Below are 144,179 nucleotides of genomic sequence, written 5' to 3' on the forward strand. Positions count from 1 at the left end.
ATCATCCTCTAAATTGTGTTTGTGTTCAGTTTTTTTTAGCTACTGAAGAGTGTTATCGTACTTTGCTCACACTTGAAATTTTTTGTTGCAGGATATGGGTTTCAGTCTCTTTGACTAAGTGGGAAGGAGCTGATGTTTACAGCAAGTCTTTGCATTTTAAATATAGCTCAAGTTTTGTTTGCTATTTGGAAATGTTCTAGATTTATTTTGAGATTTTAAGTTTCTTTTTAGCTAATCAGTGACTGAGGCATTGGCAGACAATTAGTTATATTGAATTATGTGTTAAAATGCATAATTGCATCTTGTTTTAACCTCAAGTCCTTTTTTCATGAATCCTTCTTAATGGATAAAATCAGATTTATTTACAAGATGATGGGTGCTTGATCATTTCAAGTGTTTTGTTTTACTAGTTATGAACAATCAATAGTCCTGCATATCGTATCGTTTCTACCTGTGTAAAACTAGACTTTTACAATGCTGCAAATTTGTGAAAATGAAATTTATATTTGTTTGGAGAGAAAGGAGTGTGAACAATGTATGTGTATAGTAAACGAATTTTATTTGTGGAGAATGGAGTACGAACAACGTATGTGCCTAATAAACGAATTTTGTTCGTAGACTCTGTGAAATAATCAGGAATCATTTGTCAAATCTGAATAAATACAAGGACCAACGTGACAGGCCTGATCTGACAGCTCCAGAAAGCTTGCAATTGTATCTCGACACGAGGTTTGAGCAACTAAAGATTGCCACTGAACTTGAACTTTGGCAGGTAGGACAATGTCCAAGCAATTTTCTGTTGCAAAGAGGTTTTGTAGCTACCAATCTCTTTAAGAATTATATGCCTCCTTTCTGACTCACGATTTCATGTGGTTAATGTTAAACATGCACATTTGCTGGTCCCTTTAAGCCTTGATGTAAATTTAGAGGTTTTAAAAAAATCATGTTGGCTTCTGTACAACATTATTTTTACATAAAAACAAAACTTGTGCAATTTTGACTCATGTTTGGTGGTTTTATAAATTCATGAATGTCATTGCCATGTTTTCCAGATCAGTAATTAATGATTTCTGGGTATCATCAACATTAGACCACTGCCTCTGTTGGGGCTGGTTCCAAGGGTTAGGCAACAGAGGTTCAGATGTATGCAAGAATGCAACTTTAGCCCTGCCATAATGGAGAAATTTGTGTTTATTAGGTCATTGAGCGAACTAGAATTACAATTTTATACTTCACAATGAACAAGAAGTGCATACAGTTTTATGCTGTGTTTGGGAATTCGATTAGTGGAGAAATACGTGGAAAATCAAAACTATGGAAATATGTGGAAATGCAAAATTTAAGAAATGTACTACTCCCTAGTTTATACTTGCGTGATTATTTAATGAGGAAAACTATTGAATAGTAAAGCTTTTAACTAGCTTTCCATCGTTGGTTAGTTAAATGAAGAAAACTGTTGAAATTAATAGGAGAATTTTAGATTTTCCTAGGTTTTTCGATTTGGAAAGGAAACTATGGAAAACTACTACGGCAACAACAACAACAACTAAGCCTTAGTCCCAAAATGATGGGGCCGGCTATCTATGGAAAACTAAATGACTCAATTTTAACTAAAAAGATTTCCACATACTTCCACACATTTACTTTCCATAGTTTTCTCTCCTAATAAACAAACTTGGTAAAATTGAGGAATTCTTTAATTTCTACTCTTTAACTTAGTTTTCCTCATTAATGTTAAGTTACCAAACAAACTGTGAAGGTTCATTTTAATATGGTTGATAATAATCCAAAGAAAAAGTCTTAAAATGAACCTTCAGAGTTTGTTTGGTAACTATTTAATTTATGTATACTTTCAAATTTCCACCATTAATATTGAGTGTTAATCGGGGATATGGAGTGGGAATAATAATAATTATTATTATTATGATAATTAATTAAATAATAATAATTATTATTATTATTATGATAATAATAATAATAATAATAATAATAATAATAATAATAATAATAATAATCTGATTTGATATGATCTAAACTTATTTTTTCTGATATGATCCGATCTGAACTTATTTTTTATAATCTAATCTGATCTGAACTTATTTTTTCTGATCTGATCTGATATGAACTTATTTTTTCTGATCTGATTAAATCTGAAATAAGCTAGTAATAAATCCCTGAAATAAGGTGAACTAAACAGGGCCTTAGTAAAAAATGACAACTCCCTCTGTCCCTTAATATTCGCACCGGTTTGACCGGTGCGGAGTTTAAGACATTTGAATTGACTTATTAATTTAATGGGTGTTAGTTGATAGTGGGGTATTTTTTTAATATAGTTAGTGAAAAATGTGTAAGATGTGGGGAGTGGTGAGTGGGGGTGTGAATTTTTAAATGATTTTTTGTAGGAATATGGGTGTAGGTGGGGTTAGTAAGTAAGTGTGAGAAATAATATAATATTGGTATAAATTTCCATTTATAGAAGCGGTGCAAGTATTAAGGGACGCCCCGAAAAGGAAAGCGGTGCGAGTATTAAGGGACGGAGGGAGTATACTTTTGGAGTAAATAATAAATAGTAAATACTTCGTAGTAAATAGGAAATAACAAATAACAAATAACAAATAACAAATAATATTTCCCATGTTTCAAAAAAACTGGAACACTTTGACTAACACATTTGACAAGATACAACTTTGACCATAATTATCTCTAATTATCTTGTTCTAAAAGAAATCTAGAATTTAATATTATGAAAGTATATATAATGAGATCAATTCAACGAAATTTTATTTGATAACATTTTCTTTTAATAGATTAGTAAAATATATTGTCAAAGTTGGTGTATGAATAGTGGCAAAACTAAAATTTTTGTAATTTTTTTTTTGAAATGGAGGAAGTATATAATAAATACTCCGTAATAAACAATAAATAATAATAATAATAATAATAATAATAATAATAATAATAATAATAATAATAACAAGTAACAAATAATATATAATAATAATTAACAAGTGACAAATAACAATAACAAATACTTCGTACTCTGTAAAAATAATAAATAACAAATACTCCATACTCCCGTAACAAATAACTAATAATGAAGTAATTCTATTATTAATAAATAAAAATAAATAACTATATTAATAAAAAAAATTAATTAATAATAACAATAATAAAAAAATTATTAAATAATAATACTCCTACCAATAATACTAATAATAATAGTAACGATATTAATATAAATTGAATTAATTCTATTTAATTTTACTGAACTGGACTGGATTTCCATAAAATTCAAACATAAAAGAACCGAGTTCATTCGAATTTGCATTACTTAAGTTTGTTTTTCCATTTAGTTGTCTGCGTCAACATCTAGTTTCTTGATATTTTGATTGTGTGGTACTATTTGCTATCATTTTTTTGCGATTTATCGTTCGTATACATTGTCGTTAATATATTGGAGTTTGATTATTCATGTTTATATTTGCAGGTAAATTGCGACATATCATTTGTATACATTGTATTTGGATATTAACTTTAAGATTGACAAAAAATTATTTTGCAGATAAATATGCAAATTTTTGTTATTTGTATAGCTAAATTGTTAGTCGTGATTTCACTTTTTTTTTTGTTATTTATTGATATTTTCATGTAATTTATTTCGTAAACAGTTTCATGTAATTGACTATTTCATTATACACACCGTAAATAATTTCATGTGCTCCGTAATATGTTTATTGTAAACTACAAAATATTACTTAATAAATGAGTTAGATCCGTTATATTATCATATATTACTGGACTTATTAATCTATTTTATTTGAAAAGAACTTATTTGTTTGAAATAAAATTATTTATTTGTGAACATAGCGCAAAGACATTTCTTCACTCCAATGACACCTAGTGTTACCTGACAGGAATTTGGAAACACATCTGGGTTCATTGAGAATGGTACATTTTCAAAGGTTTCTGCAACCAAATGTATGTATCCATTTGCGACCAATACCGTCAACAAAATGAAATGATTTACACCAACATAATAAAAGACGTTTGTGAAAACGTATATGTGTCACGTAAACTCCCTCCGTATTACAGGATCGAATATCAAACCTCATGGATTAAAAGTTTCGCTACCTACCATCTCAACTAGCTACAATGTTTGTCATAATTTCACATATAAATGTAAAATACAATCTTTTAAAATTGGGCACATTTTTAGAAAACTAGTTGTTGGAACGTGCGCTAGCGCGCACGTTCCCCCAAGATATAAAATGCTATCTCCCATAACACACTATACAAATCACAAGCCAAATTACTCTATAGAAATAGTTGAAGACATGAATATAGTACTCCGAAGATGATAATAAACATGACTAATTATTTGATGTAGTTTACATATATAGAATTCATGGCTAAGCATAAAAAATTTACATGGCTAAGTTTAGAAAAATTAAAAAAGACCGGCCTAATAGGAGAAAGGAGAAATAACAGTCATGATAGTTCCTCGGCTAACTTTGTGGCAACATACGACTCTGCAAAAAAAGATTCATGGTTACTTAGTTGATCAATGATGAAGCAAGAAATATGTCTATCCTGCAGTTATTGATTGATTGTACACATACTACTGTCATACTCAATCACCTGATATATAAGGCTTTGTAGAGCTGTTGCTGTTGCAATTGCAATTTCAGCTAATATTGCAGACGAATCAACAACTGCGCAAGTCAAGTCAAAATCTGAAAATAGCACGAGATGCCAATCTTCAGGATTAAGCTCTTTCCACAAGGGAGCCACGATCTTTTGTGGAATTATGTTTCAAGCTTCATGGCCTGTTTATTTAATTAAGTTTCTAAATGCAGCACATCACATCATCTCATATAAACAAAGAGGAACTGAGGAAGCTAATAGACTCGAACAAACTTCTTAAGTTCACAACCGCTCAACTTTACAGCATAGTAGACGCAAAGCGAGAGGCAGGGGGTTGAACTAAAACAAACTTTCTTTTCCTAGGAAGTTGTAAAAACTCACAGAAAAGTAGGTACTTAAAAAAAATTCACACTATTCAAGAACTATAAACAAAATCTAAAACCGCTAGGATGAAATGCAGTCTCTTCAAAGTTCAGCCATCCTTTCTAATGTGACAGACACAATGTTGAGTATCCTCAATGACAACATTTATATTTCCAATACATACTGCTAAATAATGAAATAGAAGCAATGCTAAGAATTTCTAATCAGCTTTCCTCTTTGCTAATGACTCTTGTCAGCGAAAAGCTGATAACCCCAAACATGATATTACATATTAGAGTTGAACATAAATGTCGCTAGGTGTGACTTATGCCTGTAGCGGCTAAACGACTGCAAAACTAAACACACATAACCCTGGTGAAATAACTGAATCATCTTTATTAGGCATGTTCATTACACATTACTGCTGAAAATATTTCTAAAGTTTTCTTAGGTGTTAAAGGAGTTGCACAATAAGTACAGAATGAAAAGAATCACAACCTTTTTATGAAACTCAAAATTGAGAGGCACAGACTGTTAGAAGTCCTAGACTCCACGATCGGTGAAAATAGAGAAATGTACATCAATACCTGATCAGAAGCATCTTTGAAAAATCTCAAAGAACTCCTTAGCACCGAATATTCGCCGCATCATTTAATTTTGCTACATCATTTGATCTCTGTCTCTCTTTAAAATTCCTTATAATCTTGAGTCCACTTCTGAACTGGTAGTTCAGTGATTCTGAGAGTTACATCGTCCCTTCACTTGCATCACTTGCATCACTTGCACTGTCTACATCCACTACCTCAATAGTTCCACTAACTGTGAAGTGATTCCAGTATCTTTCCTAGTAGTTCTCTAGTGATTTCAGTCATCCTTGTGTACATGTATCTGACAATGGCAGCATCCTCTCCTCCCTGTGGAATAGTAATATCAAATAACGGAAATTAGAAAAGCAACTGAATTCACAGTTATAAGATCAGTTCAAAAGAAGACAATAGTGGATTGCTTTCTACATAAATTATGTACTTTATAGCTTGGTGATTATTATTAATAGATCAGTATTCAACTGCTACATAACTCTTTTCCGCTCTTCGATGAAAACTGCCAACCACTCACCCAACTCCAAATTCGCAATTCTTTTGCCAAGTATGTGGATTAACTAAGTAATTACAGCATAGAACATTTAAAGTATATACTTCGTATTATTTAAGTATATACTTTAGTGGAAGTTTTGTATGGAAAATAGTAAAATAAACATGCGAATGACCTCCTAATATTGTAACTCATGGGCCTTTATGAACCTTCTAAAAACCTATGCACCAAAGCGCGGCACCGTCCTGTTTCAGCAAATGGCACAGATTTTCGATGACAACCCTTTCACATGTATAAAATCCAAAATGAAATTTACAAACAGTGAAGGCTGAATGACTTACGACAAAGCCCATATGTACAAGGTAGACAACATGTTGGGTTTAAGTTTAACCCACAAAAATTGAGCTTTTGAAGTAAAAGGTTAAAAATACTTTTGAGGGGGGGATGGGGATACAAGACTTGTTCAATAATTGACCGTAAAGCACATCAAAGGAAGAAGAACAATAAAAGAAAGAAACTAATAAACAAAATCCACAATCAAGAAGTTCTCAAAAGAATTGGGAGACATACTATGATGGCACAAGTGGACCATACGCAATACTTGGGCCCAAAATCTTACAAGCACCAGAATAACCCCACCATTTCCTCCTCCTTTCAAAAATGGGAAAATGGTTGAGGTGTTATTACCCTGGAAGAAAATTGAGATACAAAGGACAAGCCCTGCTGACCAAAACCAAAGATCCCATCAAGAGCACGTTCTGAATTGATCAAATCTCCAGATTGATAATTGTTGCATCTGCACCAGAACCATAGATTTAAAATCAAAACATACAAGCACAAAGAAAAATGTAAAAGACAGAAAACCAAGGAGAGTAGACATTAACATTCAGCAAAAGCATAGATAGGAAAATTTTCTCCTTCAAAGTAAGTTCAGATATAAACTGAATTTGCTAAAGGGTAGACTATTTATTTTGCAATGTACCAGTTTCGTATACATATTTATCCTTTACAAAAAGTTAGCAAGATAGATTACCATTGTAAACAAATTAGAACAGAAAAATACCCCTCACCTGAAAACGATAGAGGCAGGTGAATTAGCGTTCATAGAGCTCCCTAGATCATATAAAAGTACATCATAGTAGACACATAAAACCCTGAGGTCCCACTTCCATCACCATATTGAAACGAGTAACCGCACTGTTTACTTTCAGCTGAGCAGTGAGACGATGCTGGTGGAACCATAGTACTACATACTGGGTCTGAACAAGAAACTGCGTTGGCAGTTGAGGAGCCATTGATATCATAGAAATTGAGCTCGACCTAATATCAGTCAGCAGAAACTAATAACCATCATTCAAATAATCACACAATAAAGCGCGATATTGAGTAGAAACATAAATGAAACCCACTCGCCCGTGGACAGTCAATAAATGGAACCCATAATCTGCACATTGTATTCCCTTGGGGTAGTTCCTAGTCTCACTCTTGTAAAATACAGCCTACCTTAAACCAACACCACACGAAATTCAAAAACAAACAAAAAAAGACTTTCATCAATACAATGAAAAAAGGCGCAGATTAATGCTTAGGTTCTATTTATAAACTTCTCGATTTCTTGAAGTATAACATCAAGACAATAAAACACAAAAAATACCTTTATTATAAAATGGCAACAAAAAAGGGAAATACAAAACTAAGTCAAAATTAATTCGATAAGAGAAGAGAACATACATTTAGCTACTTCAATGATCCCTTCTCTACAGGACATTTATAAGAGCTTTAACTTTTCAATGTCCTTGTCATGTAAGAAATAAAAAGATCTTGGTATTAATATGGTACCAAAGTAAGATGGCAATCAACTTGGGTACAAGTTGTATGATAGATTATGAATGTTATATACGAATGAACACAACTTAGGCACATCTATTATAAAAGATGAGTCGGACAACAAAAGGCCCTCAATCTCTTCAGTGAAATCAGCATTAAGAACATATCATACACTATGTATAAATCATAAACCCAGAAAATTAGGAAATAAACCCAATAAAATAGTATTTGCTCCACGTTCAAATGTTTTAAGGCTTGAAAATGAAAAGAAGCAAAAAGATAAGGAACAAACCCAATAAAATAGTATTTGCTTCACGTTCAAGTGTTAGCTCGAGCAGCTCCAAGTACTATAGAGGCAACCCTCTCTGCAAAATTGAGGGTACTTATTCTCTCTCCGACAACATTCACATGCGTTATTAGGTACCCTTGTAATACAGACCTTCTGTCCCACATGCCTGCCAAAATTCGTGAATTGAATTAGTCATTCTACTAAAGAGGTAGTTGCGGAATAACATCTCATTAACAAATAAAAGGAATCATCCTGAAGAAAGAGCTTCAATCATCTTAACAGCGGACTGGATGAAATAGTAAGGCTAACAAAAACAGAATCTTTTTTTTTGAGGGAAACAAAAACAGAATCTTGGTCCAGGCAACCCAGATATATCTCCTTGATTATGGAATATGGCATAGGAGAACTCACAGGTTGGTTCTCCACTACTATCATAAATATACAAAAGCATTTTTGGTCAATACCTGACACTGTCTCGATAATTGTTCGGGTAAAAAAGTGGAGGTTTCGCACCAACTTCACGATTCAGATAACAAATGTTGTTCAAAGGCTTCCTCCATATAGCAATATAACCCTCCCTTTTACCAGTTCCCAGCAAATATGGGACGTAAGATTCTCCATTTCTGTAGATTTATAAGTAAAAAGAGAAAAAAGCATAAATAAATATGTTCCTATCTTGAAGAGTATCAGATTCCATGAAATCTAAATTAACAACTCAAATATTGACCAGCGGAAACTTTGAATTTAAGTAAGGGATTTCAAGCAAACTCAAAAGTCTTAAGAAGGGGGAGGAAGGGAAAACGGTGATAAAAAAGGTAAGCACTGGTAATTCCCTACTTATGAAGCAGGAAATGCATGTGTAAGTAAATAATAATGATACATTTCCACTGCTTTTGCAAGTTATCTTCAAGTTTATAGACTGGCAATACTGCCCATACAAAATATCCTCCAGCTCTGAACATTCTATTAGCTTCAAGAAGCAAGATTCCATCTGGCAAATAGTTTTAATAAGTAGATCAGAACTTCGGTTGAATAAAAAAAAAGTCTAATGAAAAGGGTTTACAATTTAATTTTGATTTTGCGGATTATATATGTGTAGTTCAGTGATATCAATTCAATCTTTATTAGTTTTTAGTTTAGGTCTGAATCTTATTTTTTTGTTGCTAGTATGTATTATCATGAAGAACATACAAGATATTACTAAGGAACATACAAGCAAGACGCTTGTACGAAGATAATACGTATAAAATAACACATACTTAGTACTCCGTAACATGGAGGCTGACGTTCTTTAGTATTGCTCCGTTTAAAAAAGAGAACATGAAGTGAATATATAAGAACATAATATATCCCAAAAGAGAACATCAGGTCAATTATTAAACAAATAATAAAAAAGAAAGAACATGGAGTGAATATATAAGAACATAATTTATTCCAAAGAAGAACATCTGGTCAATTATTAGACATATATATTAAAAAAACATGGAGTGAATATATAAGAACATAATGTATTCCAAAGAAGAACATCTGGTTAATTATTAACTGATCGGTTTGGTCTCTGGTTAATTATTTGAAATCTCTATTAATGTATTGTTTTGATGCAAAGCCAACTCCATTTTTCTTGAAAACTTTGATTTAGGGTACTACCACGCCATTATAAAGAGAACCAAGTATGCTATACTTAATCTATATTGTAATACTCCACTATACGCTACCATAAATTGCTATACTAATCTATATAGCAGCAAGAAAATATTTACATTTACAAATTAAAACATCCATACTCCAATACATTCTAATCACCGTATAATCTCAAAGTACTACTACATATTTGATCCAAAGTCTTTGTTCTTTTAATAAAATAAGGCTAGACTACATACGGTGATTTTAAAGACACAAAATTCCATGTCTAAAAGATAATCTGCACCTTCATACGTTGCCCTACTCATGGCTACCATACTGCTGGCTTACTCCCTCTCACTGATACCTCTTCTTGTTACTCTTTCTCTCACTTGAAACCACTGACTCCCAAATATTCAATTTCCCAGCAATAAAGCTAAATAACACTAAAGAAGCAACAATGATTCAATTTCCCAGCAACGAATAATTGATAAAACACACACAATCCCAGACCATAAAAGATAATAAGATATGATCAAATCTGAAACAAAACCGAAAATGTCAGGCACAAAAACCGAACCAACCCTGAGATAAGCTATATAATTCTCAAAAACCAACATCAATTCAATTTACCGGCAATTTTACTAACACGTACATTAGACCACAAACATAATTTAAAAAAAGTTAGTACATAAGATTTTTTATTATGTGTTCTTCTTCGGTGTTCGCCGTGTTCGTTCTCTAATTTCTAGTGCCATGCGAATTTAAATTTCTTCAGATTTAACCCCTTTTATCGAATCGGTTGTGTATAAGAAAGCTATACAAATTACACTGTGATGAAATTGGGGATAAATTCATTTTCTGGTAGTTTGGAGATATTTTAGGGATGAAGATTGAGATTGTTTGGGAAGACGGAGAAACCTCTGATTGCTGAATTAGCGAAATCAAAGGAGTTTTAATTTCTAGAGATTTTTTTCCCCTAAATTTCGGGTACAGAGGGTTATACTAAGGATGTGCTTCCCGTATTATTTTTAATGTTTAATATGCGTTTTATATACAATTCTTTGCGTTTTGAAAGTGGTGCACGTACCTCTACGTGGACTATTGTCAGCCATCCACAAATTGGGCACACACACACAATTAAAAGAAAAGAAAAAAGATGTCAAATTGACAATAGTCTTGATAGATAAACAGAAAGGCGCACAAAGAACGTGTAATATCAGTATATGGTCACTTAAAAACAAAAATAACATTCATAGAAGTTATGAGAATTATCTTCCCAGTTACAACTGTCAACAAAAAGATTGACTATAGTTTCACTTCCCATATCTTCTGACCTCCGCATGTAGGTACTAACATGTTGTCTCTAGAAATGTTATGATATATTTGCATTTGCAACAGAATCAAATGAAATCATTGTATCCTCAACCAAATAATGAATGGAAAAGATCACATGCACAAAGTTATCAAGAATAGAAATAAATTGATATTTAATATAATGAGATACTATTCCATTACCTCAAAAACTTGGCTGACACTGAAATTTGCAATCTTTACAGTGCCATTACGCGAAACCAAAAGATTTTGAGTCTTTATGTCCATATGCACTATATTCTGTTTCTCAAAAGAAAAGAAAATTGTTATGATTCAATATATGCCAATAGCCACGTGAAAAAATGAAGTTACAACTCAGATGGTTCAAGTGCCAAATTTAGAAGAAAAAAAAAGAAAAAAAACTCCTAGAAAAAACTCATTGTTTCTTCTCCTTTCAGCAATAATATGCATTAATGAACAAGTCAAAAGTAAATAGTTATAACCAAAAGAAACCTAAACAGAACAACACCACCTCCCAAAGAAAAAGCCCTAAGTTTGGAATAACAGATTTAATAATGGGTATGAAGAATCCCCTGTTCATTCCTCTTATCTCCTTATTCTGAACCTTTGTGGAAAAAGTTATGAATGTAAATATAACTACATTAAGCTTGATCATCTATTACAACCTATCAATCTATCATAGACTTAGATTAACTGCAAATGAAAAACACCAGGAGAACTACATAAGATTCGAACTTCTAAAGAGATTAACTGCAGTAAACTTCACATCTTAATGCTAAATTACAAATAAATCAGCAAACTCTCTGCACTTCTTTCTTAATGTAAAGTAGGAGACAATTTTTTGCGCTGAGAAAAAAGGTAGGGCAGTGAGGCAGTATTCAGTTCTTGTTTTGAATCACAGATCAAATTTTTTTTAAGGGTATCACAGATCAATTGGAAACCACCTATCTTTCATCTTATAAATAAGCTACATACATCCAATCCTCCTTTACCCTAGAATGATCAGGAGCCTCTTTTAGAGGCATTGGGACAACATTTAAGATGATTTTGATGTAGGAAATGCAGTAAACAAAGTGTCAGAATCCCCATATACTCTTCTGGATTCCCAACACCATACGAATAGAAAAAAAAATAGCACCAAGCAGACTTTTTTTGAAAAGCGCATTACAAATAAGACCAATATGGACCTTGGGGGCAACAAAATTTAAAATGGAACTAAAGTGATCTTACATGTGAATGAAGATACATTAACCCAGAAACAATATCTCGTAAATATTGTCTCATGATAGCTTCCCCTAAGCCACCAGGTGGTCCAACACCCTCACAATCCCATTTGCCCTCCACATACTCAACTGAACAAAGAAAATTACAATTTCATTGACTAAAAGGCCAAAAAAAAATAAATTCCAGATCCATTTAGCCTCCAACAAACAAAAATTCAGAAGTGTGATACGAAAGGAAATGGTGGAAAAAATACCCATATAGAAGTGATCTGTGTCTGGATCATTAATCACCTCGATAAGATTGACTATGTTGGGATAGCTTATAATTTTCATAATTACCACCTGCAAGCAATAATAGAGTACTCAGAGATTCAAATAAATTAAGGGAGATAATAATGTAGGCAATAAACCCTAGTCAATTTAGAAAAAGGTTGTTTCTGATAACTATAAAATCATCATAGAATGCAGTTCAGATAAAATTTGGCAATTTACAATTGCTTCCCAAAATAAGCCTTGACAAACTCTAGCCTTGACAAACTCTGGTTCTTAAAACAAAAATCTACTCCGTAACGCAATTTCCACCCCCACCGTTATGGCAAACAGGATTTTCTACGGTCCAACTTAATGAAAAGGTTTGGCAGAAAAGTCCTGTATCAGAACTCTCAACATATAATGGTTAATCTGGCATAAAAGTGAATCTTATAAAATCAAGCACCTTTATAAAATCAAGCACCAGTATTTATCTTATGGTAAGTATGGAACAATTGTCTTCATGTATTACCTTATCTTTAGAAGTAACAGACTTCATGAAATCTCAATACCAATCATATAAACTCAACTCCAATTACAATCATATAAATGCAACTCCAATTACAATCATACAAACTCATATATATCCGCCTTCACAAAAACCCGTGACCAAAATCCTCAACAATTATGGTGATGATGGGAGACATTGAAGAAGAGTAATTTTATTCTCTAAATTAAAATGGGAAATCGAGTATGATCCCAAATTCTGCCAGATGAATTCAAATTACAATTCCTAATCTAAAGTATGTGCCAATAAACTTAGTCGTGTTTCAAATAATATCAATATTCCAATTTAATTAAACCAGCCATAATTCAAAAAAATCAACAATTAAAAGCAAATCAACCATTAAAAGCAAGAAATAAAACCCTAATTCAAAAAATCCAGACAAAGGTGAATCATACCAGGGAGAAAGAGACGAACTGATAGTGAGGAGATTCAGAAGGAGTGAACCTGGGTGCCGGTTATTGAAGAGGCGAATTACGAAGCAACAGATTCGTCATATGAGAACGAATAGCTAGGGTTGAAAATGGAAGGAGACAGTGAGTTTAACTAATCTAAAATAGCAAAATCAAGAACAAAACTACCGAAAACAATCGATTTTCACCTTCAAATGTATCAATGGTTCCATAGTTGGACTCCTTCTCAAAATCCTCGAATGTGGGCCTTCGATCACCATAAACTAACATCCTCTTGAAGAAGAACGGAGATTGACGATCTGGAAATCTAGGATGATGGAAGGAGAGAGGTGAAGGGGGAGGAGGAGATTGCAAAGATGAGAGCTAGGGTTTGTTGAAAATGGAAGGGGAAAAAGATCCCATAGTCGAGGAAAGAGAAAGGGGAAACAAAGACGATCAAATAAGGCAGATAGATGATGGAACACGTGGCATCATCCAACATCATGGAAAATTTAGTAATTAAGGTTGAAAGGTGGGGTAAAATCGGCACAACACTATTGCAGCAATAGTAAATTGAAGTTTGTGTTTTTTAAAGTGTTAGGATGTAAACCCGACTAAAAGTAAAACCCGGAGCAACTCCCGGGCCACACATTAGTTCTTTCATAAAATCCGAGTTGGTTTCAGAAGCAAAAGACGAGTCTTCATCATCAGTAACTTGTGCTTATCTCCATTTAGGATTCCTCAATGAGTACAAAGGAAATTAAAATCGTACTTTAATTATTGAAAGATATTTGAATTTGGCGATAGAAGTTATCGATTTTTTGTAAAAATAATTACATTCATATTCTTGTATGGAAAATGTGAACTACTAATGTATAATGTTTTTCAGTAAAAATAAAATTGGAAATGTTTGCATGTTGACCATCATACTCTGTCACGGGATTTAAGCCCGTCATATATAAATAGCCCTTCGTTATCAAGTGCGGGAAGAGTGTAAGGTTGGATTTTGAGGTTATTAACCCCAAGAAGCCATGCGGCCATGTTTTCGGAAGCAGGAACATCGGAATTTCCACCCTTACCCATAGTTAATATTTTTGTTTAGAACTTAATTAAACAATTGAGAATGCTTCAAACTTTTTTTTTTTGGTGATGGATGAGAAGTGACGATGCTTTGTTTATATAGGGAATTATAGCAATGAATTTTTGGTGTAAACTAAAATACCTATAAAGTTAATTTATCTTAAAAACGTGTTATTGATTAGGATAATAATTATGTAATACCCCGAATTTTTAAAGCTTGATTAATTATGCTAAATTATTTTTATTTAGCTTAAAACCGTTTTAAATCCTAATTTCAAACTTTATTTTAATTAACGAAGTTTTATTGCGATTAAGTTTTAATATCATTACACGATTTATTTATTTTCAGATTTTTTTTATAATTTAATATTTACGAGCCTAAACTACCTTTTTAAATCTTGTTTATTTCGAATTTTTAATAATTTCGAAGCGTTTTTATTTTATTCGAAAATTAAATGTATTTTATTGTTATCGATATTTTACAAAAATTATTTGAAAATCTGATTTTAATTAAACATTCCTATTTATATCAATTCCTAAATATAGCAAAGAAATTTTCAGAAATTTTGCCTAATTAAGTAAAATTACCAAAATGCCCCCTAAGAGCACAAATGACATTTTTCTTGTTCTTCCTCCCTCTCCACGTATGTCTTCAACTCCACTTTCCCCTTATTTCAGTCAAAATTCATGCCTTGGTCCTCAAGGAGTGAATTCTTCTTCTTCACTCTATTTAGCAATATAAACAAACCATAACTTGTTCCAATTTATTTTCTCCAACCAAGAACCAGTAAACCAAAAATTGAAAATCACCACTCAAAGTCCCAAACAACCACCATTTTCGCTCCCTTTCTCTCCTTCGTTGCACCCTTCGCTGCACCACCTACAGACCACCGCCACCACCTCACCCAGAACCATCACCGCACGCACTCCACCGTCTTCCCTGCTCCCTCTCCTCTTCACACTCCCCTGCGCCCGGGTTTCGCACCCCTTCCCTGCCTTTTCTCTCCTTCACGCCCAACCGTCAGCACCACCGTGCTGCCGCGCACCACCCTCCTTCTCCTCCGCGAGTTTCGCGCAACCCTAACCACCCATAACCACCACCGCAACACCTCCCTTATTTCTCCTCTGCCTCCCTCCTCACTCGACTCCCGTGTTCTCTCTCTCTGGTTCGCAAAGCCACCATCATCGCCGCCCTTATTATCCTATTCCTTCCGCCTCGCCGCCGCGCCACCTAGACCTAGACACCGCCCAGCCGCCACCCAGCCGCCGTCTGTCTCCTTTTTTTTCTTCCCTCCCTTCGTGCTCCTCTGTTTTGAGCACCCACCTCCCCTGCTTCGCGCTTCCTCTTTTCTTCTTTCCAGAAAACACGTTCCAATTTGGAACTCAGCCCCCCTTTATTTTCTCAAGCCAAGGCCCAATTCCTTTGGCCCAATTTTTGCAAAGTGAGTTTCACTATTTAATTTAGGCCCTAAATAAATCGTTACTTATCTTAGAATTGTTATAATTTAAATCAATGATTTAGAAACTACTTTGACTTAAAATTTGAAAACAATATTTCATGTGCTTATTTATGAAAATATTATTTGTTTTAAGTATTTATTGATTTATGAAAATATTTCAGGTATTAATTTAATAGAATTTAATAATACTTTAGGTAAATAGTTTTACGAACTTTTAAACGAAAAGTATTTAGAAAATATTAATTTTACAATATTTCTCGTCTTAATATTAATTCAACCATTTAACTTTTGAAAGAATTCGGACTCGGAGCTCAGGACGAACGAACCAAGGAAAAAGGCCTAGCAATCATGGAATTAAGGTAACGGTTATTGCTAGTACCCGCATTCCCTTCGAAATGTATTTATGAATGATGTTATGAATGATTGATGTTTTATAATGATGTTTTATGATTTGCGGGATTACAAGTATGATTTGATTGAATTGTTTTACGATAATGCAGCTTTATGCAAAGTATCGATTTAATGAATTATTATTCCTAAAAGAAATGATTTTATGAAATAACGAGATTTAATGGTTTATTGAACCACCCTGAATGATTGAGTTTTTCCTGATTAATGTTCTATTAAAAGAAATGTAAACATGATAAATGAAAGTGTAAGAACTGGTCAAGTTCCCCTGATATGGAGCCCAGGCTCCCCCTGATAAGAAGCATTGACTTCCCCTGATATGGAACCAAGGTTCCCCCTGATAAGAAGCACTGGCTTCCCCTGATATGGAACCAAGGTTCCCCCTGATAAGAAGCACTGGCTTCCCCTGATATGGAACCAAGGTTCCCCCTGAAATGAAGCACTGGCTTCCCCTGTTATGGAGCATTGACTCCCCCTGTTATGAAGCACTGGCTTCCCCTGTTCGTAGGAGACGTCCTACCATGTTTTCCTGTAAAGTCCTGACGACCAGAATAATACTGTTAAAAGGAAAAAGGCTAATGAATGGTGTTCCTGAAATGATGTTTCTGAAATGATATTACTGAAATGATGTTTCTGAAATGATATTACTGAAATGATGTTTCGAAATGATGCTTTTGAAATGATGATTTATTTAAATGTTTTACTATATTCTATTCTCCCTGTGTTATTAAATAAAATGAATTGAAATGATGTTACGATGCTAGGGTAACTCGTTACTGAGTCTTCGGCTCACCGTTTTGTTTTCCGTTTTAGGTACTGCTGGGGACCACGGAAACGAGTAGTGGCGAGGATTTCACTGTTACCAAGTTCACCTAAGTTAATTTTAAGTTGTAACAAGTTTAAGTAAAGATTCTTGATTAAGTTTCGTACTTTTATTAAGGAATTAAAAAGGATTATTATGCTAATTGTGGAGTTTAATAGTAATTAATATGATGGTTGCCTTGTAATTCCTAAAAGGGAATTACGGCGGGTAATGTCCCGACCGAATTAGGTTAATTCCGCTGCTAATTATGCTTTAATAAGTGATTTAGAGGTCGGGGCGTTACAAATTATCCTATACTTTTACCGATAATATTATTCCTTATTATCTTTTATCAGTATTTGACTACTATTATATTCAATTTTATCTCATTATTTATCATTTAAAAATAAAATTAATATTTAATTATGTGACTGGACAATCCTACGTGGACGCTCTAAAATCTCTCCAAAAAACTCCCCTTATATACTCCGTATATATATTAGATTTAAGCCCCATGTAATGCACAGATTCTATTAAATTTTTAAATTAAATAAAATTTTTATGCATATCAACTGCTATATTTTATATATTAGATTATATTAATTTCTGATTTTGGATTGATTTTCATTTGAAATTTATTTTTTAATAAGTTTGATTTTAATTGGATGAATTTTTATATGCGTAATATTAGTAATTAATTAATAAAAAGATCTACGTGACACTTAATTATTTATATACGTGGCAGTCAATTTTTTTAATTCAAAAATATTTTCGTAATCTTATTTTTAGATTTCCTACGTGGCGCTCTAATATTGGATTAGTGTTTGATTTTGGATTAAATTTTATTTTAGATTAGTGTTTGATTTTGGATGAAATTTATTTAGATTTATTTTTTAATTATTTGAGTGTTTGATTTTGGATGGAGTTGCACCACCTAGGATTACTAATGATTTCGGCCAATGAAATATAAGATTTCTAATTTATTTTTGAATTAAAAAAATCGATTGCCACGTAGATAATTAATTAGGTGCCACGTAGATATTCTAATTAATTAATTACTAATATATACAACTCCATCCAAAATCAAACACTCTAAAAATTAAAAAATAAATCTAAAATAAAATTCATCTAAAATCAAACACTGATCTAAAATAAAATAAATAAAATTCAATTTAAAATCAAACATTAATCAAATATTAGAGCGCCATGTAGGAAATCTAATGGTTTCGACCAATGAAAAATAAGATTTCAAAATTAATTTTGAATAAAAAAAAAAGTCAAGTGCCACATAGATAAATAATTAAGTGTCAAGTAGATATTTTTATTAATTAATTATTAATATTACACATGTACAATTTCATCCAAAAAACAAACACTCTAATAATTAAAAAATAAATCTAAAATAAAATTCAATGCAAAATAAAAAAACTAATCTAATCTAATATATAAACTTTGTATATACATAGAAGTTCTATTTAAACATAATAATTTAATAGAATCCGTGCATCGAACGGGCTAAAATCTAGTTATTTATCTATGCGGCAACAACGAGTTTAATTCTAAAATAAATTAAAAATCTTATTTCTAATTCGCTGAAATCTGGTGATTTCCTACGTGACGCTCTAATAATTCAGCAAATATGCATTTTTTATTTATTTATATATTAGATATATTAGAATTGTGTTCCCCGTCAAAAAAAATTAACTTTCATATGCATTATCAACAACCTCCGCCATCCAAATAATATACGAAGAAAAATCCCCACATGTCTTAATAATTAAACAATTCTGTTATTTATTTCAATTAAAATTTGAGCCGAAGAGTTGAAAAGATAGAAAAAAAAACAAAGTAAAAGATTTTTGAACTCACACGACACACACAACTACACTTCTCCAGTATATGAACAAAAAAAATTAACTTATAATTCATCCATATCATATTAGAAGCACATTTTCAGACCATCCACCTTAATATTTAAAATTAAGTTTTAACGTTTTTTTCCCGTTTTGAGAAATACCTTCTTTTTTTTGTGAGTGTCTATGAACAAGCCGCAAGGAAAATACAAAATTATAAATAGAGAAGGTGGATTCAAACCTTGACATATCGTAATTGTGGTAGTTTTTTTCATACTATCCCTTGACTAATGTTGGTAAGTTTCTATTTATCGTAACAAATTACTCACCTCTAATCTTAGTATTTAGTGACTTTTTTACCGCTCTCTTATCTTTCTCCTCGACCTCTCCTCGCCGGTGGCGTAACTGCTCCCACTACATTATGTTGTTGGGTCTTAGGTACGGTCAAGACGCACTACGAGAGGAAACACGACCAACATACAAGTTAAATGAGATTTGATCCTAAAATAATATGATCGACAAAACAATTAGGTGGGGCAGTCCACAAAGCTTATATGTTAGTCACCATTCTACTAATCTTCCGATTTATGTGACGTGGGAAAATTTATTTCACACATGGGAAATTCCCAACAATCTATTTCTCCCCCACATGTATGTTTCAACATATCTTTATGTTGGGGTTTGATACAGTGTAGAGTGAGTTCAAGGAAAACAACCAAGGAGGTACAAGGAAGGTCAGCTAGTCACCGTACCACTAATCTTTATTTAACTAAATGTAGGACAATTTTATTTCACAACATTTATCAACCACAATGAACCATCTAAGCATCACATTTCTCAATATTCTCCTCCATTTATTTCTCCTCTATTTAATCTCCTCTCCTTTTCTTTCTTTTCTCTTTCCTCTTCTCCTTGCACATTTTTCTCGCTCCATTTTCCTCTCCTTTTCTTTCTTTTCTCTTTCCTCTTCTCCTTGCACATTTTTCTCGCTCCCACCGTAGCATCATGTTTTTTTTTCCGCTACCATATGTTGTGTTATCGAATCTCATCGCCTCTTAGGTGGGTGTCTAAAGCAGATTTGTCGCCAAGCCAATGCCTTATGTTATATTATAAGTACATACACTTGAAAAATGAAATTTATTAACATGAATATTGTATTAATATTAATGAACAAAATGAAACAAGACGGAAAAATTACCTATTGTATTAATATTAATATCAACATAAATTATGGTACTCCAATTAATATTCATATAACAAGAAATATTGTATTAATATTCTGACTCGGACATGATCAGAGCAAGTTGGTTTATGATCTGGACATATTGGTTATGATATGGACATATTGGTTTTGATCTGGAAATATTTTTTCTGATCTGACTGTATATGATCTGGATATATCGGTTATGATCTGAAAAAATTGGTTATGATCTGGACAAATCAGTTCTAATCTAGACAAATCGATTATGATCTGGACATGATCTGGACAGATCAGTTCTGACCTAGAAATGATATGGAAAGATCGGTTCTCATTTAGATATAATCTGGACATATCAAATCTGATTAAGTTCATGATAGATCTGTTTTGTACTCTCTCCGTCCCAGATTAGTTGTTACACTTTCCTTTGCACAAAGTTTTAGGTGATAAATGGTTGTTTGGTTATCAATTGTTATTTTATTGAAAAACTAGATGTGATAGGAGTTAGTGACACATTTTGTTAATTGAATGAGAGAGGGTGTGGGGACAAAAAAAAATACTGGGAAGAGAGAGACAATATAATAATTATGGGGTCATTCCTAATTTAGAAATGTAACAACTAATCTGAGACGGACGGAAAAGGAAAGTGTAACAACTAATCTGGAACGGAGTGAGTATTAGACATGATTTGTCCAAATCGATTCTGATATGGACAGATCAGTATGATCTGGACAGACTAGTTGATCCGGAGATGATATGGCCGGATAGATTCACTCTAATATGGACAAGATCTAGATAGATCTGTTATGATATGGACATATCTGTTCTAATCTGCACAAGATCTGGACATAACCGTTCTGTTATGGACATGGTCTAGACAGATCTGTTTTGATCGGGAAATATCAGTTCTGATATAGATATACCGGTAATGATCTAGACATGATCTTAATAGCTCAGTTTTGGCCTCAACATGATCTGGACGGATCGGTTCTAATCTGGACATAATCTGGACATCCGGTTCTGATTTGGACTTGATTTGGACAAATCTTTTCTGATATGGGCAGATTTATTTTGATCTAGAAAGATCGATTTTTGGTCTGGTCATGATCTGAAAAGATTCGTATTGATCTGGACAAATCGGTTTGATCTAGAAAGACCGGTGTTGATCTGGACATGATCCGGAAAGATCGATTTTGATCCGGAAAGATTGGTTTGATCTAGACAAATCCATTTTGATCTGGACATGATATGAAAACACCGGTTTTGATCTAGACAGATTGGTGTTGATTTTGACAAATTGGTTTGATTTAGACTGATCGGTTTTGATCTAGACATTATCAGGAAATATCGGTTTTGATCTGGACATGATCTAGACATATCAGGTTTGTATTAGACATATCGGTTTTGATGCAAACATGATCTAGACATAGTGTGGACATATTGGTTTTGATATGGACATGATCTAGATAAATCGATTCTGATTTGGACAATTTGGTTATGTTAATTTGAAAACTACTAGTTTGTTAATGTTTTATCTATACTATATATTAAAAAGCGTTTGTAAGAAAGTTTACCATGCCATGTGGTGCTCTCCTCCAATTTGACACATGTCATTCCATGTCTTCTATATATATTCCAAAATCTCAAAATCAATTAGAAACACGTGTATAGCTTATACAAGATTCGAACCCATGATCACTTGGTTCAAATGCAAATGCCTTATCCACTTGGCTATGTCATGCTAGATGTTATTTTTTGCAAATGAAATATAGTTAGTGATGATAAAATCAATAACTTAATAAGAATAGGAGTTAATTATATTTTTTATTTACAAAAAGGTATAGTTAAAATTATCCAAGTAATGACTCGGGGCATCGCCCGAGCCAAAAAACTAGTTTATTTATTATTATGCATTCAAGAATAGATCTCAATTAAACCACCAACCACAACAACAATAAAAACAATAATATGAATAATTTTTTTTTGACGGGGAAGAACAATTTCATTAATAATCAGCCATACGGCATCTACAATAACAAAATAGATCTGCATACGACAGATTCAAAAAAAAATACATAACAGTTAATTACAGTCAAAACAATTACTATTCTGCATCCTAAAGCACATCTCGTACTCCACCGCTTCTAGCTTAACGCGAGCAGTGATTTTCGATGTTTTCGCATCTTTCCAAGTAAAGCCCTTCGCAATATGCGCCCGAATTGTTCTAATTGACGAGTTGATGATAAACCCTAAACCTGTATGAATCCAAATCTCCTTCCCAATTATTGAAACCTTAAAAAAGTTCTCATCCATGGATGGGAATCAAGAACCTAGAAAACTCTAGGAAAAACCCAAATAAATTGGAAATAACCCAAGAATAAATTGGGAACAAATCAACGGAAAAAAAAAAACAAGACAAAAACAATGATAAAACAAGAATAAGGGTCGGAAATAGTCTAATTTCCGAAGAAATTAGGGTATTTCCGGCCTAAACGGCAAAGAAAACTAAAACCCTAAAAGAGGAGAGAGAAGAGAGAAAAAGGAGAGAGAGGAGCGGCAATTATATGAATAATCTAAAATAACAATAATAACAACAATAATAACAATAATAATTATTATAATTATAATTACTATATATAGTAATAATTATTATAAAAGGTCTTGCATGCACAAGATGTAAATAATTTTTTTATACACTTAGATAACTTTTACCCAAATTTTTATAACTTTTACCTTTTGAGTTGACTACTCCGGTGTACAATACCACTACAAATAAGAATTTGTGTAATTATTATCTAATTTGATCTAAACTTACGTTTTCTGATCTGAAATAAGATACCAAAGAGAGCCTAAGAACACACCAAATGTTATCCATAAATAACTGAATTTCAACAAACAATGATATTTACGAAACAGATTGTTAACAATAATATAATTATTTAATAATATTTTTCTTCGCACAAAACATTAAAATTACGACCGAGTGGATGACTATTTCAATCTCGTCCTCATGGTGTGGAATGGATATTCTCGATAGTTACAAACTTTTAAAAGCAAAAAAAATAAGCACTCAACATTCTAGATTAGAAGAAATACAAGTAGTAAACACATAATTAAACAACCACCTCTCCAAAAAACACCAAAAACGAAAAGCACCTTTGTTAATGCTTTATTAATGTGGCATTCGCTCGGACTTGATAAATATATTTTAGGTCCAATAAATTTAAATAAGTTTTTAAAGTTTTTACTTTCTATAAATGTCAATCATATTTAATAAGTTTTGATTTCAGTTGTGTCAATTAGGTCTAATAATTTTTTCTATAAGCGCTTAATTAAGGCAAACCTACAATCTAATATATTATATACTATATATAATATAAAGGGGAGTTTTTTTGGTGAACATTTAGAGTGTCCGCGTAGGATTGTCCAGTCACATAATCAAATATAATTTTATTTTTAAATGATAAATTATGAGATAATTATTGTATTTAGATTTTAGGATAAACGAAATATAGAATTTAATCAATAAACAATTCAATATAAGCTAATATGTACATTAATCGATTAAAAATTACCGGCACAAAATTTGTCAAAAGCTTGGGATAAGATTTGATAGAAATTCATGGAGTTCTTTTGTATCTTAAATATTAGTATATGATCGAGTTACTACTCTATTAATTATGTACGTAATACTTCGTTTTTAAATGAAAATTGACCCCTGTATCGCACGGGCTTAAATCTAGTAAATATTATATTCCATAGAAGAATGTAAAAGTTACCTCAGATGCTTAAAATTATCCGATATAAAAATTTGTTTATTTTTAATGGTAAATTGTTCTCTTTAATAAACATTGACAAATATAGGTAAATATTTAACACAATAAAATATACCATAAAAAAATAATTCATACTCTTAAAAGTTAATCAAAATATGGTACTCCGTAAGTTATAAAAAAGTAAGAAAAATAATTTCCGATATCCAATAAATGAATTGCACTGAGTTATCGTCCACTCAAATAAATAAAACAATCTCAAAAAGAAAAAAGTAAAAATCTCTCCGGATTTTTTTCCAAAAATATATCCCATTTCTTCCTCCCACAAAAAGTAAAAGTAAAAATAAAATAATCCAAAAGTTAATCCACGTCGATAATCTCGTGAGTCGTGACAAATCCTCGATTCCACGTTAAATAGAAGAAGAAGTTTGACACCCAAATTTTTATACGCCACTCTCTCCATAACTGAAAATCGCACAACACATATAAATTTTTCAAACGCATTTCATTTTTTCCACCAACAATCAAAACAATTAATTTTTTTTTGTTTGACACTATTCTTCCCCATTTTTTTCCTCTGCAAATTTCTCACACCATTAAAAAGAAAAACAGAGGAGAGAGAAAAACGTAGATGGTGAGAGAGGTAGAGGAAGAAAGAGGGGGTAATAATACGGGAATGCGATTGGGTAAATACGAGCTTGGTAGAATTCTAGGCGAAGGGAATTTTGGCAAGGTTAAATTTGCTAAGAATATTGAAACTGGGAATTCTTTTGCTGTTAAAATTTTGGAGAAGAAGAAGATTCTTAATCTCAAGATCACAGATCAGGTTGATTAAATTGAATTCATTTGATTAACGATTAATTTGATTCATACCCATGTTTTGGTTTGATGTTAATTTTAAGGGGTATTTGCTTTTTTGTTGATTAAGTTTGATTTTTTTGTGTTATTTTTGGGAATTAATTAATCTCAATTTTGTTGCTTTTGTTTTTAACAGATAAAGAGAGAAATTGGTACTTTGAAGCTTTTGAGACACCCCAATATTGTCAGATTACATGAGGTAATTTAAACGCCTTTTTACCCCAAAAAATTATTTTACTTTTCTGTATTGCTGGATGGTCTAATATAGACTAGTTACGTATCATAAATTATAAATTTGGCATATCAATTTTTTATTAACTTAGGGTAAAAAACTATTCCGTAAAAGTCTAAAAGGTAGACTTTGTTGGTCATTTATCCATTTCGTGTTCTTGTCACATAATTAAAGGATCCACTTTGCTAAACACTTTGGATATACTCCAAATTTAACTTTACATTTCGCGAAAGAAAGGTAAAAAAAGCTATTATATTTAAAAATATTGAATAATAACAATTGACGGGTGTTTTTTCATAAATTCTCAAAATACAATACCACAATATTGAATAATTTTAGAAATATTGAATAATAAAAAGCGATTGTATCTATATTCATAATACAATACTTCATACTTCTTTATTTGTGGTTATTGGTTTTCATGCATTCATAACCATTCATCTATTAATATTTCATTTAGACTCGGATTATACTTATGCATTCACAACCATTCATCTAATAATACTCCATTTGCATTCAGATCATACAAGAGTGATTAATACGAGAAGGCATGAATGTTAGTGTCATTAAAGTTTGAGACTCTATGCGGAAATCAAAAATATCCTGTATTTTTGTAGTTCTCCGAGGAAAAATTAATTATTTAATTGGTTGGAAAGTATTTGCAGAATATTTTATGAGGTAACTTATTTTAATAAATAATAATGTAATTAATATTTGCAGAATGTGCAAAATTTTGCTTGGCTGTGACATAAACCAAAATTTTTGTTTGACGTAATAATCATGAAATGTTGAAATAATCAATAACCCCCACCATGTGCATTTGCTTGCTTGTTGGAAACTCTTCAAAACCCCCCACCTAAATTAATTTTTTAGTTGAAATAAAATGTTGGACTAATAAATTTTTCTTAGGTTAATTTTTAATTAAAATGTTTGACTAATAACTTTTTCTTAGGTTTTATAAATTATGACTAATACAAACTGTTACACCGTAATTAATAATTATAGCTTAATGATGAATAAAATTATAAATGTCATTTTCTTTTTAAGTGGTCTTCTCCTTTGAATTAACTTATAAAATGGAGTTACTCCACATTTTCTGCTCCATTACTTGTACGTAATAATTTTTGATAAAAATAATAATAATCGTGATTTAGAAAAAAATAACTTTCCAAAAATGTTGGAATTTGGTTTGCATAAAACCTTAAATATACAAAATTAGATTGACTTTTAGGAATAATGGTGTCTTTTTTTTTTCCTTTGGCCAGATTTGTCATGATATGAACTTTTTCTTTGGAGAATAGTAAATGATCAGCTTAAACCACAATCTAAGTAGTTCGTATAACAATTAGGTGAAACTCTTTGCGTCAATCATTGTACGTTTATCAATATATCTCAAAAATTATCTTATCTTATTTTATCGGTTCACGTGTATTAGAAATGTGAAAAAGACAACTAAAATCTTTCTAGATCCAAAATTAATTATGTCTTCTAATCGCAATTGAGTAGTTGGAAAGAGTTAGTAGTGTGGGGAGACGCAATATCCATGTTTTCCACATTTTACTCTCACAAGAGTAAAACTTTCTAAATCTGCCGTCCAATTATTAAATTAAAATTCATATCCGGCTATCAAGCCGCGTGGTTGATTTTCATATGCTCTGTTTGGGGCCTTAATTTCTTACTCTTATCATCTAATGGGATAAAATATAAATATAAATATAAATATACTTCGTATTAAACAAAGAAAGCTTTGTGCAACATAAATCTATTTAATTAAGTGTTGGATAAAATTGAAGATATTATGTGTATAATTAAGAACCCAGCTCATATTTAATAGGCTTGTAATCACTTTTGAGGATCTTTGCTGTTGAAATGGTGTTTCCGGTAGGGTTGACTAATTGTCATTAACAACTTTCATTTTTATTCTTTTAAAGCATCTTTTCTAGGTAATCAGCCAACTCATATTCAATAATCATCTAATCACTTTTTTCCCAATGCAATAAAATGTTTTGTAGTATTTCTTGTTATAGTATTAAGATGTTTCTTGCTCATCGTCGTCGATACCCACCAGAAATCAGGAGGAACATCACTACCTTTTATGACTCTCGAGTCTCTCTAGACTAACATTTTCTCATATCATAATGCCTATCCCTTTATCTGTCGTACCATGTTCAATAGCAATAAACCAATACAAGTTAGTGGAGGTCACAGGATCGAGTCCCATCAACTGCAAAAATGTTTGGGAGTGACTCAAGCGAAGACCTGTATAGCTAAACTGGTTAACCTGTGCAAGGTGATGGTTCAGTAGGGTCCCTTAATAGCATGTCAGCTGAGTAGGAGTTGTGTTGCGTGGTTTGTGGTTCAAGTATTTGACAAATGTTTGCTTATAAAATTAGACCCTATCAAGTTGTCTTATAGTGGGCCCCACCTTAAACGCCAGGACCCGTAATGTTAAACAAAGACAGAAAATAATTTGAGGTTGCTACTCCTGGATCTCTACTGGAGGGGTTTTATTGGTGAATCTGTCGTCTTATGCACTATAAGACGCTAGTTGGTGTGGTAGATGTGAACTATTCTGGGTAAGCCACACAAATTATTGACTACTCCGCATCATTTAAAGTAAGAAATTTTGTGTGGATCATTCAATTCTTTTTATCCATTTCAATATTACAACATTGAGATTTGATACATAGTCACTGTATTCTTAGAGTACTACCTCCGTTTCACAATACATGCAATATTTTTTTTTTTGTCAAAGTTGGTTGATAAATAGTGTCCAAATGAGAAACGATGCAAGTATTGTGAATTGGAGGTAATATTGTTTATCAATTCAGAACAATATTTGATCATAAGACCTGAAACTTTAACCAACTAAGCTAGTTGACATCCATGTTGGAAGACAGTTGCCATATTGCCTGTATATCATAAAATACTTTGTCAAATAATCAACATTTTTCATGAACTAGATGTTGCATGTGCTATGCCGGTCCATGGTGGAGTGGGGTCCTATAATAATAATGCCAATTAGCAATCATCCAATTGTGGTGCCCATAGTATCATTTTATATATGGCCTTTTCTGGGACTTTGCCGTCTCTTGGGTGAATGGTGGGAGGGATTTGCTGAAAGTAGATGTGCAATTTCATGATAACCTTATCATAACATTGTTTTTATAACTCTCTAGGAAGTTTTCGTTGTCTAGGAATTTAAATCTGTGGCACAAAGGTCCCATCAATACAAGAAGATTTATGTGACTAACTTTGTGTTTAATGAAAATTTCTCTTTCTTGTTAAAACAAAAAGTCGCTACAAACACAGTGTTGAAGACATTTTTCTTCGTCTGTCGCAAATCTATGCTTTGTTAGATATATAATGTGGTAGTTGTCAATTTCTTGTAAATAATCCGAGATAAAAAAACAATTAAGTCCAATTTAATTTCATCGACTCGATGGACAGGTCGATATGAATTATGAAATATGGCAAAAATAATTCTTTGAAAAAAAAAAAGAGGAGTCTTAGCCACACCCAAAACAAGAAATACGGGGTCAGTAGAAGTCCACATATAAGGGTAGCTATCTATGGTCCCCTTATAAAGTTATAAGACATTGCTATCTCAAATACAGTTTGAACTTATATGGTGTAAACTGAAATGTTCTACCTGGGGAAGCTTTATATGGCTTGGCTACCATCCAAATCAATAATTAAAGAGCATCCTAATCAGAATGACAGGAAAAGTAAAAAATGGTGTGAGTTATGGGATGGACCCCCATCCATACTACAACTTACAAACTGCATCAGATTTTAGGAATCTAAATCTAATTTTATACTGTAAAAAATTTGTATGGAATTCTTGTTTATCCACTCTTTATTTTCTTACTTTGGTTTCTTTGGATGGGGTTCACAAATCACAATGGTCGTTGACCGTAATATGTGTATGGTGTTCCAAATGTATATGCACCATATTTGAAGTTTTACCCTTGTCACTTCATGCAGAACGAACATATAGATTCTCATTTTCAGTCTGAACTTGATCACATTCATTTTAAAAAACGGGTTCATATATATTAAGACCATCACTCGCATTGTGCTCTTGGATGTATGATATAATTTACATTTGTGCACGGGTTTGGTTTGTTCAAATCACGGTCTTTAGAAGAAACAATCAGTTTTGAGCCATATCAAAAGTAGACCGAGCTAATCAAGCTTTGGTGATTGATTGCAGGTCTTGGCAAGCAAAACAAAGATATTCATGGTCCTAGAGTATGTACATGGAGGAGAATTGTTTGATAAAATTGTAAGTAATTTCTACACATAACGTATCATTCTAGCTCAAGCTGACACCCCAATGTATATTTTCAACTTTAAATTGTTTTCTATTACTGAAGCAGCTAATAATTTTACAGGCATCCCGAGGGAAACTCCCAGAGAAGGAAGGTCGAAGGCTTTTTCAACAACTTATTGACGGTGTCAGTTATTGTCATGACAGGGGTGTCTTTCACCGAGACCTTAAGGTTAGATACTGGCTAAACAATCACAAATTTACTCTTCTCTTGTGAGTTGTGATTAGAAGTTTAACTGTCAACTATGAAGGTTTTTGTTGGAGCATATGAATGAGTATGACATTGCTATTATATAGGTCTTCTGACATTTTCTTCTCAAATTTGCAGCTAGAGAATATCCTTGTAGACGGAAAAGGAAACATAAAAGTATCGGACTTTGGCCTTAGTGCATTACCCCAGCATTTCGGGGTAAGTAGTAAAAAATACTCGAGTAACTAGACACTTCAACCTGTATTCAACTTCTGAATCTGTGGTAGTTTTTTCATTTTGTTTTTCTAGAGTGATGGCTTGCTACATACAACCTGTGGGAGCCCAAACTACGTTGCTCCTGAAATTCTTGCTAATAGGGGATATAATGGTGCTACGGCAGATGTTTGGTCTTGTGGTGTCATTCTCTATGTCATTCTTACAGGTTATCTTCCTTTTGATGACAGGAACCTCGCTGTCCTTTACCAAAAGGTATTTCTGTTTTTCTTTTTATAAATTAGTACTCCCTATCACCTGACTGTAAATGTAGTTGGTTTTAGTTTATAATGTTGTATGTCATCGATATTACAGATTGCAAGAGGAGATGTTCAGATACCTAAATGGCTCTCTGCTGGTGCACAAAAGATGATAAAGAGGATTCTTGACCCGAACCCTGTTACACGAATAACAGTAGCTGAGATCAAAGCAGATCAATGGTTCAAGCAAGGCTACGTTCCTTTAAATCCTGATGATGACGAAGATAACATATATATAGACGAGGAAGCCTTCTCAATTAACGATGAGGTAATGGTCGAGATTGATTCTTTCTTTTCTATTTCATTTCTATTGCATTCCCATGTAATGTTTCGTGTATACTGTGGAGATACTAAAAGTTTACTGTTGGCTATATACTTTTATATGAATCAGTCTGATGGAGAGAAACGCCTTGGAGCCCCTACACTCATCAACGCCTTTCAGCTAATTGGAATGTCTTCATTCCTCGACCTTTCAGGATTCTTCGAGAAAGAGGTGAGAACACAAGAAATTTCTAACTTCATTCAAACGTAAAGACTGTAATTGTTACGAAAAAACCCTGAAAAAAGTGTTTGAGTGAACAGTTGCTTGTTGAATGTTTGTAGGATGTGTCTGAGAGGAAGATCAGATTCACGTCCAATCTTTCGCACATAGAGTTGCTCGAGAGAATTGAGGATATTGTAACGGGACTAGGATATTCAGTTCAAAAGAAAAATGGGAGGGTAAGTTTTAACAAACTGTTAATTTGACCCCTCAATTTTTTTTGTCAACAGAAAACCACAATTTTGATTTACACTGTAGAGGTTTGAGTGTTCAAAATTATTTGTGTTTCTCAGCTGAAGGTGGTGCAAGGGCAAAGAGATCAGAGAGATCCACGAAGCCTTTCAGTTGCAGCAGAAGTAAGTATAAACAGAGTTTATTTTAGGTCTAGCATATTAACAAATACACAAATTTGCCTGCTGACTTTTTTCCCATAACGTTGCAGGTTTTCGAGATTAGTCCATCACTATATGTAGTTGAATTGAGAAAAACTTATGGAGATTCTTTAATTTATCGCCAGGTTAATGTCCATCTCCTTAAATGTATCACAAAGTTTTGAACTTGCTTCCAGAATTATAGAACTAAATAATTTACACTCTCTGTTTGTGCAGTTGTGTAACAAATTATCGAACGACCTTGGTGCATCAAGAAGCCAGGAGTTGTTAGGTGCAGCCATCCTGAGTGCGGAAACTGTATCAGAGGTTTACTAGATTACAGTTTCAATATTGATGTAATTTCAGTTTCATTCCCAGAAAAGAGCCATAGTCACTCAAAAAAAAAAAAAAAAAATTTGTGATTTTAGTAATATGTAATTAGTATTATTTTTTGTTTGTATTTTGTTAATTCCTTGTAAAAAGCATGAAGGAAAAAGAAATGCAATGCAATGAAATGAAATCGAGCTTCAAATATTTTATGAAGCTCTACAGAATTCTCGTCAATGTCCCTCCTCTCAATTACAAATGCTAAACAAAAAAAACAGGAACTTGGTGAAAGTAATCTTGAAATGGTGCAAAAAATAAGCTTAACTGAGCAAAACATGAACAACACACTCTAATTACCTGAATAAATTAATCATACCGACACTACTACAAAACGGGGGTTATCTCGACACCTGAGCCTCGACACCTGCCGCATGGCGTTGGGCCAGGCGTCGAGAAACTTGATGACGCCTAATTGTCGACGCCTTTCAGCGTCCCTAATGTTGGCTATAACTTTAGGCGTCATCAATGCATGTGCTATGCACGTGTTTTTAAATTTGGAAGCTGAATCTACGCGCGCTTCTTATTTTTGGTTGAAAATTGGAAATTTATTTAGGCGGTTTTTTTTTAAGGAAATAAATTAATAAATTAATTATTTTACTAAAACAAACCACTACGTGTACGTAAACCGTTCTAGCTAATTCAATTCTCTCAAATTCAACCCTAACTAGCTTTTGAGCCCGTTCAAAGAACGGACGGTTGTGTGGTGGTTACTATGTATTTAGTTTATCTTTTTAAGTTTAAATTTTATTGAGCTTGTGATTTTAGAGAGAATATATGATTAAATAGAGGTGAATTTTAAAAGTCGAAAGAATACATAAATTAAATAGTGTAGTAATATTGAGTGTTAATCGGTAAGATGAAGTGGGAAATGTTGAATGAATAGATTGGTGAATTGATGTTGTATGAGGAAGATGGAGCGACAGGGGTGATTGGAGTTGTATAATATATCAAACAACGAAGAAAAATAAAATAAAAACCAAATTGATGGAGGAAAGAATGGATGACACGTGTCATCTAATAAAATGTGGTTTTCCTTTTTATAGACTAGGTATAGATTATTCTAAAACACCATACTCAGCCATACTCATTGCGCGCTGGACGTTTTTCTTTCTCTGGCTGACCTCTCAGCAAATTCAAGAACCTCAATTCGATTTCCTTTCTGCCATTGAAATTCAGGTTTGTGTTATTCCTTTTTCTATTTAATGGCGAAGAATTGCTGAATAATTTTCCTTCGAATTGCTTTAATTTTTTGATTCTCCATCTTCTTCTCACATATATATCATCTTCTTTTCCGGCTTGCCTCTCTGGGAACCTCAATTCGATCTCCTCTCTGCCATTGAATATTCAGGTTTGTGTTATTGTTTTTTCTATTTAATGGCGTTTAATTGCTGAACAATTTTCCTTCTTGCTCTAATTTTTTGATTCTCCATCTTTTTCTCATATATATCAATGAGTCAGGGGTGGAAAATCGCGAATTGGTTGTTGGAATCTCGAATTGTGTGCTGAAATTTCCGAGGTACTTTGCTGTGTTCTCTTTTTTCCATCGATGGAATCCATTCAGTTTGATGTTATTTGACATGTAGAATCATGTGAATTATGTAAAACGCGAGATTGAACGTGGAATTGCTTGATTATTGAATCTGTTAATCTGTCCGGGTTTGGACCGATGAACACCCTGGTTGTTACTACAACTAACGGATTCTTAGGGAATCAGTTAGGCTGACGTGTAGCTGAGTCAGCAGTAGTTAGTTAGGGTAGAGCTGTGCCTTGCATCACACACTGCTGCACTACATTGCACTGCTATGTATTACATACAACAACCATTGCTTAGTACAATCTAGCATCATCACATAGTAATCTAACAATTACTCGTCTCCTTTTTTTTTCGAAACTCTGATTTTTTTCCAAAGTGCCAATTTCCCCACCCCCAAAACTCTGAATTTTCGGTGTTATCCCGCTCTGATGATATGCCGCACCATTGCTACGCTTGCAATCGAACCTTCGATCACAAAAAGGGGTTCGAAGATCATAATGACTCAAATCGTCATAGACACTGTAAGTTTGTTTGTCAAATTTGCAAGTGCAAATTCAGTACTTCTCAAGACCTTGAAGAACATCGGCGAAAAGTTCATCCCAAAGATAGAAATAATAACTATTGAAGGTAGTTATCGTTAACTGGGTTTCTTTGTTTTTGTTCCATTTGTTTCTGGGTTTTGTTTATGTTCATAATTTATTCGGATTTTCTTAGGGTTTGATAGAAATTTGAGGACGCACGCGGAAGTTTTGATGGACTTGAATAATATAAACTTTATCATTGATTACATTAACAAGAATTGTACAACAATATTTGCGAGAGCCCATGTCTCTCACTTATATCTTTGGTAGAACTCTTGTTTCTACCTCTCACTCATATTTTTTGTGGGAGTCTCTTGATTAGCCCACCCTCTCAACTTATGCATACAACTTATTTATAGTTGGTGTATCATACTTTCTAGATTTTTCTACACTTATCTAATCTTACATAATTCCACATCACATGTCCTAGATGCTTCTAGATACACATCACTTGATTTTTCATTACTCATCTAGATTTTTCTAGAGTAACCTCTAATACTCCCCCTTAATCTAGAAAAATCTTGTACTTTAAAAATATTTCTTCGAAAATCTCGTTGATGCACTTGTCACCAACCACCAATCGACAATAAACGTTTGAGTTCCAATAATGTTGGCACCCGTGTTACCAACCTCCATCTTCTCGATACCTTTTATTAATCTTGATGATCTTCTCGTTGGTATTCATGTTACCAACTATCCCACTGATGCACATGTCACCAGTTATCTCATGAAATTTTTCCTCAAATTTTATTTTGTTATTGGCGCTCATGTCAACAACCACCCCCAACAATTTTCTTCTTCTAATCTTGCAGATTTTCAACTCTTTGTGTTCGTACCCTTGTTACCAACTTGCTCCAATGTCATTTGTTTCTCCCGATTTTTCTTTTGTTGTGGTGCTCATGTCACCACCTAGCACTGCAAATGCTCATGTCACCACCACCTAGCACTGCAAATGCTCATGTCATTAGCAAACTCCAAGGGTATGTTTAAACTGATGGGATTAACTGATTTTTTTCCCAAAGAATCATCTGATTGGGTTTATTTCGAAAGAAATTGGCTTATTGAATAACCTTATGGCAACGGATCTTGGGGCAAATCAGTTTTTTGGGCCCATACCTCATGAAATAGGGAACTTGAGTACCATCAAGAAGATGTATGGAAGAATTTGGTGTAATTGATTGTAGTTTTTTGTGGATTTTCTTTACTCAGTTTCCTAATGAAGCTCTTTTTAAATTTGCAGGAACCTACAGTCCAATGTGTTGACCGGAATGCTACCTCATGAGCTTGGCAATTTGAAATCTCTTCAGGAGCTTCAGCTGGACAGAAATAAGCTCCAAGGAAATGTAATTGGTCTTGCCAATGCGAATTCTGAATCCAATATGCATGGAATGTAAGTATCGTTTACAATCTACACTCTACCTAGAAGTTTCTTGTGAAAACATTGTCTTATCAAACAATGTGTATGTATCTAATCATTGGATGAAAGTATCTAATCACTGGATGAAAGTAGTTCTTTTTGAAGTGAAATTTCTTTTATTGGCATATGTGACAATAGTAACTGTATGTGACTATGGAAGCTTTTGACTTTAGTGTCTGACTGTCAATTATCAAATATCAATGCGATGACAACTCGTTCCCGCATTTCTGAAGTCATTTTGAAAAGAGTAAAGCCTACAGATCTTTTGCTATGGCTTCTTCAATCTAGTCATGTTATCGTGTATGATTTACACCAATAGTTGTTATAAACAGTTAAAAATATATAAGGACCGTATCTTGTAGAGTTGTAGGCTTAGTCTCATGACAAATTTGGAGACTCTTCAGAGAAAATATGGCAGCTGACAATGGTGAACTTGAAGTTCTTGAGCAAATTTCCTTTCATCTTGGTTTGTTGATTATAGCCTCTAAAGTATGCTCAGAGAGGTGAAGTCCAAGAAGTATTAGTACAAGTTACTTGAAATAGCACTCTTGATAATACAAGTACCCTGAAGATAGAATAGTTGACTTCTATAGAATCTGTCTCTTAGTTCTAAGTTCGTATGTTGTATATTTTAAGGCTTGATTATCCAATGCCTACAACTATTCTTTTTAATTTCCACTTTATGTACAGTATTCAAGTTGTGTTGACATCTTGGTTTGCATCAAATGAGAATGTAATAGGTCTTTGTCGCTTGCCTCTGCTAAAGGTTGTTGATTTGTCATTCAATGGGAGTGATGAAGAACGCTTGGCAGTATATTTTGGTAAATCTTCTACTCTAGCAACTACTATCTCCAGCTCTCTGAACAACATCCAAAATATATTTGCTGAATTTTCTGTTCTCTGGTAACTAAACAGCTGATTTTGAGTTGGTTGAGAGACATTCATAGATACAACAGACAAGAGCTTGAAGTGGCTTGTGAAGACTTTAGCAACATAATTAATTGGATCTTCCTCTGATTGTATGATTTACAAAGGCACGATGAAAGGTGGATCTGAGATTGCAGTGATATCCTTTTTCTATCACGAGCTTTATTTCCAGAGAGAGGTACTGCTTCATTATTCTGTTTTGTCCTGATTTATTGTAAGTTTAAAGATATTTGGATTCTTACTTATTTAAACTATACCCTGATCAGGTGGCAGATTTAGCAAGACTAAATCATGAGAATGCTGCTAAGCTCTTAGGGTATTGCCGAGAGAGTCCTCCATTCACAAGGATGCTTGTTTTTTAATATGCATTTATATGAGCACCTGCATTGTAAGTGAACTTGTCATTTTTCCAGTTATTTTGTGCTTGTCCTCCAAATCAGCAGAAGTATTGATGATGCTATTTTGAAATGAAGCCATGTTTGCTGATGGAGAAGTCTGCCAGCTGTCTTGGACACGGCGAATGAAAATCATAATTGGTATTGCTCGTGGATTGAGATATCTTCATACGGAACTCAACCCTCCCTTCACTATATCCGAGCTGAATTCTAGTGCTGTATATCTTACAGAAGATTTTTCACCCAAGGTAAGATATTTAGTGTCTACTTTCGTTTCTTTATTTCCTATGCACTCTATTTAGTTTTTGGGGATGTTATAACATTATTAATTAGGTAATTTTTTAAATGCTTAATATATTTATAATTGATCCACGAACTACTAAGTCAAACTTTTCTTCTAACAACTGGTCGATTATGAAAGCTGGAAGACTATGATTGCAAGATCAGAGAAAAATTCATCAGCCGTAGATAGTAATGGTGCTATATGTGTTCTGCCACGCTCATTTGAGGCACGTCATCTAGACTTGAAAGGAAACTATTATGCATTCGGAGTTGTACTAGTTGAGATAGTCACCCTTCTCCAAAGACACAGGAAACTTGGTATGACATTAATCATTGAATAAGCTATCTCAAGGAAAACAAAAAAAAAACCAATCTAATTAAATTAGCTTACACTAATATTTATTCTCTTGTTTCAGGGTAAGGAGTACCTTGAGAAAGAACTGAAGCATTTTGAATATGAGGACCTTAATCCTGATCCTGTGTATGTGTGTGTGTGTGTCAGCAGAGCTCAGATCATCCTCTTTGGCATGGGCATAGCTGTCTCTCTCGATATGATATATACAGTTGACCCTAGTTAGTATATCACTATTTACATAGTGGAATACTGTAAAGAATTTGATGTTAACTTTGTCTTGATCTGTCTGTGTCAGCTGAGCTCATATCATTCTCTTTCGCTCTCTCGAGATGATAATAGTTGACACAAATAACATACTGTAAAAGTGTAAAGCAATTATAGTCTTTGATGATAGTAGTTAACACAAGCAAATTATAGTTTTGTCCACGTCTTAGGGAATACGTAGTAGTATACTTTACAAAAAGAGCTTCATGGATGCTCTGATTGTACACTGAGAATCTTGCTAGTAGATTGATATGAGTATTACTAAACTGTGTATTACCTCTGTTTCCTTTTTACACGCTATACATCATTGCTTTCTATATCGTCGCTCTTCTGTCCTACTAACGACTTTCTTTTATTTATGGGTAAAAAATGTAGACTTTTAATAACCATGACAATCTAGTACTCCCTCCGTATTTTTTTAAGAGATACACTTGTCTTTTCCGGCCGTATTTATTTAAGAGATACGCTTGCCATTTTTAATAACTTATCAACTCCACCATCTAATTAAATAATACATCTAATATACCATATCACCCACCATTCTATTAAACAAATATTTTCATAAACCCACCCCACACTCCACCCACCAAAATGACATGGTCCCCACATATTTAATTATTAAAATATCTATCCAACCCCACTTGCTTTATTATTTTATTTCATTCAATTATTCTTCTTAATACCCGTGCCCGACCAAGTGTATCTCTTAAAAAAATACGGAGGGAGTAACATACTTTTTAAAATTTTATCTTAATTATACAAGTTACGTTAATGGACCAAAAATGTCTTTTATCCCTTGCTTTCTTTTTAGAACACTTCTTATTATATAAAGAGTAGCCTATATTATGGGTTTCTGTTTCTTATAGTATGTAATACGAAACATTTATAATCAATCAGATAGCCTCTCATATTAGTTGATTGTAGACTACGTAGGAAATTGAAAGGAGGAGTCTACAAGTGCTTGTGTGTGATTGTGAGGCTAAGCTCGATAAGGTAAGTTACTATATTCACCGCTTTGTCAAACCATGTGAAAATATAGTTTTGATATGACAATGTGTAGTCTACGTGTATTGTATGGTGTTAAGGAAGGAATTTTTCCGATTGTTTCGATGAAATCCTTATGGTAGTTATTAATATCCCTGATAGTTGGGATTACTTGGTGGCATCCGTATTACTCCATGTTCTTTTATAATTTCATTGTCTTCTTTGTGAAGTTAAATGTCTTTTTTAATACTCCATCCATCCCAAGCGCACATATTTTATGTCACATCCGTTTCGATTCTATTGTCATATCTATTTTAATATTTAATAGCAGGGAGGTTGAAGACCCACGTGGCCCCCTCCTAAAATTTAGAATTTTATTACTCCCTCCATTCCTAAATAAGTGTCACTTTTCTATTTGTGGCTTTCCCTTATAAGTGTCACATTTCTATTTTTGAACATATACTTTTTCCACTTTTCCATACACTTTTCCCACTATTCTATAAATCATTATTACTTTTACTTACACATTCTACACTTTTCCACTTTTCAATCCCACATACTGTGAGGGGGTCGAAAAAGCGCGAGGCTAATGCGTGACCTCGTCCCTCGTGGGTGTGACGATTCTTTTTTATTCAATCAAGTGTAATTGGATTTCCTGTGAGTTTACACCCAATTGACTAGTAATATAGGAGTCGCCATTCAGTTTTTAACGACAATGAGAAAAACTGACAAAACCCGGTTATCGTGACATAAAGGGAGTGCAATTATGTTTGACCACGACGGCCGTAGGTTCCCTTGTGATCCCTGGTGTAGGGATCTCTCAACATACACCCGCAAGGTAGAGATTGAGGGTTTGGGGGACTGTAACTACCGAGAGGAGTACTTCGCTCGTCGATAACTCCAGAGGCAGGATATCCTTACTAGCTCAGCATAAATAATTGAAGGGACATGCGTTAACTATTAAACTAATCTGAGTTGATTTTAGCAATATGCAACATATAATACTAATTCGATCGTGATTATCTGATTTAAATAGCATTAAGGGACCTAGCATGATAATCCGATTTCCCAAAAATATTATATTTGTTAGGCGTGATAGAACAATCAGATTTAGTTAGTTTAACAGTTCATAAGAAGGGCGAGGAAAGCAGTTAAATCATCGAAAATGGACACATTACGACGCACCCTTGAGAGGTGCGTCACGGTTCTCAGAAAACTAACCACTTTGACTTTGCTATTTCTCCTTTTTATTTAACGAATCTCAATTATGGGACAGGATACGTTCTGTTCGATTTATGGATCGATTGCGACAGAACGCGTGAACAATTTCGCAGCGAGAGGCTTAGGCTAAGGGTTGGAGTCAATACTCTGTATATAATTATGTGTTGTTGTGTTGTTGTGTGTTCTTTTCACGTCGAACTTAGGGGTCTATTTATAGGAAAAAGTGGCGTAGAAAGATAGTTTTGCAGAGTTCTAATCCACAAAGAATTAGGAAAAAATACGTCCCAGGTATTTTCAGCGCCCAGGGCTGGGCGTCAAAGGTTTCGGCGCCCAGCTCTGGGCGTTGAAAATAGGATCCAGGCAATTTCAGCGCCCAGGGCTGGGCGTTGAAATTGCTGTTTGGTCCGTTTCTTTGTCAGATTCGGATTCCTGAAATCCGTAGAGTTTGAGATTTAATCGAGTCTTTTAGCGCGTATCAATTTTATGACGGAATGCGTCTGGGCCCGTTACAAACTCTAGGCTCGTTAGGATTTTAATTAATACGTAACTCTTATTTCCGAATCATATTAGGAATAGGATTCTCGCAGTTTTCTATCTCATTTAGGATTTATGTTGGAGTGCAACACCTAATTCTGACAGGTTTCTATCTTTTTATTCTTACTACTTTTAGCAACTACCCTTTACGGCAGTTACTATTTTTAGCAGGTTTCCATAAATAGCAGGTTTCGGGTGAAATGAAAAGGGGAATTGAGATTCGTTATTTTATAGGAGATGCGTTGTCAAGTGGAGATTTACGTTTTCATCATCGAACCTTCCCTTTCGGGAATGGGGACAAAAGTAGGTGTCTACAGTTAGCCCCCACTTTGACTGAGTCTTGGAATAAGACGATGGTCAAAGTATTAGACGGAGTGCGTCGCACAAGCCATGGTGACCTGTTTTGGCGAGGGTCTCACGAGCCCCCGAGTGATAACATTTGACTTAAGGGTCATCACTTGAAGTGTCGACAAATCCCTCACGTGTCATTGGGATTTGTCAACGAATAGTATAGAAACTTCCTCACTTTGTCATTGGAAGGATCTAAAGGTGCGCAGAAACTCCCTCACTTTGTCATTGGGAGTAGCTACAGAGTTTTTCGAAATCAAAGCTGTAAAGTGTAATTGGGCCAGGCCAAGCCCAATCACGAGGTAAAATGTTTTTTAAAAATTCTCATTTTCAAGGCTAGTTAAACGAGAAAACCCCCTTGTTTTTATAGGACGTAAAACGAAGGAAAATCCAGCACCCTAGTTTTTATAGGACGTAAAACGAAGGAAAATCCAGCACCCTTGTTTTTATAGGACGTAAAACGAAGGAAAATCCAGCAAAAGTTATCGCTGCAGCGACTAAGGACCTGCGTGGTTTAATGGCGCAGACCCCGCCGGCTAAAGATGGCGAGCCTGTCCGCTAAGGGTGGACACCCCGTCCGATAGAAGTGGACGAATCTGTTTTTGAAATTTGAAAATAAGGACCTACGCGGTTTGTGGCGTAGACCCCGCCGGCTAAAGATGGCGAGCCTGTCCGCTAAGGGTGGACACCCCGTCCGATAGAAGTGGACAAATCTGTTTTTGAAATTTGAAAATAAGGACCTACGCGGTTTGTGGCGTAGACCCCGCCGGCTAAAGATGGCGAGCCTGTCCGCTAAGGGTGGACACCCCGTCCGATAGAAGTGGACGAATTTGTTTTAAAATTTGTTTGTGCTTTTTGAAAATAAGGACCTACGTGGTTTGTGACGTAGACCCCGCCGGCTGAAGAGGGCGAGCCTATTTTAAATTTGAAGACTTTATTTTTCGAAAACTGAGGACCTGCGCGGCTAGTGACGCAGACCCCGCCCGCTGAAGGTGGGCGAGCCCTATCTGCTAAGGGTGGACGCCCCGCTTGCTGGAGGTGAGCGAACCTGAATTCGTCTTTTCGATTTGGGATTCGTGTGTCGCGATCTTGCCCGATTGAGGTGGGCAAGTCCCTATTTCATTTCTTTTCTTGTGATTTCTTTTGAGAATTTCTTTTCATTTATTCTTGCAGGAGCGAATTCTTTCGAGGGATGCTCGGATTTAGTTGCAACCTGAATGTGGGTTGACAACATGCTTAGACGGACCATTGTCTTGTGGTCATCATCCTTTATGGATTTGAGTTAGTCCTTACGGCTCAATTTTGCCACTACCTGGGTCCTTGATTAGGGGACTATGTATAGGTATCAACGGCGACCTTTATCTTGAGGTCGTAAACCGGTTTATTTTTTATTTTTTGAGACATCCAAACACGGGACTTCGTATAGCGTAGTCTGGGAATATTGTTTTTAACTTTGTATACTCTATATTTTCTTTCGAGCCCCCAAGAATTCGTGCTTGACGGTCATTTCTTGTTGAAGAGGTTCCTTGGGGATACGCATTTCGTAATGTCCTTGTTCGTGTTTGGGATTGCGCTCGTAAGTGCGAGCGATCTTTGTAGTGGCGTGCTACTTTTAACAAAGCCGTGAGGTGCGACTTTCGGCAATTTTAAAGTCGAATGAATATGGCAGGGCCCTATAGAAGTCAGAGCTGTTTTTTTTTTGGGTCTGTGATCATTTTCGGCGCCCAAGCCTGGGCGTTAAAGATTTCGGCGCCCAGCGCTGGGCGTTGAAAATAATTTCTGGCGAGGTTTCTTGATGACATAGTTGGCCTCTTGTTCATTCGCTTATTTCACTTGGAAGTTCTATGTATTCTCTATTCTTTTGTTTTTTTTCTTTGTTTTTAGAACGTGATGATTTTCTTGAGAAGCCGTAGCCGATTGGTGGACTACGGTGCTTGTTGCTTTGGGGAGATTATTTTAAGGAACTATTGCTCTTAAGGCGTACAATTATTGCGATAGTTGGGCGAGTCTATATGGCCCGAGGAACATACCTTGAGGTGTAAGACTTTGATCGCTCTTATATTTTTTGAACGTGTTCGTGAATGATGATATGTATGTGCGAACGAGCGTTCATAGAATGGCCGTTGTGTGCGGTCCATTAATCAGATTGCTTGAATTGTTTCATATTTTTTTTTGAGCAACGACTGATTTTGAATAGTTTGCTTAGAAGCTTGATAGGGTTCAGGCCCATTCATGAAGTGGGCTCAAACATCGTGCCCTTTCGATTATTCAAACATTTGCTTCGAGATTTTTTTTATTTTGCTATGGTTGTTTCGTAGCTTGGAGCTCCCAAGTATGCATGTTGGGATGCTTCCTTTTAGCGTACGATTTTTGTAGGTTCTTTCGAGAAAGATGCCTTGGGGTTCCGCTCGTGTAGGTGCGAGCTATCCCTTCCGTGGTAGGTAATATTTTGCTACCTTTAATCCTTAATGTAGAAATCGTGTGGCTTGCATTTTGAATTTGGGCGATAAGTAGTCTTTGCCTCTTTTACACGTGCTCTTGGTCGTGCCTACATTAGTGCAACATGCCTTACTCCTCTTTTAGACTTGTACCGTGGGACGGTTGAACTTATGGTGCGACGTAGGCTTGTGTGGCCTAACGGCGTGTCTTAGAACATTCTTCCAGGTGTTGGGATATCATTTGCATTGGAGTATTTCATCATGCCTTGTTCAGGTGCTCGAATAAGTGTAGCACCTTCTGCGTGGGTTTGCACGACTTATTACTTCGTTCGATGCGAGGATTCATAGGGGTTTCTTTCTTATTTTTATATCAGGGCAAGATTTAGCAAGCGGAGATATTCAGCGCCCAGGCTGGGGCGTTAAAGATATCGGCGCCCAGCTCTGGGCGTTGAAAATGATTTCTGGGCAGAACTTTGACAGTTTTTTTTTTGTTTTTTTTTTCTTTCGCTTTTGCTTTGGAACGATGTAGACTGTGTAACGGGCGCTTTATAGGGCGAGCGTTATGTGCAGTGGTTTGATCGGAGTTTTGGTGACTCGCGATTTTCAGTTACCCTTGTTAGTGGGGTGATTTTATATATTCTAAGTAGTGCTTTAGAATTTGGGAGGGGCTGTAGCCATTCTAAGGTTCGTTTTGCACGATTAAAGCTTAGGATTGAGCCCCTATGACATATGTATAGCATTAGCGTCGAGAATTTGCGATAAAATCGTCATTTCGAGCATTTTTAGAGTGTTTTTCTCAAGCCCCCAATTGTAGCTACGGGATTGGCTTGGTGCTATAATGCTTTGCATACGTTTTTATGCATTCATGGTGACACGGATCATGAATAGTTTGAACCAGACTCGTTTAGTGCGGGGTATGTTCGAGTAGTGATTTGCTACTTCTCTTGTAAATGTCGTATTGTGCGACATTGCCATGGTCAAGGTAGTCACATGTTGAAGTGTGCCTTGTCCAAAAGCTAGGTGCCTTTCTTTACCCATAATCATATTTGGAAATCTTTTGACTCACTTGCAAAATTGAGATAAACGCATACTTAGCTTAAACCAACGACACTTTATTATGTTCGAAAAAGTCTTTGAAAATTATTTAAAAATTATTTAAAATCCGAATCCTACCGTGTACAATCCGAGGTGTCCTAAGTAAGTTGACTTATAGAAGGGTTATATGAGTAAATCAAAATACTGTTACGTTTTTTGGAATGCTGTCTAAGGATTTGCTGGAAGCCAGGGTGCAGGCGTCAAGATATACTTGTGCCCGTTTGGCATATGCTTTCAGGCTTTTAGGGCCATCTTTTCCAGAATTGCGGGAATATAAACCGTTTTCAAATCGACTTAGATTTACTTGGTGTATGTCCGTACAACAGGTCAAGGCATACTTAGTTCTTTCCCTAGCTCTTTCATTTCAATTTTTAGCCCCCAGTTGCTATTATGTCTTCCCATTAATGATGCTTTCAGATTTCGATTTTTAGACGCCCGTGTCATATGTCTGAGTAGAGTGAGCCTTGGTTAAGTGCCAAGCCCTATTGAAAATTTCTGATTTTTTTCAAAGGGAATTAGCAAGCATTTGAATTACCATGAACGGGTGCCCTGAGTTCGAAGGAACAATGGGGCGATGCCGTAGAACAATCTTTTCCATTGCAAGCTTACTGCCTTTACTACTTGTTGGCGATCATGACTGTGTCTAGTGGTGAAAGAAGGTCTTTAAGCGAACGACTATGTCTAGTGGTGAAAGAAAGTCTTTAAGTGAGTTAGTTCGCTTTAGGGAGGGTCAAGCCGAGTACTTTAGAGGTTATGGACGCTTGCGCTAGCCCCCATTCAATTGAGGCAAAGCGATTTTTTGAGTCTTGGCTAAGTGCCTAGGAGTGTGAGTGCTCCTTCTGGCAAGGGTATGTGCCCTTATTATTTTTCGATGTATGCTCGTTTTGGCATCTTGGTGACTTGGATTCTTCCTTTGATTTAAATTTTTCTTTCGACTTGGATTGCAAGTAATTAAATTTCAATAAGGGACTTTGTTTCTTATTCTTGTTATTCTATAGGCTCTAACATTTTTGCAAATTGGTTGGACCGAATCATGGATTGCCTACGTATCCGCCTTAAATAGATTTAATTTGGAATCAGGTCTTGCGTAGTTCTTAGCCAGAAAATGGTTTCTTAGAATGCCGATATCGATAAGTATGTTCTGAGATGGAAACATATTATTTGAAACGGTAGAATAAGTGAAGTTTATTTTAATCTGTTGCCTTGCCGTAAGCCAAAAATTTGTTTTATATTTTTTGAGTACATGTATTTCTTGGTGGTACGTATATCTGAATACATGTTTTACCCCTCCAAGTATTCGTTATTTTTCCGTGTATGTGCGGATAAAATGACGAGCACTTCTGGACAAAATTTAGCGAGCAGAGAGATTCAGCGCCCAGGCTGGGGCGCTAAAGATTTCGGCGCCCAGCTCTGGGCGCTGATAATGACTTCTAGGCGGATCTTTTTTGGTGCGCTAAATGCTTCTTTTCTTTTAGACTAACTTTAGAGGCGCTTTGCAAAGTTTCTTTTTTATTATTTATTATCTTTTTGTACTTTTCATTAGTCTTCTTTTCCTTACTCGTGACTCAAGACGGTTTGAAAGATGGGTTGAATGAGATAGGGTAATTTGTATAGGTATTGGTCAAGCATGAGGATTATATCTGCTAGGGCTCACAATTTGCAGCCTCAAGCTAGTGTCACGAGTTTACATCAACCAAGGCTAATGGGGACGGCTCAAGGGTATATCAACAGGATGTATCCAAACAAGTTATATGGTCATTATGCTAATGGTGGTGTAAGAGCAGGTTTGGACTTTGGAAATGATGGGCATGACGCACGTGTCAATGGCTGTGCGTGGTTTGCGGTTGACAACAAGTTCAAGAACAAGAGTCGAGGTAATGGTTTCTTGGGTTATGGCAATGAGAACATGGATGGGTTAGATGAGCTTAACAGGGGCCCCAGAGCGAAGGTGTCTAAGAACATGAGGATTGGAAAGGGTAGACATCGTAGAACTTTATGATTTGGATTGGTTGACTCAATTCTCTTCCTTCGTTTACTTGGGTAAATTTCGCACTTTTGGGAGGTACGGGCTAAGTATTTCATGGCTCTTTTCGCTCTCCCTTTTCTCTTTCTCTTTTTTTCTTTTTGCTTGGGATTTCTCCCCAACATAAATCCTTCAATCAATTTTTTTGTTTGGGCTAAAAGGTAGATGGTTGTGGTTTTTGAGTCACGAGGCGAGACTGAGTGAGCCTCGTTTGGTAGGCCTATAGTGGACCTTTAATTTTAGTAGGCCTAGGGTGGACCTTTAAATTGTCTTACTTTGCAAGCGTATTTAGTCGTTTCTTAAAATGTGCAAATAGCGTAGATCCAAAAATGTTGTTTTTACCTTATTGAAATTTAACGAAAGAATTACATCGAAAATAATTTTTGCTTCTTTTTAGATTCCAGTTTCTGGGATTTAATTGAAGTTGTGATTTAGACTCGAACTTTCATTAATCTTTCTGATCATAACCCGTGTATGAATACAAGGAGGTGGCCTAGACTCAAAATAATGACGTGGCGTAAGCCTATAACACTTGACCAAGCGACTTTCAAACTTAGGCTAATTGGACCATAACTTTCGTTGGTTGACACTTTAGATTTTAACCCTTGGGTGTTCATTTGTCATGCGCCATTTGCTTAATGTTGGCAAGGTAGTTAATTGGGGAGATCGAATTTTTATTTTTGCAAGACTAGAATCATTAGTGCGGCTTCTCTCTTAGTGTGTATTGCTTTACCCCAATGGCAGCCTTATGGTATGCCGATTTGGGTATTTTCATGGTTGGTCATGTTGTATTCATGGAAAATCTTTTAGTCCGTACTTAGTAGTATTTCAAGGAGCGAGTGACTCGAGAGGACTATGATAGTCGTGACCCAATGTGATTATAAGCCTTGAGGCCATTAATTTTTCTTTGCCAATGGTGTTGACACCTTAGGTTCACTTTGGGGGTTGTGCGACTATGTGGGAATGATTTTCAGAATGTGACTGTTTCCATTTTGCAAATACTATAATATATTCTTTTGTTGGTGAGAGAGCGTATTGAGGCCGTGGATTCTTAGCAAGGGATGACAATTACATATGGGTGCTCATTGATTTAAATGTTAGGAAGGGAGACTCAATATAGTTTAACCTTTTAACTTGCAGAACGACACCAAGCATTAGGACCGATTCTATGGATAAGACAACTAAGACTTAGGATTTGGATTGTATTTTGGCATAGCCTAGTCTAGACTCGGATTTACTTATTTTTCATTTGAACATTTTTTTTTTCTTTGGAAACTTTATTCGAACATCATTTTTTGAATACTTTGCCCATGTGACATTCAAGGTCATTTAATTAGCATGCTCGGTTTTGGTGCCGAACATCGTCGTCGTAGGAGGTCTAACAACGACACAAAGAGTTATTTTTTTTTATAAGTCGCTTTTAGAATCGAGTGCTTTTCATACGCCCTCGTAGCAATTTTTCACGAAAAGTTTTTTTTTGCTACGTATTTTCTTCATGCGCGGGCACCGAGGCTGCTGTGCCTGACCATAAGGCCAGGCAGCAACTTCGGCGCTCAGCAGTGGGCGTGAGAAATTTTGGCGCCCAGCCAGGGGCGTTGAAAATGCGTCCCTGACTGGTTCTCGTTTCCTGTTTGCGTATACTTTTGTTTTTGCGACTTTAATTTTGCGTGCTTGCCTTATAACGTCCTTTATGCGTTGTGCAGCGTTTGTGGGATTCGTTACAGGCCATCCCGAGCGTCGCTTATTTTTGTGGCGATCGTTCGGGTTTGCGGAACACGTATTTCGGTATAACTCTTTGGCAAATTATTTCATGAATGTTTGGGCAATTTTTAAGGTCGTTGGTTTTCTAGCATTATTTGTCTAGCATTATTCGTACGCACAATCATAACATAGTCACATAGTTCGCTACACATAACTACATTACAAACATGGATTTGAAAATTAAATATGTCACGTAGTTTATGATAGGCTTCTATGGGTAGTATTTGCGCCTGGCTTGGTACCGCTTCTATCGTAGATCCAACACATGCCCCGGTCGAGGTAGTGTCTTCAACAGACGAATTTCGCCCAAGAGGCCAACCCGCAAGTGCAAGCCAAGGGGGCATGCAGGTGAGAGGGACCTAATGAGCGAGCGATTGGGTTCGGGATAGGTGTACTACCTGCACAAGTACCGAGTGGGCGACATGCGCGGCGTATGCACCCCCTATTGGCAGAAAGAGGTATCCTTAGTCCCAACTCCCGAGGGAGCCGAGATTCGTTATGCGGTTCTGCCCGTTCACATTAATATGCTGATTTTCAGGTCGTCCCAACTTGATGGGGAAATAAACGCGGGGTAGGATCGTTTCAACCTTCGGCTATTTTGATTACCTACAAGCACGAGTATTTCCTTCACTATCCCCAGTGGAGTCGCCACTGTGAGGGGGTCGAAAAAGCGCGAGGCTAATGCGTGACCTCGTCCCTCATGGGTGTGACGATTCTTTTTTATTCAATCAAGTGTAATTGGATTTCCTGTGAGTTTACACCCAATTGACTAGTAATATAGGAGTCGCCATTCAGTTTTTAACGACAATGAGAAAAACTGACAAAACCCGGTTATCGTGACATAAAGGGAGTGCAATTATGTTTGACCACGATGGCCGTAGGTTCCCTTGTGATCCCTGGTGTGGGGATCTCTCAACATACACCCGCAAGGTAGAGATTGAGGGTTCGGGGGACTGTAACTACCGAGAGGAGTACTTCGCTCGTCGATAACTCCAGAGGCATAATATCCTTACTAGCTCAGCATAAATAATTTAAGGGACATGCGTTAACTATTAAACTAATATGAGTTGATTTTAGCAATATGCAACATATAATACTAATTCGATCGTGATTATCTGATTTAAATAGCATTAAGGGACCTAGCATGATAATCCGATTTCCCAAAAATATTATATTTGTTAGGCGTGATAGAACAATCAGATTTAGTTAGTTTAACAGTTCATAAGAAGGGCGAGGAAAGCAGTTAAATCATCGAAAAGGGACACATTACGACGCACCCTTGAGAGGTGCGTCACGGTTCTCAGAAAACTAACCACTTTGACTTTGCTATTTCTCCTTTTTATTTAACGAATCTCAATTATGGGACAGGATACGTTCTGTTCGATTTATGGATCGATTGCGACAGAACGCCTGAACAATTTCGCAGCGAGAGGCTTAGGCTAAGGGTTGGAGTCAATACTCAGAATATAATTATGTGTTGTTGTGTTGTTGTGTGTTCTTTTCACGTCGAACTTAGGGGTCTATTTATAGGAAAAAGTGGCGTAGAAAGATAGTTTTGCAGAGTTCTAATCCACAAAGAATTAGGAAAAAACACGTCCCAGGTATTTTCAGCGCCCAGGGCTGGGCGTCAAAGATTTCGGCGCCCAGCTCTGGGCGTTGAAAATAGGATCCAGGCAATTTCAGCGCCCAGGGCTGGGCGTTGAAATTGCTGTTTGGGCCGTTTCTTTGTCAGATTCGGATTCCTGAAATCCGTAGAGTTTGAGATTTAATCGAGTCTTTTAGCGCGTATCAATTTTATGACGGAATGCGTCTGGGCCCGTTACGAACTCTAGGCTCGTTAGGATTTTAATTAATACGTAACTCTTATTTCCGAATCATATTAGGAATAGGATTCTCGCAGTTTTCTATCTCATTTAGGATTTATGTTGGAGTGCAACACCTAATTCTGACAGGTTTCTATCTTTTTATTCTTACTACTTTTAGCAACTACCCTTTACGGCAGTTACTATTTTTAGCAGGTTTCCATAAATAACAGGTTTCGGGTGAAATGAAAAGGGGAATTGAGATTCGTTATTTTATAGGAGATGCGTTGTCAAGTGGAGATTTACGTTTTCATCATCGAACCTTCCCTTTCGGGAATGGGGACAAAAGTAGGTGTCTACACATACACTTTTATTTGTACTTTATTAATAGGAAAATTTGTAATTATTAATCCAACCTTTGCCCGGTTTTCTTTAATTAAGCCTACCTATGCGATATTTCTAAATAATCCAACATTTATGACCCAACTACTATTATTAAGCCTGGATGACCGGTTACCTGCTACAAAGTCAAGGAAAATTTGTAATTATTAATCCAACCTTTGCCCGATTTTCTTTAATTAAGCCTACCTATGCGATATTTCTAAATAATCCAATCTTTGTGACCCAAGTACTATTATTAAGCCTAGATGACCGGTTAGTCAAGGTTAAAAACGTTGACAACCTAAAGTTGGTTTCCCTCCTAAAATATTGGACACATCATCATCACTTGCCACCTAAACAAGGATTTCATTTTTTTTTTCAAAAAACCCTTAACCCTTCTCTTCTCTGTACCGTGTTTCAATTCCTCTCTCCTCCATAACTGCTGCTTCAACCACAATTGTACTGGTTCATGACATCATCAGCGATTTTCTTGTGGAAATAGGTGACTTCATCCACGCGCATTCAAATTTCGTCTCCAAAATCGTACAATTGAAGGTGAACTTACGAACCTTAGCGTTTTTGTTCCTTTTTTGGTAAATTTTGAATTTTGGGCTTCCTTGATGGTCAGTTCGTAAAAACCCGAGCTGTTGCAATAATATAGTTTTTTTTTTTATGTTGTGGGATGTTGGTTATTGTAGTCTTGTTGAAAATTTAGAAAGAAAAAAAAACCTTGAATTTGAAGAAGATCCGGATCCAACAGGCAATTGCTTTACCCCAGCCATAGCAATTGCTGATTATTTTTGATGAACTTCGAATGGAGAGGTATGACCGTATGAGGGATCCACAATGGTGGAGAAATAATGGAGATGAGTGCTTAGATGAAGCAGAAAATCGCAGAGGAGAGAAGAATGAAAATCAAAATAGCAATTAAAGAAAATAAGGGGAAAAAAATAATAAAAATAATAATTGTTATATGCCACGTAAGGGTGAATACCGCCTATAGCAGGTTAATAACTTGTTAGGCTTAATAATAGTAGTTGGGTCATAAAGGTTGGATTATTTAGAAATATCGCATAGGTAGGATTAATTAAAGAAAATCGGGCAAAGGTTGGATTAATAATTACAAATTTTCCTTATTAATAAATAATTATCTACTTTTTCCTTTCCCAAAACAAAAACATTCTCAATCATTACATCTTACACACTTCACAATTTTATTAAGCACTGTGCCGAGTTCCAAAAGTGACACTTATTTAGGAATGGAGGGAGTACATTTTTTTAATAAAAAAAAATAAACAACAAAATATACTGAATTATAAACGACAGAAGATCCCACTCTGTTCTCCTACCTTCATCTAAGGGTTTCTAAACCTCAAGTGGCTTGTGTCCATATGGACACAAGTGATCCAAATACAACCATCTTGAGTACCAACACATAATATGTCAGTACCAAAATGCAAAATTGCTTAGAAGTACCACCAATATAAGTCATATTGTATTATCGGTACTCACATAATTTGTATTAGTACTAACATATTCTGTATTGGTACTCCATATTCTGTATTGGTACTCACTTGTGTCCATGTGGACACAAGTCACTTGTGACAAAGACTTCCTCCCTTCATCTCCTCTCCTTCAACCGTCACATCTGCAAAATTGAAAAACAATAAATCCAAATTGGATCGATTCATCAATTTAATTAAAGCACCAATTATCTCCAACCTTAAATCCAATCTCAAATCTATACCTAGTATTTAAAAAGGAAGACCAATGATTGTTAGACGACACATGTCACCTGTATCTTTCATCCACACGTGTCACCTCTATCTTTCATCCATCTATACCTAGTATTTAAAAAGGAAGACCAATGATTGTTAGACGACACATGTCACCTGTATCTTTCATCCACACGTGTCACCTCTATCTTTCATCCATTTATTTTTTAAATTTTTTCTTTTGTTGTTTGTTATACGAAGTATTTATTTTACATATTCTGATATTCAACACCTCTTCCACTTAATCTTCCTCCTTTAACATCAATTTACTAATTCATATACTCATTCAACGTCTTGCACTCCATCTCCCGCTTTAACACTCAATATTAATTCACCATCTAATTTATATATTTTCAACTTTTAAATTTCACCTCTATATAAATCATATATTCTCACTAAAATTTACTTAATATTCCTCCTTTAACATCAATTTACTAATTCATATACTCATTCAACGTCTTGCACTCCATCTCCCGCTTTAACACTCAATATTAATTCACCATCTAATTTATATATTTTCAACTTCGGTTTTTCTAATGTGTGCCCATGGGCACACATTAAGAAAACAAATTCCCTAATAATTATTTGATTTTGAGGGATCTTAATTAGTTTTAAAAAGGTAGGTTGAATATTTTGTATGTGCAATAATAAAAGCTTCCTTAATTTTAACTCTTACCAATTTTATATCTTTTTCCTAATCTAATGTTCATTTATTTTGGCCAACTTTTCAATATCAATTAATCCACGGAGTAAAAAAAAATCAATTTGATATACTATCGTCAAGCTTTAACTATGAAGTGCTTTGCTCCAGCTAGCTTCAATTGTACCAATAAATTTGTAATTTTTTTTTTGACATGGCAATAAAAGAATTCGTTACTTTATTGGAGTGGAGAAAAAAAGGTGAATTGTATATAACTAGTTAGTCATGGAGTATGCAGTAGCGTGAATTTCAATTAGCAAAGTGAGCTATAGCTAATTAGGGGAATTGAGGTTGAATTTACGAACATGAAGTACCGTACTAAGTACTATTTTTCAAATGAATTTTTTTTTAGATTGATGTTGAGAAGTTGGCAAAAATAAATCAACATGGAAAATAGGAAAAAAAAATATAAAATGGGTAAGAGTTAAAATTGAGAAAGATTTCATTACTTCACATATCAAATATTTAACCTACCTTTTTAAACTAGTAAATATTCCTCTAAGTCAAATATTTAGTAGGGAATTTGTTTTCTTAATGTGTGCCCATGGGCACACGTTAGAAAAACCCTTTCAACTTTTAACTTTCAACTCTACATAAATCATATATTCCCACTAAAATCACAAACCCTCAACATAATCAACACTTTAAAATACGGCTTAACAATGACTATATGAACGGGCTCAAAAGCTAGTTATGATGAAGGTGAAAGCTAATTATCATTGATGCTTGATTAAAAATGAAAGCTAATTGTTAAGGCGTTTTCCTCAAAATTAAAAATAAAAGTACTAATGTGATATTTGAATGGACAGTTGGACAAAGCATGCACTACGGACTACCTCCCCTGATCCCCTCACTTGTCATTCTATTGCTCCGTCTCCTCTTCGTCGACATCAACTACAATTTCTCACTCTCTTGATCCCTCCGCCGTATCCTCTATCCTCGCCGGAAAATCAGGCCGCCGGTATCCACCCGCCGCCCGCCTGGTAACTTCATCGTCTTATTTTTTTTAATTTGCTTTCGATTCCCTCGGCTGATCTGAGAAAAAATGATTAATAACCGATGTTTGCTGCCACGGCTGCTGCCTCCATTCTTCCGCCACGATGGCTTTGGTGGTGGCGGTGGTGATAACCGTAGAATTAGATTAGTTATTGATTATTTGATATGATTTGTTCAGCATTTCTGCTTTTTTGATGTTTTGACTAGTATTAACATGAACGAATTAGTTCGGATTGGTAAATCAGATTTTAAAGTCGTTTTCAGATATGATTGAGTATCTATTAGAATTTTTTTACTCTAGTTTCTAAATCCTTATTGAGAATTGAGAAATTGATTTAGTTGTTTAGTACTTTATATAGTACAGTATGTAGTTGTGTTTTAAAATGAGTTTACATCATTTCATCTCCGTTGGTTCGTGAGTTATCTTTCAGATAGGGTTGGACCGTGGGTAAGTAAAGTAGTGTGAGGCCAGAAAAACATGGTTAAATGTGGGTAGAAATGTGAAAGTGAATAGAAAGATGAAGTTGTAAGAGAAAGTGTAGGTGTTGTGAGGAAAAAGGGGTTGATCTGATGAAAGCATGCAAGGTTGTAACTTGTAAGATATAAGTAATGGCCGACATCACCCCGGGGGTGGGAATCTTATACCAAATAGGTAACGCGATGATATTTTTTGGACATCATGAGATGGCTATCATGAAAGTGAACATGTTACGGAGGGAGTATAGCTTAGAGTAATTAACTAATAATTGGTGTTTGAGTACATCGGGTGTATATGTACTTGCATGGTTAATGTACTAGTTCTGACTTGTGGTGAGCTCTTGATAGCTTAGTAATGAGTTACAGAGTATCGTTTCAAAGAATTTTTTTAGACCTTCATTTAGTTATCACTTCGAAATTATTTTTACCCTGCATCTTTCACATTGAGTTTGGTATCGTAAAACATTATTCAATTCCAAGACTTGACAAAGTTGTTGTCCAAGTCTTGTAAAAATGGAAGGAAATTAAGATTTTGGATATGGAGATCTCTTTTTGGTTATCACCCTAGTAGGTTTGACAAGTTTAGACTGATGCTATAGTATATATTTTTGCTCATGGACTAATCATGAAGTAAGAGGATTGTATTGAGAAGTTGAAAATTCCGTTTAAGCTAGGCTTTAATCTAAGCAACCCTTAGGACACCTCCTCGAATTGGCTCATTCAATAGATAACCTTGAAATATGTTATGTGTGAAATAAATGAGATTTTAATCTTGGTTTACATATTGCCAGAATTTTGAATGTCCTTTTTATAATAAATCATCACAATTCCATGTTTTTGAGACTTGAATGAGTTGAGTCACTTGTACATATACCTACCTTATTTCACAAGTGGCTATGATTTTATGTAGTTATGGCTTAAAAGCTATTGCTTGCTTGAGATCGATGTGATACTGAATGAAATATAAACCTTTCGAAATGACATGCTATTAATCATCTCAAGGAGTCATAAACATGCTTTTTAAATGTGATTTGGTTATATTGCTTTCTAAATGTGATTTTGTTATATTGCTTTCTAAATGTGATTTTGTTATATTGCTTTCTAATTGTGATTTGGTTATATTGGGAGCGTCCATGGTTGTTGTTAAATCCAGAAGGGAAATTGTTTTTGAGCTATGTATATGATTTGAGGTAATAAAATAATTGATAATGATACTGGACTATATTAATTATCTTAAGTGGAAGAATAAAGGGTTTAGGCCTTGGTTTGTATCCCTAAGAGTAATGGACACATTATTTCTGCTTTCTGGCTTTATTGACTGATTTGTGCCACACATGGAAAGATATTGAAAATATTATCTCTTTGGTTTGACCAGACAAGCTTCTTGATCAAGATCTAAGATAAAGTTGAGGGGTTGTGTACACTAGAGGTATTGGTGGTACACTAACCGGGGTTATGTGGTTTACATGCGATAGGGATAAGTCGGCTCCCGAGTTCGCTTTTGTAATGAAATTCGTATGGATTTGTGTTGTGAATGAAATAAGAAACTGAATGAGATGGAGATGTGAATGTTCATCAGGCGTTTATGCGTTTGTGTGTAAAATTTATTTTATTAAAATATGAAAAATTTCTATTTTGGTTCATCCCACAATAATAGTCCACTTTCCTTCCATAGTAAGTTAAATTCTAAACTTTCCCATAGGTCCCTTGTTATACATATTTTGTTCCCATGAGCCCATGACTTCATTAACTCCAAATAGTTCCAACATGATTATTCGAGTCTTCAAGGATATAAACATCCTTTTATTAAGATGATTGTGGATAATATCTAGCTATAAAGGCTATGTGTTGCTTGGGAAGAGGTTTGCTTCTTGAATCTTGATGCTGGTTAGACCCACCCTAAAGTTTCTAACTTTGACCCCAAAAGACAAAAAAGTATATAAAAATGAAATGAAGAGACTCAGAGAGTAACATTACAAAGTATTATTTGTTGGATTTGTATTTGAAAGGACTTCCATAGTATATCGTATGTTTTGGTTCTTTACCAAAATTTTGTGCAGTCCTAGTTGTAGAGGAAACCTAGCTACATTTTCATTCTTACTTCTCAGTTAATCTTATTAATCAGAACACGCAAGCTAGAGCTCATGACCATATCAAGTACGGCCCACTGAATAGTCCTACCAGTCTACCACCACTAGCTCTCTTTTGCAATATCCTCTTGCAATTTTTAAAATATTTCAGGAAACCTTAATTTTGTCTTCTACTGAATTTTTCCTAGTTTATCGCTGAGATGGGGGATCAAATGAATCAACCGGAGCCGAGAATTGAGGAGGAAATGGAGAAAGTGGTGGATCAAATTAAAGAATTGCAGGAAGCAGCGTCATCTTTGATTTCTATGTCATCGAGGGAAGAGAAAAACCTTCAACATCGTGCTCTTTCACTTGATGCATCCATTGCCAAACTTCGTTCCTCCATCAGTTCTCTCACATCTGATGGCCGCATGGATCCCAAGCTAGCTGAAAAGGTTCTTCTTTGATTGCTTTAGAGTTGAGCTGATTTGTGGTGTTTTTTGTTTTTTGCTGTAATTGGGACTTCATCTCGAGGATGACTTCATATATTTTTGTGCAGCTCGAGGATGAGTTGAATAAAGCAAAATGCATTCTTGTTGATGGAGATGCTTCTTCTTTTCTTGCTGGCAAAGTTGACAGTGCGTGTCATTTGTTTTCTCACTTGGAACATTATTCTTTGCTATTTTTGGTGAATATTTAGTTTGGTTTCTATATAGGTCGGTTCTTAAAGATGTTTCTTGGTCCTATTAATGTGCGAGCTATTAGGAAGGATGTGCAGTTTAAAGTGAAAGAGGAATATAATAGTTACAAGGTTCGCTCTTTTGCTGATTATTTTTGTATTCTTCATTGCCTATATGCCTTTATAACAAAGAGGAATTTGTTGATTTTGTATTGGTTAGAACTTGACACTGAACGAGTACATTGCATTTATTTTAGCAGTTAAAAAAATTGAGCACCAAAAGGGCATTGTTAAGACGTATGAAGCTTTGTAAGATGCAAAGAATAATAACACTTGAATCTTTCAAAAGGACAATTTAGAGAAAGAGGAAAGGGAGTGGGAGGAAGTTCCTAGGTGATTGTGTGCCTTTCACAAGTCACTCTCGAGTTCCAAATTTTGTGCTTGCTTTATCTATGCTAGTAGCTTCCCTTTTTCTAAGTCTTAGTTATACTTGCATAAACTCCTCAAATGTGATTTTGGCCAATTTCTTCAATGTTTGGACCAGAAATCGAAATAGGTTTTGCATTTGGATTTAAAAAATTCTTGTTATAAGGGTTTGATTATATAAATGAGGGAGGGGGGGTGTGGAATTCAAAAGAAAGAAAATGGTTCTGTAAATTGGATTAACAGATTTTGCTAGACTAATATGGTTATTTGCTTCCTTTGAACTTGTTTGGCACTTGTGCTTGCCCTGAGTTATGATTTATGTGTGTACTTACCACTTGGGTCTTGAAGCAAGGGGAATATTTCTAAGCATGACGACAAGATTCTTATGTACTAGTCCCTTCATGTCATTTTAGTTGTCAAATTCCTGTTTTGGGTGTTAAAATTAGTTGTGAAGTTTCTCAGAATATTGATATAAACCATTCATTAAGGCTAAGTACTAATTGCCTAATATATAAAGGTTGGAGATATCACAATAAATGATGTTCCCTTAATTTTTTTTCAATTCTTAAATGTGATAAATAAGTTGGGACGGAGGGAGTTCCTTTTTCTAGTGCCATCTGTCTTCAAGATGCTAATATTTCTGTAGAATAGGGGTGGATCCAAGCATTTGTGTATGGATTAACCAATTATATAGTTTTCACTGTTTTTAGTCCTTTTTTGGTTGTGTGTGTGTTGTGTGTGGGGGGTGGGGAGGGATAATTTGTCCCATTGCAGTTATGTTTTTTCTATGTACTAAATTGTTTCCACTTTTCTGCATGTTTCTTAAATTGTTGCAACTTGGTGGTAAGGGAATTGGTCCATTTCTATAGCAGGTGGTTGAGATACAAATAAATGATAATGATAAATTTTCTGAATGATACATATTAAAACTTTTTGTTCAGCATTCAATGTGGATAGGTAAGGACCATAAAGCAAGGAATAGTGACGGTGAGCTGAAAGAAGTTTTCATAATCAAGTAATCAACCACACCTGTTATGCCATTATTATTACCAACGTTATGGAAGGGGTCCCTATCTTTGTCAGGGTAGGGGAGCTGACATGTATGTAACCTTGTTTGTACATTTGATAGAGTGTTGTTTTTCTCCTTTAATCAAACTTCTAACTGGAAAGAGTTGATTGACCTAACATAGTAACAAACAAAGAGTCTCAGAGGCTACTACTGAGAGATTTGATTTAGTTCACTTTATCCGTCATATTGTTGTGAAGTACGGAGTATATTTTTCTAGGCGCTTAAGTAGTAGAATATGAGTTTTGCATGTGTGAATACCATACTTTTAATGGATGGCCAAATCTATGTGCTTAGTGCCTCCATCTATTTCCTTTTGTATGCTTTTTATCTTCTATCTGTAGTCACTCACATTTTCTTTGGGTTTCTGGGTAAAGTTTTAATTATATCCACTCTGTGTGAGCAGGATAGAACTGCCTGCTTGTTTCTTCTCTTGCCATCAATTCTACTGATTCTTAGATCGTGGATGTGGGATGGCTGCATGCCTGCTTTTCCGGTTCAATTGTATCAGGTACAGGGTTACAGGCTTCATATGGGCACAAAACATTAATTTTTTCCCTGTTAGCTTTAGTTATTCACAGCTGTTTGTGTACTTTGTCAGGCTTGGCTTTTATTCCTCTACACAGGTTTGGCTTTAAGAGAGAACGTCTTAAGAGTGAATGGGAGTGACATTCGTCCTTGGTAATTGCTTTTGCTTCTTTATGCATGTAGTCCTCCTGCTTTCTCATATATATATATATATATATATATATGTTTTCTTGTGGTGCCCTTCTAATTTCAATATTTTAGCTTGTATGTTAGTTGACTTATATGGAACACTTTATTACTGGTTTGTGTTATAATTCAGGAATTTAAGTTTTTAAAGATTTTAGCTGGTTACCTTGACATTGCTGTTTTCTTTTCCTTTTAGGTTTCTAATGAGCATGTCGTGTATAATTAGATGTTGCTATGTGGAAGCATTTGTTCATAAATTTGTGGTCACGTACAAGTGAACACTATCTGGTGGATTACTCTGCTCTCGATAGAGTTATACACATTTTTACAAGTGTATATATGTGCTTATGGTGTGAATGTACTCATGGGGAATGGAGTTGTTTTGTGCTCGATAGCTTACCAGAAAACATACTATGTTTATGCTCACAAGCTGTTGTTCAATATATGGACCAAACATTAAATAAGACCCAACAGGCGACATTGACAACTCATCGATTTCTAAAGTAGGACTCAAATAAACATATCTGTCTCCATACTTACCTACCCCTTCCCTAGTAGTGCCCCACAGTGACTGCCACGTGCCACTACCTGACTGCTGATCGTCGCTGGTGAGTGTTGATCATCATTCTGCTAATGGATCAAATTGTCAAAGACATTATTTCAATTGGGCAGCAAACTCCTTTCCAGTTGTGCTATTTTTACTGAAACTCACCCGAAAAATAGTTATCCGAAAATTTGACGTTTTCACTCTTAAGAACCTTTAAACCAGAAATATTTACCCTTTTTAGCTCGTTAGACTTGTTCCTCCATAATTCTGATGCGTGAGAAGCGGACTCTTACTGAGGCTGGAAGGGGGTTGCCCCCTGCACGATTTTGAAAATATCGGTTATTAAATTCCCCCCTACAAAACCTAATGCATTAACTGAGAATCTGACATTGAATCTTTTCACCACATGCTCCTCTGTCAGTTCTTGATCTTTCAACTTCCCACTCTTGTCTACTTTTTCCTTAGAATGTTTTGGCTCTTTTACTGTCCCTCAGGTTCATGGGCATCAGCATTTAATAAAATAAACTATTTCAATGTAAATGAAATCTTCAGTCTACCTTATCTCAAAAAAAAATAGAAATTAAATATTACTCCCTCCGTCCCGGAATACTCGACCCGGTTTGACCGGCACAGAGTTTAAGGGACTTGAATTGACTTATTTAATTTAATAGGTAGTAGTTGATGGTGGGGTATTATTTTAATGTAGTTAGTGGGAGGTGGGTTAAGAGGTGGGGTTGGGGGAGAGTAGGGGTTGAATTTTTAATTATTTTTTGTATGGAGTAGGGGGTAGGTGGGTTAATAGGGGTGGAGTGAGAAATTATATAATATTGTTAGAATATTTCCATTTTTAGAAACAAGTCAAGTATTAAGGGACGGCCCGATAAGGAAAACAGGTCAAGTATTCCGGGACGGAGGGAGTAACAATTACAATTTATAGTTTTTTACCCTAATACGAGTATTTAATTTTTAATACTTGTGTATTCATTCTTACAATTTCCACAATTCATAATTTAAATTACAATCTTTGTCACGTGATACATCTAATATTCTGAACTATAAGCCAAAAAAGTTGTTTAATCGCTAGATCTAGACGACATACTTTCTTTGGTCTATTGAAGGTCCACAAGCAAGTATAAGTGGGAAAAAGGGATTTGAACCTGTGAACTTAATAGTTGTTTCTGAACGCATTTACTTATTACTACTATGTGGAATTATGGAATGAAATGGAGGATCCAAAATATCTTAATCAGATTGTTGCCATTTTTTTTTTTTTTTTCGAGGGAAGGATTGTTGCCATATTGCTTGGAAGCACATGCACTAATGTTCACCTAATATGTTATGGAGTTAGACTTGCTCATTAGATTAACATACAATTTATTACAACGTATATTAGATGTGTAAAACCAAAGTTGCAGAACTGAGTTTAAATGTATAAACAATTGTTTATGAAAGCGTGACCAGCAGTAGTATTTATTTTTTGTTTAGCTAATATATGGCAAAAATCTACAAAGTCATTGATGTAATTAATTTTATTTGTACTATAATTGCATATCCCATCTTATAATTTTAGTGGTTTACCATGGTGCCACTGGAAGCAGTTTTATATTATTCGTGATTTATTTTTCCACTTCCCCCCCTCAAAGGCTCCAAGGGTGGCTCCTTTTGTGCAGCGTTAGCTCCTTATAATTTTATCTTAGTCAATGACTTAAACAGTGATTAATTCACTAATCTGATTATAGTAACCATGTGCTTACTTTGCAGGTGGATTTATCATCATTACTGTGCAATGGTAATGGCCCTCGTGAGCCTTACTTGGGAAATAAAAGGCCAACCTGATTGTGCTCGAAAGCAGGTCAGTTTGTGTAGAATGCTTCATAGTAAAGACTATAGAGTTCCATAGTTGAGATTAATCCTTCAAGTGATAAAATTCATCTCACATTTTTACCAAACTAAGTTGGTCAGCTGCAGTTGTGGATATTCAAGTTGTCATCTTTGTTATGGCCTACTGGCAATGCTCTTGACATATATTTTATAATAGAAGAGAAAAGGACTCCAACCGTGAATGTCTTGACTATTGGAATTTCATTAGATATCCTTTCTTGTTAAGTTGAGTTCAATTTTGACTTGCTTTTCGATGACCAAGTCCTATTACATATGGTTGCTAAATAATTGCTTTTAACCAACTGATGCTAATGATCTTCTCAGCCGTACATACTAAGAAAGTAAGAATTAATAATGTATACATCTTTCCCCCCGAATTTTGAACTCTAATGCTTAAGTTTCTACCCTGGTAAACAAAATTTATTTGTGACGGGAACTCTTGATCTCAAAGGTGCAAGGAGTTTTATGCTGGTGAAGGAGTATGCTTTACAAAATGTCATGATTTTATGTGAACAAGAGTATGAAATAAGACACTATGATACCATTATTAGAGTATGATCTCGCAATACTGTTGATTTTTTTTTTGGCAAATGAAAATTATGATTATTTACCAAGGATAACAATTACAAACAAGCATCAGAACACCTAGGATAAGTGCTAAAAATTTCCCCCCACCTTCTAGGAAGGGTTTGGGAAACCCCACAAGCCATCTAAATGAAGCACTGTTTCATCTTTTTGGTGCATCTACAAGCAACATTAAACAAGATTTATGAGCTACTGTACCACAACTAGCTAATTTGTTATTGAAAACCTTAGAATTCCTTTGCTACCAAACTGCAGAGATTGTCTCAGTAAATGCCATGCTATGTATTCCTGCATCTCTAGTACTCCTGCTCTTCCTTGTTTCCCACTGAACTTCTTGGAAATCCAGATTCCAGAATGTTCCTAACCAAACCCCCTCTTTCCCTTTGGTTATTCTATTCCCTTTACCGCGTTCGAACCAAACGCCCCCTTACAGTGTTTGATTTTGTAGGCTGTTTGTTTTGGAGATATAAAAAAATCTCAACCACCGTGTTAGTGTCCCTCTACAACTACAACCACCACTATCCCTCCTCCCTTGCCTCCTCTTTCACCGCCACCCTCCTGCCCTGCCGCCCTCCTTCACCGCCGCTACCCCCGGCCCTCCTCTGCTGCTGCCTTCGCTGCCGTTAGCTCCTCTCTAATTCTTTTATTTTTATAAAACCTCTTTTACTCTCTTAGATTTAGATATATGGTCATTATTGATGTCTGCCATTGGGTTTCAAGGGTTGGGGTAGGTTTTTGGGTGGGTGGGGGTAGGAATTCGTCGGTGAAGGTGGGTTTTCAGGTGGGATGGGGTTTCGTTGCGGGATAGGATTTTCGGGATAGGATCCACCTCTTTTGATATCCACCTTGCGGTTCAACACTAGGGAAGAATGGTCAGATAAACCTGGATTCAAATGTTCAACAAGTGAATTGGTGTACACAGAATGCCACCATGTATTTCCACAAGCTCTATCAATCTTAGAGCTGATTCTTGTATCACCCTGCCCCTTATTACTTCGTGAGAAAAAGTGCCCGCTACTTTTGATTTCAACTAAATCTGTATGCTCACTAAGATGCTCAAAGTCCACCGTTTCCTTGGCTGTGACTCGGTTACCAGAATACAATACTGATATTCTGAATTGAGGTCAACAAAGGCCCCGTAATGGTAGTAGCAAAGTGCTCAAGATCTCTCCACGTAGGTTTTCTAGTATCTATAGCATGCAAGCCACAGATTGCAGTAAAAGCAGTGCCAACATTCTCATTTTTTGTATTGATAAAACCGTGAATAAAATACTCAGATTAGCTGCAATCTGCATTGTCTACAATATGTTTCCAAGCAACCCAAATTCCCCCCCCCCCCTAGGTGAGAAAGAGTAGTTACTCATATTTCGAAACAACTTGTGACTGAGAAGTTACCTGTGCATGATACTGTTCCTACTACCTAGGTGATCCCTACAACAACACTTTTGGGTACAGAAAACTCTAAGATGGCTACATTGGAGAAAACAGTTTAAGGGGAAGATGATGGTAGGAGAGTTGTTTCTAGAAGGAAGAGGGATCCCATAATAACACCTATTTCTATGAATCTGGGCTTTGCTCAGGTCACTGGTACACTGGCTTCTCTTTTGATAGAGGTGGAGGTAAGGAAGGTACTTCAAATTCTATAACATGAATATTTCTACATGGAATGTTCGGTGTAAGAATGATCCCGATAAAATAGGGGAAATAAGGAGGTTTATTTATAATAATATCAGCTTGGAGAGTTGTTTCTAGAAGGAAGAGGGATCCGATAACACCTATTTCTATGAATCTGGGCTTTGCTCAGGTCACTGGTGACCACACTGGTTTCTCTTTTGATAGAGCTGGTATAACATGAATATTTGTACATGGAATGTTCGGTGTAAGAATGATCCCAATAAAATAGGGGAAATAAGGAGGCTTATTAATAATAATATCAGCTAAGAGAGTTGTTTCTAGAAGGAAGAGGGATCCCATAACACCTATATCTATGAACTGGGCTTTGCTCAGGTCACTGGTGACCACACTGGCTTCTCTTTTGATAGAGGTGGAGGTAAGGAAGGTACTTCAAATTCTATAACATGAATATTTGTACATGGAATGTTCGGTGTAAGAATGATCCCAATAAAATAGGGGAATAAGGAGGTTTATTAATAATAATATCAGCTTTTTTTCTTTTCTTGAAACTAAAGTCAGAGAACAGAATAGTATACAAATTATGCATACTTTGGTATGGAATGGCATTGGGATTGTAACTACTCTTTCTCACATAGGGGGGGGGGGGGGGAATTTGATGTTCAACTTCTTTTGTAGAACAGGTTTAGGCTTGAAATTACATTGTTGTCCCTTTCCACAGTGTCCCACACTCCCACCATCTTGCATCGCTTGCAATAAGGAGGAAGCCAATCATACACCACTTTCTAAGTGATATTGGTTCCTGTAGGGTCTTGAAGTTTTAGGTATATCCTGTGTAACATCAACCTTTATCAGTATGCGAGCAAAAGACACTCTCATCTATCTCAAGGTACATTCATCAACATAGAGGGGAACACCAATAAACTCCTTATTCCACTGAGTAGTTCAGTGGGAGATTAGGCAACCTCACCCACAAAGGAATCCCTCTCAGAATCTCATCCTGAAAGTTGAAGTTTGCGGACCAAGGTTATACAATCGCATTGCACTTGGAAAGGTCCCTATTACTTGATGTTTACTGCTAGACTCACAAATAGTTAGACAGCTTAACAGTCGAACTCGAAAGCTGATTTTTTGTTAATATCTGTCAAGTTTGATTGTTAAGCTGTCTAGAACCCCTTAATATTTTGAAACGCATATTGGTAAATGCAACTTTAAACTTTTATTTGCTATACCTTTGATTGTGAATGAAGAAGGAAATTTTCTTGCATTTTTGTACCTTTTCTGGAGTCAAGTCGATTTTACTTATAAATAATATGGTTTTACTAAATTTCGTATAGATAATCTTTTTGAATAGCCGGTAGAAAGAAATTGGTTAAAGAAGCTAGTCACAAAAGATCTCTGGAATTGAATTGTTTTCGACATGCTCTTTCAACATAATCTTCCCTGGCATAATATTTGTAAGAGTAAAGTCACTAAACTGAATTTTACATCCATGAAAGTTGAAATACACGGGAAGAGTGAGTTATGCAAAAACAGGGTCCATAAAATAATTTAGTTTGGTGTTTATATGAAAGGTTACACAGGTTACACAATTGAATAACCAGTTCTTATTTTCCTCCAATACATTTTTCCAAATAATGGACTATGTCAGTATGTCCACTAACACTAGGTTGACGGCTAGTTAAACTGTGGGTAAAGTCTCATGGTAGTGAATATTACGAGTTAGTTTTCGCCTGGAATTCTATGTGTAGAACATGAGACCGATATGGGTCTTACAGAGTAGGAACAAGGCGAGAAGGAGCTCACCACATGAAGCAACACTCTCTTTTCTTTAGTAAAATATTGTACGCTGAATAACAAAGTAACACGTACAATTTGTGAAAATTTGCATTAGTGTTGAATAATACTATATCATATAAAAAAGAGACTAGGACTCATGGTTTTATTTTCCCTCCCTCTAACACTTAAAAATCAAAGAGAGTATGTTATATTGTTATAGATGAAGTTTATTGGCCTACCACTGTGATCAGCATCTGACCATTTTCCGTTCCCTGGGATCATGCTGGATGTCAATGTGACATGTTGCATGTCAATGTGAATAATTATTTATGAAGCTGAATTTTATTTAATACCGTATTTGTGAACTCTTGAGAGTTTAGGGAACTGTAAAGGTACTTTTTTTGCACCTTTGAGACCGCTATATGCCTAGCAGCCTAGGCAATGTCCTATCATTAGTAAGTCAAACTGTTAAAGTCAATGGTTTTCTTATGCATGTCGAGGCTGATCATTATTTGCAACATGTGATTCATCAGTCTGGCTTGTTCTTGTTTGTTTTATGACTCATATCCAATGTAATGCAGAGAGGGGTAGAACTTTTCCTACAATGGGCCATGATGCAAGGAGTTGCAATGTTATTGCAAAACCGATACCAACGGCAGAGGCTATACACTCGCATTGCACTTGGAAAGGTGTGTTCTTTCTAACTTGATAATTAGATCATCAGCTCATGGCCTGATATACCCCTTGAATATTGTCAAACTAAAAGCTCTTAGCGTAATATGTTGGGCTGTTAACTTAGATTTGAGGAGTTAGAAGCTCAGGAGTTTGTAAGTGGTATGAATGTTGGACATCCATTGGATCTTTTATTGACTGCACCCTGCATTGTGCATTGTGTCTTGATCTTGGTTCCGTGGATACTGGATACATAGGAATACTCTACAATGGTCAGGTGTGCAGCCCTAAAATTGTCCTTAAATTGCAACAAACTTATGGTGGTTATTTCAAAGAGTCTCAAGTTAGCGTGCCATAGTATAAAAAAGTTATAAAAGGCCATCAAGTTAAGTAGTGATTTGTAGTTAATTGATTCAGTTGCGTATTGCATCCTGGTTGCTGTGAGTATGATGAATTTATTGCAACTACATCAAATGAATTGAGCTCTGTTACCCAGACTCTTCATTTTATCTCAAATACCTGTGTCGAATCCCAGACACTCAGACATGTGTGTGGACACTTTGACACTTCATTTTGGACCAAAATCCTGACCCGAGTCGGACACGGGTACGTGTCCAAGTGTCCGACAAGGCTATTTTGTGAAAAAAATTGCATGTTTTTGGTCCAAACTGAAGTGTCCAAATGTCCATACCCATGAATCCGAGTCCGGGTAACATAAAAATTGAGCATACATAAGGGTAAAGGGCGAATAATTCCATGCACCATGGATTTTCCAATGGAGCTCATAAAAGGTTGTCTCAATTTCTCATATAACTTAGAGTCTACATCCTGCTCATGCATCTTATTAGAAACAGATTGCTTGAAGAATCACAAACTGGTCTACATTTCTCCATGAGTAGACTGTAATCACAAGAAGAAGTAGCTGTTGTCATGATTGTGGTAAAGATTGCAGGGTTGTGTAAGCAACATGTCATAGTTGTTATGGGGTTGCCAATACAGCTTGAATGACAAATTTGGAAAAACTCGACTTCATCATTGTAATTTAAGTGTTGGTAAATACTTTTTTAGATTATAGTTACATGCATCAACATCTTATGTTTTGTGCAGAAATGAGGTATTTTTAAGAGTCAACTACAATAGGAGCCTAAAATGTGAATTTACTAGTATTACTATTCATGACAACTTTAATAACAGATTAGTGGATGATGCAGTAAGATAACTGATATTTCTGTGTGATTTTAAGACACGTGCTATGGGATAGCCCATGCCCAAAACAGTTTAGTTGAAAATCCTTAATGGCCTTTATTATACTTTCTCTGTTTTTTACTTGCAACATTTGGATTGGGCATAAACATTAAGAGAAGTAAATATCAAGAATGTCATGTGATAACAAACAAATTAGGTAGAAAAGGTTAGGCATTAATGGTAAATATAAAGTATATATAAGGGTAAAATGGGTATTTGATGTATGAACACACCAAAAAGCATGTTCATGCATACCATAAAAGGAAATAATGCAACTAATATGCAACTCTCAGAAAGGAAAATGGTGCAACTAAAAAAACCGGAGGAAGTATATTTTTATTGCATAAGTGTACAAAGCTTCCCGCTGATTTTTTCGACACCTCAATGTTGGGCCTGAGTTGTCCATAGTTGTTGCCTTGCCTGTACCCCCCCCCCCCCCCCCCCCCCCCCCAAATCATAGATAAGGTGAAAATCTTCCCGAAAAAAGAAGGAGAATGAGAGAGGAGAGGGACCCCCTCCTTTCTAATACTTATGCTCTCTGTGTCATAGTATAGCAGTTTACACTGTTATCTTCGGACATATTTCAGGCAAAGAGAATGGATGTTGTATGGGGAGAATCAACTGGAGAGCGTGGCCAGCTTTTGCTGCTTTGCCCTATACTTTTCATTTTACAGGTATTTGGGACTAAGTGTTATTTCCTTAGGAATGCTGCAGAATTATTATTTTTGCATAATGCATATTGTACCTATACTTTTTCGTTTTACAGGTATATGGGGTTGTGTTGCTGCATCAAGAAGGGGAATTGTTATTTTTGTTTATTGCTGCAGGATTTTGGTTGTTGCGATGTTATGTAGGATTAAAAGTAAAACTTATAATGACATGCTTACAGCCTTAGAGTTGAACATTAAATGAAAAAATGAGTGGTCAGATTTGGTTGGGGTTATTTTTTATTTTATTTTTCTGTGGGGGGGTGGGGGGTGATGGAGTGAATAGGGAAGGGAGAATGACTAGAACAACTACGTTGCATGACTTGTGTTGGTGGGTTCTGGAATCTTATTTGTCACTAACCCTACCCATATCAAGCCAAACTAGTGAAAAGGCTGTTTTCAAGAGTGGGGAAACATTGTGTTCGAGGGAAATGAGAGTGGTAAGGAAATTTTGTACTTTGTATTTGCAACTGAATGGGTCTGCCCTTTTCTTAGAAGTTTTAAGACGTACTTTAGTATATCATGATAAAGCTGAAGTAGGAAGAAAAACAGAAGCTTGATCCTATCCGGTAAAATGAGATTTTAGGTGCTTCTCAGAGGCAAATTGGGATCATATTGTGCATTTTCACCTCCCTTAAATATGAAGTTAATGTTGAGGTTTGAATTTCAAATAGAAGGCAATCAATTTTGCTTAGTGAAATGGGCAGAGTAAAGTTGGTGTATACTTGTGACGGATGTCTTGTTTACTTCTGTGTTAGATATGTTCAATAAATCTGTTGAATCCTAATTTGCCAAAATTGAACTCTGCGGCAGAGAGTATGCTTATTGATTGTATGTACTCTACAATTTTTTTCAGGGCTTTGAGGCATATGTTGGATTGTTGTTGCTTCGAACTGCTTTTGTTGGAGTTGAATGGCAGGTGGGCTACCTTGTCCATTAATGTGTTTTACAGCCTACTTATTGTGTTTTAACACTTGTGCTTAATATTTCAATGCTTTTTCCATAGAGGAGGGAGAGTTCTGTTAACACTTCTGCTTAATATTTCAATGCTATTACAATAAATTAGTAACAAGCACATTTGGCAGGTTGTTTTCTGTGGATTTCTCCTGGTTTTGATGGCAATTGGGAACTTTGTGAACACGGTGCAAAGTTTACTTGTGAAATCGCGAGTTAAGGCGAAGATAAAACGGAGTAAAAGTAAGCTGCAGATAGATCAGGAATGAAATTTCTGAAAGTTATAATATTTTCTATACTCTTCTTTTTTAAATGTATAGTATTGGTATGTTGGGTCACTTGCCTGTGTTCTGTATGTGCTGTAGGTTTTCTTAAGTTATTCGTCTCAATAGGGAAAAATACATATACATAGAAAAAGAGATCAATGTGTATGATCGTTAGTTTACCACAAACTACTTCCATTTTTGAGGAGATTGCCTGGATTACAATTGTATCAGTGAACAATAAAATGGGTGTTTCCCGTTCTTGAATCTCATGTATTCATTCTACCTGCTCGCCTTTTTTACGCTTAGTGGTGCATCGAAATGAATAGAAATTTCCAAAGATGTACAAAGTTCAGATTCTTAAAAATGCTCAGCAAGACAAGGCAGCTTATAAGGATCTTCTATACCAACATTTCTTCGAAGTAGCTATTGGTAAGTTCAACATTGCCTCCAAAACTTAAATAAAATAGTTTAGTCGCTCCCACTATCGTATTGCTTCTGGAATCAATCTTCTAAACATTCTTCAACACCGTTAATTGCTTGGAACACGGTTTGTCAACCCAAAGCACAAGAAGGGTTGGGCCTTGGAAAACTAAACCATTAAATAGAGCATTTTTAGCGAAATTAGGTTGGAAAATACTAATAGATTCAAATAACTTATGAGTCACTTTTATTAAGATAAAGTATTTGAATTCTTCCTCCTTTTTCACGTGCAAAGCTAAGCAAAAAGATTCGCAAATATGGCATGATATTTTAAAACAATGGGAATTATTTTACGAAAAAAGTATAAGATGGAAAATGGGGAATGGGAAATCAATCAAGTTTTGGTTTGATAATTGGATGGCGCAAGATAATCTTGTTACACTTCTTGCCAAGAATTTCGATTTAGTTGAGGAATCTTTGATGGTTTCAGACTTTATTCTTTCTTCCAAATAATGTGGACATGTCGAGACTTTCTCTTATTCTACCTCCGGACATTGTTCTCAAGATTAAAGGCGTACCTATTCCATTATACGACACTGATGATATACCAGTCGGGGGACCCTTTTTCAGAACTTTTAATGTAAAATCAGCTACTTGGTTCGCCCATAGCCTTCCTACTGGCGAGCCAAATTGGCCTTATGCCTGGATATGGAATCTGAATATCCCTCGGAAACTACACATCTTCATGTGGCAAATCTGCCACAATTAGTATTCCTGCTAGAGACACTCTCTTAAGTCGTCATATCCTCCCCTTCGACGTTTTCCCACTCTGCAATACCTGCACAGAAAATATGATCCATCTTTTATTTATTGCCCAATCTCCAAAACTGTGTGGAATCTACCGACCACTTATCAAGTGGTTAGACTCCTCTTTTCAACCCACTGATTTACAAGACATCCTCATCTCTCTAATAAAAATTTCCTACCACACTAGATTTTTTTTATTTTATAATTTGGTCCTTATGGCAAGAGCGGCGTTTATAAAAAGCCCTTCTCAGCTTTCACCGAATGGCAATTAAGACTGCAAGTTATTTTCCATCAACTACAAGGTACCCGTTTCTTCTTTAAATCTACTTCCAATCACCCGACGCCTCATCCCTCCACCTTACTTGTTCGGTGGTTTCCTCCCCCCTCGTGAGCCTACAAACTCAACTTCGCTGGCTCAAACAAATATTCCTCTGCGGCCCAGGAGGTGTCATCACTGGAGATTCACAAGGGGTGTGTATTTCAGCATGCACTTTCAACATAGGCACTACTCAAGCATTTATGGTTGAAGCATTGGCCCTTTACAAAAGAATTCAAGAAGTTCACAATCTAACCTCAAGCATCTTCACATTGAAGCCTTGAAGGGGACAATCTGCTTGTCATTAATTCTATTAGAGGCCCCCATTCTCTAGAAATTACAACACATCATCTTCTAATTCAATCTTTGGATTTGTGGGAAATCAAGCATATTTACCGAAAAGCTAATTAGGCAGCAACTTGGAAAGCGAATGTAGGTCACTTAGTTTCTAGTAATATATATATTGATTTTTGTAATAGCCAGTGGCGGATCCAGAATTTATATATTGGATGGGCCAAAACTAAATAATTGTTCTCTATATATTTTTGTAAAAATATTATTAAATCAATATACTTGGAGATACGTCTAATTACTATGAGTTAGATGTTTTGGAGCTCTTCCTCAATCGTATAATAAAAAGCTACACAAAAAGAATTTGAAATTGAAATAAGCTTGTAATTGTTGTTAACCAAAACAATATTGTCTATAAAATTTATTGAATTTTTATCAAGTGATGGACTAAATGTTTCAGTTAAACTAACTTAAATATAGTATAACATCCAAAATATTTTCTAAAATAAAAAAAACATCCAAAATACATTAATCAATTTAACGGAAAAATATAGAAATAAAAAATGGTTAATTATAGGCTAGAAAATATGAACTAAAGATATTTTGTTACTTGTGCTGGGATTCGAACCCTTATCAAAGGGGAGAGAGAAAAAGGTAGTCTAAATAGCCATATTTCCATTCCAACTAAGCTGTTATAACTGTGTGGTACACACATGAAACAAAAGTAGTTAGTATATTTTTCTGGTTGATGGGGCGGGCCAAGACCCACCCAGGCCCGCCCCAGTATCCGCCATTGGTAATAGCTCTAGATTGTCGTTGATTGTTTAAAATGAGTACTTAGGAATTCCCCTAGTGCGGAGGGTTTCCTAATTTATTTTCTTACCTTATAAAAAAAAAATTCTCCTCATATTTGTTCTAGTTTTATGTATCTTAGAAAACTAAAAACAAAATTACCGAAACCAAATAAATAGTTTTTTGTAAACTAGACCATACTTTGTATCTATTTACATTATAATAAAAGACACAGGGAGTGACATGTATCACTCCTTGAAAAGATTTCCAACCAATTTTTTTTTCCTAAAAAAACTTTACTTTATTTTTCAATTTGCTAAGAAAATGATTTTTAGTAATATTTTAATCAAATTTTTATACTAATATTGAAATTTTATTTACTCAATATTTTGGTCAAATTAGCATATTAGTATATCAAATATTTTGGTAAATTAGCATATATCAAGCATATAAAATATGTAATACTTGGTCGAAAATTGCATACATTGTATTAGATGATTAAATGACTATGTTCAAGATTTATTAATTATGCAATAACTTTAAGGAGAAAAATATTTCAGTACGTCAAATACATTATAAAAAATTAGTCAAATGATTTTAGAATATTCCTACATGCACGGGAGCTAATCTAGTCACGTAAAATCAAATTGAAAGCTAGGAAGGATACCACACATGTTTTCGGCTCTGCGCTCAAAACTAAATTGCATGTCAATATACATTTTATAAAATCAATTATCAATTCTGAAATGCTACTAAATTCAACCCTAGACACGATCTTTATGGAGATGATATTATCCTTTTTCTAGTTTCATAAATATTTATCTACTACCTCCGTTCCTAAATGATCTTTACGGTTACTATTTGCACGGTAATTAAGGAATTTTGGTGAACATGTGATGGTGGGGTAACAAATGGAAAATGAGTGGCTATAAATTGTCCACCAATGTGAGTGGGTGGAAACTAATATTAAAGTATTGTGAGTGGGTAAGTTATGGTGGGCCAAATAAGAGTAAAAATGGAATAAAGTAGAAGTGTAAAGAACTTTCAGGAACGGACTAAAACGGAAAGCGTAAAGAACTTTTAGGAACGGAGGTAGTATAAGATTTTTCAACAAGCTTGGCCCCCAAGTTTAGGGAGTGAAAGAGGATAAATTACTCAATTTTGCAAACTCGTTCAACAGCTAAGACCCACAAAAAAAAACACAAAACCTAAAAACAAGAAGAAGATTAACATTTTTGAAAATGCAAATCTTTGTGCAAACTCTTAAAGGAACAACTCTAACCCTAGATGTAGAACCAAAAAACACTATCAACGACCTGAAATCAAAGATTGAAGAACATGAAGGAATTCCAAAAGTCGAACAACGCCTTGTTTTAGGTAACATGGAATTAGTTGAAGATGAAAATGAGATTGAAAGTGAAGAAAGAGGAGGATGTAGTCTTTCACATTATGGCATTGAGAAGGGTTCAACCATTCACCTTACCTCAAGGCTTGTTGGTGGTGGAATATATCAATATTCATTACTCGTATCGCCACGTTTGGCGGTCTTAGCCTACCAAAGTAGGCTTAACAAGAAGGTTTGTCGCAAGTGTTATGCTCGACTCTCACCAAATGCTACCAATTGCCGCAAGAAGAAGTGTGGTCATAGCAACCAATTGCGCCCTAAAAAGGTCTGGAGGTACCTTCACCATTTAGGATAGTGATCATGAATATAAATGGTCTATGAAAATGTGCGAAAATTATCTTCATTAAATAGGATAACATTGGATTCATATATCTACAAGACTTCAAATATTTACATGCAGTTTCATATTCCATAGTATTTGGCTATTTACAATTTACAATCTCATTTGTCAAATCCAATTCTGTACAAAATTTTCTTCCTCAACTTAAATAGTAAATACGAGTATAACCTAACTATGCTAACTAATAGCAACCCCATTGCTAAGCTCTTTACTGTAAATTTGAATTAAGCCACTTTCATCAGCAATGGGAAGCTTCTCCTCGAGCATAATTTTATATTGCCCGTCTTTATCATCAATATTGCGCATCATTTCAACCTGCAAATTGAAAAGAGAAGAAACGATGAATTATCAAACTAACTGAGTCACTGTAATTAAATATATTTACTCTGTATAATTTTGTCTGTTAATGAAGTAGACATACTAAAAGTATTAAAAATCTTACAGAAGATCAAGAAAGTAAGCTAGAGTAAGGCTCTAGTTTCTAGTCTGGCTTGGTCTGGTTTTATGCGAGTGTTTTTTGCTTTTTCTGGTCTGATTTTTCTGGTTTGACTTTTCTGGTTTAGACTTTTCTGGTCTTGTCTAATAAGCAATAAGAAGAAGGTGAAAAGAACGTAGCATAAGTGTGTAGTTTGAAGTATGAAAGCAATTCAAAGAGCATTATGGTAGATGACAAAAGTGCATTAGGATATAGTATTGACAGTTGCCAAGAGAAAGCAGGCATCCATATTATACCTGCTTCTGGAATGAATCAAATTCATCAGAGCTCAGGGAACCATCACTGTTTGAATCAAGAAGCCGCATCATCTCTTGTGCATCCTCCTTTTGGGCACCAAGTTCTTCCATGACTTCCATTAGTTCCTCAATGCTAATCCTACCATCACCATTTTTGTCCAGCAAGAAAAATACTCTATCTTTCTGATGAATCTCTGAGTTGTACACAGACGGAAGATCCTTGAGACGCAAAGCTGCCAACTCTGCTGCAGCCACCATAAGGGCCTTGAGTCGTTTTGCCTGAGCACGTCAAGAAAATGAATTAAGATGAAATTCACTTATGTGTATGTGAGTACTTTACCCAGTTTGTTTCATATATAAAACATTACTCATGATTCAAAAGACTGAACTAAATTCAAAGACAGCTTACCTCTTCTGGACCTGTAAGACCACTTTTGTATAATGAATGGGATGCTGTTCCACCAGCTGCTAACATATCCATCTGTGTAGTTCGTATCTGTATTTCCATCAGCGGCACTGCATGTCCATCATCACTCACATCAACAGACATGTGTAAGCTCTTGTACCCATTTGCTTTTGGTTTAGCTATATAGTCTTTTGCTCTATGAGGCATTTCTTTCCATAAAGACAGGACAATTTCTCGAGCCCTGTAGCATGCCTTATGTTCTACTTCTGTCATATCAACACCAGGCTTGGTCTTCAACACTACTCTCAAGCCCATGACGTCATTTACCTCCTCAGGTTTACGACCATCTTTAAGAAGCTTTTTCATGGTGCTATAACGACTTTTATATCGACCTTTGACTGAAATATTATCAACCATACTCTGTAATGATGGATCCATACTCAAAGATTCAAGTAAGTGATCTCTACGTAGATCTATTAAATCCTTGCTACACTTCTCGTACCTCTTCAACCATGTATCAACATAGAGGTAAGAAGAAGGAAACAAGTATCTGAATGATAAATCCTCCAACTCCAGTGATAAGAAGTATGTTCCCACAGCATGAGCTAAAGGAGCGTGTACTTTCATAACCTCAAGAGAAATAATCTGTTGCTGATATCTTGGAAGGTAATCCAGATGTCTCATCATATCAAGCCTCAACACAAGATCTAAGACCACAGCCCTGATATCATAATATGTCAGACAAAACCTCCTTATTGCAGCTGCGTTATCATCATCCAGAAGCTCAGCTTTAAATGGAGCTTTTTTTACACGTAGGCTTTCATGCAGTAAATGGGCAGTTCCAGTTCCTATCCGATCTTTCACTTGATGTATAGAGATTGCACCAGCCTCCCAAACTTCCCTTAGTATTCCTGCTGCAATTACTTCAGCATCCATCTGCAGCCATCAGTTGGAAGAAGATTTCAGTTGCTGCATAACCATTTTTTACAGGACTCAAAACAATCTTATGATGCACCGTAGATTACAGCAGTCACACACTTTTTATATCTTCACTAAACTCTTCCATGTTTTGGCTCAGGTCAAGTTCAGGTTAAGCAAGATTTCAAGTTGTTTTAAGCAGGTCGGGTTTGAACAATTCAAACTTATTTTGCGAGTTTACAATACGTTTTTTCTTAATGTATTGGAGTATATAACATAGTATAGAACATTAGCTTGTAGTTAGTTTGTTACTTAGTATAAATACACTAGATTTGTACTATCTCAATTAGTTACACAATTAATAAAAATGTAGTCTCTTATTCTTTACTCTCAGCCACGAGCTCCTCAAGCTCATCAATGGCTTCCTTAGTTTTCCTTCCTTCTTTCTTCTTCTTTCCTCCTTCACTCACAAATTCAACATGGTATCAGAGCGGGAACGATCCCGGCTCTTCAATTCCGCATTAAACTTCTGTTCGAATCAAATTACCAATTCGTCAAAATTTCCCCAAATTTTCTGCTTCGAAATTTTTGCTCGAATTGGGTCAAAATTCGACGAATTAGGGTCTTAATTCGCCCTAATATCTTCTAAATTTGCACACAAATCTTCTCTAGAACCTTGAATTAAACAATTTTTTGATTCTTGAGTTTTCCCCAAATTCTAGGGTTCTTGAATTTTTTTGAAATATTTGCACGAATCTGGTATTGTTGGTAGATTCTTGAAGCAATTTGTGATTCTACGTTCTTCGGTGTTTTTAATCGAAAGATTGACCGGACTTTTTGATCGGAGGTTTGATCTGTGATCGATTTGGTTGCAATTTCTGACCGTGCTCTTCCGTCGTTGTCTTCTTCGACGCCTGCTTCTGGTACTTCGAGGTTTGATTTACCCAAACTTTTCTCTGGTTATGAGTTTCGATTTATGGGTTTGGTTAATGGGTTGATGAATGTTGGTGAATTTGAGGGTGATTTTCTCAATTTTAGCGTCGTTCTTGAAGAAATTCCAGGGTTTAATTCCCAATTTTGTTTGTTCAAATTGAATTGTGATTCTTGAGTTCGTTTCCGTGATTTCTTGGCTTCCTCTGTCGATGATGTATTGCTTCGCCCTAATTAGATTGGTTTCTTGGTAATTGATAGATTCAATAGAGTTTCCCCACTTTAATTTTTGTGGGTATTGGACATTCAAGATTCTCCTCTATTCTGGAGTTCCTTTAAGTTTTTTTTTTCTTTCCCAGTGATATTGGTGATTCATGTGGGTTTGATAACTTTCCCACTCTTGGCTTAACACTATTCAAGAATACATTTTACTTTGATATTAGTCCAACTTATGTGGGATATGGGCTGTATGCACATAGTGAATTGCTCTGTCCTATTTGGTGCGATTATTTCATGGGGTTTCCTCTAGCTCTTTCTCTCACAACATGGGGCAGGATATGTGGATCTTGCTGCCATATCCACTGCAATAATGCCGATGATATTTCCACCACTGAAGTGGTATCTTGTTCTCTGCTCATACATAATAGCACCTGCATTTGCTTTTAGCAACTCTTATAGAACAGGACTTAGAGATTGGACACTACTGTTGTAGCAATGGAGATACTTAGTCCTCAGAAATTGGACTGACTATTTGGCAGTTTGTTGGATTCTTATCGGGGGCAACACTGCAATTCAGCAGATTTTGTACTGTCTGTAAGAAGACTGTTGGATTTGGGTAGTTCATGATTGAACATTGGAATGAAGTATTGAAGTGTGAGTTGTTTTATTGAAGATGATGGAGGTTCGTTGTTGATTGTTGGCATGATTTGTTGCCAGTTTTAGGTTGAAGTTTTTTTTTCTTTTGAATGTTGGCACGATTCAACATTTCTTTCCAGCAACAGATCTGGAGTTCAGTACCTGTATAATCAGGTCAATTTTGTTCATTTTTCCCAGCAACAGATCTGGAGAATCAGAACCTGTAAAAGCAGGTCAATTTTGTAACCCAAAGAGGTCAGTTTTCATTGATCCATTGTGATCATTCTTTTGATGAGACCCATTGAGGCTCATTTCTTCAAGGCAATATTGGACGTTGCAGTTTGATATGAGCAGTTGGTACAACAGCAACAGCAGTGGCCAACATATATGCTTGTTCATGAGGAGTTCTTGGTGCAAAGTTAATGAAAGAGTCTGTTTTGAAGCTTTCAAACTGAAGATGTTTACACCATCTCCAGTTTGAGGGGGGGTATTGGAGTATATAACATAGTATAGAACATTAGCTTGTAGTTAGTTTGTTACTTAGTATAAATACTCTAGATTTGTACTATCTCAATTAGTTACACAATTAATAAAAATGTAGTCTCTTGTTCTTTACTCTCAGCCACGAGCTCCTCAAGCTCATCAATGGCTTCCTTAGTTTTCCTTCCTTCTTTCTTCTTCTTTCCTCCTTCACTCACAAATTCAACATAATGGCCTTCAAGATTTCAAGTCAGTATTCTTTGAATTTGACTCGGGTAGAGTCAGTTTTCGACAGGTCTACTTGCAAGTTGCAACAATGAAGTAAAAGATAGCTACTAATAGGTTGTATCCTATATTCCTATAGACATGACCATAATGATAATTACTAATTCTAGGAATATTCCATAATCAACATAACACAGGTTACATAAGTATGATCACAAGAACAATGCTTTCCCCTCAAAATAAAAAAGTTGTTTCATCAATTCGTTTTTTCACAAAAAATACAGTTGGGGAGGAGAAATTCGATCTTGTGACCTGTTATTAAACAGCCCCTCCAGATTAACCACTAGGCCAAAGCATGAATCACACCAAAATTGGCAGGGGTATTATTAATAAACAAGCTACAAACAATTACGCAACGTTTGAAAATAAACAAATCCAAATTTAAAAAGGGCATGAATCACATAAACCAAATGATTCAAAAAAACATACTCAAAAAAAATCATAGCAAGGGGGAGGGGAAAGTGAAGAATTAAAAATAGCCGAGATACAACCTATATAATACAAATTGGATAGAAAAGCGGAACCTGAAGATCGGCGAGAAGAACGGCAACAGACAACGCTTTAGAGAGAGGGGACCTGCCATCAGGAGAAAGAGGGAGAGTCTGCAAAATTGGAATGGAAAGTTTCAAAGCCTTAAAAAGGATGCGCGACGAGCTGGTCGATAATACATTGTAGTTCATTCTTTCAGTGAGCTGATTGAAAGCTCCGACTAGCTCCACCACCATCTTTCCACCGGGCTGCTCCAGCACCGTCGTCGGTATTTCCTTCGCCACCGATGCTCGGATACCGGCGACGGTTTTCCGGCGGCGGAGGAGTGTGGTTGAACCGTGGAAGATTGGAATTAGGGTTTTGAGATTAGGGATTATTGAGTGGAGAGTGAAGTCGTGTGATCGGAGCTCCATTGAAGAGAGAGAACGTGTAAGAATTGTCTGGTTGGGTGAGTGAGCTCAATCAATCAGCATGGGTAATTCCGGATTGGCTCTTGTTGGTTACTGACTTACTGGTGTTTTGTGGTCGTTATTCGTTAATGTAGACTCTGGTCAATGTTTGACACGTGGCTTTGGGTTTGCCACCCGAATCTAAAGTTGGCCCTGGCCGAGTGGCCGTGCCGTAATTTCAAAGAAACGGCCCGGGCACCGGCCAAGCTCACATATGCTTGTGTTGTGTTTTCGGCTTAAGCCAAATTTAGTTCAACAATCTAATGTGTTTTGTCGTGTTTTTATACAAAGTATGGCTTAAGCTCAACTCATGACCCTGTGCTCGTATTGGCCATGCTTTTTTCTGTGCAATGTGCATGTACCTGGCTCATAGTCATCTTACCAAAGTTGATGATGTAACTTAGATGATCTAATGTTTAGAACTTCAGACTAACCACTAACACTTTAAGTATTTCAAGTCGTCAAAACTTATTTATGCTAATTAAAACTAAAATCTTATGTGTCGAAGTTTAGTTGTCACATATAGGCGCCGCGTAGACTATGCGTCATCAAAATATTTTTACTATCAATGTAATATTTTTACTATGAAAATAGGTAAATAAGATAGCCGATATGAATAAGGAAACAAATTAAAATATTCAAATTTTCCAACATTTGTTTTTATATTTTAGTTTGCACACACGGTTCACCGGAGCTTAGCTCCCGACTACATCCGGATCCGACCCGCGTCGCACACCTTACTTTGGTGGGTGAGTCTGCCAACAAGAGTTTCTGCATACAGCGAGATTCGAACCCGAGACCTCCCTTAAGCGGCATCAAACTGCTTACCACTTGAGTCTACTCTATCTATGTTGGTCAACAGTTTTTTTATAACATGTATAATAGGTTATATAAGTTAAATATTTTAATTTCCAATTTAAATCATGACACGGTTTAAAGGTCGAGTTTTATTTAATTTGGCTGACTCGAACTTGTTTTAGACTTGGTATATGATATTGCTCCACTAAAGAATTCCAATTATGTGATAAACTAGAATGATGGATTATAGAAAAAAGGCAACAAGTATCATTATAATGTTCAAACAACCTTTTACAAGAAGAAGAAGAAGAAGAAGAAGAAGAAGAAGAAGAAGAATGTGCATAAAGCATAATGTTACATAGTTAATTCTTTAAGCCTAGAAGAAACGGCATACTTGAAGAAGGAAGCCATAATTGTCCTTGAATAAAAGGAGCAACAGTATATCTCATAGCCTCATCTTTATTTGTAATAACATGGTAACCCTTCCATCTAACCCTTCTACTAGTATCAGCACCAGGACCTCGATTAGCAAACTCACCATAGTTTAATGTATCCAAAGCAAAGGTACCAGCCCACGGCATCCACCCTGCTGGTTGTATAAAATCAGCAAGCATAGACTGCATGATTATTGTTGTTGAGTATTCCTTCCATGGCCTACCCAAAAAAGTTGGGAGTCTAAATCTATCAGCAAACAGCTTTTGTTCAGGTACAATTCTACAGTTATGGATCACAATTCCTGACATTTCACGTTTATCTTTCTTTCCTTGTGCTGTGATTGTGTTCTGCTGATTATCCATAGGCTTTCTGACTACTATAAGGGAGTTTTGTATGATTGCGCTACCATCTCCGAATATGAAGTCTACTGTGCCTGAAATCACACAGTTGCGATAAAACTGTCTGTGTGCTTGTGGGTAAAGGGTGTCTTGATATCCATCCATTCTGCAATTATAAAACGCAGACATGTCTGACTGTACTCTTAGTGCCACTGCTTGGTGTCCCTCAGGACCTGCTGTGTTCTGAAATCCCATCGATTTACCGATAAAACCATTTCCAATTACAGCTGCAAAATTATATATACCATTATTATTACAGAATGACCGTGCGCATTTTCTTTTACTATATTAAAGGGTAAATTTGGCAAACACAACCTAAATAAAGTTTCCTATTTGACGATTACAACCTCAAACTTCAAATTTTGTCAATTACAACCTTAAACTTATACATCATTTTAAATTACAACCCGAATGCATTTTTCGGCAAAAATCATTAGAAGATGATGTCATAGTGTTATTGCCAGAAAATGAATTCGGATTGTAATTAAAATGAATGTATAAGTTTAATGTTATAACAGACAAAATTAGAAGTTTGAGTTGTAATTGACAAATATGAAACTTTATTAGGTTGTATTGGCCAAAATTAATTTCCATATTAAAGTGTAACAAAGAGACTAGCTTACCAAAAGTAGCAGATTGGTATGTGCTGACACCATCGGTAAAACATTTTCTTCCGGTGACAATGGTCTTACGAGGTCCATCTCCATACATAAAGATGTTAGTTTGATCTTTAGTAATAAGTACTTGTTCATTGTATAGCCCTGCTTTCACATAAATAACATATTTTCCTTGTAGATTCTTTGGATATGCTGCAACTGCTTGAGAAATGGTCTTAAACTGTCCACTTCCATCTTGAGCCACAATTACACTTGGTTTTGGATTGTTTGTGTTAACCCTTCCGACCAATTTCCTATCCTCTTTTGTAAACCAAGTCGGATATCCATCTTTACCAAGCTTAGGGACATTATTATTATTATTATTATTATTATTATTTTGATTTGTATTAAGGAGTCGGCGAGAGCTAAAACTGACATTAGTATTAATCCCAAAACTACTGAAAATGGGACTAATCTCTGAAATAACAGCAAGCATATTACTGGTTAATTCAGTCGCATTTTGAAGAGCTTTATTCATCTTATCTTTCAAATCAGAATTCGCAACACCATCAATACACGACTGTTGATACGCAACAGTAGCAGTCAACCAATTCTTCAAATCGTCTTCCTTTTCCTTCATGGTAGACAGCTTAACATCAGTTGCATCATGAAGTACAGACTGTAACTCATCCGTAGCAAGCTGTAACAACTCCTTACAATCCTGAAACGCCATTTTATTCAAAGGGTCATTGGCTTGTTTCCCTATAGAATCTGAGTTTTGTATACCTTCTTTAACAGCATTAATAGTGGCTGTTATGGCAACATTGATATAGTCTTTCAGGGTAGCAGTTTGGTTGTTAGCAACAGAACCCAGGCTCTGAACACATGCTTCTTTGTAATCTGTTGGATTACAAATAGCTTGAACTGCTTTGTTGGCGGTCGCTAAAGGATCTTGCTTATGGTTTTTCGTTATACTACTATTTGTATGACGAACGAGCATTACAAGACCAAAGGCTACACCAGCTATAAGGATTAATGATATTCCTAATCCAATTAACTTTCCCTTCATTTTGATTTTTTTTTTTTTTTTATATAAAAGAATTTTTTTAATCCTTACATAAAAAAAGTTAGTTTAGCCAATTGGTAAAGAAAAAAATTACTCTTAATTTATGATTAATATAGTATTATACACTTTATGTAGACTCTTAATTTAGAGTTTTCTTCCTAAATTTTTGGATTACATGCTTATTTAAGCATTAACTAAAATTAGTTTGGACAACAATAATGTTACAAAAATTGAGTGAAAGATATCTACAACAAATGTTAAGATGAAACTTTACATTGTATGTTTTCCATTGGTTTTCCTAAATTAAATTATAATAAGGTATATTTAGAAAATTAGATTGCTGTAATTTAGGTTTAATTAAAGCCACTAGATATCATTTACTAATTAAAGAATAACCGTGGAGATATAATGATTGGATTAGACATAAAAGTATAACTGATACGGACATACGGTGTATTATGTTGTAAATGCAATCGAACATAATGGTCGTGTATGTATAAATTAAAAACAAAAAAACAAAAATTAAAGCAAATTCGCCAAAACAGATATTTATATGTCTAATTTTACGACAAATAACCTTTTATAAGTTTTCTGACAATTTCATACCATAAAAATATATTTATTTTTGCGAGAAACAAGTTTAGACCACTGTCTGCCATTGACTACGTCGTGTTTGTCACGTGCGTCTTTTTTTCTTGAAAAATTTGCCAAAATACACCTTTTAATTATATGTTTGAATTTACCAGAAACAAGCTAGTACTCCTTTTGCCAATTTAGGACCTTTGAGATTTACGAGAAATAACCTTAGCAACCTTTTATTGTGATAAGGATTTTATTTTTATCGTTTCAGTACATTACATTGATCATTTGATTACTCCGTAGAAAGGTGGATCATGGTTTTCATGGGAATTAGAACTGTCATGGCAAGAAGCAAATTTTTTTTTTTGTTTTGAATAGACAAGCAATAGTAGGTTGTGATTTGTGAACCGGCCTTTGCTTCTTTTTTTTGGACAATAGTAATCATAAAACATAAACTAAAAAGATGAAAAGGAGAAACAATGGGAGCGACACATATCAGTTATTTTGTGCGCCCTTTGAACTTGCTGACGGTTCGCTTTAGGATAACACATGTTTTATAAAAAAAATGTTATCTCCTGAATTGCCGCTACAGTCCAAATTATAGGAATGTTCATTTCCTTCGTCGATACCTCCTGATTTGAAATTAGGTTCACCGAGTCTGTAAGGATCAATACCTCTTCTACCAAATGTTTCTTGCACCGTTGAATACCACCAACACATGTTTAAGCCTCTCAATGCAGGGGGGGAATGTGCTATACCATACGAGCCTCCTCCGTCCTTGCAAATACCATCTTTTTTGTCTCAAATTGCCTAGCCTGCTCCTACTCTCTTTGTATGCTTGTCCCACGAACCGTCCACCTACAAAACAAAGTTAGGAAAGAAAGATTTTTCACGTCCGAGTTGCACATGGTAGAACCCTGGCGGTTGGACCGATTGTTGTGAATTCAACGAAGGATTACAGAGCACATTTAGGTTTCTTGTAGACATTACAATCACCCTCCTCTCTTGCCATATTAGTTAACACCGTTCTCACATGGCCTACTTCAATTCATTCTTCAAAATTCTCGAATTCCTAGTGATCCATAAACTGCATAACATTGCCACAAATGTATCAATTCGCAAACTATTCTTTCCATCCTCGCTATAGAAAAGAAGGATATATCATTGGAACCATTCTCTAAAAAGAATAGAGCCATCATTATCCGAGCAAATTGATAGAGGACATAACACCCAAGCCAACTTTGCAAGGTTACAAATTCAGAAGATGTGTTGGACAGATTCCCCAACCTCTCCACAATAATCGCATTCACTAACAATTTCAATTCCAAGCCTTTGAAATGGAAATAAAGTCCTTAACCATACATTTGCTTGCTGACAAAATTAGCTGATTAGATTTCACTTGTGGAATCACACCATTTACCCAAGGCATACTCACCGCTTTCACCTTAGTCCCATCTCCTATCTTCCATGACATTCCTCTTTCAAATTTCCCAACTGCCTCATATAAACCTTGTAAGAAATATAACGCTATTGAAATCAAATAATAAGAGAACTTGAAAAACTTACTTAATTTATTATCTCCAAATTACAATGATTGTGTCGTGGTATGAAGGCCACTGACTTAGAAGCGAATTTTTCCACTACCGGTACAGGCTCCCAAGTGACTAACGCCCCCCAAGGTTTGTAGGGGAATATAGTTAAATACATATTAACGCAGCGGAATAATCCCCAAAGCCAGGAAGCATGTATAAAGTACAGATTAAGAAAACCTACATTCGTAGCGTGTTTTCCCTAGTTCAACGAATCACGAACGCGAACAAAGAACTCCAAATGTCGTTCCTTTACTTGGTTCACCGACACGTTCAGATCTGTCTTGAATTCGCAGCTTAGACGTCACTCAAGATATTTTTAGTTGTTAGGGAAGAAGAGTATGAACGGAGGCAAAGAGAGAATTTGGGTTCTCTTTGATTAGGTTAAACCGAACTACGTGAATTAGTTGTGTTGTATGTTGTTGGAAAAACATTAAGAGAGGTGGTGTCTTATAACCCTAAGGTAATAACATGATCGGCCAGGGCACAAGGTCTCAACCGGCCAGCTACACGCACAAGCCCACGAAGTAGCTCGCACAAGGCAACCCAGCCGTGGGCCGTGGGCCTTGCTGCTTGCTTGTTGCCATCGCTGTTGTCCACGCGCGCCCAGCCGTGGCCTTGCAGGCTTGCTCTCGCTGCTGGCTCGTTGGGCCTTGCGCGCTTGGCTCGATGGGCCGGCAGCCTCGTCTCGCTCGTATCCGCGACCAATGCCTTACAGCTATTGTTTATCGTATAGTACTTGACGAATCACCGTCGTACGATACGATTATTCGTTTCGCTTAGCTTACAAATATTCGCGATATGATATACGATTTCGATCCAACGTCATATCGTACATTTATGTTTTTCCGAATGAAGCAACAACAAGGTCAACTAAACTGCGGCGCAAATGACTTTTCAGTATGTTAAAAAAAGGTCTTTTGCGTCGCTGGTTAACTAAACTGCGGCGCAAATGACTTTTCAGTATGTTTAAAAAAAGGTCTTTTGCGTCGCTGGTTAACTAAACTGCGACGCAAATGAGTTTTCATTATGTTAAAAAAAGGTCATTTGCGTCGTAGATTAACTAAACTGTTCAATTGGTTCTTAATCATCAACTTATTTCTCCTCTTCTGCATAGAATCAAATATGTAGACCTGAGATTTAGCCAAGCAAATAACTACAAGAATCCAGTGACTCCTACATACAAACAATAAAATTATGTCGTTAGAAAAAAAAATATCAACAACAATCAACGTAACAGAACTAATCTGCACAGAACAGGATCTTGCAGAACATAACTGAACTGCACAGATCAGAAATGATCTGTGCAGTTCAGAACTGTTTTGCACAGAAATAATCCTTGAGGAATCTCTCCCAAGGATGAAACTCCCTAGCCACATCAAGTATGACAGCTCCACAGATCCTGACGATCACATAGCTGCGTACGAGGGACATATGTACCTTACACCGCATCCTCGGCAGTATGGTGCAAGTGCTTCCCGGCTACGCTAAGAGGTTTGGCCCAAACCTGGTTCAAAAACTTAAAGGACGGGTCCATCCGTAATTTCAGACAGTTGTCGAAGCAATTCTGTGAGCACTTCGTCAGCAACAACGTAGGGAGAAAACATCAGCCGAACTATGGAGCGTGAAGCAGCGAGGGGACGAAAGCCTAAGAGACTATCTTGGGCGATTCAGCCGAGAAGCTGTGATGATACCCGATATTAAGCCGGACGTCGCCATACTGGCTCTTACTCATGGCTTACGTAAAAGCATATATAGATATTACCTAGCAAAGAAGAATGTCTCCAACCTAGAAGCTGCTCTTGAAAAGGCGGACGAATACATCAGGATTGAGGAATTTAATAGGACACTGGTTGTATCCAACCATGATGATTACGTCCATCCACAGATGGAAGACTCCAGGAAGGACGAAAAAAGGGAGAAGGGTAGTCAAAGAAGAAAGGACAACCGAGAAGACTATGGGAACGACGAACGAAAGATAAAAAGAAAGACAAGTGTGACAGTTACACACCTTTGCTCGTCCCTCGCTCACATATATTTGCCATGAACAAAACTGATGACAAATGGGAACGCCTTGGGAAGATGCACTTCAAGAATCGGGATCGGTCTAAATGGTGCGATTTTCATGATGACTACTGTCACATGACAGACGAGTGTCGAGATCTCAAAAACAATGTGGAATACCTGATTCGGCGAGGCTACTTCAAGCAATACATGCCTCAAAACCGAAATCAAAGGGAAAGGCAAAAGATAACAAGGAGGAACCTCCGAACTCCGAAGACACCTGAAGGTTGGAAACCTAGTGCTAAGGAAAGCAGCTGCAGTCAGGAAGGCAAAGCTCTCTGCAAATTGGGGGGACCGTACTTGATCTACGAGGAGCTGCAGCTGAGGACATGCAAACTACAAAGGTTAGATGGATCAAAGGTGACAAGTCATTGGAACACATATGTCCTTAAGAAGTACTTCATCTAAGATCCAACTCAATCTATCATTTACAATCTTATATTTATTTTTGAATAAGACCCCTTGGCCGTACATAATGAGGCTTAAGGGGAAGCAAAAACAATTTTGTGTGTGACTTTTATCTTCACTTGAAGAGGTTCTTTCCAGTTTCAACACGGTTTTCACCTTCTATCCTCCATGTAGTAAGAAGTTTTTAATATACTTACAAATCTCTTGTTTCACATTCTTCCAATTACGCATTTAAACCACTGTGTGTCATCCCATGATAAAACAAATACGACATATGATGCCACTCGAAAATCTTAAAGGCAAGATCGAGCTAAAACATACCCACAAAGGGTAGCACCCGAGAAGGTCAAAGGGGGAGTAGGCACAAATGTTGCGTATATCCCATGCTCGCTCGAATAGCGAAAGCATGAAAGCTATCCTAACCCGGCCTACCCCGAAGATTTATTTGCTAAAGCGAAAAGTCAGATAGGTCAGGGAAAAGAAGCAAAAAGCCAATACAAGGCTCAACATGACTAGAGGTAGCACCCTAAGGCAAGCGACCAAAAAAGGCCAAACGCAAACCTAGAGTGCACCCAACCAACACATGTTGCGCATATTCCATGCTCGCTCAAATCACGAAAGCATGAAAGCTATCCTAACCCGGCCTGCCCGGAAGATTTATTCGCTAAGGCGAAAAGTTAGATAGGTTAGGGAAAAGAAGCAAAAAGCCAATACAAGGCTCAAAATGACTAGAGGTAGCACCCTAAGTCAAGCGGCCCCAAGGGCCAAACACAAACCTAGAGTGCACCCAACCATCCCCTTTGGAAATTCGTAATGTAGGTGCCCGAAAGAAATACGAACTGACATAGAATTCCAAAAGGTAGAAGTCAATACAAATTAAAAGGGCTTCACACAGTTTCATGAGCCTATAACAAGAAAAATAAAACTACGATCTGGCGGCCGCACTCTACATTCGCTGCAAATACAGCCAACCAACTAGCACAAAAACAACCGAAAGGGAAACCATACAATTCTCTAGCGACTATGGGGTAAACAAACGCGGTGGATGGCCACCCCTCACATGGATACCTCGAAAAGTTAGCTCGAGCTTGCCGGAATCACATAGATGATTGCCGGAATATAACCGGTCGGAACTCGTCGGATGGCACCCAGAAAGTCGCTTGAAAACGGCGGGAAGACCAACGAAAAACTTCAGAATACCGTCGGAAATTGACGTAGGACGGTCGAAAAAGGGAATTACAAAGTACGACACCTACATTTGGATGATGACTGTACATGCGGAAAAAAAACAAATCGGCCACCACCGACCGATACAGCCACTAACCGGCTGGCCGAAAAAAAAAAAGAAAAAAAAAGAAAGAGAAAGTCGACCACCACCACGGACGGCAGCGGCCGACCGGCCACCAGCCGGAAAAAAAAAGGGTCGACGACCACCGGTATGATACTAGATGGCCGCCCAAAAAAAAAGTCGACCACCACCACAGACGGCAGCGGCCGACCGGCCACCACCATTACAGCCACTGGCCGGCCGGCCGAAAAAAAAAGGGTCGACCACCATCACCGACGGCGGCGGCCGGCCGACCACCACCAGCCGGCTAGGACCAGCCGACCACCACCGGTACAATCACTAGACGGTTGCCCGAACAAAAATAGGGTCGACCACCACCACCGACGACGACGGCCGATCGGCCACCACCAGCCGACTAGGACCAGCCGACCACCATCGGTAAAGCCACACGGGCTGGCGGAGGCAGGAAACCGGCCAGCCACGACATCCAACCATCCAGCCGACCGACCATCAAGCCCAGTCAGTCGGCCTTCGGACATGCCCAGCCATCCGACTGACCACCACGCCCAGCCAGCCGGCCGACCACCGGGAGAGCCGCCCCATGAGTATTTAGAAAGAAAGAAGAAAAGACGAAAGAATAAAGGAAAAATGAATGGTCAAATCTTCTCCTACTTTTTAGAAACATGCTGGAGTTGGGAAATTAAATGCAATTAATGTTATTTGACTTGTCCACAAAGCCAAACAAGGAAAGTCTGTCAAAATACACAATATTGTTGTGCATACTTCTTATACGTGGATATTTTTGTCAAATATTTGTACTATTGGAAAGTACGAAAGCTATGTTACATACGAATACGGAAACGGTGATAAAGAAAGAATATCTTATTATTGCACTTAGCCCATAAATTTTGTAACTTACAAAATTATATGGGACTGGGGGGCAAGTTGTTTGGGAATACAAACGGCTCACGACACGTCGACACATGGGCCATACGCAATAGGTTTAGACGGACATTAACATGGGTAAAATACAAATATTAGGGATGACCCACGGGGGACGGCCCACAAGGGTCGGCCGGCCCGTAGTCATTAAGATCGTCCAATCATACTCCGCCTAATGGATGGGCTCTCAAACCTAACAGAAGTCGGCTAGGCAAAGAGTTCGTGTTGACCAAGGAACCAGATTAGGGTTTCTATCCTATATTCCTATATATACGGCCCGGATGCACATCAGAAAGCACGCAATCAATAAACCTTAAACCTAATTCTGTAACTTAAGCCCATAACCTCCGTCTAACTCCGGTCTAGGAAGAATACTCTTGAAGACCTCTCGTCGTCTTTACCGTACGACTCATTAGTCAAGGATCCCCTGTATTTAGACCGAAACAAGAGTAAATATGAGAAACTTTTTATAAAGAACCGAAAGAAACAAATATTAGCAAATTGTTACCTTATATTGAAAGTAAATATGAGTACATTTATTTCAAGGAATATAAGTTTAGATAAATTTAGTTAAACTTAAGGATCTGTTTTATTCGACTTATTTTGTCTGAACTTATATAATCTCAAATTATTTTATTTGAAATAAACTTATTTTGACTGAAATAAACTTATTTGTGTGTTAAAATGTCTGGAAAAAAACTTAATTTCTTTTAATTATTTATTTAGGGAAAATTAAATCAATTGGTGTTGATGAACTCATTTACGAAATATATTTTATTAACTTTTCGGTAAATAATTATTAAATTATTAAAAAAATTTACATAAAAATATTTACGGAGTAGTAATAATCGTGCGTTGTACGGGTACTAAACTAGTTCTTAGATAATTTAAAGCTCAACCCGTTTTAAGAAAATTGACCAAAAGTTGTATTTTTAGAATCAAATTTTCCAAAATAAAAATTGATAAATTCAAAAAAGTTAGACATCTAATGAAAAGGTAAATGAATACTCCCATAACATGATTTGGATAAAATCAATCAACATGATCAAACTATAGAGTTCTATATGATGATCAAATTTTAATCTTTGATTTCTTTTTCAGATTTCTATATAAAGGTTTTGTTTTTCTACATTTGGTTATATAATTATATTTTGTTGGTTTGCTTGTAGTCATTATGAGATTTTCGTCTAATCCCTCACCCTCTTAAAATAATACCACAGAACACATTTTTAATGATTTGTGCGGGTTTAATTAGAAAAATGATCTAGGTAATTCTTTAAGTTTATTTTTAACAAATAATCAAAACACTTACTATGTATTACGTACTCCCTCCGTTCCAAAAAATAAATGATGTTTCAGTTTTTAATTTTTACGTTTGTCAATGCGCATTTTGTATTATTTTTATCTCTAATTATACATTAGATAAAATTATATGAAGTAAAATTTTGATATTCTTAATGTACTTATCGAAACGAATCAAACAAGAACCCACATGAATTTGTTTTTTCTTATGTATTGAAAATAATTTATAAGATTCTCTTTAATTGTGAATATTGTCAAAATTCTAAATCGTAACATTAGGAACGAAATGAGTAGTTGTTTTCGTTTGTTATTTATCCATAGTAATAACTAATAAGAGTTTAAAAAATAAAAGTTAAAGTTGGATCTCACAATTAAAAGTAAAATAAATTAAATGATTAATTAGCGAAATTCTTGATCATAATAATAACTGACTATAATTTTAACGATTAACAAATTATATAAAAAAATTGTACATCACACGTGATTAAATATAGTTTTTATATCTCTATTATATAAGGGAGCTCGTGAGGTTAATTTAGTAATTGAATTTTTGGTGTCCCCCTATAGAATAGTCTATTATACCCTCTCTAACTTAATACTTTTTCCGTTCCTTAAATATCACATCATGGTTGACTTTACTCCTCTAACACATTACTGTGTTTCTTAATCTCTTAAATTGTGTATAAGTAAACATTATAAAAAAATGTTATTTAGAAAATATATAGTGGTACGGATCTAATATAACCTCAGATGGCTACAATTTTCTAACGTATGAATCACAAAAGATGGTCAAAGTTGTCGTGTGAATAGAGCAAAAAACAAAATGATGAGATATTTGTGGACCGGAGGAAGTAATTTAATTTAATTAATTAAGAAAACTGATTATTAAATCAAGCAAGTTAGTCATGGAAATAATAAGTGTAATAAATTGGATAGTACATTGTAATACATATTGAAAATCATGAAGAATCAACAAATTCGTTATGAGAATAATAAGTAAATTGGGTAATACGTACTACACATTCTTTCAATCATAATATTCCATAGTAAACACATAAATTTTTGCATATTTTTTGCGACCAATAAAAATAAAAGTATCAAATTAAAGGACCTTAATTTCTGAATTGTGCTTAATTAAAAATACAAACGACCAAATAGAAACTTAAGTTACATTTGGAAAACAGAGCATACTACGAGCACTGAAAAATAAAAATGTACAATATTTTACATGTGAATTATATTGGGGACCTATTTATGATATAAGTATCTCTATTTTATAAGGGGAGTCCTGAAGTCATTTTTGTAAATGGACTTTTGGTATCCCTATAAAATAGTCTAAAATATCCTCCATAATTTCCTCATTAAAATGAGTTAATTAAAAAAGATGATTATTTTATGACATTAAATTTAATTAATTTAAAAATTGATTATTTAATTCGAATCACAAATTAAGAAAGATTAATGCAAATCATGGATTGATTTATGAAGTCTCTTAAAAGAAATAAATGGAAATTAGTTAATCAAAATTTAACAATACTTACCAATTATATTAAGGCAAATTTGTCAAAAACTACCTTATAAAATATGATTTTTGCGAAAAACTACCTTATAAAAAAAATGTTGTAATAAACTACCTTATAAAAAATTTATGTTGTAAGATACTACCTTTTCCCAAATTACGAACGTTTGATTGAAATTTCGGGATTGACTTTACCATATATATGTCACGTGCCATTTAATTACGTCTTTCCCGTTAGATGTCGCGTAATATGCACCTAGTAAAGTCAACGTCGTAATTTTGAATTAATGCTCATAATATGGCCAAAGGTAGTATCTTACAACATAAAATTTTTATAAGGTAGTTTATTACAACATTTTTTTTATAAGGTAGTTTTTCGCAAAAATCATATTTTATAAGGTACTTTTTGACAAATTTACCTTATATTAACATTAATTGTAAACTAAAATAAAAAGATATTAAAGAAAATTAGTTAGTAAATCAGATTTAATCACAACAGACAAAAAATCAAAAATAAAATACGGATTTTTCATGAAATGACCCCGAGGTTTGCGTTAATGCACCAAATACCCCTAATGTTTCTAGAATGCACCAAATACCCCCGAGGTTTAAAACAATAACACCAAATGCCCTTAATGAGCATTTTCCGTCCATTCCGTTAACTCTCTGTTAGCGTGAATTTACTTTTTTGCCCTTACTCAACCATTTTCTCTCCTAATCCTAATATTAAAACTTAATTATATTAATTAAACCCCCCAAAAAAATAATTAACTACTATTATTTTTAAAACAAACCCAAAAAAGAAACCCAAAACTCTTTTTTGGGATCTTCTCTAATTAAACCCAAATTTTACAAAAAAAATAAAAAAAAATAAACATTCTTGAACTTCCTTCTATTGCATTTCTTCTTCTTCCTTCTACTGCGTTTCTTCTTCTCTTCTTCTTCTTCTTCACCATTAAAACGCATCTCTCATCTTCCTCACCATCATATTAATTTAATCCAGTGTATACTTAATTATATTAGTTAAACCCAAAAAATTAATTGCCTCAATTTAAAAAAAACCCCAAAAGTTTTGTTTGGGATTTCTTTCATAGATCTGAATTTTGAGGAGATGCGAAAAACGCAGGCTAAGACAAACGCATACAGAAGCTTGCGACGGTGGTGGTAGAGGAGGCTGCGACGGTGGTGGTGGACCCTGCGATGTAATTGCCTCAATTGCGGTGGTGGAGCTTCTTCACCCTCAATCTTCGATTGAGAAGACCCACCATATCTGATTTATTCAATGAATTTTTTGGGTTAAAGAAAGAAAAGAAGAAGAAGAGGGTGGTTGTAGGTCTGGGGAATATAGATTGGAATCCCCCAATATTGTTGATTTGGGGATAATATTTTTGTTAAGGTTTGTGAATTTTGAGGAGGTGCGAAAATCAAATGTGATTGTTTTAGGTTGAGTTGATCTGAATCTTTGAAAGGGGAAGCAATGGGGTTGGGGATTTTCAAAAAGCCCAAGGAATGTGAAGGTGAAATAATGGGTTAACAATGGAGATTGAAAAGGGAAAGAGAAAGATACAGAAAGATAAAGGGAAAAAAAAGAAAAAAAAATTAACTTAATTTTAACGGAAAGTTAACGGAATAGACGGAAAATGCTCATTAAGGGCATTTGGTGTTATTGTTTTAAACCTCGGGGGTATTTGGTGCATTCTGGAAACATTAGGGGTATTTGGTGCATTAACGCAAACCTCGGGGTCATTTCATGAAAAATCCGAATAAAATAAGAAAGTCACAATAAAACTCTTAATCAGAGCCAAATATAATCTTTATTAATCATATACTCCGTACTTTATTTTTTCCTTTCAAGTATTTTATTATGCCACAGTTTTATGTTGTCACAAATAAATCATATTTTAATTAAAACTTTTTAAACGAAAATCGGGGAAACAAACAACCCCGTAATAAAAATATGTCCCCAATTATTTTAATGTCTAATTTTTATGTAGAGAAATTTTGCGAATAATTTTTTCTACACAACATAATTTTATTTTATTTATATATATCTTTGCACGCATCGTGTGCATTTAAGACTAGTATTGATAAGAATTTTTTTTATATATATATATCTTTGCACGCATCGTGTGCATACAAGACTAATATTGATAAGAAGCGTGCCAAGGAAGGAATAAAGAGACAAAAAAGAAAGGACAAGGAGAGGAAGTTTCGTACATACCTAACAATTTAAATTTGTATATACTTGACCGTTAAGATTTCAAACGTAATACGAAACTTAATTAAAGACTCAAAAAACCATAACCAAAAAAAAAAGAGACCATAAACCAAAAGGCAAAAGCCGCCCCTTCCTCGTGCAATATACTTCTACTTGGTAGTTTTCATCTACCTAACTTTCAAATTTGGTTATAATAACTAGGTTGCTAGACCTTCAAATTGTTGACTACTATACAAAATAAATACATTAAGTTTGTGCGTGAATCGTGATACCATCAAAATTAGAAGAACGAATACGTGCGTAATACTTCAAATCAGGTACCTTTCTGTTTTTCTTTTTAATTTCTATGTAATCTTGTTTCTTTATGGTATTAATGTAGTGTTTGGCCAATTTCTTAGCCCCTGTATTAAATTTGACTAATTAATTTCCATTAGTTATTTCCATAAGTATTTTCTCTTAAATTACACTTTAATTTTCTAGATAAATTCAGAATTGTGGCAAAAGGTAGAGTTTTGAGGGACGGTGATGACGATATGTACAAAGAAGAAATAAATTCAAAGTGGGAGGATGAAAGAGGTAGAGGGGAGAGAAAAACACCGTATGGAGCTAACTTTGGGGATATTGAGTATTGAGTGACATCGATCACTACTTGGATAGTTAGATAAATTGAGAAACTTTTGGGGGAAAATGGACAATTGTGTTAATGTTAGTTTGAATTCAATTTGATTATTATCGAAATTGGATTCGTAGGTTGTGAAGTTGATGATGCATGGGTGGTGGTGGAACTTAATTTAATTTGGGGTTTCTTGGAGATGTTTGGTTGTGATTTGTTAAGTTGATTGATGATGCATGCGCAAATTAGTGGGTATATTATGATGTTTACCTATATAGAAGTATTCAAGTTTATAATGGGCCAAATAGGGTAAAATTACTTTTGTTTCTTGATAGGCTTCTAAAATTCTGGGCCAAACAACTCTATTGTCTTATATAAATTTTTGGCTATACCCGGGTACAGCCAAAGCTGGCTGTACCCCCCCCATTCAAAACGATGTCGTTTTGTGTTGTTTAAAATGAACATTAATATACTGGTACAAAAATGAACATTTACTATTTTGGAAATGAACATTTACTATTTTGGAAATGAACATTTACTTATTTATTTGGAAATAAACTACAAAAATGAACATTTACTATTTCGGAAATGAACATTTATTTATTTATTTGGAATGAACATTTACTATTTTGGAAATGAACATTTATTTATTTATTTGGAAATAAACAATATAGGCGCTTGTAAAAACATAAAAGACCAATGAAGTGAACAATTTCATTATGAACATTAACCATATATGTATTGTGAACAAACAAATAAACAAGAAAGAACAAATATTTCAACAAAAAAGAACAAACAATATAAAAAATAACATAAAATTCCAGAAAAAAGAACAACCAATACAACAATTATGAACAATTTTATGATGAATTTTAAAGCCAACATGAAAGAACAAACAATACAACAAGAAAGAACAAATACTGGTACAAAAATGAAAATTTACTTTTTCGGAAATGAACATTTATTTATTTATTTGGAATGAACATTTACTATTTTGGAAATGAACCTTTATTTATTTATTTGTAAATAAACAACAAAAATGAACATTTATTCATTTATTTGGAATGAACATTTACTATTTTGGAAATGAACATTTATTTATTTATTTGGAAATAAACAATATAGGCGCTTGTAAAAACATAAAAGACCAATGAAGTGAACAATTTCATTATGAATTTTAAAGCCAACATGAAAGAACAAACAATAAATCAGATAATTATTATGAACAAACAAATAAACAAGAAAGAACAAATAATTCAACAAAAAAGAACAAACAATATAAAAAAGAACATAAAATTCCAGAAAAAAGAACAAACAATACACCAATTATGAACAATTTTATGATGAATTTTAAAGACAACATGAAAGAACAAACAATACAACAATAAGTTTGATGAATGAATTTATAAAACAACAAGAAAGAACAAACAGTACAACAAGAAAGAACAAACAATACAAAAAGAAAGAATAAAAGATTAATGAAGAGTTTAATTATGAACATTAACCATATGATTATTATAAACAAACAAATAAACAAGAAAGAACAAAAAATATAAAAAAGAACAAAAAATTCCAGAAGAAAAAACAAAAAATACAACAATTATGAAAATTTGATGATGAATTTAAAAAACAACATGAAAGAACAAACAGTACAACAAGAATGAACAAACAGTACAACAAGAAAGAACAAACAATACAACAAGAAAGAACAAACAGTACAATAAGAATGAACAAACAATACAATAAAAAAGAATAAACAGTCGACAAGAATGAACAAACAATATAAGCGCGTCGTTTTGAGGGGTACATCCAGAGCTGGCTGTACCCGGGTACAGCAGTTAGCGATTGACTCACACCATTAACTTGATGGTGTGGCATGTTCACACTTATATATAATCCCAGCGTGTTGGTTAACAAAACTTAAAAGTAAGGATAAATTATATATAATCCCAGCGTGTTGGTTAACAAAACTTAAAAGTAGGGATAAATTATTTTTTACCACCTAAAAATATCGAAAAAATGTTTTTACCACCTAAAAAACTAAAACTTGTATTTTACCACCTAAAAAAATTTAAAACTTGTTTTTTACCACCTAAAAATGGAAAAATGTATTAAAATGTTATGTAGGGGCGACAATAACGGTAATACTTCTTATATGTTCTATTCTTCCACGATTTCATGTATTTAACTCTCTTCACTTCCCCAACTTACTTATGTTTCATGAATTTGCATAATTTTTTACCACCATTAATTCACAAAATCGACAAAAATTAATGAAAGTAAAGCAAGAAGAGTGAAAGAGTTAAGGAAAATCATATAGGGAGTGTAAAAAATTGGAGGAAAGTTGAATTAGATAGCCATACATAAAAGATTTATCTAATTTTTACCTTTTAGGTGGTAAAAAACAAGTTTTAATTCTTTTTAGGTGGTAAAATACAAGTTTTAATTTTTTAGGTGGTAAAAACAATTTTTTGATTTTTGTAGGTGGTAAAAAACAATTTGTCCTAAAAGTAACCAGCATAGAAAATAAAGTAACACGAGTCTATACAAGGAACTTATCTCTAACATGAAATTGAAGAAACTTCAATAAAACAAGAAAGCTAACACCAGTCTATTCAAGGAAGCTCTAAAATAAAATTCAAAAAACTGCAGTAAAACAAGAAAAGTAACAGCGAATACAATGTATAAGTAACACCAGCATATTAAGTCAAGTAAAACCAGTCAATAACTTTCTACATAGTAGTTGTACGCGAGGGAATTGCTCGTGCACATCACACCATCAAGTTGATGGTGTGGCTGGTCACACAAGAGACACACTACTATTTCTCAAGTGTTTCTCAAGAAACAACTTCTATAGAACTACTTATGAGAAATAGAAGTAGTTTTCCATAAGCTTGGCCAAAAAAACCCAATTACATATAGAGATAGAATCTCTTATGATATTTTATGTATATACTTCTAATTGCGTTAGGTTTCAATTCCTAATATAATTAGGACTAATATTGTAACCCACACTCCAATTCACGGAGTTTCACAATGTCTAATCTGATATCACATAATCGTTCGGTATCACTGTCAGTTTCCAGTTTTTTGTCTTGTAAGTCATATGATTTAGATTGAATCATGACAAAAAAAAAATCGTACTTATAGTAATCATGTTAATTTTGTAAACTGACAACACAAAACTAGAAACTAGTTTTTGTGATTTTCATATTTTGGTGTTTAGTTTTGTAAAAAACAAAAAACTGAAAACAAAAAATGATACCGAACGAGCCAATAGGTTTTAATCTAGTTTACACAAAATTATTATTCTTCATTTTATTTTATTTTGATATAGGAACAATGGTACACCTTTTTTTTTACCACCCGGTTCACCTATAGGGTTATCCGGATTAGGGCCGAGTTCTGGGTGGATGGTTCTAGTTCCCTCCTATTATTATTGTGGGGGATCGAACACGCAATTTTTCCTACCAAGTTCAGCCTCAATCACCAGTTAACCAACAGGCAATTGGTATAGCTAGTGGTACGTCTATTCATTACCGTAATTTGGATTATACACCCGGGTGCACAGTGCTCATCGTGCACCCTGTTGAACATTTATTGAAAATCTAATGAACATGGAGAATGATTTCAATGTACATGTACTAGTGAAATATTTAAACTATATGTTCTATAGATTTGAACTATATGTTCATTAGCTATATATTCTTTGGATATGAATAATATGTTCTTTGGGTATGAATAATATGTTCTTTGGGTATGGATAATATGTTCATTTAAAAACAGGGTGCACAGTGAACATTGTGCACCCGAGTGCATAAACTATATTGTGATTCATTACGTTTTCCGCTTTTTTCTTCCCTTTGCGTAAACCATATTAGAATTCTCTAGCCTAATCAAGTAGAGATTCTTGATTATTTTTTTCTTATTATCTTAGGAATAGTAGTATCATCCTAGTAATATCATAAGCAACGATGAGCAAATCAAACCCGACGGCATCCCAAATCCACCCTCGAGTGAATATTATCCTGCTCTATCTGTCAATAATATTAAGAATATCATCCCTTTAATTCTTTATCGGAAAAATATTTAATACACGAATTGAGTTAAATTGTTCGAATGTCATGTTGATGTCTTTAGTATTCTCGATCCAAAAACTCCCCGTCCTATGGACATCTCCAACGCTATGTGGAAGAGACTTGATTCTATAGTGAAAAATTGGATTTATGGGACATGCTCTATAGATCTCCTTAAAACAATTTTTTGTAGGGGAGCCGCCACTCAACAGATGTGGAGTAAACTCAAGGCGATACTAGGGTGGTTCATTTGGAAAATCAATTTTAACATCTTCATTTGAATAATTTTTCCAACACGGATTCTTATTGATCGGGTTACCATGTGTGGGAATTTGACTATTATCCTTTCAATTTATTTTGTGTCAAGAACGGGTTAATTTTCTGATTTTCTTGTCCTCATACTTCCTCTCATAATGGAAAAGCCGAATACGTGGTTAGGACAACCATTAGTATGTCTCATACTCTGCTTTTCCGTGCATCATTTCCACCACAATATTGGGTCGATTCTTTAGAAACGACTACATATTTGTTAAACATCTTCCCTACCAAGTAACTAAACAATTGCACTCCCTCGCAAGTGTTGTTTAGAAAAATTCTATCATATTTCCATATTCGGATTTTTGAATGTTTATGATTTTCCAGCATACCGGCAACCGCTCCCCGTATATTAGCACCACGGTCCACCCCATGTGTCTTTTTGGGTTACCCTTCAAACCATGGGGGGGATACAAGTGCCTTGGAATGCGGCGATACAAGATGAATATCGTGCTTTAATTAAAATAGGGACATGCGATTTGGTGTTTAAGCCTATGGGGGTGAATATTGTTAATTGCATGTGGATTTTTCTCATAAAGAAATGACAAGGGTGACCTCATAAGCGCAAAAGTCATCTTGTTTGTGATGGCAGGTCGCAGAAAGTCGGAGTTGATTGCGATGAGACCTTTAGCCTAGTTGTTAAGTTGACTACTATTCACATTGTTTTGGGTCTGGCTATGACTAGAAGTGTTCTATCCATCAACTAGATGTTAAAAATGATTTCCTTCATGGTGACTTAAAAGAGACGGTTTATATGCATCAACCCCCCCGCTTTTTTGATCTTATGGCTCCTAATCATGTTTGCCTACTTCGTAATTATATGGCCTCAAACAAGCACCTCTTTCATGGTACCAAACTTTTGCTATATTTTTATTATTGCAAATGAGTTTTATAATTGCAATGAACGATACTTCTTTGTTCACCTTGAAGAAAGACGTCACATGACCTATCTCCTTCTCTATTTTGCTATTATTTTGATCACTTTAGATATTTCGAGAGACCCGTACATGTATGGGGAATTGTAAGCTTGTAGCTACTCCTGTGGACGCTAAGTCTAAACTGAGTGCAGATTTGGGTCCAAAGGTTCAAGATCATACTAATTAAGTACCAAAACTTGGAAGGTGTTCTCCAGTACCTCACATTCACTCATACTGATACAGCTTATGCGGTACAGCTAGTGTGTCTTTTAACGTATGATCTCCGGGAGACCTACTTTGATGCATTAAAGCGTATTTTGCAGTATGAATAGGGTGCTATTGATTAGTGAGTTACATTTATATGCTACAATTGATTTACAATTGATTTCTTATACTGATGTAGATTGGGGCGGATGTCTAGACACATGCCCGCCGACTTCAGGTTATTCTTGTTTTCTAGGCGACAATTTAATTTCTTGGCCCTTCAAGCATCAACATACGTTGTCCAGATCTAATGTAGAATCATAAGAGATATATAGAGGCGTATCAAATGTTGTTGTTAAGGCATGTTGGTTACGTAGTCTCTTACTTGAGCTACATTGTCCTCTTCGAAAGGCCACCATTATGTCAATACAGTCTATCTTGCTTGCAACCCAGTATAACACCAATGGACTAAGCACGTCGAGATGAATATGTATTTTGTTTGGGAAAAGGTGGCGTTGGGTCAAATACGGGTGCTCCATGTTCCTTCCCGGTACCAGTTTGCAGACATTTTCATGATAGGCATTTCGCGGTTTTTGATTTTAGGAATAGTCTTATCGTACGACCTCCTCCCACTATGATTGCGGAGGTGTGATAGAGATAGAATATCTTAGGATATTTTATTTACTAGTCTTACAAAGATATATGAACATCGAAAAGGTCTCAGTTCATCACTGATTTATTTTGGAAAAAGAGAGAGAAATAAATATATTCAAATCACCTAATAACATTCATACATCACAAACCGATGCGTGCAAAGATATAAGAATTGAACATTGGAAAGGTCTCAGTTCATCACTGATTTATAATGAACTAAGTGAGAGATTGCAGTAACTCCGTGATGATCGTTGGATCATTTCTGTTTTTTTAAAAAAATAATAATTATGAAGGGTATAATGGACTATTTCATAGGGGACACGAAAAATGTGATTACTATTTTAACCTCAACTCTTCCCTTATATAATAGAGATAATATAATTTTAGTGGCATTATGTTTTCTAATATAATTAGGACTAACGTTGTAATCCACCATATATATTTGATCAATGGTAACACTTCAATTCTCGGAGTTTGACAATATCTAACAATTACCACTTTCATTTGTGTGGTCGTTCTGCGCTTTGATTGATAGGGTGTGATAGAGATAGAACCTCTTACGATATTTTATGTACAATAGCTTTATAGTCGCATTAGCTTTCCTAATATAATTAGGACTAAGGTTTGTAACCCACCATACATATTTGATCAATGGTAATACTCCAGTTCACTGAGTTTTATAATACTAACAATTACCACTTTCATTTATATGGTCGTTCTGGTATTTGTTTACTTTGAACCGTATAGGATTCTCTTCTATCATCTGGAAGGATGAATTAGGTTTTATCTATGTTAGAGGTTTAACCTAGGTCGTTTTAATTTACTGGTCAACGGAAAAGTTACACAGATGTTTGCGTTTGGAATTGTTTTGATTGATAAATGTATTGGTATCTCCATCGTTTATCAGATTCTATTGGTTGAAGGTGGGTTTGGTGAGACTGGTGAGGATTGGGAATTGGAGATAAGAGATCGGAGGAGCGGGTAGAAAAGTCGTTGTAAGTTGTAGTTCATAAAGTTAGTTCTTATTCAATCTTTTAGAATTTGGATCACTTAAGGAATTCATCATTAATAAATTTTAGTATTAACCATTGCGTTTGATCATACTAGCTCTCTAAATGAATTGAATTTTATGGTTCGTGCTGCGCAAACATTGATGATAAGGGTTGAAATTCTGCGCGAATTTATACGTAAACGACATTAACTTTAGCTGTTAGTTTTTTTACGCTATTGTCGTGTGATTGGTATACACGCACGCTCAGATCTTCAACTTGATGATGTGACCATTGTTAATTATGTTATACAAACAAATTAAAAATACAGAGAAATGAATAAACCAATCATAAGCTGCTATGTGGCATGGATTTACATCCCAAAAGCCCTATTTTCTTTTCCATGGAATGTAAGCAACTAACGACCGTTGTAACTTACAGGTCCACTGGTCCAGTGTATAGTCGGAGAATGTAGAGGTCGGAGAATGTAGAGGTCGGTTTACGGGTTACGTGGCAGTTTTTGATTGCCTTTCCTCATTTCTTATTCTAACAAATCCTTTTATCCCAATTCCGTAAAAATGACCCTTAAATACTAAGGGGCCGTTTGGTTCGCAAGGGGTAAACGGAATGGAATCAAGAATGGGATAGAAGGGGAATGGAAATCATTCCCTTTGATATAAAAAGTTGTTTGGGGAGGCTTTTATTTATTTTCATTCATCTTCCTTCTCACCATTTTTCTGTCAACCACCGACCACCGACCACCGTCACCTCCCCTCCCCTCCCCTCCGTCGCCGCCCTCTTCACCGCCCCCCCTCCTTCTCCCTCTGTCGTCGCCGACCCTCCTCCGCCCCTTCCGCCTCCTACTCTCCTCTTCGCTGGCCTTCCCTCTCCTTTTCCCTCTGTCGCCGCCGACCCTCTCCCGCCCCTTCCGCCTCCTTCTCTCCTCTTCGCCGGCCTTCCCTCTCCTTTTCCCTCTGTCGCCGCCGCCCCTCCCCCGCCCCTTCCGCCTCCTTCTCTCCTCTTCGCCGACCTTCCCTCTCCTTCTTCCTCTGTCGCCGCCGCCCCTCCCCCGCCTTCTTCTCTCCTCTTCGCTACCCTTCCCTCTCCTTCTCCCTCTGTCGCTGCCGCCCCTCCCCCGCCCCTTCTCTCCTCTTCGTCGGCCTTCCCTCTCCTTCTCTCTCTGTCGCCGCCGCCCCTCCCCCGCCCCCTCCGTCTCCTTCTCTCCTCTTCGCTGCCCTTCCCTCTCCTTCTCCCTCTGTCGGTGATAGAGAGATGTCGGTGAGGGTGTCGTAGTGAAGTTACGCCGGTGAGGGTGATATCGGTGGTTGATCTGGTGGCTGAGTGAGGTGAGGTCCGTGTGGGGGTGGTGGAGGCTAGGTGGTGGTTCAGGTTGGTCAAGGTAGTTGAATGGTGGTCAACATTTTTTAGAGGTGTTAGGGAATGGGAATGGAAAAGTCTAGGGGGGGGGGGTGGGGAATCAGGGTAGAAGGTTTTGGGGGTAACCTAAAAATGAAATTGGGTAAAGGGAATGGTGAAACATGCCAAACAAACGACAACAAAGGGAATGATATCAGTCCATTCCCTTTCCCTTTCCTGAATACCTCCAACCAAACGCCCCCTAAGGAGTACCTATTACTCCATCCGCCCCGGAATACACGCACCAATTTGACTTTTTGCAGTATTAATATAATTTATTTTGACTCTATTTTATTTCTAGTATATGAAAACAAAAGTTAGCATATAATATATTGTTGGCTTCGTCTTAACATATATTTTCAAAATAATAATATTTCATAAATTTTTATAATATGTAATTAAAGATATTGGTGGTCAAAATTGTACATTGACAAGCGTGTCGACTCGAACCGATGCGTGTATCCCGAGACGGAGGGAGTATTATTTAAAGCGCGAGACCACATTTTAGCAACATTTCCTGGAGCCATGTATAGATACAAGAGAGATTCCACAGGGTGAGGGGTCAACGCCTGACTTTAATTAGTACTCCGTACATATGTCAATTATTGAGCTAATTTAAAATATGAATATATTCCAAACTTATCATAACTTATTTTGGAATAGAGTCTATATAAACTTTACAATCTCTCACAGTTTCATCAAAAAGAACAAACAAAATAGGACGATGTTGTAGAACCAGGTATAAGAGTTCATGCTTATTTTCAGACAAAGATGGTGATCGAACAACTTTTTCGTTATCCTTGCCAATTTTAACCAGTGATATTTAATCAGATTGTTGATATGATTGTTATTTAATGCCAGTTTTTTTACCTTTATTTGTTCTATATGATTGATCAGGCTATAAAAGACGAAGGAAGCAGGAGGATTATCGATGCCCCAAGTGTTGGAACATAAATACGCGACGATAAAACTGTTCAAATTCATCAAATGTCCGGGAAAAGAGAACACATTAAGCAAATTTTCAGAAAACACAAAGTGAGTTTACCATTTTTATCCTTCTCCTTTTTCTCATATTCTTCTTGCGTTATATACGTACTACAGACTATATATGTTTTGTCTTCGTGCTTTACTTCAAATTGAATCAAACAGAAGGGGCTTTACCTTAGTATCTTCCTTGACTCTTGTTGAGCATATTTTTGTGGTTTTGGACATTACTTTTTAGCCTATTATGTCCTCTGTATATTAAAAAGGGATCTCAAAACACCAAATCTAAAATGGACTTGATCCACACTAAATTTATTTTGGACCATTCTTTAAAATAAAGTCAACAACGTGTTCCTAATTTATTTTGGCATTTTATTAGGATTATTATGAATAAAATATCAAATTAGCGTCGTTGATACATGTTGTCCTTGAATAATGTAATTTTAAGTCACAATTCGCTTTTAAAAACATAGAGTTAATATGCTTCATAAAAGGTTACTAATGTCTAAGAATTTTAGTTTTTAATTTATTATAGTTACTAAATGAACAATAAAGTTCATTATGAGTGTAAAAATGGTGCTAGAGAAAATTATTGATTTTGGCTCCACACTAATATTATTGTGAGTAGGTCCACGCAAGAATAATCCACACCAACAAGTCAAATTGCCTAATACATGTACATTGTAAACAGATACTAAAAGTTAAACTCTACCTCAAGTCTCATACGTGGCAAGTCACGCCATTAACTTGATGGAGTGGCGTGCATGTTCTCACTAATAACAATACCACCGCCTAGTTCAAAATGTGTCACTCCCTCCGTTTATTTTTGTTCTTTACGTTTGGCCTTTTACACGTTTATTAACGACTATTAATGTGCATTGTAATTCCTCTTTTTTTTTATTTAAACAAGAAAATTACGTTTATTTATAATGTTTTCATTCTTATTAAAATTATGATATTGGGAAATGAGAAAAATTTAATGTCCCAATAGAAAAGTGTGAGAGATAAAATGACTCAATGAATTTAATTGATTAAAGTAATAATTTGACACAAATTTTGATAGAATATTAAATTATTTTTGTGATAATATAAAATGAAATTTAAAGAACATTTTGAGAGATCCAAAAAAAGCGTAAAGAACAAAAGAAACGGAAGTAGTATTATATAAAAAAAAACGCAAAGCATTAGCTACCTAAGATGTGGATCAATGGTTAAGAAATTTAAAGTAGAGTGATACTCTGCGTGGGTCGTGTTTTTGAATCTAAAGTAGCAACAACTTTTTCCGATTTTTTTCATTTATCTTTTCCTGTTTGGATTGTGGCTCATACCCTTTTGTTTATTTGTTTTCCTCTTTTTCTTTATCTTTTACGACATACTCCCTCTGTATTTATTTAAGAGATATACTTGTCTTTTTTGGCCGTATTTATTTAAGAGATACACTTACCATTTTTAGCAACTTATCAACCCCACCATCTAATTAAATAATATATCTACACTCCACCCCCACCCCCACTCCCTAAAATGACATGGTCCCCACTTGTTTTTGTTATTAAAATATCTACTCAACCCCACTTGTTTTATTACTTTACTATATTTTTGCCCGTGCGATGCACAGTTCTATTAAATTGTTATGTTTAAATAAAACTTCTATGTATATATACCAATTTTATATACGGTTTTTTCATGAAATGCCCCTGAGGTTTCACGAAATTCACCAAATACCCCTGCGTGTTTCAAAATACATAATATACCCCTATTTTTTTCGTACTGTTCACCAAATACCCCTATTTTGACTTTCCGTTAGTCCTCCGTTAAGTCCTGTTTATAATTCAACAAATGCACCTATTTATAAACTTTTTGCACAATATACACCTATTTGTAAACTTGTTTGCACCAAATACCCAAACTGCTTTTAAACTGCAGAATTTGATTCTAACGGCTAGTTTGCATTTCTACTTTTTCCTAGCAATATGAAGTAGAGCAATTAATAACAAATTTCCAGCAATAAACAGGGATTATATTCCATAAAAAACTGATTAATTTGTAGAGTAGCTTTTTATATATATATTTGAAGTATATATTGGCAGTTGTTAAACAAGTATAAAGACAAAGAGAAGCCCCAACTCGTACTTCCTTGCAGCAGTTGCAAGGTTATGACCTGTGGTAATCCTTGCTCTAGCTACCTTAGAAATACATAAATAACTAAGCGAGGGAACTAGATTGTGAATTCAGAGCAATAATTTGATAAGGATTAACATCAGAGCAATAATTTAACCCAGTATTTTGCTTCAGGGTTGTGTTAGTAGTTTTATTACAATGGCAATGTTCTACGTGCTGGGCATTACTGAGATAATTAGGATTCTAAAACAAACAGAAGCAGTAGACTTGTTGAGCAGGTGCCACCCTCCGTGCCCATACTCAACAATCTCCTTAATGATCTCAACCTCGACATCACCGGAGTCACTTCATTCATTGCTGGTGGTGGCACAAAATTCATATAGTCATCTCCCATTTTTTGCACTTTTTTGCTTGTATTGATTCAAGTGAAATAAAAATTATTTACATAAATTAAGATAAACCCAGATTTGGAATTTAACAGAAGAACAAAACCCAGAAAGGAATCCTTAAAATTCAGAAGCGCGCAAAACCCAGATTGAAAATATTGTAAACGTCGGCGGCGATAATTAAGTCGATGATGGAGTCGAATTGTTGTTGCTAGGGTGAATAATTGAAGAAGTTTTAGCTGTTTGGAGTTTGGTAGGGAGAAGGAGTTGGTTCGAGGAGAGAGAATTGAGCAGGCACTGCCGTCTTCTCCTTCCTTCGTTGTCGTCGCGCCGTCTTCTCCTTCCTTCGTTGCCGCCGTGCCGTCTTCTCCTTCCTTCGTTGCCGCCGCGCCGTCTTCTCCTTCCTTCGATGCCGCCGCGCCGTCTTCTCCTTCCTTCCTCGATCTCCTCTCGCCGCCAGCCTTCAACCTTCGTCGGCGGCAATAGTAGATTCTCCGGACTTCCTACCACCTGCACTACCCAATCACCGGAAGAAGAGGCTTGTATTTCTGGGTAATTTGAGGTGAATCAATGGTTATTGATTAATTGGGGGTGAGATTGAAGATGGGTAAGAAACAACAGAGGAGATGAGAGGAGAGAGAAGGAAAGATATTTTTTTTTAAGTTAAAATGTCGAATATTGGTAATAAGGGTATAAACGTAAATTAATACTAACGGATCACTAACGGCCGTTAAATCCAAGGGTATTTGGTGCACTTTAAGTTTAAATAGGGGTATATTATGTATTTTGAAACACGCAGGGATATTTGGTGAATTTCGTGAAACCTCATGGGCATTTCATGAAAAAACCGTTTTATATATTAGATTATATTAGTTTTTTTATTTTGCATAGAATTTCATTTTAGATTTTTTTTTTAATTATGAGAGTGTTTGTTTTTGGATGAAATTATATATGTGTAATATTAATAATTAATTAATAAAAATACCTACGTTGCACTTGACTATTTATCTACGTGGCACTCGAATTTTTTAATTCAAAATTTATTTTAAAATGTTATTTTTCATTGGCCGATACCATTAGAATTCCTACGTGGCGCTCTAATATTGGATTAATGTTTGATTTTAAATTGAATTTATTTATTTTATTTTAGATTAGTGTTTGATTTTGGATGAATTTTATTTTAACTTTATTTTTTAATTATTAGAGTTTGATTTTAGATGAAGTTGTATATATTAGTAATCAATTAACTAAAATATCTACGTGGCAGCTAATTATTTATCTACGTGGCAGTCGATTTTTTTAATTCAAAAATAAATTAGAAATCTTATTTTTCATTGGCCGAAACCATTAGAATTTTATTTTAACTTTATTTTTTAATTATTAGAGTTTGATTTTAGATGGAGTTGTATATATTAGTAATTAATTAATTAAAATATCTACGTGGCACCTAATTAATTATCTACGTGGCAATTGATTTTTTTTAATTCAAAAAGAAATTAGAAATCTTATTTTTCATTGGCCGAAACCATTAGTAATCCTAGGTGGCGCTCTAATCTTTCAGCAAATATGCCTCCTTTATATATGTATATTAGATTTCATTCAATTCTTTTTCTTAATACCCGTGTTCGACCAAGTGTATCTCTTAAATAAATACGGAGGGAGTAAGTAGTAATTGTGCCTAATACTTAAAAGTAACACCATTGACCCTAATAAAATATTGAAGTAAATCCTAATGTTTTAAGTAAATAAGAATGAATCGGAAAAAGTATATAAGCACTCCCACAGACCTGAGTATTTACGAAATGTTTTTAGTTGAACTAAGCTTATACTCAGGTCTGTGGGAGTCAAACTATTATAACTTTTAAGCATAGGGAGTCAAAAAATTGTCACTAAAAATTAGATAATTTTTACCTATATAAGCTTAACTTTTAAGCATTTGGAGTTAATTTTTACTCCGGTGTACAATAAAATATTATACACCCCTTATAAATAAGAATTTGTGTAATAAAAGATGAGATTTTGGGTGATATTTATTGTTTTCTAATTTTTGGATCACTTTCGTGAATCATTGCACTTTCCTTGTAGTACTCATTTTGGGACTATTTTCAGCCATGTTCACACATCGGACACCGTATGAGTCGTATGACTACAACTTTCGCTCAAGTTAGTAATTCTATAATCTTACTTATTTCTTTAACGGATTTCTTAGATCAATTTCAATGGTTGTAGTCAGAGACTTTATTGTAATAAGAATTTTTTCAAATTACTAGCTTAATTATCGGAGTGATTTTAATAAGTTAGTTGGTCAAGCTAATTTGCTTCAAAAAGAATGGACCATTTGGGATGCAAATTATAATCATAATACAATTAAGATTAAATGGTCAATTGAAAAGTGGACCATATTAAATAATAAGCTAGTTAGTAAATTAACTTTTTATTAGGACACAAACTAGCTGGAAAATAAATTTGTTTTAAATCTTAGGTACGTGATATGACAAACTATTTAAACAATTAACTTACCATTGTTGTATCTCTAATAACAAGCTATTTTAAAATTATCTTATTCAAAATATTATACTCAAACAAAAATATATAGGTCGGCCACACTAAGCTACTTATTTCCAATTTGTTATTCTCATTTATCTTTAATTACATCAATGCGAATGCCCTAATTGCAACGATGAAAAGGATCTAGGGTTTTTCTCTTGGGAGGGTTACTTGCTAGTTTCATCCCTTAATCTCGAGGGTTTTTCACTCGATTTTGCGAGTGTTTTGCTGGTGTGTGACCATAATCATGACAACTCTCTCATCTGAAGAGCTAAGACCGGACCTGGAGGAGGGGTCGGAGGAGAACGAGGAGGATTTTTGCGACGGGATTTTTAACCCGTCGTAATTAGGTTGTCGTTAAAGACAAAAATTCTTGTAGTGTTTATTACAGGAGACTTTAACAATTAGCTTTTTGACATCCTCCTTGCAATTTTTGTTAAATTGTGTTAACTTTACTTGTGAATTGCAATGCATATTTTAGCGTATGTGATTATGAGAAATCAATTTATTTGATTAGTGTTTGCTTAAGTGATCTTGTAATGTACATTGAGGATTATGCTGATAAGCTTTTTCCGTGAATTTCTATAGTTGAATCTGAATAGTAGCATGGGGGATCCAATATTTGAGACAAATAGACTATTAAAGGAGTTCTGGATTCCTGATTATATACTAAATCATGATTTCGAGCCTGAGGACTGTTCATATGAAATTCCTGATAGTCCTGTAATTGTCTTTGTTAACTCAAAAAGTGGAGGTCAACTTGGTGGGAGTCTCCTCGAAACATATCGTTCTCTTCTTAATCAAAATCAGGTGATCAATTTAGCTGGACTACGTATTCAAATTATGGACTGGGCACCTTTGAATTCACTTGCCTTACTGATTAGGTTGTCTTAATGTAGGTAGTTGATTTATTGGAGCAAGCACCAGATGAGTTTCTACGTACGCTTTATCTCAATCTGGAAAAGCTAAAACAAAAGGAAGATGACTTGGCTATAAAGATCCAGGAGAAACTAAGACTAGTCGTAAGAACTTTTTATGGCAGTTGGTTCATGTATGATGTGACGTTGCTTCACATCTAGGATTAGGGATGGGCATGGGCCGGATCTGGACCGGGTCTGGTGAGACCCAGACTCATATTTTTTAGGCGGATCCAGACCCGCCCCAGATCCATTGGGTCTGAAAAATTCAGACCCATACTCAGATCCAATGGGTCTAATGGGTCTCGGGTCAAAAATGGATCTAGTGTTATTTGTTTATTTTTAACATTTTTGTCTTATAAAATTTTCCCGCGCCATTAATTTAACCGATTTATCATCATATTTACATTCGATACATAAAATATCACAATTCGCAAATTAGTGCCAAAATACTAATGCATGCATGTATCTAATTAGACTATTTCTAATTTCTAATAATTGACCGGGTCCATGGGCCGGATCTGGACCTGGTCTGGGTCTGAGAATATTGGACCCAGACCCAGACCCGTTTTTAAACGCATGGATCTATATCCGCCTCAGATCCATTGGTTCTCAAATAATTAGACTCAGACCCTTAAATATGGACCGGGTCCAACCGAGTCTGGACCGGATCCTTGACCCATGCCCATCCCTATCTAGGATGCTTATTGTCCAACATTACAGTTCATTAATTAATGTTTGCTTGGTGATTAGGTTGCCGGTGGTGATGGTACAGCTGGATGGCTTCTTGGAGTTGTTTGTGACTTGAAGTTGTCGCATGCTCCTCCTATTGCTACAATGCCCCTTGGAACAGGAAACAACCTCCCTTTTGCATTTGGTTGGGTAAAGAACATTTTCTTTAGTGTAGAGCCCAATTATACCAATTGTATTATGTATTCTATCCCATATGCCTTCCTTGTTTCATCCTGCATGATCTTTTCCTTGCTCTTTTATGTTTTTATCCAATGATGGTCCTAGGCTCCTTGATGGTAAAACGTATACAGTAATCACTTGCAGGGAAAGAAAAACCCAGGGACAGATAAAGAATCTGTCAAGGCATTCTTGTATCAAGTCATGAAGGCAAAAGAAATGAAAATCGACAAGTAATGTTTCTCTTTTACTCTATATTCTTGTTGTTAATTTTATGTATAGAAATACCCTTATGTGTGTTTATTTCTTCCTTATAATTGAAGCAATGAAGAGAACCAATTATGTCCGAGTAGAGTTAATAATATAATCAGGCTTTTGACCAGTCTATTTACTACTCCCTCCGTCCCTTAATACTTGCACCGCTTTCCTTTTCGGACCGTCCCTTAATACTTGCACGCTTCTATAAATGGAAATCTTTACTAATATTATATTATTTCTCACACTTACCTACTACCCCACCTACACCCCTATTCTCTACAAAAAAAATCATTTAATAATCAACGTCTCTCACTCACCACTCCCCACCCCTTAGTCCCTTACACATTTCCCACTAACTATATTAAAAAAAATACCAGACTATCAACAAACACCCATTAAATTAATAAGTCAATTCAAATATCTTAAACTCCGCACCGGTTTGACCGGTGCGAGTATTAAGGGACGGAGGGAGTAGTTGTAAAGGCCCAAAAATATTCTCTTAACTAGGATGTCGGTAATATGGAACTTTTATATAACGGCACTACTTTAATACCTTGTAAAAGGCTCGTGTTAGTTGCTAGAGAAGATCATGTGCATGACCTCTTCAAAGTCGGCACAATGTGCTGGGAATTTTCTTTTTTCCTTGGGCCGCATACCTTGTTTTGATTACTGCTAGCATTATGGTTTTCGGGGGATACATTTTCTTGGTTTGGGTATTGCTGGGGTTATGGGTGTCAGTTTATAACTTGATTTCTACTTGCAAAAGGTACCCAAGCCAGGCAAGAAAAAAAATTATACAACCTTTACCCTTGCAAAAGTTTTTACTTGATTGGAAGGCTATTATATTTTATCCTTGATTGGAAGGTTTTGGTTGAAAATTTTACTTTCTTTATAACTGCTAAACTCCCTGAGGATGTTGATTAACATACCGCAAGTATGCTCTTGTGTTGTAGTTCTATTTACAAATATCCAGTGACTTGTTACATGTTTTCACAAGGCCTATAGAATACCGGGAGAACGTATAATAAAAGATACGTTACAGATTCTCATAATACCTAACCTTGACAATAAAGGAACACTATTCCCAAAAAGATAGGGTAGCTACATGGATCAAGATCTTATCCCTATTAGCCAGTCACATATATGAATTATGAGTCCTTCTCCCCACAAAGCCCTAAACAATGCAAAATAAACTTCCAGATCCAATGGTTTCAAGTTCCTATTAACCCCTCCACTTACGCATTTTTGGTCTATTTTATACTCCCTCCGTCATGGAATACTTGAAACGCTTTCCTTATTGGGCCGTCCCGGATTACTTAAAACGCTTCTAAAAATAGAAACTTTACATAATATTTTATTGTTTTCTCACCTTACCTAAGGGCCCACCAACAACCCTACTATCCCAAATAAACATTAAAAAATTCTTGACCCCCCACCACATCCCATTATCTATATTAAAAAAATACCCACTACTAACTACCTTTCTATTAAATAAGAAGTCAATTATAATGAATTAAACTCTGTGCCGGTCAAACGGTTTCGAGTATTCCGGGACGGAGGGAGTACTTTCCATAATATCTCCAATCTGGATTTTCCTAACTGTCCAATATATGTCCATTCTCAATTAGCTCCTCTAAACATGAATAAGTAACTTTAAATATTTGGAAGTCGATGTTGTCACGTCCTCTTTTATTGTCTCCATAAACACTCTTTACTAGAAATGAGACTCTTGGAGACTAACTCGGCGTACATAATTAACCTTTTCATTAATGATCAACATCATTAACATATTATATTATTTTCTACTTTTTGTTACTTTCAGCTGGCATATCCTTATGAGGATGAAGATCCCAGCTGAAGGAAATTGTGATCCGATTGCGCCTCTTGAGTTGCCTCATTCACTACATGCATTTCATCGTATTTCCTCGACAGATTCTTCTAACATGGTACCATTATGTCTCGTTAGCCATCTTAATTTTACTACTACATATTATTTACAATACAAAACTTGTGATTCTTTTGGTAGCTAATATGTGATTCTTTTGCCTTAAATTTCTCATGCACAACTACGATTCTTTTGAAACTTAATTATTTAGCATCAATAAGTTAAATTCTCATGAGATCTTCGATTTGATGCTTTCTAGGAAGGCCACCTTACATTTCGTGGTGGATTCTGGAACTACTTCAGCATGGGTATGATGGTGATTTTTGTTTATCTCTCTCCCTCTCTCTCAATTGAATCCGGGGTTCTAAATTAATCAATATGTGAATTCTCTTTCTTTTCCAATGTGCAACTTAATTAAGGTCTTTCCTGTCCAAAGAAGTCGATGAACAATGATGCAAGTAATAATTATTACCTCTATTTTATAATGTTCTTAACACTTACTCCGTATTATTACAACAAATATTAAAACAAAGGAGATAGAGTGGGTAAAAAGGTGGGTAAGTGTAATAAAATATGGATAAAGTTGAGAGAGATTGTTAATGGTGGGTGAATGTAAGAAAAAAATGGATAAAGTAAGAGAAAGTGAGTTGATAAATTGTAAATGTTGTGGGGTAAAAGGGGTAAGATAATATTTCTATGTCAAAGTAGTATAAAATACAATGTTAAGAACATTTCAAAACAAACTAAAAACGTCAAGTGTTAAGAGCACTATGAAACATATTTAGTATAAAATAAATGGTAGGCATTCTTTTCCCAATGGTGTTGTACTATGGAAATATTGAAATCTGACGATGTCTTGCTTCATTGATGTATCTTCTGTACATTAGAAGATTTGATAACTAAATTATTGTTGCATTCTTTACTTCCTCTGGCCTCTTCCCCATATTTCTTAACATTAGAAAAAAAAACCTTAATAGCCGTTTGCAATATTATTCTGATTCTTGTATGTTGGTCTTCTACTTTTTACATTTTCTTTTTGTTAATTAAATCAATTAAAAGAATATCATAGGTTTTTCTTCATTGTTTTACTAAATGTTTTAATTTATTACTTGCTTTGCTTTTCTCCCAAACCCCTGTTCTATTAGTGTGTTTGATATTTTCAAAGTGAACTTTGTCTTCTTTTAACGTACATAATCGTCAACTTGACAACCATATATTAATCGTCAACTTTATTTTAATTTTTTTAATTTCTTTATTATTGTAGGAATGGATGCCCAAGTGTCTTACGCATTTCATTCTGAGAGGAAGTTGAATCCTGAAAAGTTTAAAAACCAGTTGGTCAATCAGGTTGGTAGTTTTCTATTGTTATCTTTTCATAATGTAGTATTCCAGTTCGTACTTGATAATTAATTATTGTATTTCAGTCTCCTTAATCAACTTTCCTTAGAGAGGGATGTGTCCCATCTTTAATTTCGTGGGTATGTTGAAGATGGGTGGGCGGCCTGGTTAACCATAGATGTTAATTGGCATTAGAGGAAGAGCTAAAAAAATATTTTTCCTCTAGGGCTTGACATCCTCTCTTATGATTATCAAACATATTGCTTTTATAATGCAATAATAAGCATGATATTGAAATATTGAACCCAAATTGAAATAGTACCTTACAAGTGATTACTACTTAAGCCTTGTCTATATTGCTTTCCCATGCTATCCAAGTTTGTTGCATTTTGGTGAATTTCACAACTCAATGCTTCTTAAATTATGATTCTCAAGTTTGTATTCCTTTTCTGATCTTATCTTGAGCATGTTGATCATTCCATAAATCTTGAAACTCTTATTAGTCTAATGAACAACTCACTTGCATGTACCTCAGCCATAATAGGATGAACCTTTTCTTCTCTTTTAAGATGCTTCTGCCATATCAAACAAATTTGCCCCTATCTTTTAGTTTTATCTCCTTGAGTAACCCTAGTGCTCACCCTTTTTTTTTTATAGCCGAAATCTAATTATATTTTTTCCCCTTTTGTTTGGCATAAGGTGTAGTAATATTTATTCTACATTCCATTGCAGAGTACATATGCTAAACTTGGGTGTACACAAGGCTGGTTTATGGCTTCCCTTTTTCATCCTGCTGATAAGTGAGTATGCTCTGGCTGTTCTTGCAATGCCAAAATTCCATATGTTCTAAATTTTAATTGTCATTAGTATCTACTTTAAACTTAGTACACTTGTTTGTTACTATTGGTTTTAGTAAGCAGAGGTTTTATTTCCTTTCCGTTAGGAACATTGCACAGCTAACGAAGGTGAAGATCATGAAGAAACCTGGTGGTCAATGGGAAGAACTCACTATTCCTTCTAGGTAAAAAGGAACTTTATCATAACAAAGTGAAGATAATCATTGTAGCGTACCTCAGCTCTACATTGTGTCTCTGGTATTTTACCTCCCCGGAAATTAAATGAGTATTTCTCTGCCTGAAGTATGTGGAGTGATGGGAAACTATTAAAGAACCATAATTTCAACCTTAACGTGGCCATCAAGTTTTGTCTCAAAATTTGAATATATATTTGATTTAAAAGATAATTAACAGTAAAAAAGACATGCTTATTTGACTTGGTCGAAGACTCTGTTGTGAGTCGTACGTCTGCTAATGAATAATATTAGTGTTGCATTTAAGAGAAAATATAAATATATTACAAAAACATCTTGAGATTGCACATATTAGGAAGGTAAAGGCCACTCCTATATGCTGGGACTTAAGGCTATGTTCTCGTCATTTTATTCTATTGCTTATTACTTATTCTTCATAAGACAAGTTAAGAAAAATTCAGAACAGACAATACCAGTAATAATCAGATCAGACCAGAGAGAAACTAGAAAAATCAAACCAGAGGTGAAGAGAACAAACCGTTAAATGTTAGACTTTAGGGATGTTAGTGAGAAATTGGTATTAAGTGGTGGTATAATTCCCTCTATATTATTAATCAGACTTGATAGTTTCGCTGGTTCAAACTTGATCTCATAGAATGTCCAAGTGAGGTATATTGGTGGTGGTGTTTCTTTTAGGTATGTATACAATAACATTTTGTTTGAACTTTTAGTTGCATTCTACTTGTTGTATCCCTATAAGAGCCACCAGTATATTTATATGTTTTCAAACCAGTTGCTCTCCAAGGCTTTCATTTATGGAAGGTTCTAAGGCTAAAATACAAGCAACCTTCCTCAAGACAAGAGATGCTATAGTGTTACATGATTGATCGGAAAATCATCAAATGCCCCCCATTTTACAAATATAAAAATAAAATTAAATGTTGAGGTGTTTGATTTTGGTCATAACCTAATGATTTTAAGAGATTGTCTCTGTTGTCTTTCATGGTTGATAAAACCATAAGCACCCTAATCTTCCAAATTAAAAAAAAGTTTGTTTGAATAATCATTATTTGTGTTGCATAGATAACTATTAAACTCCTAACTTTTTTGTTGTTTTTACTAATTACATACAGTATCAGGTCAATTGTATGCCTCAATTTGCCAAGTTTCTCAGGTGGACTAAATCCTTGGGGCACACCAAACAAGAATAAATTACGAGATGTTAGTCCATACATGTTGCTTGGAATATTTTCTTGATTTATTATCATGGTCCTCCTCTTCCCCTCCCCTCCATGTGCCAGAAGAAAAAAGAAATAAGGTGTTCATAAATCTTCCCCCGCAATCTTTTTGAGTAGTTCTCTTAGTAAAACGTTGTGTTGGAATCTGGTGTGCAGAGAGATTTGACTCCTCCGTATGTTGATGATGGCCTTATCGAAGTTGTTGGTTTTAGAAATGCTTGGCATGGGCTTGTTCTCCTAGCACCAGATGGTCATGGGACTCGTCTTGCACAGGTAACTGACATGTCCAAGATGAATTTTCCATATCGTTTGCAAACTTGAGGGTTATGTGCTTGTCTTTTGTAAATTTAAGTATTATGTGGTAACTTACTCTTCTATACTATTCTTGACTAAAATTTACACTTTCAGGCAAAGAGAATCCGTTTTGAGTTCCACAAAGGTGCTGCTGAACATACCTTTATGAGGATTGATGGTGAACCTTGGAAACAACCTCTACCAGTTGATGATAATGCTGTTGTGGTAGAAATCTCTCACCATGGTCAGGTGAATATGCTTGCCACTCATGGTTGTCGTGCGAGAAGTATGCATGATCCATCTTCAGTACATAATAGTGTGACTGGAGACGATAACAAAGACGATTCTCCAGCCACAATAGGTGAAGAGTGGAGGAAATTTGGTGCTGCTAGCACGTTCAGGATTCCAGATGAAGTTGACTTATCACATCTGAGTTAGGCCTATATTCCACCCTAAGGTGAATACCTGTGAGTAAACACTGACGAAATCTTTATCAGTTTTTGTTATATTGATTGATGATTACATGTAATATTAAATTCATTAATGTACGCATGTTAGAGTAATGGTTATTTTACTTGACCAAAGACGTATAATCATTGTATTGGTTTCCATTCTCAAAGCCTCCAACTGTTATAAATATCAACAGGAGAAGACGAGAAAAACACGATAACTAAATTTCCTTGTAATTTGTATTATGTATAAAGCGGAATAATGTTTCACGAGTTTTGTTAAAAAGAAATGAAACTCAACCTCCCGCAGAAGAAGTGTACCGTTTTTGTAGTTGGTGCAAGTGAGTGTAAGGGTGCAGTTAATAATGATAGAAATGTTATACACTTATACTATATTACTACTTACATTATTGCATTTGGTCATCACTTCGTTCCTCTGTTGTTCTTTCTTCTTCTCTTTACAAGCAAGAAAATATAATCATTCAAATGAAACCATATGATGCCTTCTTGCCTTCTTGCCTTCAAGTGTTTTTAGTAATTTACCTCAACCATATGCATACTTGACTCTTAGTCAAATGAAAAACAACTTCTCTCTCATCTTTCCCCTTCTTCCACCCCATTTCCATTAATTTGATGTACCACGTGTCCACATACTTTAACCCCTTCTTTTCTTCCATAATATTGGCCCAAGATCATTGTTCTGTCTAAATTACTCTTTATATATATACCATCTCAAATTGTGTTTTCTATCGGAAGGAAATGTGTCCTTCATCCAAGGTGTATTAGTCCAATATTAAGGTACATAATAAATACCGAAATAATTAATTCAATGAGATCAAGTGATCGGAACAACTAGCTGGAGCAATACTTCCGATATGTGAGTTATAATCTTTAATAGGCTCAAAACTTACTCTTGATTGAACCTATAAGGTCACACCAATGGCATACATTGGATCTCCGTATAAAATAAATAGAAAATTCATTTAATGGCTAATCGGAAATATAGTTCGAAAAAACATTAATATACGATAATTCGTTGGATTGTAATCGTATATCGTATAGTGTATGTCGTGGGCTGGGCCGCACGAATAATCTATCATATGACATTAGATCGTCCAATATTATACGATGAATAATGGCCGCAAGGCCATGAGCACATGTACGAGTCCGCGAGAAACGCAACCAGCCCACTAGCCAAGCGCGCTGCAACACTGCTAGAAGCAGCAGCAAGCACGTGGCCCATGGCTTTCCTTGGGCGCACGTGGAAAATCATTGCACATAGATCAGCACCAAAGCAGCAGCTTTGGGCGACAGCAAAGCCCATGGATTGCTGGCTCATGCGGCTGTGCGATGGGCTATGTGTACGCGTGTGGCAAGTCAAGGTCGTGTGCCTTTGGCGGATTACACTAGCTTTCCCAAGGGTTTATTTACTAAACTATAATATGTTTTTCCATATGAAATAATTCACATATTTAAACATTAGAACCCTACTTAGTGTTTTGCTTCCGGTGAGAGAAAAACCCTAAGTGTGAACTAATTTCCTCCATAGCTAAAACACCCTAGAGAAAGTTCTAAGCTAACAAAATCAAGGCGAATTCGAACGTGTCAATAGACTATTGTAGAGGAACTACACTTGAAGTTCGTATTTGTGAGGCTCAGGATATAAATGTATGTTTACATTTACTTTCTTTTACATGACATTATGGATTGACTTCCGCTTTGTTAATTAGATTAGCATTAATACCTACATTCGTATCCTGAGCTACATGTTTAAAATATGGCTGAAATTAATGGTTTTAATTTCAGAGTATTTCATTAATTTAAAAATAAAATCTGATTATTAGATGAATTCGTAGAAAAACTGCATGATTTTGGAAAATCGTCCGATTTAGTAGATTCCTTCGTGTTTTCTAGGTGGAACGACTTTCTAAATTCGGCTCGGAAAGTGGTTTTTACCCTAGGGTTTTATATTTCGGGGTTATTAATTCTTGAATAATTCGAGCTTTAAAAATTAATTATGATTGCTAATAAATGAATAAATTGTGGATCGTCCTACTGGTTGTTGTTTTTAATTTTATGAAGTTTATAAATTGATTGTTCTTCATAACTATTATAAACCCTAACTACGGAAAACCTAAAATTTAATCTTTTTTGATCGAAAATTAATTGGATTGGCTAGTTAGATCTTAAAACATGCTTAGGTGAGTAGGGGAATATGTTTTCATTGGTAAATGACTCACTTAAAAATTCAAAGATTGTTGTGAAATAAAGAGAAATAGAGGACAAGTTGGGAGAGGACAACTGCGTGTCTCATTCCATGAATAATGGGGTATATATAAATACAATTGAATAGGGTTTTCTTGGAGATCAATAAACCCTAAGATCTAGAATATTCCGGAAAGATACTAGGGGTATACTGAGCATCCACATAATATACATAACACTCCCCCTTGGACGTCTTTTATGGAATATTATGCCTTGTTAAAACCTTACTAGTAAAACTATGTGGAACAAAAACCTAGTGAAGGAAAAAAGTACATCATTCTTCAAAATATGCTTGAGAACCTAGTGAGGCTCTTTTGCGTGAGGCGTGTTTTAGGGATTTTTGAATCAAACAGGGTGGTGCTCCTAAATGATGACCATAAATCGGTGATTTTAATGCATGAGGTTTTGATGATTCTCCTAGGAGGTTTGGTTTTACAAATTTGGAGGCTAAGGTTTTGGCAAAGATATAACTCGAAGGTTAGTCATTCACGCGTGCAAAGACGCCTGCACAAAATGCACATATAAGCACGTTGTCACACTAACATGGATATGAATGTGATATGAAAAGTTCTCAACCTAAGGTCGGTCTAAGTTTTGGGTGATGCAATGGCCGGTTTAGGGTTTCAAAAGGGTCCTTGACTAAGAGGGTAATTCAGAATAGACGCCTCCACCCAAGGGACACGTATGTTTGCGAACACCCTCCATGCACACAATGCCGGGAGAAAAGATAGCAAATGTCAAGGTTTGATAGGCTCGAAAATGATCAAACACTTTGGCCAGGAGCCGTATAGAGAATGCCAAATCTTTGACCTCATGGTTTACCTCGAATGTAGAACACATATGTATGAGGCGAAGGTAGGAAACTTGAATTTATATTTTCGAAAAAACATGCATGCAATGCCTAAACACAATTGTATGAACCAATACTAAAAAAAATCAAAAGTTTCGGTGCTCGTTCTCAAAGTTTAGGAGTGGCTCTTTCGAAAGACAATATTCGAGCTAAAATCCCATTTCCAACATTTGAACATAATTGGGCTTATGCCACTGCGAGCCACTACGCAGGACGCAAGACAGCTGCGCCAAGAGCACTAGGGTGTGCCAGACATTGCTGACCTACGCCAGGCGCTTTAGCAGCTGGTCAGTGGTAGTTTGCTCGAATTATGTTCGTGCCCGAAACGCAAATTTAGAACTCCCCAGTGGAGTCTCCAGATTGTAGGGGTTTTTTTTTTATATATGTGCCTTGTTTATTTCATATTTCAGATACTTGTATTTCTGATTTTGTAAATGCAAGTTTTGGGGCCTTGACATGTCCCTTTTAGGACATGCTAAGAACTCAAACTTGGTCAATAAAATTAAGAAGCCCAACACTTGGATTCGACTTGATTTTTGTAATCCCACCCCATAAAGGGGAGTCGAATTCAAAGGTTGAACTTGGTGATAGGAATGGACTTGAACATTTAGAAAATAGGAAACCCAAATTAAACAGAATGTGTTAGAAACTACCCCTATGGTTATCGAATATTGAGTTTCGGCAGAGTCGCCACCAAACAAGTTTATGGGTCCGGTTTGGAAAGACCAAAAAATGACTCGAGATAAGACTATAACTTGAAACTGATTGAGATTCAGGTAAGGAAACGAGACACTTATTTGAGTTGATTTAATAAGTTTTCTCAAACAAGACAAGGATCATTATCGTGTATAATCCTAATCATGGCACTAAGTTTAAGTCGGTGAGCATGCATTTTTAGAACATCGAAATTGCTACTTTGCATGTGATCACTTTGCTTTAAGTTCAATTTAGGGAACCTAGTCCGGTTGTCCAAAAATTATCTTTGTTAAGCGTGATTAGAACTTGTAAATTGATGATTTAATATGTTGGATGATGAAAGCAATAACAAATAAAGCAAAGCATCACAATAGAAAATAAAGTATGAAAAGGTAAAGATATACAGCGCCACCTAGAAAAAGGACTAGGTGTAAACCAAATGAAAAGTAAAGGTGTAAAATTGAAAGGTGCGGAATTTAAAGGTACAATATTGAATTAAGAAATAAAGTATTGAAATTTCAATAATAGAACTTGTATAAATGATGTTGGAAATCCAAACGAGAGACACTTGTTCAAGTATGACTTGGCCCCTCATAGATTCAACTTGGAAAGAATCTAACTTTTAAATGAGTTTGGTCATTAAAAAGTTTCATCGATTTTGTACTTGAATATTGAAATAAAGCTTGAATATTGAACTTGAACTTAAATATAGAACTTGAATATTGAAATTACGAGGCTAAACCCTTACAGAATAGAACTTTCATACTAAAAGTCTCATCATTAATAAGCTCCATGACTTGAAATTAAATCTAGTTTAAAGAGAAGTTAGTCTCATTTAAACATCATTGAATATTGGATATAGAAATTGTATATTGAACACAGGAATTTGGATGTTCATACGTTCTAGTTTGGAAAAGGGTTTGCACTTTTCCAAACATCCTTGAACTTGCATAAAGTTAGAGTTTTTTGAATATTTGAATGATGATTATCATAAGGAACACTATGAAGAGTGAAAGCCTCAACTTATTAATCAAATTTTATTAAAAACAAAGCTTAAACATTGAAACTTGGAACTTGCAAATGGAGTATGGAAGACCATATAAGTATGAAACCCCTTAAAGGTTACTCCTTTTGTACAAATCCTAGTTTTCATGAGTTATGAACTCACTAAACATCCTTGGATTATTGAAAAAGCTTGAAGATTAAAGCATGAAAATTACAAATAATAGGATATAGGGACTCGGAATACCTAGATTTGCTAGGTTGATGCTTCCAAGTTGCTTTCCCATTTTCTTTGGCATTTAGAAATTGTTGCTTTTCAGAAAGATTGAATTTTGAAGATGATTAGTATCAAGCTGCCAAAGAAAGGACGATGACACCATCCTTTTAGGCGCGTTGGCAGTTCTACTATTTTACCTTTTTGGAAGATTTGAAAAGATTTTTATCTTGGAGATTAAGGTGGGATTTTTACGACTTAACAGTTTGAACTCGGTTTTACGGGTCGGAGCCCCGATGCTCGGTTTTGTGGGTTGGCGCTCGAATTTGGATTGCTTAATGGTATTTTGATTGGAAATAGGCTTCGGAGACCAATGCCGTTTCGAGAGTTCGTGTTTGGATTTTAGAATTGTATTTTAGGAATTGAATTTTGTACCAAGTTTCGGGATGGGAATGGACTTGGGAACTGGATTTTGGATGTTTGGACTTTGAATAAGGAAATTTTGTGAAGCACTACCTTAATGTTTGGATGTTTTGTGAATTACTACCTTATAAAAACTTTTTTATATTTTTCTACCTTATAAGTTCGATATGGTTTAGTAACACTACCTTGTAACAGAAAACGTTAAATGTCTCCGTTTGTGGGTCCCACTCCCATCGACTTTATTCCATTTCTCTTTCCTCTTTCTCAATCTCTGTTCTCTAATTATCTTTCTCAATCTTTATCATCTAATTTCTCAATCTATGTTCTCTTTCTCATCTGAATTCAATTCTTCTTCTTTCTTCTTCTCCTTGACAAGTAATTGTTCTAGCTTTTAACCTGCTGTATACTGGGTGCTTCTCTTCTGCAGCCATGTTCTGAGAAACTTACATTGGTCAAATTTGTTATGGCTAATTACATGCGAAGTATATATATGAGGCAACATTTGCTCTTGTTTCGATTTATATTATACCAAAATGAACAGAGAAATGACATGCCCCCAATCTCCTACAACAAGACATGAAAAACCGTCTTTCATTAAACTAAGTTTTGTACTGTAATGGACTTCAAATTATGCTACTATTACAATTGTAAGTAATGATTCAAAAGTAGATAAACAAAATTCATCAAAAATAATACGGAGTACTGTCTTTTGGTAGTAAAAGTTAAGCACTTTGACAGGATGCGAAGAGCCAAAACAGAGTAGAGACCAGATTTGTCTTATGAAAAAGGTTCAGACTCAAATTTTGACAACATCTTCTTAATTTAATTAATGCAACTAATCTTAAATAATGCAAACCCATCAACATAGGTCATATTAAAAGGTTGGAATTATGCTTATTACAACAACGTTGGATCTCCCACATGCAAATCAAGTCAATCTTGACATATAATATAACAATGTTGGCACAGAACACTCCATCCGGTAATAATACTTGTGTTGATACTGCAATAAGAATTAATTAATAATGTCGTCACTAAATTCGGACAGAATTCACACAACTATGAAGAAGATACAGAAAAGCAATGGGAATGAGGAAAGAAGAAGAAGAGGAAGAAGAAGAAGAAAGAAGAAGAATTGAACTCAGATGAGAATGAGAATAGAGATTGAGAAATTAGAGGATAAAGATTGAGAAAGAGAAGTATAGAACAGAGATTGAGAAAGAGGAAAGAGAAACAGAATAAAATCGTTGGGGTGGGGCCCACAAACGGAGAGATTTAACATTTTCTGTTACAAGGTAGTGTTACTAAAACATATCAAACTTATAAGGTAGGAAAATATAAAAAAGTTTTTATAAGGTAGTAATTCACAAAACGTCCAAACATTAAGGTAGTGTTTCACATTTCCTTTGAATAATTTCATTGTACTTTAGCAATTGGGACTTCCACTCAGAGTTGCACCAACCTTGAAGCTAGGCTAATGGTTTCGTCATCGGCCCTAAGAGGAGACACGAATTATGCGTCTACAGCCGTCCCTGCAGAAAAGGGACAATTGCAATCATTGGCTTTAAATGAATAAGTGCCTATGTTTAATACAAAGTACTATACGAAGTATGTTTCCGCTTGTTTGCTCGTCCATATCGGGTTAAACCTTTCGAAGCCGCAAGCCGCACACCAGCAATCTCAAGAATCATCTCAAATCCAGTAGTCGGGTCAACTACGGGGGTTTATTTTCAAAATCATGGATATTTCAAAATTCAAGTTCTAAATTGGCATCTTAAGTCGAGTCAGCATTTGCATAAGCAAGAGTCGAGTGTATTTTTACTTGCGCTTTTTCTATACCAAAAAACCTCAGTCAAAGTGGGGGCTTATAGTGGGTATGTGCACCAAAAAATGGGACAAATTTTTTTCACTTTTCATGCATACATCTAGCCTCAAATTTCAATTCACACTCAGCGCATACCCGTTTAATGCAAATCATGCAAGCAAATACAAAAAGCACACAACAAAATATCCAAATATCTCAAACATAGAAAATACAAAATCCGATATTCCAAAAACAACCATACTGTAACACCCTAATAATTCCTTGCTTATTATAAAATATTTTCCAACTTAAAACAAATGAATTACCAAGATATTACCGCCACTGTGATAACGGCTAAGGCTATTTACCAGAATTACGCTGCGGAAATAACTAACTTTCAAAACGTATTTAAATAGTTAATGATCATTTAACAAACTAGAACCATTAAGGCCCAAACCAAAGTAATAAATCGTTTAAAAATAGTGATAGTAGTCATGACTATAATTCAGAAATAGAGTTTATAAATGCGAAAGATGAAATAGTCTCTCATCACTATTCCCATGATAACTTCTCCCACAAGTTATCTCTACCAACCTGCTTATTGAAATCTACTCCCCAACAATGCAAGTGCAATGACGGATCATCATAGGGTCATTAAGGCGAAGGCCATGACCGAAAGACATGAAGCACGAAGTCAGCAAAAGCTGAGTACGAACAAGCTAGAATAACATCCTAGTCTAAAATGCTTCACTCAACAATTAAGACAATCCACATGCAAAAGCCATTCAAGTAAACCAATTAGTCATGATGACTTACCCAAGACTTGACACGATTCTTAACTCATTGATTAATAAGAATTAGCTTCAAACGGGTAAAATATAATAACAAAACCCACTAAGGGAAACAAGACCACTGAGGGAAACTGAGGGTGTTGGGAGCCCACCAAACACAAAATAATATAGAGTCGGGCTTTCTACCGACATTCGGATCATACCGACGAAATTCCTACGCATTTAATAAGCGAATAACCAAAAGAATGAAACAACGTCTTGTATCATTCAAGGAGTACGAGTTTCTCCGACACGACTCCCCCCATTGTTCATACTCAAGGTATATACGTTCCAAGAGTTTTGAAGCTCATTCGGGTTGCAGTTTACGTTAATTAGTATGTTAAGTTCGAGACTCAACCTAAAGACATAACTCACAAGTAATTAACCTATTACACACATGAATACTTAAACAATGAAACTTCATTTTAATCCTTTAGGACTTGTGATCAAACATAGGACTCAAGTGAATTTATTCCATAGTTCCATCTCAAAACACTGTTGAGACGACCCAACATTGTCCTTTTTAACATGCGGGATGTGCCCTTAATTAGCACGAATAGTCCTTAGTTCAATTCACACAAACTCTTTAAATGTATTCTACACTTGCGGTAGAATAAACGATGCACTGAGGCAATATAGTAAACAATGCACTGAGGCAATATTCAATAGGCTCATTGTATGCTAAACATCCCGTACAATAGCATAATCATAATAACTTGCATGCGAAAAACTCATACATGCATACCAATTTGAACAACATGCTTGACATAATTCAACGATTATACAAGTCCATAACATGATATTTCAATAGAACCTACAAAGCATAAATCAATCCATAGCATGCTCATTCACATAGATTCAACAACAATTCTCACATGCTTGTTCACACAACCAAACATGAATTCACAACACTTAAGTTCACATGATTCACAATCAATATACTTCATAAAGTCCTCATGGGATGGGTGGTCACCCTAGTCTTGTACGTACCTGGAATACCTAAGTACGGGGGCCACTGTGCGAATCACAACTCAAGCTAGAAATCAACTCCTATAAACACAAAGGAGAAACTTAATTATTATTTATGTTTACTAAATTTCCAGCAACTATTTAAGAATCTAAAACCCTTGGTTTATTTAGAAATTAATCGTTACTCGTTAATTTAATAATCTCAAATAGTCAACTCAAGTCCTAGCATAAAAACATTGACTTTTGACCTTAAAATTCATTAAAAATCTACACTTTAAGCTTTATAATGAATCTGAAAATTTAAGTTCCCATAATTTAAATCGTCATTAAATTATGTGAATCAATCACTTGAACAATCGGAATTAAAATTCTACTAATAGGTCATTAATAATATCATGTTTTGACCTTAAAAATTGACACTTTAATTAACCCTTAAATCTGAAAATCATAATTCTTTTGAATTGAAATCAATCTCACAAATTCAAATACGAAATATTAAAACACGGTGTTCATAACCGTTCTCATCAATTTAAATAATCCAAACAATTAAATAATCGCAATTAAATAATTAAAACAATTTAAAAACTGAAATTTGAAAAGTTAAAAGTATACGGTTTGATTATCCACACAACAATACACACACGCAACAATTGATGTGTTGCGTGTGGGGAAGCGACGTGAGCAACAACACATCACGGCACACATCGTGCGCGTGAGGCAAGGGCGAGGGCGAGTGAGCAGACGAGGGCGCTGCTGCTAAGCGCGAGGGTGAGCGAGCATGCAGGGAGTGTGCTGCTGCTGGGCGTGCGGACGAGCTAGCGGCAGGGAGTGCGCGCTGCTGAGCACGACGAGCGAGCGACGAGGGAGTGTGGGCTTGCTGCGCGTGAGGTGCGGGCTGGCAGGCCAGCAAAGGCACGCTCGTGCCTTGGGGCTGAAGGAAAGGGCAGACGAAAAGAAGGAGAGAGAGGGAGAGAGAGATTTCTGAAAAATTAAGTGGGGATTGAATGAAGGGAAGGGGGAATTTATAGTTTTTCCTTCCTTCATGGGCTAGGTTTTGGGAGTTTAGGTTGGGCTTGCCTACAGGCTTGATTAATATTAATTCCTTGCAAGCCTTGTTGGGTTTGATCATGAAATTTGACTGGGCTTAGATTAAAATTAGATTCGTTTTCAAAATATGACCCAACAATTCTCGATTTAATAAAATCTGGTTTTCGCAAATAATTAATAATTAAATTAATTAAAAATAAAATACATTTAATTCCCATTAAATGCAATTAAATTCGTAAAAATCCTTATAAATATAATAAAAATATATTTTTAAATTACGAAAAATACGAGGTATTACAGTCTACCCTCCTTTAAAGAAGTTTCGTCCCGAAACTTGGGCACGGAAATCACCATTCAAAAATCTAGACTTGAGACTTTATGGGACTTTAGTGCGTTTTCTTTGTAGAAAGTTTTAGTTGATGTACTCTTTAAGTAATTCAACATGACAATATAGAGTGAAACTTCACTGAAAACACTGAATTAAGCATACCGTAAGGGGAAAATTAGGTAAATAAGGTAAAAAGCGCGAAGTTCTACCGCACTCTACCCCCCTTAAAGAAAACGAGTTACGGCCCCGTAACTCAACTAACCTCGGGAAAAACCTTGGGATATTTCTTTCTCATTTCTTCCTCGGCTTCCCATGTAGCTTCCTCAGATTCTTGGTTAGACCATAAAACTTTAACAATCTTAACATCCTTAGTTCGTGTACTACGCACTTTGCTATCAAGGATTTTGACAGGTCTTTAGTGAACTAAAATCCTTAATCATGCAACATAGTCAAGCCATAATCTCATGCATTATTAAGACATATTTAAAGCAATAAATAACATAAAGCATGCATTAGATTTAAATGTGATCTAGTATGACCCGACTTCATCTTGAAGCTTCAACTTCAAACTCTGTCTTTGAAAATAGATTGGAAAATCCGTCTTGAATTTCACCATGGGAGACGCCATTGTCTTCAAATAGGATATGCTATAATTAAAACTAATTACAACTATTTGATGGTATGCAGACCATATTTAAATAAAAACGTTGGTACATAAAACCAATTTTACATTCAAATTAATGGTACGCAAACCATATTTACTATCCTAATTGGGCCATACTAGTCACTTTTCGTAACTTGCAAAACAGTACATTTACAATATACCATTCACCCATTCATTTATCAATGAATGGCCCACGTAGCAAGTTAGTAGAAAAATCATGCATGACCTAAACATTTGCAGCAACTAATCAAGGTTCCAACAATCTACAAATTATTCAACCTTATTAGTTCTAATCGAGTTGTTTTAACGTTAAAGGAATGTAGACCTAATCAAGAGTTTAATGACTAAAAGCTCCCACTAAAACCAAAAATTTACATGCTTTACAAATTTTAAACATAAAATTGTATTTCCTAGTCCAACCGGAAACTTACAAATTTAATTAAAATTTAAAGCTCATATAAAATGATTTTTAAATCGATTAATATTATTTTCAGTTGCTTAAAATTAATTAATTATAATTTTATCAAGGTTTTAGTTTTATTAAAATAATCAGTATAAAATAATTTATAATAATTAAATTAATCAAAATTAAATTCCAAGAAAAAATTCAATTGCGAAATGAAATTTAATTAAAATCGTTTTCAACCGAAAAATTAAACGAACGACCCAACGTGCCAAGGAAAGGACGTAGGCCGAAGCCCACGCCTCTCCCAAGCAAGCCACGTCGCAGCGCCCATGGACCGCGTGCACAAGTGCAGCGCCCATGGCTTGCTTTGTTGCTGGCCGAGTGATGCACCACAGCAAGCAACGCAACAGCCCTTGATGTGCTTGCTGCTGTGCGCTGTGCAGGGGGCTTGGTGCGGCGGCACGCGAGCTCCCTTGCTCGTTGTGATGCTGGCCTGCCTCTTGCCTTGCGCTACGATGCATCGCCGCCTTGCTCGATCACCCGCACAACACACACCGCACAGGCACGTGCCCACGCGAGCATGCTCGTGTTGCTCGCTACATCGTACCGCATGGGCGACGAGCTCCCTTGCTCGTCGTCGCATGCCCGCACTATGCAACACCCCTTAAGGGTAACACTTTGCTTCCATTATATTGCTTCGTGCGTGCAAGATTTGTGACCGGTTTATAAAAATTATTAACTTTTATATTTAAATTTAACGACAAATTTATAATCCATATTAATTTCACTAAATTTAGGCAAAAAATCGAAAAAAATGTAATTTTTGATTACATATATTCTTAGGGATTCAAATCTAGGTCATAAATTTTTAAAACTTTTCAATTTCAACAAATTTTATGGTGGTTTTAATCATAGGATCCTAATTAAATTATTAATTAATTATGAAATTCAAAACAATTTCTAAATTATTTGAAATTCAACGAATTAATTATAATTACAAATTAGGTTGTATAATTAAAAATTACACCTTAAAATTGTTAAACATATACAGTAGGTCAATCATAGATTCAAGATTTACATAAAAGATTCGCAAACATTTAATTCAACATCATAAAATTACAAATTTTGAATTCGAAAAACTAAAACCTCCAAAAAAATCATAGTTAGGCTTCGAATTTTGGAATTCTGGGTTCGGCGTCAAATCTTTGAATTTTGTCAAAATTTTAAAACGTCGTTTGCATGCAAAATTCACTATAAAAACATAAGATTTCGACCATTATTGACAAAATTGCCGAAAAATTCTGCTAACATATAATCAAATTATCGCACGAATTTGCAATCAATTACATCCACGAAATTAATCACCCCTTTAATTCATTGCAAATTTATAAAATTTAATTCATGTTAACTATAATTGATTATAGAATTAATTAGATGCTCGTGATACCACTGTAAGGTTATGAATAATACAACAATATAATTCATGCAGAAAAAAACATAAAGCCAGAATCCAAATTAATTGCCACATAGTTAATTAGCATAATTTAGGTGACATTCAATGTGATGTGTGCCTTCCCTAGCTGCTCCCGAACCGAACAAGAACAAGTCTTTAGAACCCCAAACGTTGCCCCTCCGTAGAAAGTCCACATCACGTTCGGATCCGCCTTAGGTTCAACCAACTAGGATTTTACTTAAGATTTTATGTATTCCGATAGGCTTTTACTTAAGGTTTTAAGTTCAAGAAAGACCCTTTGAATGTGAAGTGCACTAAATTCAAGAAAGCGTGCAAGGGGAAGAAAAGCAAGGCTGCGTCTTCATCCACTCCCGGAGGGCAACTGGCGCCTTCCAAGAGCAAGATGAGGAAGAACACTTCTCCTTCTACATCGCAGTGCTTCCATTGTAATGAAATTGGTCATTACAAAAGAGATTGCCCCAAACTAAAGGAAGGAAAGAAAGACGGAAACGTTGCTTCTCCTTCAGGTATGTATGTTATACATTGTAATCTTGCAAATTCTACTTCTTGGGTATTAGATACTGGTTGTGGCTCACACTTATGTTCTAATTCGCAGGGACTAAGGAGAAATAGAAATCTTGATAAAGGCGAGATGGATCTACGCGTGGGAAATGGAGCACGGATTGCTGCATTAGCCGTATGATCTTATTTTATATCTTTGCCTAGTGGTTTTGTTTTGGAACTAGAAAACTGTTACTAAGTTCCTAGTATCACCAGAAACATTATTTCCGTTTCAAGTTTGGATTCTAAAGGTTTTAGTTTTCAATTTAAAGACAATAGTTGTTCTTTTTCTTTGAATGGAATGTTTTATGGTTCAGCACAACAAGAAAATGGTCTATATGTGCTAGATACGAGCAAACACACAAATTTTTAGCTATACCCGGGTACAGCTAAAGTTGGTTGTACCCCCATCCAAAACGATGTCGTTTTGTGTTGTTTAAAATGAACATTAATATACTGGTACAAAAAGGAACATTTACAATTTCGGAAATGAATATTTATTTATTTATTTGGAATGAACATTTACTATTTTGGAAATAAACATTTATTTATTTATTTTGAAATAAACTACAAAAATGAACATTTACTATTTTGGAAATGAACATTTATTTATTTATTTGGAATGAACATTTACTTATTTATTTGGAATTAAACAATATAGGCGCTTGTAAGTGAAAAATTTCATTATGAATATTAACCATATATTTATTGTGAACAAAAAAATAAACAAGAAAGAACAAATAATTCAACAAAAAAGAACAAACAATATAAAGAAGAACATAAAATTCGAGAAAAAAGAACAAACAATACAACAAGTATGAACAATTTTATGATGAATTTTAAAGCCAACATGAAAGACCAAACAATACAACAATAAGTTTGATGAATGAATATAAAAAACAACAAGAAAGAACAAACAGTACAACAAGAAAGAACAAACAATACAAAAAGAAAGAAGAAAAGATTAATGAAGAGTTTAATTATGAACATTAACCATATGATTATTATAAACAAACAAATAAACAAGAAAGAACAAATAATATAAAAAAGAACATAAAATTCTAGAAGAAAGAACAAAAAATGCAACAATTATGAAAATTTGATGATAAATTTAAAAAACAACATGAAAGAACAAACAGTACAACAAGAAAGAACAAACAGTACAATAAGAATGAACAAACAGTACAATAAAAAAGAACAAACAGTCGACAAGAATGAACAAACAATATGAGCACGTCTATTTGGGGGGTACAGCCAAAGCTGGCTAACACACTTATAACATAAGTATCAAAAAGGCTAAAACTGGTGATTTCGATCTCAAATATCTGTGGCATTGTCGATTAGGCCATATAAACACAAAGGCCATATAAACACAAAGGCCATCACTAGTAGAAAAAACCCCTGTTGCAGCCCCTTTGTTGCAGCGTATATGTATTAATACCCTGCAACAACCAGTTGGTCAACGCGGGTCAAACCCTGTAAAGGGTTATCGCAGCGTACATTTTTATTGTTCGCTGCGAAATTATTTATTGCAGCGTACAAAAATTAAAGCCCGCAGTAATATCCAGACACTGTTGCGGCGTACATGCTATTGTACCCTGCAACAGGTCCGTGTTTCGAAATAGGTTGCTGCAATAATATTATTTCGTGAATATTTAATTCTAATATCTTCATTATCCCGCGCTCAACTCCAACTCTCCAAGCATTGTGGAATCTTTTCGCCGTCGAACTCATCCCTTGCTCGGCTCTGCGTCGCCGGTCGAACTCAGCCTTTGCTCGGCCCTGCATCGCTGTCCTCGCCGGTGGGTGTCTGGTCTTGCCTCATCTCCTCCGTCGCGTTGCTGTCCTCGCCGGTGGCTGAACCACGACTTTTCAGTCGCTGAAAACTCGATCAGCTTGGTCGGTCGGGGGTTCAGCGTCCCCCCGTCGCGTCCTGGTTCCGGTGGTTGCTCGGCCGTCACTCTCCTCGCCACAACAAGTAATTATCTTCCTGCCTCTTGATTTTTGTTTTCAGATTAGGGTTTGTTCAATTTATTTTTATTTTTTTGATTTTTTTTTGGCTGTTGTTCAATTCGTTCTTTAATTTGCACTTGTATCCATGTCATTTTGCGGCAGAGTGTTACAATTTTGTCAACTTGTCATCAACCAGAGAACCATTTCTGATTACAATCGAGAGTATGTATCTTGCCCTCAAATACAGTGTTTTGGCATCAATCTTATCCATGTCATTTTGCAGCAGAATGTTTAAGCTTTTCTTGTTTTGATCACTTTATGCAAAAATTGTCCTTGATCCCTAAATTGACTGAGGTTAGCAACCCTTTAGTGCACTTACATATGCCTCGTTTAACCTCAGAAACAATGCACTGTAAACTCCCTTCTAAACACAGCTTAATGGCTTCTTCTAACGAGTTTCGTCGAACATCATAGTATGCCTCGGTGCCTCCATTAGTCAAGAAGAATACAGGATATTTCCTAATTCTGTCTAAAAGGCTCGTAGCAAGACAATATTTCCTAATTCTAACTGGAATAGATTAGGAGTCTGTGAAATTGGGTTTTACAAGTTGGTGATACACTAGTTTTGATTTCAACCCAGTGAGGAATTCTAACTTAAAGGGACTTAAGTTCTCGGACAGTACAGTACTAGATGAGACTATGAGAGAGCAATTTGTATCACAGTAATCTTTCTGAGGTTTTGTCGAATTGCTTTGTTCATCACTTTGTTCATCTAAATCACAGTAATCACTTTTGTTCAGCAAGTAGCAAAGTTTTACAATGTAAGAGCGATATGTATATTGCGCATCTAAATCTGGAAGCCCTCCTTTTGTTCATCACTTTAACTCAATGGAAAAGTTTTCCCTTTAGTCTTTTTCAACCTTTTCACACCAAGAAGAATTTTATACAACTGTTGAATGGAATAGTATCAAGATTTATAATCTGTTTGTAGTCAGATTACGTTGTTTCCATGGTTGAATTACTTCTGGTACTGAAGATCTGGAATAATATGTTTCATGTTGGTTGCTGGTTGCTGGAATCATAATCTTCTTTTGCTGGTTGCCAGTCAGCTGAATGTGTTTGCTTATTCTAGGGGAGCTGATAGTAATGTGTTTGCTACTTCGTATATGACTTGTTCCGAGTTCTTTTCTTCCCATAGTGACAGAAACGTTGTTGTATATGTATTATATCATAGTTTGTTAAGGAGAAAAACATGGTTATCATGTCAATCTTATTGCATTAGTTTCAAGAGTCATCATTGAATTTCACAAGGTATAATTGCAAAGTTCATTCAGACAAGGTATTATATGATTGGGCCTTGATAAAGAATGCATGATTTGTCTGTATTGCCTTTTGTTGAGTGCTCCTCATTTTTCTTATGGATTATCTCTGCAGCAAAGGATTTCCCTTCAGTTCAGAAGAAGATGGCAGAGCTGATCAAAGGAAAGATTCTGGTTAGCCATGCTTTGCGTAATGATTTCAACGTTAGTTTCCCTTCAGTGGGACTCCACAATTGCACAAGTAATATTTATTGATTCCATCTGCTTTCGTCTGAAATCTGATCACTTTACTAATCAACACATTCATTCTATTTTTGTTTGCTGTAGTCTGAAGTAGTAATTAGAGAACTTAGATCCTCTTGTCAGACACATCATAAATCCTCTTGTCAGACTAAATGCAAGAGGCCACTGCTGTAGCCTGTTTAGAAGTAAACTTTCTCTGCGAGTAATGGTCTATGTAAGTTAATATGAAAGATATAAACAACTTACACAGTACATATTCGATGTTTCTTTTAATCTTTTAATCTTTTCCGGTTGAATTCCTGATCTTTTTATTGTACCAGTGTTGTTGATATTGGTGCTTGATATTACTTCGTAGATAGCCTTAGTTATACCCTCTCTGTCAAAGTCGTGTTTAGTTTAAGTGCTATTCTTAGAAATTGGTAATTGCAAATTGAGATTCGTATTAACATGAATCTGACGCAAAGCATATGAAGATAATTGGAGTGATGGGCCTGAAGACTTGACAGGTCATTCTCGGTTTGGAGTCAGCTTGATCACCTCTTGCTGCTTGCAGTATAGTGCAACTTTGATTGCCATGCTTGCTAGTGTAATCGGCTTTAAGTACGAGTAGACTGCTTTTGAAGTTTGCTAAAGATTAAATGTAGAACTTTGTTATTAAATAATTGTATAGGCTACATAAATAGCCTGATGTTAATATGCAAACTTTTCACTTCCCTTTCATATCTCATTGGTCTTCATCAAGTACTTACTATGCAGTTTTATCACTTTATGTAAACTAATGAAGTAGGCAAGAAATCAAATCACACACCAGGTAGTGCTGTAATTTAGTTGTTTGAATCTATTGTGACTATGAAGTGATCCGGCCGGGATAGTTCTTTGATTGTGAATCTATTGGGAAATCATAGAGTGCAATGTCAATGCATTGCTAGTTGTCTTTACAGATGAGGCCGGGATAGTTCTTTGATTTCTAGTGCTAATAATTGTGTCGACAAGTATTATTTGAGTATGTTTAATTATTTATCTATGTTCTATCTCTTGCAACTGCATTACAGCTTGAATTGGAGATTCGATTTTTCTTAAGTTCTGTTGTGGAAAATGGGGATTTGATGGCTATATATTCCTGGACTTGTGGGGGAGTTTAGATAGTCAATGTTTACGAAATATTTTATGAGTCTTATGGGGAAGTTAGCTAATTTCTTTTGTGTCTTTTTGATACTTGTTTATACTTATGACAATAAAAAATTAAAATCATATTCAGTTCTTTTTCCCCCTCTTATGTGGCAGATGAGTTGGTGTGAACCTAGCGTTGTTAAGCCCAGATATACCACATGGCCAATGCTAACTAATACAAAAGATTGATTTAATTTAGTGTGGTTTAAGGAGGATACCAAAAAGATAATAAAGATTTACTGAAACTTGAAGTTTCATGGGACAGTGCAAACTTGTGAGCACTTTCTACATGATGGTTTCCTGGTTTCCTGTCCCTTATGGAACAACAGATAGTTAGCAACATACTGATCCAGGTTCCTACTCCAATCAAGTTGGTGGTTCTAATATTTCATGTCCACAGATTACCTCAACTGGGAATATGACTTCAGAGTCTCAAATCCACCCGAAAGAACGCAAACACTGCCATCTGGAGTTGGTCAAGGCTCATCAGAGGTCGAGGTTGACAAAAACCAACGCTATCAGTCTACATTACAATTTGCTGCCAGTCTTCTCCTTCAAATACAGCAGCAACAACAGCAGCAGCAGGCAAGTCCTCATATGGGAAACCAGCAGTGAGATTTTCGTAGGTATGTTTATGTACATCTCATATGGGAAACCAGCAGCAGCAGGCAAGTCAGGAATGAACAAAGTACACGTACTTCTAGAATTATGATGGTGTAAATCATGCACTTTGTGATAAACGGATTAAATGGATAACTATTTTTGCAGGTTATTAGAGTTCATGAAGAGTTTTTCCTTCCTGGTGAAATAATTTTGGAGCAAGGAAATGTAGTAGATCAACTTTATTTCATATGCCATGGATTGCTGGTATGTTGCATTGCTACTGTGTTTCTGTTTTCTTCTATCTAGTTGATTTCTTTTCATAAATTTGATAGAGTTTGTAGGATTTGTTCGATATATCCGTTGCTTTTGTTCAGCAGGAGGAGGTTGGCATAGGGCAAGATGGATCAGAACAGACGATATCACTTCTTGAACCTAACAACACATTTGGACAAATTTCCATTTTTTGTAACGTTCCTCATCCTAGTATAGTCGGAGTTCTTGAACTCTTCCGGCTTCTGCGGAATGACAGAGAGTCATTGAGTAATATTATTGATATTTACTTTTATGACGGTAAAAAAATATAAGACAATCTCCTTGAGGTAATTGGAGCATTCAACGTACCTGCATCCACTTCTTTGAGTTATGTTGTATGAAGTCAATTACTGACACTAAAGTTTGACGTGGCAGGGAAATAATAATGGGAAATACAACTTGAAGCAAGTTGAATCTGATATTGCATCTCATATAGCAAAGCAAGAATCAAAACTTGCTCTGAAAGTAAACAATGCTGCACACCATGGTGATCTTTATCAACTAAAGAGTTTGCTTAATCCTGGAGCTGATCTAAAGAAGATAAATTACAATGGAAGATCTCCACTGGTATGACTTTTAAGCCTTTTTTTATTGTTTAAAAAGTCTAGAAATTTGCATCAAGGATTAAAGGGAGTATTTAGCTCCAATATCGAACACCGACCACATCATCGATCCAATAACAGTAACTGAGCAAGTGAATAACGGGAATAGGCTTTGATGTGACTAATTTCAAAATTGTTTTGCAGACTTAGAAGTAGGTGAGAATATTTTAGTCAAAATATGACATATAACGATCAAACGAGACTAAAATAACATTTTCGTTCCCAACTTTGAACTAAAGAACCTAAGGACTCATTTCAAACTTATTACATGATCAATATGCTTAGCTTTAAGTTTTCAATACTCATTCCAATCTATTTATGCACATTTAAGGCTCATTGGGTCGTTATAGGTCATATTTAGGCTAAAATGACATTTTCGCTCCCAACTTTGAACTAACGAACCTAAGAACTCATTTCAAATTTACTACATGATTCATATGATTAGTTCTAACTTTCCATGACTCAATCCAATCTATTTATACACATTTGAGACTTGTTTGACCATTATAGGTCATATTTAGGCAAAAATGACATTTTCGCTCCCAACTTTGAACTAACGAACCCAAGAACTTATTTCAAAGTTACTACATGATTTATATGATTAGTTTTAACTTTCCAAGACTCAATCCAATCTATTTATGCACATTTGAGACTTGTTTGACCATTATAGGTCATATTTAGGCTAAAATGAGGCATTTTCGCTCCCAACTTTGAACTAACGAACCCAAGAACTCATTTCAAATTTACTACATGATTCATATGATTAGTTCTAACTTTCCATGACTCAATCCAATCTATTTATACACATTTGAGACTTGTTTGACCATTATAGGTCATATTTAGGCAAAAATGACATTTTCGCTCCCAACTTTGAACTAACGAACCCAAGAACTTATTTCAAAGTTACTACATGATTTATATGATTAGTTTTAACTTTCCAAGACTCAATCCAATCTATTTATGCACATTTGAGACTTGTTTGACCATTATAGGTCATATTTAGGCTAAAATGAGGCATTTTCGCTCCCAACTTTGAACTAACGAACCTAAAAACTAATTTCAAAATTACTACATGATTCATATGATTAGTTTTAACTTTCCGAGACTCAATTCAATCTATTTATGCACATTTGAGACTTGTTTGGCCGTTATAGGTCATATTTAGGCTAAAATGACATTTTCGCTCACAACTTTGAACTATTGAACTTAAGAACTCATTTCAATCTTATTACATGATTCATATGATTCGTTTTAACTTTCCAAGACTAAATCGAATCTATTTATGCACATTTGAGACTTGTTTGGTCGTTATAGGTCATATTTAGGCTAAAATGAGACATTTTCGCTCCCAACTTTGAAGTAAAGAACCTAAAGACTCATTTCAAACTTACTACACTCAATCCAATCTATTTATGCACATTTGAGACTTGTTTGGCCGTTATACGTCATATTTAGGTTAAAATGACATTTTCGCTCACAACTTTGAACTTACGAACTTAAGAACTCATTTCAAACTTATTACATGATTCATATGATTCATTTTAACTTTTCAAGACTAAATCCAATCTATTTATGCACATTTGAGACTTGTTTGGTCGTTATAGGTCATATTTAGGCTAAAATGAGACATTTTCGCTCCCAACTTTGAACTAAAGAACCTAAAGACTCATTCTAAACCCTTTACATGATTAATATGCTTAGTTTTAAGTTTCCAAAGACTCCTTCCAATCTATTTACGCACATTTAAGTTATAGGTCATATTTAGACTAAAATGACATTTTCGTTCCCCACTTTGAACTAAATAACCTAAGGACTCATTTCAAACTTATTATATGATTAATATGTTTAGTTTTAAAGTTTTCAATACTCATTCCAATATATGTATGCACATTTGACGCTCATTGGGTCATTATAAGTCATAATAGACTAAAATGACATTTAATCTAATGCTCTCCTAAAATTTTTGTTTTTGAAGGTCTATACTCCGAGGAATGCACCTTATGCTAGTGAGGAAATTGATGTGGTTCATGATCAATGGGCTAAGTTTTTTACCAGCAAGTATTTATTATTAGCCTGAGCGCGCTTGATCGAGTTGTTTAGATGTTATAGAACAATTTTTTATAAAATGTATGCGTACGTTGAAATTGGAACATACATATATTTAAATGTATTGGTACGTGCACTTTGGTTTTGGGATATATACATAACTACATTTATTGTTTTTATATTTGTTATACAGGTTGCGATATTCTATTATTGTTGTGACAGGTTTCTATATTTGGTGCAAGGCACTCTAGGTATCCCTAAACAAAATTAGAATTTTCCCGCCAAAAGTGCTTTGTTGCAGCGTACATATATATATGTACGCTGCAACAAGGGTGTAAAATTTGGAAAAATTCCAGACTTGTTGCAGCGTACAAATAGATGTACCCTGCAACAGGTGGGGTCTTTTGCATCGTACACGAATTTGTACGCTGTAACAAGTCAAGATTTTGGCCAAATTTTTGACATTTGTTGCAGCGTACATGCATATGTACGCTGTAAAAAAGTACTTTTTGCAGCGAATATTGTACGCTGCAACAAGTTCAGACTTGTTGCAGGCCCCCCAGTTGCAGCATACGATGTACGCTGCAATAGGGGTCTAAAAGCCCGCTGCAATAAGGGTTTTTTTTCTACTAGTGCATGGAAAGACTTCAAAGCAAGGGCATTATAGAATCATTCGACTTAGAGAAGATTGATCAATGCGAATCTTGTTTACTTGGCAAAATGACAAAGCGACATTTCTCAAAGGTGGGAGAAAGAGCAAGCGAACTACTAGGGCTAATACATACGGACGTATGTGGGCCTATGAGTAGGAAAGCTAGAGGTGATTTCAGCTATTTCATTACGTTTACGGACGATTTCAGTAGATATGGATATATTTACTTAATGAAACACAAGTCTAAATCGTTTGAGAAATTATGAGAATTGCAAAATGAAGTAGAGAATCAACATGGCAAGAAAATCAAATCTCTAAGATTAGATCGAGGAGGTGAACATCTTAGCCACGAGTTTGATGACCATCTAAAAGAATGTGGTATTCTTTCTGAATTGACTGCTACGGGGACACGTACCTCAATGGAATGGAGTGTCGGAACAGAGAAACATGACCTTACTCGATATGGTTAGGTCAATGATGGGTCAAGCAGAACTTCCTTTAGAATTTTGGGGACATGCGTTGCAAACAGCAGTACTCACACTGAATCGTGCTCCGTCAAAAGCTGTTGAAAAGACTCCATACGAATTATGGACTGGGAAACTTCCAAAGTTGTCTTTTCTAAAGATTTGGGATTGCGAAGCATATGTCAAGCGATTAATTTTGGACAAGCTCGAACCAAAATCTGACAAATGTTTCTTCGTTGTGTATCCAAAAGAAACAAAGGGGTATTACTTCTACAACAAGTCAGAGAACAAGGTATTCTTTGCTCGTGACGGTGTCTTTTCGGAAAGAAATCACATTTCCAAACAGACAAGTGGGACAATAGTACACCTTGAAGAGATTCGAGACTAACAACGAACCAAGACCTCTTTAGAAGCAGTTCAAGGTGAAGAACCTCCAAGGCCTTTAGAAGAGTCAGTGGGAGCAGTTACTCAAGACGTTGTTGCCCCTCGTAGGTCACATAGAACTAAGGTTCAGCCGGACAGATGGACAGGCGTATTCTTGACTGAAAGCTTAGAAGTTCTCATATTAGATAGTGATGAACCTATGACCTACAAGCAATCTATGACGAGCCCAAGCTCTACTAAATGGTTAGAGGCCATGAAATCTGAGATAGACTCCATGTCTCAAAATCAAGTCTGGGATTTGGTAGATTTGTCGGATGGGTTTACACCTATTGGATGCAAATGGGTCTTCAAATTGAAGAAATACAAGGATGGAATTGTATACATATATAAGGCTAGATTGGTATAAAAAGGGTACAGGCAAGCTCACGGCTTTGACTACGATGAAACCTTCTCCAGTCGCTATGCTTAAGTCTATTCGGATAATCCTTGCGATTGCCGCATTTCATGATTATGAAATATGGCAAATGGATGTCAAAACTACCTTCTTGAATGGTGTTCTTGAAGAGATTGTGTTTATGACACAGCTGGAGGGTTTTGTCGATCAAAAGAATCAAGGAAAGGTATGCAATCTTAAGAAATCCATTTATGGATTAAAGCAAGCATCAAGGAGATGGAATAAAAGATTTGATGAAGCAGTCAATAAGTTTGGCTTCATCAAGAATCAGGATGAATCTTGTGTATACAAGAAAGTCAGTGGGAGTAAAATTGCATTCCTGGTCTTGTGTGTAGGCGACATACTTCTTATTGGAAACGACATTCCTATGCTGGAGTCTATAAAGACTTGGCTTGGAAAGTGTTTCTCAGTGAAAGACTTAGGAGAGGCACAATGCATATTGGGCATCAAGATCTAAAGGGATAGATCTAAGAGGATGATTGGAATAAGCCAGAGCACTTACATTGACAAATTGCTAGCTAGGTTCAATATGATGGGAGCCAAGAGAGGCCATATACCCATGACACATGGCACATATCTAAGCAAGACTCAGTGTCCCAAGACATCTGATGAGCATAGAAAGATGAGTGGAATTCCATACGCTTCGGCTATTGGATCCATCATGTATGCTATGATTGTACAAGGCTGGATGTTTCGTTCGCACTCAGTGCAACGAGAAGGTACCAGTCAGACCCAGGTGAGGCGCATTGGACTGCTGCCAAGAATATCCTAAAGTACCTGAAAAGGACTAATGATCAGTTTCTGGTCTATGGTGGTACAGATGAGTTGATTGTTAGAGGCTATACGGACGCAAGCTTTCAAACCGACAGAGATGATTTCAGATCACAGTCTGGTTTTGTGTTCTGCCTCAATGACGGAGCAGTAAGCTGGAAAAGTGCTAAGCAAAGCACTATTGCGGATTCTACAACTGAAGCCAAGTACATTGCTGCCTCAGAAGCAGCAAAGGAATCTCTTTGGATTCGGAAGTTCATCGAAGAACTTGGGGTTGTCCCCTCCATTAAAGGACTAATGGCTTTGTATTGTGACAATAGCGGAGACATTGCCAAGGCAAAGGAGCTCAGGAGCCACCAGAAGTCCAAGCACGTACTGCGTGATTTCACATACTTCGAGAAATCGTTGAAAGGAAAGAAACCGAGATTTGCAAGGTTTGAACTGACGACAACGTTGCGGATCCATTGACTAAACCGTTGCCACAAGTGAAGCACAACGCACATGTAGCAACCATGGGAATCAAGCATGTTTGAGAACGACTTTGATTTTCTAAGTTTTATTTTAGAACATCTGTTAGATCTGTGTTTAAAACAATTGGTTTAACCATTTCATATGTATGAAATTCTTTATTTCATATTCATTTAATTTGGTTAAGTATTAAATGAAAGTCCAAGTGATTCAAAACATTCAAATGGGATGTCAAGATTGATTCTTCGACAAAGGAACACCCATAAGTGAACTTGAATATTGAAGTCACAAAGGATCCCTAATCCAAGTCATTCAAAGGTGAACAACCAATGACTAATGAAGATTAGATTGCAAGTAGATTTGTAGTTCGGTTTCTTAAACTAGATTCACTGGATGTCAGAAACTTTTGCATAAATACTTATTGGATCTTGTATCACCATGAGAACACTTTAAGAGATTAAAGTCATGTCATAAGCAGTTCTCATTAATGGTGATTAGAAACATTCCTCGGAACATGAGTAATTATGATTGCTCGTTTGAAGATTAGTTCGCTCTAATGCTCGCAAAACGTCGCACCGTAAAAGGAGGCTATAAAAGCAGTTAGTGGGCGTACTATGAATCAAAGTGAGTATTCATAGATTGCAAGAATGGATTTTCCTCCTATCTTTGATAGGATATGGTGTTGTTGTGTAACAAGGCCTCTTGATCGTAGAGTTTATACTGTGAAAATGCTGAAGGAAATAATGCCCTTGGTCCAAGTATGCATTCAATGATAAGTCTAATAAATGCGGTTCAGTATTAATTAACAAGTTAATAATTCAGTGAGATCAAGTGAGCTGAATGCCTAGCTAGAGGCTGCTTCAGTTCAAGTGGAATTAATGATATTAATCTACAGCTTACTCTTGACTGAACCCGTAGGGTCACACAAATAGTACGTAAACGGATCAAGTATTTAATGGCATTAAATACTCTATCTATGGATATTCGGAATTGACGGATCTTGGTTTCAGTGGGAGCTGAGATCGTCACAAGCAAGTGAATACTCCGGAAACAATGATATTGCCGGAAACGGAAATATGGATCGCATCGGAAATATAAATATTATCCAAGTCGTAGATCTTGCCGGAAACGGAAACATGGTACGTATCGGAAAATATTATCGGAAATGGAAATATTGCCGGAATCGAAAATATTGCCGGAAACGGAAATATTGTCAGAATCGGAAATATTATCGGAATCGGAAAATAATTCCGGAAACGGAAATATTAAATATTTGTTCGAAACGGAAATTAATTCCGGAATCGGAAATATTAAATATTTTTCGTATCGGAAATGAATTCCGGAACCGGGAATTTAATCGGAAGCGTATCGTACGACTTAGCATCGGACGAGGCCTGCCGGACGAAGGCCCAGCACGAAGCCGGGCCATCGCCCAGAAAGCA

The 144,179-nt window shown here is 35.5% G+C and overlaps 10 protein-coding genes, 1 long non-coding RNA gene and 1 pseudogene across 36 annotated transcripts in view; 8 read left to right on the plus strand and 4 right to left on the minus strand.

The window, feature by feature from the left end:
- LOC130470228 (60S acidic ribosomal protein P2A-like) overlaps positions 1-368 on the plus strand; it is a gene marked incomplete at its 5' end in the record, with an annotated part of 636 nt that extends 268 nt beyond the window's left edge. Inside the window, one exon of the mRNA XM_056839889.1 lies at positions 92-368. Coding sequence (XP_056695867.1) covers positions 92-118 — 27 coding nt within the window. The remainder of the gene's footprint in view (positions 1-91) is intronic.
- A 4,017-nt stretch (positions 369-4,385) lies between these two features.
- LOC130470229 (uncharacterized) lies at positions 4,386-8,816 on the minus strand. 12 transcript variants are annotated; one of them, XR_008930168.1, is made up of 8 exons: positions 8,680-8,816; positions 8,219-8,381; positions 7,831-7,856; positions 7,509-7,598; positions 7,170-7,419; positions 6,670-6,895; positions 4,639-5,921; positions 4,386-4,529 (listed from the first exon to the last, which is right to left on the minus strand). It is a non-coding gene; the product is annotated as an uncharacterized lncRNA (long non-coding RNA). The 12 variants fall into 12 exon arrangements; XR_008930172.1 differs by having other exon boundaries at positions 7,509-7,602; XR_008930171.1 differs by lacking the exon at positions 7,831-7,856.
- A 114-nt stretch (positions 8,817-8,930) lies between these two features.
- Positions 8,931-14,194, minus strand: LOC110798646 (serine/threonine-protein kinase GRIK2-like). The gene is made up of 6 exons (XM_056838916.1): positions 13,809-14,194; positions 13,606-13,718; positions 12,648-12,735; positions 12,401-12,522; positions 11,354-11,449; positions 8,931-9,206 (listed from the first exon to the last, which is right to left on the minus strand). Exons 3-6 carry the CDS (start codon positions 12,724-12,726, stop codon positions 8,931-8,933), a joined length of 573 nt encoding a protein of 190 aa, XP_056694894.1. The 5' UTR covers positions 12,727-12,735; positions 13,606-13,718; positions 13,809-14,194.
- Positions 14,195-24,606: 10,412 nt separating this feature from the next.
- LOC110790979 (CBL-interacting serine/threonine-protein kinase 1) lies at positions 24,607-31,795 on the plus strand. Of its 2 annotated transcripts, XM_021995735.2 has the most exons (12): positions 24,607-24,999; positions 25,168-25,230; positions 29,480-29,551; positions 29,661-29,768; positions 29,925-30,005; positions 30,096-30,275; positions 30,375-30,587; positions 30,711-30,812; positions 30,923-31,039; positions 31,154-31,216; positions 31,303-31,377; positions 31,469-31,795. In XM_021995735.2, the coding sequence occupies exons 1-12, from the start codon at positions 24,805-24,807 to the stop codon at positions 31,565-31,567; spliced, it is 1,368 nt and encodes a 455-aa protein (XP_021851427.1). In that variant the 5' UTR covers positions 24,607-24,804; the 3' UTR covers positions 31,568-31,795. The 2 variants fall into 2 exon arrangements, with proteins under 2 accessions (XP_021851427.1, XP_056695868.1); XM_056839890.1 differs by lacking the exons at positions 24,607-24,999; positions 25,168-25,230 and adding an exon at positions 27,689-27,839.
- Positions 31,796-34,386: 2,591 nt separating this feature from the next.
- On the plus strand, positions 34,387-37,666 carry LOC110790966 (probable LRR receptor-like serine/threonine-protein kinase At1g63430; annotated as a pseudogene).
- A 15,570-nt stretch (positions 37,667-53,236) lies between these two features.
- Positions 53,237-69,394, plus strand: LOC110790978 (uncharacterized). The gene is made up of 11 exons (XM_021995733.2): positions 53,237-53,418; positions 56,187-56,432; positions 56,537-56,615; positions 56,694-56,788; positions 58,555-58,659; positions 58,750-58,829; positions 61,171-61,261; positions 65,868-65,975; positions 67,791-67,877; positions 68,767-68,829; positions 68,996-69,394. Exons 2-11 carry the CDS (start codon positions 56,199-56,201, stop codon positions 69,131-69,133), a joined length of 1,080 nt encoding a protein of 359 aa, XP_021851425.1. The 5' UTR covers positions 53,237-53,418; positions 56,187-56,198; the 3' UTR covers positions 69,134-69,394.
- A 3,563-nt stretch (positions 69,395-72,957) lies between these two features.
- LOC130470230 (uncharacterized) lies at positions 72,958-73,475 on the plus strand. The gene has a single exon (XM_056839891.1). The coding sequence runs from the start codon at positions 72,998-73,000 to the stop codon at positions 73,454-73,456; it is 459 nt and encodes a 152-aa protein (XP_056695869.1). The 5' UTR covers positions 72,958-72,997; the 3' UTR covers positions 73,457-73,475.
- A 10-nt stretch (positions 73,476-73,485) lies between these two features.
- Positions 73,486-79,182, minus strand: LOC110790977 (probable GTP diphosphokinase CRSH, chloroplastic). The gene is made up of 4 exons (XM_021995732.2): positions 78,632-79,182; positions 74,643-75,575; positions 74,234-74,512; positions 73,486-73,816 (listed from the first exon to the last, which is right to left on the minus strand). The coding sequence occupies exons 1-4, from the start codon at positions 79,007-79,009 to the stop codon at positions 73,679-73,681; spliced, it is 1,728 nt and encodes a 575-aa protein (XP_021851424.1). The 5' UTR covers positions 79,010-79,182; the 3' UTR covers positions 73,486-73,678.
- Positions 79,183-80,087: 905 nt separating this feature from the next.
- LOC110790967 (pectinesterase-like) lies at positions 80,088-82,422 on the minus strand. The gene is made up of 2 exons (XM_021995717.2): positions 81,300-82,422; positions 80,088-80,903 (listed from the first exon to the last, which is right to left on the minus strand). Exons 1-2 carry the CDS (start codon positions 82,339-82,341, stop codon positions 80,206-80,208), a joined length of 1,740 nt encoding a protein of 579 aa, XP_021851409.2. The 5' UTR covers positions 82,342-82,422; the 3' UTR covers positions 80,088-80,205.
- An 11,878-nt stretch (positions 82,423-94,300) lies between these two features.
- On the plus strand, positions 94,301-118,057 carry LOC110790976 (diacylglycerol kinase 5). Of its 8 annotated transcripts, none has more exons than XM_056839892.1 (15): positions 94,301-94,564; positions 104,329-104,466; positions 109,005-109,082; positions 110,055-110,276; positions 110,366-110,488; positions 111,137-111,265; positions 111,440-111,525; positions 113,373-113,496; positions 113,695-113,743; positions 114,700-114,782; positions 115,506-115,573; positions 115,717-115,794; positions 116,937-117,024; positions 117,198-117,314; positions 117,450-118,057. In XM_056839892.1, the coding sequence occupies exons 2-15, from the start codon at positions 104,419-104,421 to the stop codon at positions 117,771-117,773; spliced, it is 1,617 nt and encodes a 538-aa protein (XP_056695870.1). In that variant the 5' UTR covers positions 94,301-94,564; positions 104,329-104,418; the 3' UTR covers positions 117,774-118,057. The 8 variants fall into 8 exon arrangements, with proteins under 8 accessions (XP_056695870.1, XP_056695873.1, XP_056695875.1 ...); XM_056839895.1 differs by having other exon boundaries at positions 109,029-109,082; XM_056839893.1 differs by lacking the exon at positions 94,301-94,564 and adding an exon at positions 104,064-104,170.
- On the plus strand, positions 102,671-103,297 carry LOC130469562 (uncharacterized). Its single transcript, XM_056838917.1, has one exon. The coding sequence runs from the start codon at positions 102,671-102,673 to the stop codon at positions 103,295-103,297; it is 627 nt and encodes a 208-aa protein (XP_056694895.1).
- A 14,628-nt stretch (positions 118,058-132,685) lies between the features above and the next one.
- On the plus strand, positions 132,686-139,723 carry LOC110790975 (potassium channel SKOR-like). Of its 7 annotated transcripts, none has more exons than XM_056839902.1 (8): positions 132,686-133,274; positions 133,409-133,471; positions 134,684-134,772; positions 136,382-136,669; positions 136,750-136,848; positions 136,959-137,183; positions 137,272-137,463; positions 139,474-139,723. In XM_056839902.1, the coding sequence occupies exons 3-6, from the start codon at positions 134,713-134,715 to the stop codon at positions 137,166-137,168; spliced, it is 657 nt and encodes a 218-aa protein (XP_056695880.1). In that variant the 5' UTR covers positions 132,686-133,274; positions 133,409-133,471; positions 134,684-134,712; the 3' UTR covers positions 137,169-137,183; positions 137,272-137,463; positions 139,474-139,723. The 7 variants fall into 7 exon arrangements, with proteins under 7 accessions (XP_056695880.1, XP_056695882.1, XP_056695884.1 ...); XM_056839904.1 differs by having other exon boundaries at positions 133,412-133,471; positions 134,684-134,809; positions 136,382-136,566; XM_056839906.1 differs by having other exon boundaries at positions 133,412-133,471; positions 134,684-134,809; positions 136,382-136,566; positions 136,962-137,183.
- Positions 139,724-144,179: the final 4,456 nt, after the last annotated feature.

This window comes from Spinacia oleracea, chromosome 3, assembly GCF_020520425.1.
Source record: "Spinacia oleracea cultivar Varoflay chromosome 3, BTI_SOV_V1, whole genome shotgun sequence".
Classification (NCBI taxonomy): domain Eukaryota; kingdom Viridiplantae; phylum Streptophyta; class Magnoliopsida; order Caryophyllales; family Amaranthaceae; genus Spinacia; species Spinacia oleracea.

What these genes read in the sequence shown, in the direction of transcription:
- LOC110790978 (XM_021995733.2), top strand. Translation starts at nt 56,199, where the DNA reads ATGGGGGATCAAATGAATCAACCGGAGCCGAGAATTGAGGAGGAAATG. An exon ending in TCTTGCTGGCAAAGTTGACA is followed by an intron (nt 56,616 to 56,693) that starts GTGCGTGTCATT and finishes GTTTCTATATAG; the next exon opens with GTCGGTTCTTAAAGATGTTT. An exon ending in CTCGCATTGCACTTGGAAAG is followed by an intron (nt 65,976 to 67,790) that starts GTGTGTTCTTTC and finishes GACATATTTCAG; the next exon opens with GCAAAGAGAATGGATGTTGT.
- LOC110790979 (XM_021995735.2), top strand. Translation starts at nt 24,805, where the DNA reads ATGGTGAGAGAGGTAGAGGAAGAAAGAGGGGGTAATAATACGGGAATG. An exon ending in ATATTGTCAGATTACATGAG is followed by an intron (nt 25,231 to 29,479) that starts GTAATTTAAACG and finishes GATTGATTGCAG; the next exon opens with GTCTTGGCAAGCAAAACAAA. An exon ending in TCGCTGTCCTTTACCAAAAG is followed by an intron (nt 30,276 to 30,374) that starts GTATTTCTGTTT and finishes TCGATATTACAG; the next exon opens with ATTGCAAGAGGAGATGTTCA.
- LOC130469562 (XM_056838917.1), top strand. Translation starts at nt 102,671, where the DNA reads ATGGAAATCATTCCCTTTGATATAAAAAGTTGTTTGGGGAGGCTTTTA.
- LOC110790976 (XM_056839892.1), top strand. Translation starts at nt 104,419, where the DNA reads ATGTCCGGGAAAAGAGAACACATTAAGCAAATTTTCAGAAAACACAAA. An exon ending in AAATTTTCAGAAAACACAAA is followed by an intron (nt 104,467 to 109,004) that starts GTGAGTTTACCA and finishes CTTTCCTTGTAG; the next exon opens with TACTCATTTTGGGACTATTT. An exon ending in CTCTTCTTAATCAAAATCAG is followed by an intron (nt 110,277 to 110,365) that starts GTGATCAATTTA and finishes GTCTTAATGTAG; the next exon opens with GTAGTTGATTTATTGGAGCA.
- LOC110790967 (XM_021995717.2), bottom strand. Translation starts at nt 82,341, where the DNA reads ATGAAGGGAAAGTTAATTGGATTAGGAATATCATTAATCCTTATAGCT. An exon ending in ATACCAATCTGCTACTTTTG is followed by an intron (nt 80,904 to 81,299) that starts GTAAGCTAGTCT and finishes ATAATTTTGCAG; the next exon opens with CTGTAATTGGAAATGGTTTT.
- LOC130470230 (XM_056839891.1), top strand. Translation starts at nt 72,998, where the DNA reads ATGCAAATCTTTGTGCAAACTCTTAAAGGAACAACTCTAACCCTAGAT.
- LOC110798646 (XM_056838916.1), bottom strand. Translation starts at nt 12,726, where the DNA reads ATGAAAATTATAAGCTATCCCAACATAGTCAATCTTATCGAGGTGATT. An exon ending in CACAGATCACTTCTATATGG is followed by an intron (nt 12,523 to 12,647) that starts GTATTTTTTCCA and finishes TTCTTTGTTCAG; the next exon opens with TTGAGTATGTGGAGGGCAAA. An exon ending in TAATGTATCTTCATTCACAT is followed by an intron (nt 11,450 to 12,400) that starts GTAAGATCACTT and finishes TTTGAGAAACAG; the next exon opens with AATATAGTGCATATGGACAT.
- LOC110790977 (XM_021995732.2), bottom strand. Translation starts at nt 79,009, where the DNA reads ATGGAGCTCCGATCACACGACTTCACTCTCCACTCAATAATCCCTAAT. An exon ending in GTCTTACAGGTCCAGAAGAG is followed by an intron (nt 74,513 to 74,642) that starts GTAAGCTGTCTT and finishes TGACGTGCTCAG; the next exon opens with GCAAAACGACTCAAGGCCCT. An exon ending in TTGATTCATTCCAGAAGCAG is followed by an intron (nt 73,817 to 74,233) that starts GTATAATATGGA and finishes TTCAATTTGCAG; the next exon opens with GTTGAAATGATGCGCAATAT.
- LOC110790975 (XM_056839902.1), top strand. Translation starts at nt 134,713, where the DNA reads ATGGCAGAGCTGATCAAAGGAAAGATTCTGGTTAGCCATGCTTTGCGT. An exon ending in GCAAGTCAGGAATGAACAAA is followed by an intron (nt 136,670 to 136,749) that starts GTACACGTACTT and finishes CTATTTTTGCAG; the next exon opens with GTTATTAGAGTTCATGAAGA. An exon ending in TCATATGCCATGGATTGCTG is followed by an intron (nt 136,849 to 136,958) that starts GTATGTTGCATT and finishes GCTTTTGTTCAG; the next exon opens with CAGGAGGAGGTTGGCATAGG.